This window comes from Daldinia vernicosa (genome assembly GCF_022497035.1).
Source record: "Daldinia vernicosa strain CBS 139.73 unplaced genomic scaffold F5Y00scaffold_62, whole genome shotgun sequence".
In the NCBI taxonomy this organism is placed as follows: domain Eukaryota; kingdom Fungi; phylum Ascomycota; class Sordariomycetes; order Xylariales; family Hypoxylaceae; genus Daldinia; species Daldinia vernicosa.
In genome coordinates this window covers 80,942-185,499 of record NW_025953978.1, presented here as the reverse complement: position 1 = coordinate 185,499, position 104,558 = coordinate 80,942, and the positions used below count along the sequence as shown (strand labels likewise).

General features: G+C 43.2%; 28 protein-coding genes across 28 annotated transcripts; 11 read left to right on the top strand and 17 right to left on the bottom strand.

The window, feature by feature from the left end:
* Positions 1 to 2,195: 2,195 nt before the first annotated feature.
* F5Y00DRAFT_255573 (glycoside hydrolase family 18 protein) lies at positions 2,196 to 3,200 on the top strand (the record flags this gene model as incomplete). The annotated part of the gene is made up of 1 exon (XM_048010302.1): positions 2,196 to 3,200. One exon carries the CDS (start codon positions 2,196 to 2,198, stop codon positions 3,198 to 3,200), a length of 1,005 nt encoding a protein of 334 aa, XP_047861036.1.
* An 87-nt stretch (positions 3,201 to 3,287) lies between these two features.
* Positions 3,288 to 7,213, bottom strand: F5Y00DRAFT_247358 (TPR-like protein). The gene is made up of 3 exons (XM_048009267.1): positions 6,565 to 7,213; positions 6,443 to 6,508; positions 3,288 to 6,393 (listed from the first exon to the last, which is right to left on the bottom strand). The coding sequence occupies exons 1-3, from the start codon at positions 6,824 to 6,826 to the stop codon at positions 3,359 to 3,361; spliced, it is 3,363 nt and encodes a 1,120-aa protein (XP_047861035.1). The 5' UTR covers positions 6,827 to 7,213; the 3' UTR covers positions 3,288 to 3,358.
* On the bottom strand, positions 7,007 to 7,832 carry F5Y00DRAFT_182801 (phospholipase). The gene is made up of 2 exons (XM_048005026.1): positions 7,478 to 7,832; positions 7,007 to 7,433 (listed from the first exon to the last, which is right to left on the bottom strand). The coding sequence occupies exons 1-2, from the start codon at positions 7,681 to 7,683 to the stop codon at positions 7,187 to 7,189; spliced, it is 453 nt and encodes a 150-aa protein (XP_047861034.1). The 5' UTR covers positions 7,684 to 7,832; the 3' UTR covers positions 7,007 to 7,186.
* Positions 7,833 to 8,635: 803 nt separating this feature from the next.
* Positions 8,636 to 11,111, top strand: F5Y00DRAFT_247352 (FAD binding domain-containing protein). The gene is made up of 2 exons (XM_048009266.1): positions 8,636 to 9,974; positions 10,110 to 11,111. Exons 1-2 carry the CDS (start codon positions 9,105 to 9,107, stop codon positions 10,950 to 10,952), a joined length of 1,713 nt encoding a protein of 570 aa, XP_047861033.1. The 5' UTR covers positions 8,636 to 9,104; the 3' UTR covers positions 10,953 to 11,111.
* A 102-nt stretch (positions 11,112 to 11,213) lies between these two features.
* F5Y00DRAFT_247348 (uncharacterized protein) lies at positions 11,214 to 13,109 on the bottom strand. The gene is made up of 4 exons (XM_048009265.1): positions 12,342 to 13,109; positions 12,200 to 12,252; positions 12,060 to 12,147; positions 11,214 to 11,999 (listed from the first exon to the last, which is right to left on the bottom strand). The coding sequence occupies exons 1-4, from the start codon at positions 12,728 to 12,730 to the stop codon at positions 11,399 to 11,401; spliced, it is 1,131 nt and encodes a 376-aa protein (XP_047861032.1). The 5' UTR covers positions 12,731 to 13,109; the 3' UTR covers positions 11,214 to 11,398.
* Positions 13,110 to 13,155: 46 nt separating this feature from the next.
* On the top strand, positions 13,156 to 15,246 carry F5Y00DRAFT_247346 (uncharacterized protein). The gene has a single exon (XM_048009264.1). It carries the CDS (start codon positions 13,494 to 13,496, stop codon positions 15,081 to 15,083), a length of 1,590 nt encoding a protein of 529 aa, XP_047861031.1. The 5' UTR covers positions 13,156 to 13,493; the 3' UTR covers positions 15,084 to 15,246.
* An 86-nt stretch (positions 15,247 to 15,332) lies between these two features.
* On the bottom strand, positions 15,333 to 17,475 carry F5Y00DRAFT_182723 (uncharacterized protein). Its single transcript, XM_048005024.1, has 2 exons — positions 16,763 to 17,475; positions 15,333 to 16,701 (listed from the first exon to the last, which is right to left on the bottom strand). The coding sequence occupies exons 1-2, from the start codon at positions 17,325 to 17,327 to the stop codon at positions 15,749 to 15,751; spliced, it is 1,518 nt and encodes a 505-aa protein (XP_047861030.1). The 5' UTR covers positions 17,328 to 17,475; the 3' UTR covers positions 15,333 to 15,748.
* Positions 17,476 to 20,319: 2,844 nt separating this feature from the next.
* Positions 20,320 to 22,414, bottom strand: F5Y00DRAFT_182696 (glycoside hydrolase family 7 protein). The gene is made up of 4 exons (XM_048005023.1): positions 21,453 to 22,414; positions 20,946 to 21,384; positions 20,762 to 20,877; positions 20,320 to 20,705 (listed from the first exon to the last, which is right to left on the bottom strand). The coding sequence occupies exons 1-4, from the start codon at positions 22,068 to 22,070 to the stop codon at positions 20,511 to 20,513; spliced, it is 1,368 nt and encodes a 455-aa protein (XP_047861029.1). The 5' UTR covers positions 22,071 to 22,414; the 3' UTR covers positions 20,320 to 20,510.
* Positions 22,415 to 24,667: 2,253 nt separating this feature from the next.
* On the top strand, positions 24,668 to 27,472 carry F5Y00DRAFT_247339 (P-loop containing nucleoside triphosphate hydrolase protein). Its single transcript, XM_048009263.1, has 4 exons — positions 24,668 to 25,107; positions 25,167 to 25,686; positions 25,744 to 25,932; positions 25,986 to 27,472. Exons 1-4 carry the CDS (start codon positions 25,054 to 25,056, stop codon positions 27,143 to 27,145), a joined length of 1,923 nt encoding a protein of 640 aa, XP_047861028.1. The 5' UTR covers positions 24,668 to 25,053; the 3' UTR covers positions 27,146 to 27,472.
* A 1,195-nt stretch (positions 27,473 to 28,667) lies between these two features.
* On the top strand, positions 28,668 to 30,767 carry F5Y00DRAFT_273365 (cytochrome P450; the record flags this gene model as incomplete). Its single annotated transcript, XM_048013166.1, has 7 exons — positions 28,668 to 28,727; positions 28,804 to 29,077; positions 29,264 to 29,550; positions 29,637 to 30,067; positions 30,134 to 30,248; positions 30,327 to 30,493; positions 30,599 to 30,767. 7 exons carry the CDS (start codon positions 28,668 to 28,670, stop codon positions 30,765 to 30,767), a joined length of 1,503 nt encoding a protein of 500 aa, XP_047861027.1.
* A 1,118-nt stretch (positions 30,768 to 31,885) lies between these two features.
* On the top strand, positions 31,886 to 33,065 carry F5Y00DRAFT_273363 (polysaccharide lyase family 20 protein). The gene is made up of 2 exons (XM_048013165.1): positions 31,886 to 32,334; positions 32,496 to 33,065. The coding sequence occupies exons 1-2, from the start codon at positions 31,944 to 31,946 to the stop codon at positions 32,921 to 32,923; spliced, it is 819 nt and encodes a 272-aa protein (XP_047861026.1). The 5' UTR covers positions 31,886 to 31,943; the 3' UTR covers positions 32,924 to 33,065.
* Positions 33,066 to 33,350: 285 nt separating this feature from the next.
* On the bottom strand, positions 33,351 to 34,505 carry F5Y00DRAFT_265948 (alcohol dehydrogenase; the record flags this gene model as incomplete). The annotated part of the gene is made up of 2 exons (XM_048011862.1): positions 33,351 to 34,351; positions 34,445 to 34,505. 2 exons carry the CDS (start codon positions 34,503 to 34,505, stop codon positions 33,351 to 33,353), a joined length of 1,062 nt encoding a protein of 353 aa, XP_047861025.1.
* Positions 34,506 to 36,783: 2,278 nt separating this feature from the next.
* On the bottom strand, positions 36,784 to 40,766 carry F5Y00DRAFT_255561 (putative ABC transporter; the record flags this gene model as incomplete). The annotated part of the gene is made up of 2 exons (XM_048010301.1): positions 36,784 to 39,782; positions 39,836 to 40,766. 2 exons carry the CDS (start codon positions 40,764 to 40,766, stop codon positions 36,784 to 36,786), a joined length of 3,930 nt encoding a protein of 1,309 aa, XP_047861024.1.
* Positions 40,767 to 41,826: 1,060 nt separating this feature from the next.
* On the top strand, positions 41,827 to 44,393 carry F5Y00DRAFT_182437 (MFS general substrate transporter). Its single transcript, XM_048005021.1, has 2 exons — positions 41,827 to 43,117; positions 43,187 to 44,393. Exons 1-2 carry the CDS (start codon positions 42,481 to 42,483, stop codon positions 44,101 to 44,103), a joined length of 1,554 nt encoding a protein of 517 aa, XP_047861023.1. The 5' UTR covers positions 41,827 to 42,480; the 3' UTR covers positions 44,104 to 44,393.
* An 863-nt stretch (positions 44,394 to 45,256) lies between these two features.
* F5Y00DRAFT_182524 (4-coumarate-CoA ligase) lies at positions 45,257 to 47,306 on the top strand. The gene is made up of 2 exons (XM_048005022.1): positions 45,257 to 45,813; positions 45,878 to 47,306. The coding sequence occupies exons 1-2, from the start codon at positions 45,417 to 45,419 to the stop codon at positions 47,206 to 47,208; spliced, it is 1,728 nt and encodes a 575-aa protein (XP_047861022.1). The 5' UTR covers positions 45,257 to 45,416; the 3' UTR covers positions 47,209 to 47,306.
* A 658-nt stretch (positions 47,307 to 47,964) lies between these two features.
* F5Y00DRAFT_182087 (glycoside hydrolase family 35 protein) lies at positions 47,965 to 51,576 on the top strand. Its single transcript, XM_048005019.1, has 5 exons — positions 47,965 to 48,928; positions 49,022 to 49,075; positions 49,187 to 49,246; positions 49,313 to 50,021; positions 50,073 to 51,576. The coding sequence occupies exons 1-5, from the start codon at positions 48,050 to 48,052 to the stop codon at positions 51,368 to 51,370; spliced, it is 3,000 nt and encodes a 999-aa protein (XP_047861021.1). The 5' UTR covers positions 47,965 to 48,049; the 3' UTR covers positions 51,371 to 51,576.
* Positions 51,577 to 51,932: 356 nt separating this feature from the next.
* F5Y00DRAFT_273359 (NAD(P)-binding protein) lies at positions 51,933 to 53,165 on the bottom strand (the record flags this gene model as incomplete). Its single annotated transcript, XM_048013164.1, has 3 exons — positions 52,739 to 53,165; positions 52,612 to 52,672; positions 51,933 to 52,436 (listed from the first exon to the last, which is right to left on the bottom strand). Exons 1-3 carry the CDS (start codon positions 53,032 to 53,034, stop codon positions 51,933 to 51,935), a joined length of 861 nt encoding a protein of 286 aa, XP_047861020.1. The 5' UTR covers positions 53,035 to 53,165.
* Positions 53,166 to 54,392: 1,227 nt separating this feature from the next.
* Positions 54,393 to 56,115, top strand: F5Y00DRAFT_247290 (Aldo/keto reductase). Its single transcript, XM_048009262.1, has 3 exons — positions 54,393 to 54,786; positions 54,880 to 55,184; positions 55,245 to 56,115. Exons 1-3 carry the CDS (start codon positions 54,642 to 54,644, stop codon positions 55,929 to 55,931), a joined length of 1,137 nt encoding a protein of 378 aa, XP_047861019.1. The 5' UTR covers positions 54,393 to 54,641; the 3' UTR covers positions 55,932 to 56,115.
* A 271-nt stretch (positions 56,116 to 56,386) lies between these two features.
* F5Y00DRAFT_265942 (uncharacterized protein) lies at positions 56,387 to 57,541 on the bottom strand (the record flags this gene model as incomplete). Its single annotated transcript, XM_048011861.1, has 2 exons — positions 56,387 to 56,800; positions 56,876 to 57,541. The coding sequence occupies 2 exons, from the start codon at positions 57,539 to 57,541 to the stop codon at positions 56,387 to 56,389; spliced, it is 1,080 nt and encodes a 359-aa protein (XP_047861018.1).
* Positions 57,542 to 59,779: 2,238 nt separating this feature from the next.
* Positions 59,780 to 62,084, top strand: F5Y00DRAFT_247289 (acyl-CoA N-acyltransferase). Its single transcript, XM_048009261.1, has 2 exons — positions 59,780 to 61,435; positions 61,507 to 62,084. Exons 1-2 carry the CDS (start codon positions 60,467 to 60,469, stop codon positions 61,867 to 61,869), a joined length of 1,332 nt encoding a protein of 443 aa, XP_047861017.1. The 5' UTR covers positions 59,780 to 60,466; the 3' UTR covers positions 61,870 to 62,084.
* F5Y00DRAFT_247286 (FAD/NAD(P)-binding domain-containing protein) lies at positions 62,072 to 64,560 on the bottom strand. The gene is made up of 4 exons (XM_048009260.1): positions 63,622 to 64,560; positions 63,164 to 63,505; positions 62,439 to 63,104; positions 62,072 to 62,358 (listed from the first exon to the last, which is right to left on the bottom strand). The coding sequence occupies exons 1-4, from the start codon at positions 63,959 to 63,961 to the stop codon at positions 62,318 to 62,320; spliced, it is 1,389 nt and encodes a 462-aa protein (XP_047861016.1). The 5' UTR covers positions 63,962 to 64,560; the 3' UTR covers positions 62,072 to 62,317.
* A 1,688-nt stretch (positions 64,561 to 66,248) lies between these two features.
* On the bottom strand, positions 66,249 to 66,848 carry F5Y00DRAFT_273358 (uncharacterized protein; the record flags this gene model as incomplete). Its single annotated transcript, XM_048013163.1, has 1 exon — positions 66,249 to 66,848. One exon carries the CDS (start codon positions 66,846 to 66,848, stop codon positions 66,249 to 66,251), a length of 600 nt encoding a protein of 199 aa, XP_047861015.1.
* A 142-nt stretch (positions 66,849 to 66,990) lies between these two features.
* F5Y00DRAFT_265938 (uncharacterized protein) lies at positions 66,991 to 67,884 on the bottom strand (the record flags this gene model as incomplete). The annotated part of the gene is made up of 1 exon (XM_048011860.1): positions 66,991 to 67,884. One exon carries the CDS (start codon positions 67,882 to 67,884, stop codon positions 66,991 to 66,993), a length of 894 nt encoding a protein of 297 aa, XP_047861014.1.
* A 1,342-nt stretch (positions 67,885 to 69,226) lies between these two features.
* Positions 69,227 to 70,186, bottom strand: F5Y00DRAFT_265937 (uncharacterized protein; the record flags this gene model as incomplete). Its single annotated transcript, XM_048011859.1, has 3 exons — positions 69,227 to 69,449; positions 69,589 to 69,886; positions 69,946 to 70,186. 3 exons carry the CDS (start codon positions 70,184 to 70,186, stop codon positions 69,227 to 69,229), a joined length of 762 nt encoding a protein of 253 aa, XP_047861013.1.
* Positions 70,187 to 70,607: 421 nt separating this feature from the next.
* On the bottom strand, positions 70,608 to 73,432 carry F5Y00DRAFT_247284 (uncharacterized protein). The gene is made up of 7 exons (XM_048009259.1): positions 73,355 to 73,432; positions 73,219 to 73,287; positions 72,267 to 73,157; positions 71,947 to 72,215; positions 71,743 to 71,899; positions 71,450 to 71,694; positions 70,608 to 71,399 (listed from the first exon to the last, which is right to left on the bottom strand). The coding sequence occupies exons 3-7, from the start codon at positions 72,993 to 72,995 to the stop codon at positions 70,949 to 70,951; spliced, it is 1,851 nt and encodes a 616-aa protein (XP_047861012.1). The 5' UTR covers positions 72,996 to 73,157; positions 73,219 to 73,287; positions 73,355 to 73,432; the 3' UTR covers positions 70,608 to 70,948.
* Positions 73,433 to 73,998: 566 nt separating this feature from the next.
* On the bottom strand, positions 73,999 to 75,848 carry F5Y00DRAFT_247281 (FAD binding domain-containing protein). Its single transcript, XM_048009258.1, has 3 exons — positions 75,686 to 75,848; positions 74,684 to 75,612; positions 73,999 to 74,616 (listed from the first exon to the last, which is right to left on the bottom strand). Exons 1-3 carry the CDS (start codon positions 75,821 to 75,823, stop codon positions 74,118 to 74,120), a joined length of 1,566 nt encoding a protein of 521 aa, XP_047861011.1. The 5' UTR covers positions 75,824 to 75,848; the 3' UTR covers positions 73,999 to 74,117.
* Positions 75,849 to 76,929: 1,081 nt separating this feature from the next.
* On the bottom strand, positions 76,930 to 78,612 carry F5Y00DRAFT_273357 (cytochrome P450; the record flags this gene model as incomplete). Its single annotated transcript, XM_048013162.1, has 3 exons — positions 76,930 to 77,070; positions 77,118 to 78,390; positions 78,437 to 78,612. The coding sequence occupies 3 exons, from the start codon at positions 78,610 to 78,612 to the stop codon at positions 76,930 to 76,932; spliced, it is 1,590 nt and encodes a 529-aa protein (XP_047861010.1).
* Positions 78,613 to 83,284: 4,672 nt separating this feature from the next.
* F5Y00DRAFT_182002 (DNA binding regulatory protein AmdX) lies at positions 83,285 to 87,960 on the bottom strand. Its single transcript, XM_048005018.1, has 3 exons — positions 87,568 to 87,960; positions 84,003 to 87,362; positions 83,285 to 83,946 (listed from the first exon to the last, which is right to left on the bottom strand). The coding sequence occupies exons 1-3, from the start codon at positions 87,626 to 87,628 to the stop codon at positions 83,861 to 83,863; spliced, it is 3,507 nt and encodes a 1,168-aa protein (XP_047861009.1). The 5' UTR covers positions 87,629 to 87,960; the 3' UTR covers positions 83,285 to 83,860.
* Positions 87,961 to 104,558: the final 16,598 nt, after the last annotated feature.

Genomic DNA, 104,558 nt, shown 5'->3' with positions numbered 1-104,558 from the left:
AATTATATATATTTTTAAATAAAATATTATATTTTATTATTATATTAATTATAAATTTAAATTAAATTTTATAAATAATAAAATTTTTATAAAAATTTTTTTAATAATTAATTTAATAATTTAAACGCATTTTAAATTATAATTATTATTATATAAAAATTATTATTTAATTAATTTTAACGTATTTTTTATTATATTTATATAATAATATATTAATTATTTTTTTAATATAAATAATTTAAAATAAAAATATTTAAATATTTAATTTAAATATATGTTTAATAATAATATTTTTTTATATTAAATTAATTTTTATTATATTTTTATAATATTAACGCGTAATTATTAACCGTTAATTTTATTATATAACGTTATAAAAATAATATTATATATATATATAACGCATTTAATATTAAATTTTTTATTATATTATATAATATTAAACATTAAATTTATTTTAATTTTTTTTAATTAATAAAACATTTTATTTTAATTAAATAATATATAATTTAAAATAAATAATAATATTTTATATTAACGTAAACTTTTAACTTATATAAGTTTTTAACCCGTGGTTTATATTACACTTTTTTTTTAACGTTTTATAATATAACACTTTATTAATTATTTAATCGAAACACATTTAAAATTAAAGGTCGATTTTTACTCGGCTTTCGGACGCTTTTTATACTTATCCGGACTTAAGTACCTGTTATAATATCTTCCTTTTGGCTTATACGATGTCTTAAAGTCCTTTTTAATAAAATGAAAAAGGAGATAAAGGTGGGGTATGTCAGCTTTTACTCTCCAGGGGTTCCTGATTCCATACCATATAGTCTTACGAGCTATGACATTGGAAGTTTGCATACCAATGATACCTTAGGTACGTAGTTAAGTATAGAAACGCCGAGGTTGGATATCCCGGAATTTGAGGACGTAGTCTTTTAATATGTCAGTGTCAGATGCGATCCTTAAGAGAACCTTCTCCCCCACGTGCCTTGCAGTACCTGCATTGAAACTGTACGTCAGCGAAGGGAGTCGATTTAAAGCCTTCCTGATTGGTGCTGAGATACCTATGAGTTAGAATAGCCGTCGGTATAGCTCGGACAATCATGCCTCTCTCTTATCACGCTACCGCGAGTTACCCAAAAAGGTAGCTCACTACATGATCAACGTAGATATAGCTATTTCTATACCCATTGCTACCCTAGTATTCCTGATAAAGCGGGTCAACTGTTTAACGTTGCAGGTCATTCGTCGTGAGCTTGATTTAACATTCTAATCTCCCCCTATTGCAAAAGCATTCATCTGCTGCTCGTTTGACTATTCCAACACCAACACCAAATATCTGTTGGCTTGAATTGTTTTGCTGTAACGTAGTGATGGAGATTATGAGACCCCGTTGTGTTACGTCCTCCTTGATCGGGCCAACTTGCCAAGACCGGGATCATCGGCCGATTGCACGACTCCACATCTCCGGACCCCTGAGGTCAGACGTAGGCGAGGCAAGGCTCCTTGCCCGTTATCACGCCGACTTCCTCTTTTTCACATGTGCACTATCCCTTACGCGGCCTTTTACTAAGTCCGGAAATAACTGCTGCTACTGCAACTTATACCTTGTCTGAAATTTTTGGTCATAGGCAAGCTTCATGTATCCCCTTATCCCATCATCGACGGAGAACTGCTACCTTATGTAGTTTTTTATAGTACGTGACATTTACCGAATCTCCCTTGGGATTATTTATTGACCAATTATCTGGTTTCTAAGTTTTGATTATAAGGACGGTATTCCCGAGCACTTTCCAAGAACGTTAATGAGCGACGGCGAGAGCAGCATGTTACCAGTAAACTGCAAGGGGATTTGGTCTACTGCCGTTCGAGGCTATAGGTATCGTGACTGTCTTTTCGTGTGATATATGTAACGTCTCCTGACATAGCGAGGAGGATGGCTTAATGTCAACCTACCAGCACAATGGAATATATATCTACTCCAGCCTCGAGAAGGCTTCAATATACCATGATCGAACCACCAAGTCTCTCCTTTATCCTTCATTCTAAACACTCCTTCGGAACATACTACCCACTACCTTAGACAGGTTATCCATTTCTTGTATATATACTTATTTTCTGTACATACCTTTTATCTTTGACTTACCAATATGCGTTCCGCCACTGTATATAACTGCCTTAGCCTTATGCTCGGCGCAGCAACGGCTCTTCCTCATGCTCTTCCTCATGCTCTCACATCCCGTCAGGCCTCAGGTTCCCAGAGTGTTGTCTACTGGGGCCAGAACGGCGGCGGTACGATCGAGAACAATGACCTCTCGACTTATTGTACCGCTGACTCTGGGATTGACATAATTGTTCTCGCTTTCTTGTACTCGTGGGGTAGCGGGAGCGACATCCCTTCTGGCACAGTCGGCCAGTCATGCTTCATTAGTAACACGGGTGAAGGGCAAAACTGCGATGACTTGTCCGCAGCCATCAAAACATGCCAAGGAGCCGGTATCAAGGTGATCCTATCATTAGGCGGTGCTACTGCTTCTTACTCTTTGTCTTCACAAGACGAGGCAGAGTCTATTGGGGATTACCTTTGGCAGGCTTACGGAAACCCCGGAAACTCAAGCGTACAACGGCCTTTTGGCGACGTTGTCATTGACGGTTTCGACTTTGACATAGAAGTCAACAGAGGAAGCGAATACTACCAATACATGATATCTCAACTCCGCTCAAACTTCGAGTCTGACTCCTCGCACACATACTACATCACCGGAGCACCTCAATGCCCCATCCCTGAGCCGAACATGGGCGTGATAATCGGCAACTCCACGTTCGACTATCTTTGGCCGCAGTTCTACAACAATAACAACTACACCTACCCGTGCGCTCTTCCCGTCAACGGCAACGCGCCGTTTAACTATGACCAATGGGTAGAGTGGACAGCCGACACCCCTTCGGCCGATGCCAAGATCTTCATCGGTGTCCCGGCCGCCCCGCTAGCTGCTAACGGCGCACCGACCGGGGAGACATACTACGCAACGCCTGAGCAGCTCGCAGACATCGTCAACGACTACAAGAGCGACGCCAGGTTTGGCGGTGTGATGATGTGGAGTGCTGGTTTCTCCGACTCCAATGTGAACAATGGCTGCACCTTCGCTCAGGAGGTTCACAGTATCTTGGAATCCGGCTCCCCTTGTTAGACTACCGAATTCTCATGAATATTTCGTTGTATATATTACTATTTATGATGGAGATTAGTACCGAGACCTCTGGTGTATGACAGAAGGCTTTATTCTATTGATGTATATTATTATTACGACCGAATATGAATCATACAAGCTATATGAATCAGGCTGTCCTAGCCAAATAGCGCTCGCATCTGCTCCCCTTCCCATTCGTCGTCCTCCAAACAGCCAAGGATATATTTTAAATCTTCCATGCTGTGTAGTGTGTCTTTATGGTTTGGCCCAAGTGTTTTTTCGCGCCCTTTTGCTGCCCGTTGATACATTTCCTTTGCTTGTACATCCTTGGCTTGATTCTCGAAGGCGTATCCTAGCTCACATATGGTCTGAAGAGTCCTTGCGTCCTCTAGACCAAATGCCTTTTCATATCCTTTTAATACCCGTCGATACATTTCCTCTGCCTGTAAATACCTCCCAGTTACGTTAAATACCTTCGCTAAATTGTATAGGGCTTCCAGAGTATCTCTGTCCTCTGGGCCATATAAGTTTTCCCATCCCTTCCTCGCTTGTTGATACATTTCTTCTGCTCGTTCATATTTTCCTTGGCCGTAGAACGCAATCCCTAACTCATTCAAAGTTTCGAAAGGAATCCTACATTCTGCGCCATATCTCTTCTGTCTCCCTTTTATCACATGTTGAAGAGTTTCTTCTGCTTCTGCATACTTTTCTTGCCTATTAAAAGTTTCTCCTAGGTCTTGTATGGCTAAAAGAGTACCTAGATGCTCCAAGCCGTGTATTTTTTGTCGTCCTTGTACTTCCCGTTGAAATATTTCTTGTGCTTCTGCATATTTCTTTTGATTGTACAAAGTGCGTCCGAGACTGCGCATGGTAATTAGAGTATAGCTATGCTCTGGGCCATATACCCTTTGCTCTTCTTTTAAGACCTTTTGAAAAGTCTCTTCCGCTTCTGTGTCCTTTGCTTGATCTTGAAAAATGCATCCCAATTCGTCCATCGCGGATAGAGTGTCGGGGTGCCCTTGGCCAAGTATCTTTCCCAGTCCTTCAGCTGCCTGCTGATACGCCTCCTCTGCCTCTTGATATCGATCGAGATCGTAATTAGTAGAGCCAATTGCACTCCATATCCTATACTTCATTGGAACTTCACGGTCTCCAAATTTCGTTATTATACTGTAATAAACTTGTAAGGCTTTCTCAGATTGATCCACTCTTTCGTAGAAATTGCCAATTATCAGCAATACGTAAACAGAGACGTTCCCGGCATTTCGTAAAATGAGACGGAATAGAAGTTCGAGAGGATCCGTTAAAGTCTTTGCTCGCTGAATATGGTATCGCAATCTTAGGAATAACTCGAGTTGCTTCGGAGCCGGCAGCACGCTGTTCTGGTTTAATATTTTCGTCATCATGGGAACTGTCTGACGAATATCATTTGTACCTGTATGTATGGCGAAGTCGGGCGTGGAGGTATGGTAATCGGATACGCTGCTGGTGGATTCATCAGTGTCATCATCCGTCATCATGCCAAGGAACAGCCTGTAGTAATCTGTTCGCCGGTCATTTTCACCAAAGCTCTGCTTTATGTTCTCAAGCTGTCGACGTAAGTGCAAGTTAACGTGCTCTAAGAACCTGTCTTCGGCTCCATTTTCGATCCAGGTTTTGAACTCTTCAGCCTCAACGCCAGAAGACCCATCTTCCACCAAATGTATCGCGAAGTATTCAACCCAAGATAAGCTTGCTTCCGATCTGAAATATTGGTCAAATTTGTTGACTACGTCAATAGAAAACTTTCTAGCTCTATTAATGTGGTAAATCAAGTTTTTGGACGAATACTCCAGAAATTGATGGACACCATAGAGCATCAACCATTCATCCTGATCCTGCAATGGGAAGCCGTATTTACCAATTTCCAGGTAGTCAATGCAGGTCGAGACGAACAAATAGTGCGATTCTTCTAGATCGACCCGTAGGTCGATGATTTTGTGATTACCATCGCATGACCATTCGCTCTCTGGTCTAGTTAAAAACTCTTTGGCAGATATATGAACTAGCGAAACGACTCCATCGGTTATTTGCATAAAACTTCCGCAGATACGCAGGACTTTTCCAGCTATGTCCTCTAGCATGCAATCCTCGAGTGAGCATTCGTGTGATGTCTTCAAATCGGACCTGGTTGCCAGTGCTTGAGCGTATCGTAGTTCCTCGATCTTCAACGGCCGACGGGCTGCTATAACGAATGCTAGAAGGCGTTGAGTAAATCTGAGGTCGACACCATCTAAATCCTCCACGAGTTGTGAAAGGAAGTGCCGGTAAGCCTTTTGAAGACCTTGTGGCATATTGTGCAATCTTTGAATGACTTCCGCTTTGGAGGAAGACTTACAAAGGTCGCGAACCATCAATTTCACCCAAAGGAACATGCCTTGGGAACCGTCGCGAAGAGTCTTGAATGCGAGGGCGCGAACTTGAGGGGATTGGAGGATAGTGGACCTATCTATCTCAGTATTAATGAATGCGTCAATGTCGGGCTCGATTAAGCTGGGAGTAATCTCGATTGCGTAATTCGTTTGGTTAATTGGCTGAAGGACGTGCGTTCTCCCCAAGAGGACAGCGCGCGCATTCTTGTTGGCAGTAAGAAGGTCAATGACCTGATTAAAGAGCTCTTCACCAGATTCCTTGCATTCGTCAACTCCGTCTATTACCCAGTATATGAGCCCTGATATAGATATTGTGATATCTTTAAAGGTAGTCCACAGCTCGGAGGTTAAGGGTTGGCCACGCGACATAAGGTCTCGCATAATATCGAAGCTCTCGTCCGAGATTGATTCCTGTAATACTTGCCACAACAATGATCGGGCTAGGTTATCCAAGGTTTGTCGACTAGTATCCGCGCCAGAGAAAGAGAAGAAGAATACTTTCTTTCCTTTATTTCTCAATGACTCCACAATCGAGGATGCCAGGACAGTTTTCCCACAGCCATGGGTGCCGTAGATGCAGAGTAGACGACGGTCTACGGCTGCTGGATACGTTGAGTTACTGCTCCATTCCGAGAATATAGAGTGCGACCATATCCATTCACATGTTCCAAGCAACTTTTCTCGAATCTGGTTGTTGTAAATTTCCCTCATATTCGACGGCTTGAGCCACATATCGCATCTGTACTTCAGATCTGACCTGTCTTTCCGGATCTTTTCTAACACTACGTAACATTTAGCACTGTTAAACCGGGGAACATAAGATTAACATACTGTCTATAGAATGAGTAGGTGTCGCTCCTATGGCAAGCATACGCGAGATGTCCGTTGCTGAGACATCTATGGAAGGTTAACTGGAGAACAAATACTTCACGTATAGTTTTCGATGTACGCACTTTGCTTCAATTTCAAATTTCGAACGCAGTCCCGTACCCGAAATCCCTGCGCTTGATGATCAAGATACCCATCTGTTGCCGCCTCTATAGCGCCTTGTTCCTGGTATTCCGTCAATTTGATATGCTGTAGTCCTTGGTCGACACTGAAGCGGAAGTACCGGTTGTTATCGAAGTGTTGACGCCACTTAGCTATGAATCTCTTTTCCGTATTATCGGTCTCCGTCGCAATTTCTACCAGCGTCTGGGAAAGGAACTTAAGCATCTTAAGCTTAATCGGTTTCTTCCCAGGATTCCCAGTCCCCACCGAAACGAAGCATTTGACAAGAGGCTTTAGATCTGCCGTGTCAGGACACCAGATGTTTGAGGCTTCCCCCTCCACCTCTTCTACTGGATTATTTGCCCCCAACGCGCCATCAGAGAACCTTCGTTGCCCGATATCAACGGGATCGAAGAAAGTCGTTGCGGCGGATGTGGCGAGTGCAGCTTCAGAAATAGTAGCAGGAATGTGAAGTTTATCAGGCAAATTGTAGCTTCTTAGACGAACAATTTCCTTGGTCTCATGCGCAATGGTGCAGACGAAACTAATATCATTAGAGCTTTCCTGAGCGTATTCGGGAGAGACTTACACTCTACATCTACGGTCGACTCCATCGTTGAAGAGATCCGTCTCTTTGGAACCATGCCTAATAATTGCCTCTTTTATTGCGCTCTCGAGTTTCGCAGACTTGAACCGTGACCTGCTTTTACCCGTCAAGCTAATCGGGAACCAGTTCCATTTCTTTTTGAAAATGGACCTCATAAGCTCGCTATACACCGAAATACATTCATCGACATCCATCTCGAGCCGACCGAGCATGATTGCGATAAGTCTGTCTCGTTAGTTGCGCCATCAGGAGAATAAGAGTACACTCACCCGCCTGTGCTCGTACCACCAATGAGATCGAACACATCGCATGGCTTCACGGGAGGGAGGTTTTCTAACCCGCGCTCGTGGTTTAATCGTGCCATGATACCCTTGAGGATATACAGAGACGACAGCCCTCGAACCCCGCCGCCATCTAGGGACAATAGGCAGAGCCCACTATCGTCAAGTGGATCTAGTTCTCCGACGCGCTGCATCCCCGCTGCTTACTCCATCGCTAATTTTGCATTCTAGATAAAGACTCATCTTCCAAGGGGAAGATATGAGAAGGGCATTGAAGAAGGAATTGGTCTTATTCACGTCAGGCTGAGGCCTTGAGGGAGCTGGGCGCAGTGTGCCAACTTAGCGCATGCGGCTGAGAGCGAGGTGTGCTGGCTTGATGCGAGTAGGAGATCAATAATTATTATTGGGTAAATGCATTCATAAACGAACCAATTGAGTAGGACCACATGCTAGGCAATATGCTTCAGCGTCAATTCACGGAGGGTTATTGTGTCAAGGTCTGCCCAATATAACCTTGGACGACGACGGCCAGTTTGGCTCTGTGTGTTGGGCCTTGGCTACCGACGCGGTGGTGATAGCATCGGCCGAGAAAGTTAAATTGACCGGATCTGTTGTTATTCGAATCGGACCCGGATCATTGGGTCTCAGTTCTTGTAATTGCGTACTACGGTAGATCATCTTGTGCTTCTAGACAGAGTAAATATACGAAGGTTGGGCCAAAAGTTGTTGAACAATTGATCTATTGATTGACTAATGATCTAAGAGATATTATTATTTTTTTTTACAAACACTCAAGATGAATCTGAATGTCTGAATGACACGTGACGATTAGTCACGTGCTGAGATGTACTAAGGTACATCTCACAAAAGTCTTGCACATCTGAGCTTGACAAAGCTACGTGCGAGTAAAAAGAGACTGCACGGTTTTATTTAAGTTATGGTGGCTAAAGTTGCTATAAATATAGCGGTAAGCTACCTGAATTCAGCGGATAGGCTACCTCTATCTGACCCTCAGCTTAGCATGTGGCTGATACAGTATTATTAAGTTAGAAGACGTACGAAAATCGATGCTATTAAGATTTGGACATGTGCAAGACTTTTGACCGCAGCCTTCGTATTTCCGTATATCACTCAACACGCAAAGTGGTTGAAGAAACAAATTGAATAAAATACAAAAAGGCAACTAATGCTCAGCATGCTCACGGAACTCATTACATAATGCGGATTTACTACCATCAGACGACTATAGCGTATGATTTGTACGTTGTAAAAAGAAATTGTACCACGGAAATGACAATAGTCATGCGATGGAATAAGAAATTCTAGTGAAGCCTCGGTAGCAGGTGGGAGGGGAACCACGCGACGGTACACGCGGCGGTAGGTACCGCAGCAGCAGCAGCAGGAGGACGAACCAACCCCGCTGTGCGATTTACGGCTTTAACTTGGTTAACAAGGTTTCATATTCCCTTATTCACGCTTACGCAAAGACCCAAGACGTAATTTACAAACGTTCTTTCTACTCAATTCACTTTGCCCAAAAAAAAAATGAATTCGTAATCATCTTGGTCCTTACTTATTTAAACATAAACCAAAAAGTAGAAACGCGATAGACGCAATGGCGAGCATAGATGACGCTGGCAAGCAGACAGCCCCGGTTATCATCGTGGGCGGCGGTTTAGCGGGGTTGGTAGCTGCTTTCGAGTTATCACAGCGCGGCGTGCGGACGTTAATTGTGGACCAAGAAGGGGAGCAGAACCTCGGTGGGCAGGCATTCTGGTCGCTGGGCGGAATCTTCTGCGTCGACTCGACGGAACAAAGACGGCTTGGCATTAAAGATAGCCGGAAGCTCGCCATGCGCGATTGGCTCGGATCAGCACGCTTCGATCGTCCTGATGATGAGGATATCTGGCCGCGCCGCTGGGCCGAGGCCTTTGTCGACTTCGCTACGGATGGGATGGAGAAGTATCTCAAGGACCGCGGTGCTGGGTTCCTCTCTATGGTGAGTTGGGCCGAGCGCGGCGACGGTACGGCAGATGGTCATGGAAACTCGGTCCCGCGGTTCCACATTACCTGGGGCGCCGGGCCCGAAGTTGTGCGCGTGTTTGCCGAGCCCGTCCAAGAGGCGGCGAAAAAAGGTATTGTGGAGTTTAAGTTTAGACATAGGGTAGATGAATTACTTGTCGATGAAAACGGGAGAGCATCCGGAGTCCGAGGACGTATTCTTGAGCAAGACCCGTCGCCTCGAGGAGTCAAGACGTCGAGGGAAGAAGTAGGTGACTTTGAGCTCCATGGCGCGGCGGTAATTGTTTCCTCTGGAGGCATCGGAGGCAACGTGGAAGCGGTAAAGAAAGCATGGCCCGTAGATCGTCTTGGGCCAAAGGTACCGCAGAATTTCGTCATTGGCGTTCCCGCGCACGTTGATGGCCGGATGGTGGGAATTGCGGAGTCGGCTGGCGCCAACTTCATCAATCGCGACAGGATGTGGGTAAGTAATATGCAATTCATTTTCCCCCTTTATCGTTATTAAGAAGTGGCGAAACCCTCATTAATCTGATTGGATCTGTCACTTCACACTCGGGACTCCTGGGTTTATATGATATGCACTAACTGATTAATACAGCATTACACTGAGGGCCTACAGAACTGGAATCCAATCTGGCCAGATCACGGAATCCGTGTCCTGCCGGCACCATCGTCACTCTGGCTAGATGCAACCGGGAAAAGGCTTCCGCCATTCCTATACCCCGGATGTGACACATTAGCAACACTCAAGTACATATGCAGTACGGGCTACGACTACACTTGGTTTATTCTCGACCAATCCATCATCGCCCGCGAATTTGCATTATCAGGCTCAGAACAGAACCCCGACCTGACAGAGAAGAGCATCTGGCAACTCCTCAAAAACCGGGTCTTTAGCTCTAAGGGCACGGTGCCCGTCCAGAACTTCCAAAAGTTCGGGAAGGACTTCGTCGTGCGCGACAACCTCGAGGACCTAGTCGCTGGCATGAATGAGATTGCTAAATCCGTCGGCGGGCCAATACTCGACCCTAAGGCTATCCGGGAAGTCGTCGAGACGCGCGACGACCAGTTCGTCAACAGCTACTGCAAGGATGCGCAGGCGATGGCCATCCGCAACGGCCGCAACTACTGGCCTGATACCCGCCGCGTAGCGGCACCCCACCAGATCCTAGATCCGAAGCACGGCCCGCTGATCGCCGTCCACATGAACCTCCTAACGCGCAAGACGCTTGGCGGACTCGAGACGAATTTAGAAAGCAATGTTATGAAGGCAAACGGCGAGAAGTTCCCTGGTCTCTACGCAGCGGGCGAGGCGGCCGGGTTCGGCGGCGGCGGAGTTCACGGGTACAACTCGCTCGAGGGCACGTTCCTCGGCGGGTGTATTTTCTCGGGCAGGGCAGCGGGGAGGGCGATTTCCGATGAGATTCTTGGGCCTGCTTGAGAGTAGGTAGTAGTCCCGGGTTTGAAGTGTAAATTGCGATGTATACTATTTTAGGTACGGAGTGCCAGTGATGTAACATGGGATGGTTGTTCTTACGGGCGAATAAATTAAATAAAAAATTATATAATTAAAATCGGGCCTTGCGAGCAGTAGTAGGGGAATTTAAGCGTTGATAATGAGTCGTTATGGCCAATAGACTTGAGTATATCTTGATATGAAGAAGTGGTATCTACAAGTAATGCACGGATAGGGGGCCGGATATTGAGGTAAGTTTAAATATATAGGTCCTGACATATCTAAAAGGAAAGATATAGGATAAAGATAAATCCACAGAATAAGCAATTGATAGATACAGGTACTGGCTTTTCAATTTCCCCTAATTTCCTTTTTTTCCCTTTACCAACGGAAAGGCCGGAAGTATATCCTCCACCAGTCGAATACCTAGTCTAATAGCCCCTCTTCTTGCTCACCCGATTCATAAACTCCTTGCCCTCGCTCAAGTTGCGAAGATTAATATCCAGGATATCCAGCAGACGGCGGTTGTAGCTCGTCGAGTTGCCGCTGACGTGGGGCGTGATAATCACGTTCTTCGCGTCCCAGAGCGGGTGGCCCTTGGGCAAGGGCTCCGGGTCCGTGACGTCGAGGGCGGCGCCGCGGATCCATTCTTCGTTGAGCGCGGTGACCAGGTCGTCCGTGTTGACGACGGGGCCGCGGCCGATGTTGCTGACGAAAGTGCGCTTCTTCCGGAGGAGCTTGAGCTGCGGCGCTGCGATGAGCCCCTGCGTCTGCGGGGTTAGGGGCACGGCTAGCACGAGGAGGTCCAGGTCCGCGGAGAGGAACGCGTTGATTTCTTCGGTTTGAGTCCCCGAGAACCATTTTGATGGGAGAGAACCGTCTGGGTCGCCGAGGCCGGGGACGATGTACGAGTGGTCGCGACGGGACTCGGGCGTAGGCCTGGGTCTGTTTGTGTACGCGTATACTTCCATGCCGATAGCTTTGGCTATCCGTGCTACTTGTCGTCCGATACTTCCGTATCCCAATATACCGCTACGAAGCACTGTCAGTAATCGATATTTGAAAATCGGTTCTTAGAATAACAAGACTTACACTCGTTGGTTGACAGCATCTTGGGTGTCCGAGTCATCGTAACTGTGCTCCCACCTGTGCTCCTTCTGATGCTCGAGGAAACGTGGGACTACGAGTGGCAGAGTTAGTATTTTTAGTATAATCACGTTCGGAATACTCACTATTATGCTGGAAAGCGAGGTATGTGCTTATGACCCATTCTGCGATTTGCGGTCTAGTATTATGGGCGATTCGAGGTCAGTTTTAACAGAATCGGACATAAGGTATTTAACATCATATATAACGCCGACGAACAAGACTTACGGATGAACGCCATTCGCCGTGCAAAAAGCAACATCGGTGTCGGTGAAAAGAGGATTATTTAATATATAATTTGCCCCGGCGCTCTGAAGCTGCACCAGCTGTAGCCTAGGCGCCTGTTCTCTAGTAGGAAACCGAGGGCCAATGAGAAGGATCGTGACTGTTTTCCAATCCTCGGGCGTAATATTGGGCGGCAGGTCGGGCCTGCTCCATGTATCCCAACGGATATGGAATACCTTGAGGCCCGGATAGGTCTTGCGCAAGCCATCGACGTATCCCGCAGGAGGGTCCCAAGGCACGATTAGCAGGATCTTGTGTCCCGCTAGACCTCTATTCGTAGACATCTCAGCCACGGGGGTGCCTGAGGGGTTTTCAATCAGGACGTTTCTCATGATTGGAGCGGTCTTAATGAACTTAGTCTAAGTAATGTGTTTTGTTTGTATGTTAGTGTTAGGTACGTTATGGTGTTTAAGCCGTTTGAGCGTTGAAATTGTGATATCGTGTCAACGCAATTCCCCCGCCTTAAACGCTGCCGACTTTGGTCGGATCGATGGCGCAATCGGAACGTACGAAAAGAGTAATTGAAAGCACAAACCTCCTTTCCGGCTAATGTTGGATCAATTGAGTATGATAGTCGATTACATAAATTATTAGAAATGTTGACTTTACTCATACTATCGCTGGGGTTGGATGATTAAGACGGGTTAAAGGTGCTTGGCTTTTACAAGACTCACATTACTTAAGCGTATCTATCTTATAGTTACATAGTCCTAAACTAACTTCCTGTAAATAAAACAATTCTTCCATATTCTTTATCTTAAGAAGTTCATGGATAGAAGATAACTAACCTAGTAGATAAAGCTATGCCTTAACGGACATAAACGCAAATATATAGATATTCCCCGTATAATGGGACGTTACATCAAACACCTGTTTTGATGCCTGAATTCGCCTAACGCCCCAATTGCGGCGCAGCAGCTTAACATGAATTCCTGCACAATAAGGCTACGGCGAGATTCGCTCTCGACACCCCTCGCCTTGAGGGGTCTCAAACCGAGAGCTCCGGCAATAATAAACTGGCTTATTTATATTATAATTTATATATAATTACTATATTATAGCAATCATCCCTGCGCGAGGTGCTATTATTCAATTATGCCTCTCGTGGATTTCCCCCCGGAGATTCTCCACCAGGTCATACGGGAGTCGATGCCCGAGGGGTTTGAGAAGCTTATGTTGACCTGTCGCTACGTTTACGAATGCGGCAGGTCTTTAATCGATACTCACGCTTCTTATATTCGAGAAAATCGCTATCTCAATTTCGAGGGCATTTTGGACTATGTGCCTATCGTCACTTGGATTTACAGCGTCGCGAACGACCCGGTTGTGGCAAGATATGTCTGGCATGTCGATTTTTGCCAGCGGCGGAGGGGGCCGGACGTGGTCTACCCGCGCAAACGTCTTACCGGCAACGCGCTGGCGATGAAGCGCTTGAGGGCGTTTATCACGGAATCGCCGTATTTGCGCCGTGCCGGAGTAGACGTGGAGGAATGGGCAAGAGTTATCCTTTCTCGAGTTGAGGTTCTCGATATCGAAGGTCGCGATAAATATTTGGTATTTATGGGCACGTTTGTACTCACGCTTTTCCCTAACCTCAAATCCTTGATGTTATCCCCGCCGTTAAGTTACCGACACGCTATGGAATCGCCGGCTACGTCCCCCTGGAATCACGAGTACTATTCGCAGGCGCGCAGCGTGATGGAGACGATCAGTCGGAGGATTGAAGAGAACCCCGAGGGGACGTCCCTAGGACAGTTGACCCGCGTGTGGATTCGGGACCTCGAAAACAACGACGAGAAGATGGACCTACGCGCCTTATTGTCCTTTTTTACTACGCCAGATCCTAAATTATTATCCCTCACTAACTGTGAGGATTATGGCGGTGGGCCGCTCACGTTAGGATATCACCGTCGCTCTCTAGATATGAGTTTGGGCCTGCGCAAACTTGTATTAGAGCACACTTATGTGGATAGCGACGGTATATCTCTCCTACTATCCCGCACGCCCTGTCTGGAATCGTTCAGGTTTAGCTACGTGTCTAAGAATAACAGCAGACCTTCGCTGGATCGCTGGGATGCAGCCGCCTTTATCGCCGCCATTGGGAAGAATGTAGGCCACCACTTGGAAGAGCTTATCGTAACCCTGGAGTACCTCGATGGCCATGTAGTCAATGGAGTGACCTCTATGAAAGAGTTCACAAATCTCAAAAGGCTTGACCTTGATGTCCGGGTGTTCCACACCCCCGCGTTCGAGACTGAGGAGAGAGGGGGGCTAATCCGCGAGGATATCTTGGGAAAAATCCCGCCCGAGGCATTCGAAGCTATTCCATGCTTGGTTAGGATCTTACCACCTTCTTTAGAGGAAGTGAATCTATTTGCAGACAACGATAAGTATAGATTCAATCCCGAGATCGTGAAGAGATTATTGGTTGACTTCGCAGTTGACCGGTGGAATTTTCTCCCCAACTTGGAAATATTCGGATTATGGTGTAAGTTCTCAGGCCTAAATAGGGCAGACAAAGTCGACCTATGGCATTACGCAAGATCTAAGCGCGTCACTTGCAATTTCAATTTCAATGATGATCCAGCTTGGAAATCCTTTCTCGCAAGTCGTTGTACTACTCATCATTATCTGTCGCCGTCACCTTATCCGACAATCAACGTTCTTGAAAATCTAACGGACTGATCTTGAATTGATGTGAGTTGGACACCCGAGAAGTCTCATTTTCACGAACTGTGTAAATATTAATTCTCTAATTTTTAAAACTTATTATACTTATATTGCATATAACTTTAGCTTAGAATTTCATACCAAATATTAAACCACTTACCAATTATAGGTTCCCTAGGCAGTAAGCCTATTAAGCCTCGCCTATCCTAGGTAATCACTAATATAAGGTACATAGTATACCACCTAGAATCTAAACCACTTGATGGAATATGAACACCGACTAATTCGGCAACATTTACTAACTGACCCGAGCATTAAAATTCACCGATGAAATAATTATTACGATTACTTGAATTGACGTACATTTCGAGAATTATCTTTCATTATATTGATTACCATGCTGCCTTTTGCGGCACCATGTTGGGTATGTCTAACTGCCGTCTAGACTGCGGCTCTTAAACTCCATGCCAATGCCATGCGCTGTGGGCTGTGGGTGGCAGAATTCCACCTTTCTATCTATCCTCGTCCAATGCAAAAAAAAGCTCTGACAATCCGTTGAAGCATCGCTGATGGGGTATAATATTTTTTTTGCAAGACAAATGAAACCCACACTACTTTTTCCGCAACTTATTCAACAACGAACATCGTCTAAACATGCCATGCCGGCGGTCGGACGGATCCTAACGTGCGGCCTCATCGGCTCCCGCACTTGACGGTGCTCGCTCCTCGTATGCCGGGCTCTGGGCCCTGCTCCCAATCTCCTGACTCTGTCGACTTAGTGTCAAATCTTCGACGCTCTCGATGCTCTCATAAGGTATGTCGCATGAGTAGGAAGGGGGCGAAGGCGGGACATCTTGGTAGATTGGAGGTGCCTCGTTGTCCCAGCTAACGCCTAACCCTGCCCTCTCAGTTATCACGACACCGAAGTGCATGCGTAATATGCGTGCCACTCCAGTAGGCGTGATATGTTTAGGATGAGCAGTGGATGCATATTCTTGGACAACAACCATCTCTACAACCAATTGGTGTGTAATTTGGGTACCATCTTCGCTCTTCATGTCACACACAGTCTTCGTACTAGGTGCAATCTGGTACTGGACTTCCATCTCGATGCTCCCAGATGGAGAGTAGTCCGACTTCCAGCCGCTATGCATGTCCGCATGAGCTATTATCCGTGAATCGCTGCGCTTCGAGCCCTTCTTCGTTGGCAAGCCGGTTTCTGGATCCTTTGGCGCGTGCTTCTCACATGCTGGCGCCACGGTCTCCATATTCTCTTCTAGCTTCCACGAAAGCCGCTTTAGCTTCCAATACTCCACAGTCTTGACATCGGGGTTATGCTTGACGATACCGTCAAGGCGCAGGGTGAATGTGTTAGTGCTAATGGGATGTACAATTTGCGTGAAGTGCACGCTAGCTGCGATGTTGGTTGGGGGGAATATGCGAATGCTGTGGTGGGGCAGTTCCGGCACTTGGAGTGATCGCTTTACGTCGATATTCTTCGTGAGCTTGACAGTAGGCCCAGTTCGGGGAATAGCCTCGGCGAAGAAGTCGTACCGAATGGCGACAACCGCATTGTCCGTTGTCGCAGGTAGATGCCCATCAAGGAGAACAGAGAAAGGAAACTCGTGAACACCTGCATATCGTGTAAGTCATGTATTAAAAAAGGTGTCCGGAAAAGGTAAGGATGGACTTACGCTTAGAAAGAGTCGTTGGCTCGCTCAAGAATGTCCAAGACTTGAGCTCTGTCGTTTGATTCGAGCATTGCTGGCAGTGCCCTGTAAACGGCCTTTTCTGTATGACATGGATGTTTAACCTGGCACTGAAATTTTCAACTTCAAACCCATCCTCCTTGACGTCGAGTAATAATTGGCCGGAAATCAAGGCGCCTGTGCTGTTCTCCGGCTCGCCGTGCATGACGACCGGTGGCGACTCAATCTTCCAGTCTAACGATGCATTGGGATTTTGCGGTGGCTCCTTTAAAGACTTAGATCCACCAAGATGCAAGCTCGGAAAACTTAGGCGATGGTGGCTATGAGAGTCCTTATGTTTTTCCTTTGGAGGTTCGGCCATCTTCACGGGTGGTGCGGCGGAAATCAGGGATTGAGTGTGATCGGCGGCACTTTCGAGCACCGAAGTTACGGTGGGCCGTTCTCTGGAGGCTGATCGAGAGTTGGGATTACTCCTCCGTTGTACCGACGCCTTAATATTGTGAATGCTGTCGTTAGAAGACCTAAAAAAGTCTACAACTCGATGTGGCATTTTGACGAATGGCTTTAGGTCACTTAGACCTGTGGATCCTCTTACGTCGTGTGACTTCCTTGCGTCTTAACAGGTAGAGAAGGAAGTAGGTGCGATTGCGATTCGCTTGCCGCTCGATGCCGATGCCGATGGATCTAGGTAAAACCTGAACCTGGACCTGAACTAATGCATCCGGGTGGCGGTCACCTCTTTGTTGCGCTGAGTCGATGCTATGAAACCCGGGGAATAATGCCTAATTTCAGAGCAATGGCGAAATATAACCAAACTTTCAAATAGGTAGAGACAATCAGCTATCAATGCGAAAGGATCGTATATGCGGATTCGTAAAAACGAATAACTTTGTCGACTTTCGATCGTTTTTTTGCTGTTCTTTATCCCGATTTCTGGTACCGGCGCTTTGTGTCCCTTTTGGGAATATTCACGATTCGTTGTGGCTTTTGATTGGCCGTGATGATGTCCGTAAGTGCACGCCACGAAAGAGTCTCGATGGAACGGTGACGAGGTAAGAAGCTGAAGAATGGCTAATGATAGATAAGCCTTAGACCTCGATAGGTTCTTCTTTTATACGTGTTTCTAAAAAGATAAAACCCGTTGTGAATTTGCGCAGCGTTGCTAGGTATGAGGTAGTTGGGTGGATCGTGCAAGTGCCAAGTGGTGTAAGTGGTGTAGGGCTGATGAGCGATGATATTAAAGCGTAGTTAGTCGAGTCTTGGTGCACTTCGCTTCGTCACGCTTACGTCTTCTTTTGAGGTTATATTTCAATACTAACAATAAAGTTTCCATCATGGTGTAATATGGCGGGTAGCCAAGATGTTATGTAGCTGGCGCAATTAAAGGCTTGCCTCACATCATGCTTTCGACCAGAGCTTTCCATCAAGTAATTATGTGTCATGGATTGAGACGGATTGGGCTCGGCCCCTTGTAGTTACAGCGCAAACTCTACAAGTTACAGGCGGGCAAGGCCCTTAAGCTCCCCCACTAGGTCGCAGCGGTCACAGGGGTCCTCAGCACGTATTCAAGCGCCTGTAACTGATTTGTTGCTCCTTGTCTGGCGCCTCTTCCTCGGTCGTATCCTTAGGTAAGTTTTTTTGGTGCACGTTTGACTACATAAGGTACAAACGACTTTAGCGGCGCTGAATTTACGTAAGCGGAGAGTTGAAAACTTAGCCAGATTCAAGGGGGATCCTGAATATTAAATTTTCATACCTCTTTTTAGGAGCATCATTAGTATTTACCTAAGGTATCTATTTTGTGGGTAAGGGGCCGAAGAAGACGCGTTCTATTTTTCCCCATGGTGAAAAGTCTTATAAGATTTCTTGTAAACGGGCATACTGCACACCGAACACACCTAACTTCCACAACGGAAACGCCGCAAAATGCCCCGCAATCAGCCCTGCGTACATTACGGGGTCGGAACAGATACACTAGACATACAGAAACCGTATAAGGTTAGCTGTGGAAGACGGAGCAGCTGATGCAATATCTACCATGTAAACAGCAAAAATACCCTGTAACACAACGAGCTGTGTTAATTAGAAAGCTTTACCGGCAAAGCTTTCCAATTAAATACATTACAAACCAAGGTCAATGGCTTAGGTACCTAAACGTCGGGTAAACTTCAGCTAATAAGGTAAATGCAAAGTTGTAAGGTTTCATTAGTATGGGAATTTAATCCCTTCACAGACCAAATTAACTTAGGAAAGTAAGCTTTCCAATTAGGCACCAAATACATAATGCTATTTCAACTACTGACAATGACGCCTTCATTAGACGTTGTGATACAATGGAGACAACCACACCGCCGAATTAACTCATGACCTCGCCTGGCTAATTCGGGAAATAGACAAAGGTACCATGATCTGGTAAGAAATTTTATAGACTCCACTTGATCGAAGCCATCGTGAAGGACGGAGAACATACGATGGTTGCTGGAACCACTAAAGAGCCATAGGAGAGCCACGACCAGATGGCTGGTGGGCCGTGTTACTCGATCGTTACCCTATGAGATCCACAACGGTGCATCCATTTACCGAATCGGGGGCCGGCGGAAGTGGGCGAAGGACCTGGAAGAGGTCCGAACTAAAAGTTCTAGAATAGAACAAGGAAAATGCCAAATGGAAAACAACGGCAAAGGAGATCAAACTTTTTGAAATCTGAATATTCCCCTGACTATCCAATTTTGGAATAGACTTGTGGAACTCTATAGAATACATAATACATAGCTGCTATGCCGCAATTCAGCCATTTCAGATTTCGAAAACTGATCTCATCTCGGAGATCCATGGCCGTCACATGAATTGTACTTTTGTACTTCGGTATATTGTGACCTAGGTTCCATAGCAGCTTAGATACGTGTAGCCAACCGTGGGTAACCAACTGGAGCCGCTCGTTTCCTGGTGACAGGAAAATTATTTTTTCCCATACAATTAGTACGTACCTCTTATGTAATTAATCCGGCGGGGCTCGCCGATGGAATGGACTCAACTTAAATCTTCTGAAAGCCCCACCTGGTCACAACTCCTGAAATATTTTCACCTCAGTTTTCTCTTAGCCGTCTCAGCTCTCCACCTTTATCCACACTCGTGAACTAGATTTTCTGTCTATGTGGATATTCTAATCCACCTTTTTTTGTGAGCCGCAACTTGCCGTCGATCCATCGGTGGAAAAAAGATTTTTCCCTAGACAAAGGCAAACAGGGACTGCAATTTTTTGTTCGTGACACCTCATATCGGCTATTCGATCCTCGATCTATTCGGCATAGTTGCTATGGAGACCTCGCTTGTCATAGGCTCACGATTCTTGAAGTATCGTCAACATCAATTCTAGATCGTCGATTCTACAAGACGGGAAGGTGATAATAAGTATGACACATCTCATTTGTGGACCTAACTGTGTCTTGTTACCAACAAGTGATCAATAACCAACTAGTATAAGATGCCTTAGGTACGTTACATCCTACGTCGAAGTTCTTACAAGTGGTATAAGACATAGTGTGTATTCGAAGTGCAAATTACTTTTGGTGAGAACGTCGATGGAAATCTTCACTTAAATACTTATACTTCTATCTCTTAAATATCTCGTATATACAAACTAATGGTCGTAAGAATTATAACAGTGAACTGAACGGATCCTTCACGTCTAGACCACGATCGCCCTTGCGGGGAGCGGGGAACGCGCGCCAACTTAAAGGTTGTAAGTCGATCCGATGGGTCCGAACTTGAAGTTACTGTAAGTGACCTTGGCGTTCTTGAATTTTTCACGGACTTGTTCGGGCTTGCTGCCGTTGACGTCGCATTCGCCGCGGGCAACACCCGGCTCGGACGCGGAGCGATCAAGGGGATATTTTTCACCATCAAGCCAAAGCATGTTGGCGTAAGCCTATCGATATGTCAGGTTACATTATCCGCCAAGGGCGGGTGATATGTTTCACTTACATCATCCCAAACGGATAAGACTAAGACCATAGGCTTGCCGGTGGCCTGACCCATCGTTTTCAAACCGCCCATCTCCTGGAACTGCTTGTTGTCCTTGAAGATATCCTTAGCAGCATCTATTTGCAGAATTAAGCATTAGCGGTAGGTATTAGTATTAATGTGGATATTTAAGCAAAAAACGTACCACAGAAGCCAGCATCGATCGTGCTGCCACCAGAAATGTACTTGGACTTGGGTACCTCAAACTTCTTGCCGTTCTGGATGAAATACTGAGAGAGGCTTGTAAGAGACGTGCCGGAGCCGTGAAATTGGGTCACGACGGTGAACTTCTTGCTAGTATCGATTGTCTTTCCCTTGCCGTAGAAGTCGGTGTTTCCGTGACGGAACGGGTTCAAGTCACAGCCATCTGGATCACAGCTACCTGAGTAGCGATCCTCGGAATACGTACCGCCGCAGTCCTTCGTATTGCAGACGAAGTATCCGTCTTTCTTGCATGGATGAGGGGTCAATGCGAAGGACATGCTGTTAGCTTCCCATAAGTCCATTTCAGCACAGCAGGCTCCCGAGTTACCGATACCAGAAGACTTGTCCGTCTTTGACGGTTCCCAGCCCTCAACATTGGCCTAAAAGAAGAAGGGTAAAGTTAGTTGACGTCCTATTCAGATATTGGGACTGCTTGAGCCTGGCCTACCTTGCCACCAACCCACTTCAGATCTCGAGCACACTGCGAGTCGCAGTATCCCGTACCGTATTTGGCACCGGCCTTGTTGGAGGGATAGCGTGTCTTTCCACCATCTTCGTCCATGGACACGAAGTATACGGCACCGTTCAGACCACAGCCCAGGTCAGCGTTCTCGACATCGAAGGCGATTTCGTTGCCATTGGCTGTGAACATCTGGTACTTATCGGCGCCGTTCATAAGATAAAGACGGGACCCTATATTGACACCATACTGGTGTTCATTTCGGAACTTCATGGTAACGGCGTTGCCGGAAGTGGTCACACCATATGTACCGGAGTAATCGGCACCCTCAATGGCACAGTTTTTCGTACAGGTGTCGGCATCCGGGCATGCAGTCTGGTTCCACTCATTGCCGTCGTAGCAGTTCTGGTAACCATCCACCACGTGAGTCCATCGCCAGTTGGAGTCAATGACGAGCTCGCCGTTGACGTTGGAGCATTTACCGGGTCCAGTACAGCGCTGCCAGGTGATCTTGGGATGCGTCTCGGCGTCCTGCTTGCCGATTTGCTGGGCATTACCTAGGGCCAGCAGAGTCGCCAAAGCGGCGGTGGTAGCTTTATTATACATCCTGAGAGAAAGAACCTAACAAGTGGTAGGTACTATGCTGAGATGGTGTGAAGAGCGAGAAGTCTGGAGTTAGTAGCTTGCCTGAACTTCAAACTCCAAAACATGACATGATCAAGCCGCCCTTTTATTTCAATCGTGAACACAACTCCGCTTGGACAGGAATGTCATTTACGGAGGCGAATACAGAACCAGATCATGGGCCATATCGTACAAGAGAGGAAAGACGGTCCTCTGTCGTTCCATAGCCCAGAGTCTTGGGTGAAGATAGCAAATCATATTCACGATCCGGTTAAATGAGGAAATGATTTGTGGTTCCCGTAGACAGGGGTTTTACACTACTTGCGCGCGGCTCACTGCTTGGTCACGGACTGAAATCATTTGAAGCTGGAAGTGACTTAGCAGGAATCCACATCTTCCAAGTAGGTAGTATGCAGTTATCCTCCGGCTTGGACGGGCCGGATGCACGAGAATTACACTATCAAAGCCAATGTCAAGTAATCAAACGGAGGGAATAGCCATACCATTCTCGGCAGCTCTAAAATGAGGGTCTCTAGAAACATTTAGCTGTACGGGCTTGAAAGTTGCCATAGCGCCTTTCAACGTCTGGCCATCTACTTGAATAATTCGAAAGCGGCTACAGGGACATCGCAGATTAATATATTTCTCGGTTTATTAGATTCCCTCGCCTCTTAGTTCATTAAAATTGATTGGAAATTAGGCCAGAATAAAGTCACGTTCTGAACTCTCACCGTTGACTTATACGATGGATGAACGGTCATCGTGAGATACGCAGTAACTAACCGATCCCTACTAGAATCGGCGAAGATCAGCGTACCCGGCAACCTGGGTCTCACAATCGTTTGTTGCTGAGATGGATGTAGATTGAGAACCAAGTGACACATAACAGGACAAGCCTCAACGCGGGATGTAGATCGGGTGTCGTTTCCGGTCACATATTCATTAACCTTATCTCTCTAAAGCTAGTCCCCAAATTTCCCCACCTATGTATCATTCCCCAAAAGCTCATCTCTTGAGAAAATTCCCCGCTTCGTGTGTTCTGATTCTGCTTAGTTACCCCAATTCCCCAGAAGCCTCTTGACCCCTTGAAGACTAGCTTCTAAACTGCCGGACCCTTCATCTCCGTGATGGGATACCTGACCAAGTTAATGGCGTCTACATAGGACAAGACATAAATAACGTCGAGGTCTAGGCGCCAAATCGGCCACTGCCCAGATTGAGTGGATACGGCGTCATAATAGGAGATATTACCTAGGCAGAGTCTAGGCCAAGGTGGCCCCGTCGAAGCTAACAGGATAGGATAGGATACTACCTCTCTCATGATATAGGGAGTTCCTCATTGGTGACTGATACTTCTCCTCGCATCACATACGCGCAAACGGAAGACGGTCCCGGCGCTTACCTAGGTATCACCGCCGGTACCAGAAATCTATCTAGTCCTGCAAGCCCAAGAATTATATTATAGTCTGGCGGTTCTCGTATGTATGAAAAGCCACCAGTCAGTGTTCAAGAACCTCCATGTGGTCTTAAATTCAAATTCTAGGCTAGAGACGGCTTGGTCCTAATTTATGAGGTCGTAGCCGAACGGTAATATTCTAACCCGACACACTACCTCGCTACACTGCGTGAGAATTCCGTGTGTCTTATTGAAGTCATTTGCTCTAAACGATATATTAACAAAGTTGGTCATGTGAAAGTATCTTCGGCTCCCGCCGCCGTAGCAATATAATAAGAAGCATTTTATGTTGTATACTCGGTCTCGCCAACATGCGCTTAGAAGAGCTCGAGCATGAGACCCTCGTTTAAAGGGTGGCCAGTCTGGGGAATACCAGGTACTCACCGAAGTTGAATCTCAGCTCGAGTGTATCTACCTACTTAAGTATATAATAGCTGGGGATCATCGCCAATGACTAAGCGAAATGCATTCTCTTCTTATTTTCCTTCCAGCATGGTTCCAAATGTATAAATCTCTGATGCCGTCTCTTTAGAGTGATCTTGTACATATGGTCGAGGCGCTTGTATCATATAGGTAATCTGCACGTGGTTACCGAAAGGGTCATCTAATCTAGGCGGGGCACGTGTTCGACAGGCATATTCAATTTACCATTAGAAGTGTCTAGGCCCCCAGTTTGTTTCTCTTATGTAATGGTTTAGCCGCATATCTATATATATCAGCGCACCTATGCTATGAGTATTTTCCTGTCCATTTTAATTAAATCATACATTATACCTATAAGAAATCACTTTTCATATAATATTTAGGCTCATCGTATTTTTAGGATAATGAATTTAAGAACTTGCGATTTTCGTTGTGGGGCGGCCGTATTTTACAATGGAACCAAACAGCATGGAAACAACTTCGTTGTGCTGCGAGGAACTCTAAACTAACTACAGAAGCCTGTGGCTATACGTACTAGACATATTCTTTATTCTCATCTAGAATCCTGACGGTCAGTTTTTTCCCCATTTATAGCGCGATCCAGAGTTTGCGGATCATAAAACTTGGGGGAATGTCTAAGTCATAACTAAGTCATTTTAAAAGAGTTAAAGGTGATTGGCTATACGAAGTATAGCAGCCCCGTTCTACATACGGATCCGTACAATCAGCCTTACTGGGCTGTTATCGATAAACTGCTGGAAATCTTAGCGGCGCGGGGAGGAGCGGGGAGCTTTCGGAAACGTGGTAGGTTCGTGTGGCTTGGCTGCGCCTGCCCGAGCTCGCCCGAGTTACTCATTGACCGACTGACTTTTATGACTCGATCTCGACGAAACTTAAAAGAGGTAGTTTAATTACCTAGGTACCTACCTTAAACCTAATTCTTTTTAAGTTTTCGCCTTACTTAATCTTTCACTCATATTTCTTTCGCCCATATTTATTACTGATATAATATAGCGAACCTGACCTACATTAATTCAAATACTCTCTCATTTACCTATCAATAGTCATTTGAATATACTAGCGAATATGACGAGCAAAGGCGCGAAACAGCTGCCGCATGAACGGCGAAAAGGAGAAGCGGTACGTCAAAAGCTTGTATAGGTGTTCTTGATATAATTGACTAACTTACCTGTTATAAGGCCCTAAGCGAGTTTGCCGAATTCGTTGAAAAGCAACAAGCGTTGCGATACCCGAGTGCCAAAGCCACCGACCGCGTTGAGCACCACGAAGAGCTCGACATTCTCGACTCATTAAATTTAGGCGATTCCGAACCTCATGTACCACTGCGCCATCTCTTACTCGCCCCTTCCGACGATGCAGCAGCCCAACAAAAACTTTCCGAGTACATCGACGAACGACTTTTAGAGGGCCACGGAGAGGCGGTTTTCGACTTAGGATTCGAGAATAACGGTGAATCGATGCGCCTCACCGGCGATGAGTGGAACATCGCATTGGATCGTTTAAAAGAAACCGCCAAGAAGGCACACGCCGACTGTGACATATTACTCACTAAGAATGTTGGGGGCGACGTCGAAGCTGAGTCAACGATTGCAGGGAACCAGAGTAAAGACAAAGACTGTACCGGCAAAATCCTAATACGGAAGACCCCTATCACAACTGAGCAGGTCATTGAAACAAGAATAGCAGTTGTTGGTAATGGTGAGTTAGGTCTGTGTGTAGAATGATATAAACATCTGTGCTGACACTTATATACAGTTGATGCTGGGAAAAGCTCCATGCTTGGGGTCTTAGTCAAGGGAGACCTTGACGATGGGCGAGGGAAGGCTCGCGTCAATCTCTTCCGCCACAAGCATGAGATCGAGACGGGTCGCACCAGTTCCGTCGGGATGGAAATAATGGGTTTCGACACCATGGGGAATGTTGTCACATCAGACACCCCGGGGAGTAAGTTATTCAAAATCCTAACCGTCATTTTCTTGCCGCTTACTGTGATATAGGGAAACTGTCGTGGGAAGAAATTGGCAAACGCAGCGCTAAAGTGATCACCTTCACTGACTTAGCCGGCCACGAACGCTATCTACGAACTACAGTCTTTGGCCTATTATCTAGCAGCCCTAATTATTGTTTACTAATGGTTGCCGCCAATAATGGGCTAATTGGAATGAGTAAAGAACATCTTGGTATCGCTTTGGCCCTAAATGTCCCAATCATGGTGGTGGTTACCAAAATTGACATTTGCCCTCCAAATATTCTGGAACAAACCATCCAGCAGATTACCAAAATCCTAAAATCTCCAGCGGCACGAAAAATGCCTATATTTATTAACAATCGCGAAGAGTGTATCAACACCGCTACTCAGTTTGTGAGCCAACGAATATGTCCTATATTCCAGGTCTCCAACGTTACCGGCGAGAATCTTAACCTCGTTCGCACATTCTTGAATATCCTCCCACATCATGGACGTTATGATTCGGACGCTCCTTTTGAATTCCATGTCAATGACACCTTTTCTGTCCCTTTCGTTGGTACGGTAGTTAGCGGTATCGTCAAGTCAGGGGTAGTACATGCTGGCGATAGCGTTTTAATCGGACCGGACTCGCTGGGTCAGTTTACTCAAACTAGCATTCGGTCCATCGAGCGAAAAAGAATCAGTGTACCTGCAGCATCTGCAGGCCAATCCGCTAGTTTTGCCTTGAAGAAAATACGGCGTAAAGATGTGAGGAAAGGAATGGTAGTCTTACCAAGAATCGAGGGGCAACCGGCTCCTAAAGTCTACCGTGAGTTTGTCGCCGAGGTCTTGATTCTCTCGCACGCGACCACTATCAAGACCAAATATCAGGCAATGCTTCATGTCGGGCCAGTCTCCCAGACATGCGCAATAATCGATGTAGACCGCCCCTTCATACGAACCGGTGACCGGGCGACTGTAGCCTTCCGATTTGTTCAGCGGCCAGAATACTTGGCCCCAGGCGACAGACTTCTGTTTCGTGAAGGACGAACTAAGGGCCTGGGCATTGTCAAATCGGTTGGGTATGATCCAAAGAAACCCCTGATGGCTGATCAGTCGGATGGCGGTGCCGCACAAGAGCCTGATGAGAACCACGGCTCTGCTGGAAGAGGTATCCCGTCCTCTACAAGTGTGAGGGTTGGCGCCTAGAACCATGAGACCTGTTGAGTCTCGCTGTGGAATTATGCGCAGCCTTGGGTCGCATTATGGCGTAAGGGTTGGGATTATTACCCGGGATACTTTCGGGCTGAAGATAATTATGTCTCATCCCGTTATCATTTCGAATCATTCTACATCATGTTTCAAGAAAGAATGCATCATAGGTGCTAGCGGAGCTGGGCGTTTCGTTATCGGGGGGTTCGGGGCGGTGTAATACATCATCCTACATACCCTCAGGCATTTGTTTCATTATACTTAATTTAGTCCTCGTATGGAATATATCCGATCGTTTGCATAGGGATCTACTACCCTTCTGTACTCTTTGAGTCTTTTCTCCGGTACCGCTTGAGAACATAAGCTAAACTGTGTATGTCGCCTTATTGATAATGGACCACAAGTATCCTAAGGGTTTTGAGTATCTATTAACTCTTGAATTAAAGCTTCTATGTTGCAATGTATAGATCTTAGTTGCCATTTATTTATACCTGGCTTTATCGGTGGGGTCTCAAGTTAAGATGTTAGGACTTGCAAATAATCCCTGCTAACTGCTAACTGGGTGGATTGTAATAGGCTTTGAACTACAAAACATGGACCTTATTAGGATATAAGACTCTACATAGATAATTAATAATTAACAATACATCACTTTAGATAAGAAATATAAATTTGGCTCGGAGAGTTTTTATATATATACGGCTGAACGATGGTCCGGTACTGCTACGTTATGGATTTCATGGAGAGACTTTCGGCTTTTTCTAAGCGAGCAAAACTTCGGGTTTCTGGAAGAGCCCGTCGAGTCCGTCAACTTGATGACGCCGTGCCTCCCGCGCATTCGGAAGGACTGCCGTCTTCGACGCTTTACCCCATTGGGGAGAAGACGTTGCGATCGATAATCGACGCGACGAATCATATTGCGTACATGATGCGGCAAAGTAGTAATTATTTTCGACCAATGGCTATGGGTCTGTTCTAGATTTACAACCTTGTCTTGGACTGCCGACGCGCACCTTGTGCACCGGGACTGTGCGTGCCGGGATTTTTTGTGTGGGGGAACTTATACAAAACAACATAAATCCCCTAACCGTAGTGCCAGCGGGTGATCTACTACAAGGATTGTGATGTGGTCTAACCTCTATTATACGTAGATCAGTTCGGAAACTCTGCTCAGCTATTGGCTGGGGAATTCTTCATCTAGTTCGTAATTATCAAATCGTAAGGTATGCGTAAAATATTACGGGACGGGACGGTACGGGGCCGTCGGAGAATAGCCAAGCGGCATATTGTATGCTGTGAATAGGTCAAGGCGTAAGTTAATGCCTTTCGGGGTTATCGATGATGCCGTATTGTATTGCACTGCTATCGAATATTCTTTCGTGATGACTTGCCGGGATGGGGGGCCCAAATTTCCTGTATATAAATCAGAGTATTTCCTATGACTGGTGGCATGAAGAAGTCTGCTTAAGAGAAGTCAAAGAAGTGACTGGACTAGAAGCTCCAGCAATCAAAGTTCACCATGGCGCCTGTTTTCGAGTTAGGCGATCCCGTTAATCTTCCTTTGATAGGAGCAGCATGTGTAAGTCACAGATCGTCCAGCTATTAATCGAAGGCCAAAGAGTTACTAGTCTGCCTAATACTTACACTATAACTAGTTAACTCTCTACGTCGTAGGGACTATATTCTATAGACTCTTCTTGGATCCTCTACGCTCGATCCCCGGGCCGTTGCTCTGGCGCCTCACTAATCTGCCGCGCGTTTATCACACATTAAAAGGCGATATACACGTTAAAGTTGGAGAGTTGCACAAGCAATATGGACCGGTCCTCCGACTTACACCTTACGAAGTCGTATTCTGCGACCCCCAAGCGTGGAAAGATATATATGGTCACCGCGTTGGCAATGTCCCAGAGATTCCTAAATGGGATGGTAAGCCACCTCTAGACCCGTGCTCCCATCTTGTAACTCTCGAGCGGGTCTTTCCAACTTACCTGGTATTCTACGGATACTAAACGAGACGCTACGGTCTTATTCTTTCTCACTACTGCCCTATTTGAAACATATTCTGAAAGAGGATTCTTCTGAAATGTATGGATGCTAACTCGAAGTTTATAGAATTTTATATGCCAAATACCGATCTCCCTCGCAGCGTAATCACTGCCCCACGTAAAGACCATGCAATCCTTCGCCGTCAACTTTCACACGGGTTTTCCGATAAGTCGATGCGAGAGCAAGAATCCTTGATCAAGGTATATGTGGAACTATTGATACAACGGCTACACGAGAACGCCCAGAACGGCGCGGCTAGCCTCAATATGCGGGACTGGTACAACTGGACAACGTTCGACGTCATCGGCGACCTGGGTTTCGGAAGGTCATTCGGCTGCTTAGAGGGCTCAGGTGTACGTGATATTACTAAATACTGTTTCTTTGACTCCATTTAACTGCTTGTAATGAGCTTATGGAGGAAATCGCTAACTCATAACAGTACCACCCTTGGGTGAAACTCATTACGGAGACTTTCAGGGAATCATCAGTATTCCAGAGCTTAGGGCATTTGGGCTTACGGTGGGTAGTCAAGTATATTTACCGATCTGGGATAATGGATAAGAACAAGGAGAACCTCAACCTCGTCTCGGAAACACTACATGAGAGAATTAAGCTTGGTAAAGAGAGACCTGACTTGATCGATGGATTGGTCAAGAAGAAGGACGAATTAGGCCTGGACTTCGAATCTCTCGTTAGTAACGCCAATCTACTGATCATCGCGGGCTCGGAAACTACAGCTACCCTTTTGACCGGAGCTACCTATCTCTTGACTACGAACCCGGATAAGCTCGCGAAGGTCTCTGAAGAGGTCCGTTCTACTTTTAAGAACGACCAGGAAATTACTCTTACATCCGTCAGTCGACTACCTTAGTAAGTACCATTCCACATATCCGTCCATAAACCGCACCACCATTCACTAACGAAAATCCTACCTAGCATGCTTGCATGCCTCAACGAGTCTTTGAGGCAGTATCCTCCGGTTACTAGCGACATACCGAGAGTTCTACCTAAAGGAGGCGCTACAATCTCAGGAACATCTTTACCCGAAGGCGTGAGTGATTTACCTATCTACTACCCCCTCCTCGCGTATAGATATAACAATGCTTACTCCATTCATACCTAACAACAGACCGTCGTCTCTGTGTTCCAATGGGCTGTCAACTACAACCCGCAGTTTTGGAAGAATCCTCTCAAATTCGCCCCCGAGAGGTGGCTGGACGATCCGGAATACAAGGACGACCAGCAAGACGCCATGCAGCCGTTTAGCACCGGGCCGCGAAACTGTATCGGTAGAAAGTAAGTACCGGCCAGATTCCACTTGGATTCTTGTTCTCCTAGCATCAAGGCTTGGTACCTAGTGGAAGATATGAATTGCTAATACGTGGTGCTACCTACCTATAGTCTTGCCTACGCCGAGATGCGTCTTATCCTGGCCAAGATTCTTTACAACTTCGACATGTCGATCGATGACAGCAGCCGAAACTGGGCATTAAACCAGAGATCGTTTAGCGTGTGGGAAAAGCCGCCATTGTACATCCACTTGACGCCTGTTGCCGTGAAATCTGGGTAAACAGATTATAACTCGACACTACGGATAAATTAGGCACCTAGGGAGACTAGGTTGTGGGAGTTTAGGTGGACATGACGAAGATTTGGGGCTCTCTAGCTAATTAGTAGTTGGAAAAGTACCTAGGATCGGATGGCTAAATTGCACACTTCAATATTGGGATATTGGGTGCTCTGATAGAGTATCAAGTATCGTTGCCGGCACGAGCTAGTTCTCGTGCTTCTGTATATTTATTTTGTTAGGAGGGTTAGATGGATTAGGTGCATATAATAAACTTAGGAATTCCACTAAATAACTTGGACCTGAATGTTCTATAATACAACGTACCTTAGGTATTTATAAGATGATGAGAGTTGGGCACATGGGTTTTGAATGATATACTCCCTCCGACGAACGCCGTTGTTTCTGGGTTTGTTCGATTTGTAAAATGATATAGCCTATTGAATTCTCACCGGGACTAGATCTTAACTATTGCTGACGTGCTTCTCACGTATGATAGGTACTTTTTTGTAAGTGAGCAGTGCATATAAGATCTTCATTCGCTATCATCGTATAACGTGACTAATCACAATATCAATCTTGTAACTAGCAAGTAAGACACGCCGGCTTTTTGGATACATACCTAATTTTAAACTACGATAGCCCTGCATGCTTCTATAGCCTGGCATTCAGCTCCGTGATAGCTTTATATTCTACTAGCGAAATTTGATCAAAGCAGGGAACTTCATAGTGTTCCGTAGAGCAATAAACGAAGCTACTTGTCATGGCACTGTAAGCTTAGTCATAGTTTTGAATAGAAGAGCTGTCTAGTTTCGGAAATAAGACCCCTAATAAGCGGTTGACAGTTTATCTGAGGACCATTGTCACCTTCGAACTAAGTTCCCCCCTGGCTAATATTTAAGAGGCGAACGACGGTATTAGATCAAGTAAGCAGTTCCCCTGACGTCAACTAGTGAATTACCGGTTTCGAGGATCGCTTAAAATCTGGTTGGCTAGCTCGTACATATGCTGAAGTGGGCATGTATGTAAGCTTAGCACACCGAGCTCACATCCCCCTAGGTAGATTGTACCAGGTATATAAGATATCAAGAAACCATGCCCGTAGAGTGAAAACCGCGGAGGTCCAGAACCTCAATCTTCTAGTGGTAATAAATCCTTTCACTTTCCTTCCTAACCAAGATGGTTCACATTAACCCACTGAATGTGCTCTTCGCCCTCGGCTTAGCAGCCGTCCAAGCTACGCAGTTCTGGCACAACACCGGAACGAAGGCCGGATGGGATACCTTTACGCACGAACACAAAGGCACCGTCGATGAAGTGACGGACCAGGTCTACAAGGGCTCTACGGCTCTTAGGATGACCCAGATCCATGATGCGGGCTACAATGGCCGGTATCACTCTGAAGCTGTCAAGTATAATGTCTACCGCAAAGGAGATACTGGGTTCTACGGATTTGCCTTCCGTCTCCAGGACGGCTGGCAGTTCAACCCGGCCCAGGGTTACAATATCGCTCAATTTATCGCCGATTTCTCGGATCTCAAATGTGGCGAGGACTACATGCCTAGTACTAGTATGTGTTACTCTTAACCTCTCATTCTTTGGAGTAACCGTCTGGGAAGTTGGAACTTTCTGATTTAGATCATTTGAAAACTCTATTATTAAGACTCTATAACTAATCACTCTGCACTTTCTTTTCGCAAATAAAATTGCTAATAGCCGCCATTATTCCAGTGGTCTGGATCGACGGCGACCAGCTAAGCACCAGGGTCAAATACGGCAACGTATGCCCGACTAACCAGCAAAAGATCCAGGAATTCAAAAAACTTGCCACGGTAACCGCCGGGGCATGGCACCGCGTCGAGATCCAAGCTAGCTGGCAGAGCGACAGCACCGGGTTCTTCAAGCTGTGGTACGACGGCGAGAAAGTGGTCGAAGCCTACGACCTCGCGACAACCGTAGGCGACGGACGATACTTCCAGTTCCGAGTCGGGCTGTACGCCAATGCTTGGCACGACCACGGCTACGAGGGGACGCAGGGGACTAGGCAGGTCTGGTACGACCAGATTGCTGCGGGCTCTGCGTTTAAGGACGCGGACCCGAGTGGTTGGGTTGCGAGCGCTAGCGGCATGCGGTTTCAGCCATCGTTTGAAGATCTGTAGACTTAGACGGGCGGGTGTGTAGTATGCACGACGAAAATAGGTACCTATGTTGTGTTACCTAGGGGATGAACATATTTAGAGTAATGTACTGTGTAACCCCTGATTTTGGATACGAGTCTGGTTTACATCTTCTATTGAGGATATTTAGGTATATGAACGTTGATTATATGAAGCTTTACTAGAATTACATGCACTAATAACAGTCCTTAGTATGCGTGAAAGATGGCAGGAGTAAGCATCAATACTGTCGCCGCACTAAAATATGTTGTGAAGATATATCAAATTTCAATTGGTAGGTGCTTTGGCACACTCATTCATCTCATCTAGCCGTATCGTGTCATCCAACCCGCCTGTATGAACTTTATTTATATACAATAGAAGACAAAACAAGTATTATCGTACCCCCTTTAAACTCCATTTATCCCGTCTATTTGCTTGTGTCGACGACGTACCGACCGGCGATCTTGCCAGCCTTCAGTAAGTCGAATACCTCCTGCAGCTGGCTGAGACCGACTACCTTGTAAGGCGAGGAAACGAGTCCTCTCCTGAAGAAGTCGATGGCTTCGGAAGTGTCTTGTCGGTTACCGACGTAGCTGCCCTTGATGGTGATCATGCGGACCACGGTGTCGAACACTGGTGCCTTTAAGAATGCACCTGCGGGCATACCGACGGCAACGATGGATCCGCGGCTACGTACGTATTCGCTTGCTTGCTGGAAGGGTCCTTCGCTGACAGCGAGGAGCAGGACAGCATGAGGGCCGAAGCCGTCTGGTGTTGCTGCCTTGACGTCTTGGACTACGTTCTTGCTCTTGGTGAAGTCGATGTAGTCTGTAGCACCGAGACCCTTGCAGAGCTTGCCTTTCTCTTCACCGCCGTCAATGGCGATTGTGTGCAAGCCCATTGCCTTAGCGTACTGGATAGCTAAGCTGCCAAGCCCACCTCCAGCACCGACAATAGCGACTTGCTGGCCGGGTCTTGCGCCGGACTCCTTCAGTGCCTTGTACACTGTTAGACCAGCGCATAGGATGGGCGCGACTCCTTCAAGGCTGACATCCTTGGGGATCCTGGCGACGTGGATTGCCTTGCCGATGGCGTATTGTTGGAAGCTACCATCTACTGTGTAGCCTGATAATAAGGCGTTGGGGCAAAGTGATTCGTCGGACTGTTGGCAGAACGAGCAGGTTAGGCATGATCCGTTCAGCCATTTGATACCGGCGTGGTCTCCAATCTCGATGTCCTTGACAAGCTCGCCACGTGCGACAACAACACCTGCGCCTTCGTGTCCACCGATGAAGGGCATCTTGGTGGGAAGTGGCCAATCGCCATTTAAGGCGTGCAGGTCTGTGTGGCAGACACCAGAGTACTTGATGTTGATGAGTACCTCATCAGGTCCTGGCTTAGGAACTGGAACCTTCTTATATTGGACGGCTATTTCGATGTTAGTGACTCGACTAAATAGGCCCATCTATAAATAGTAAATAGAGAGGTGTTGGGTAGTAGTAGTAGTATAGGGTTACTTACGTCCGCCGCTCTTTTCGACGACCTGCGCCCATTGCTCGCTCGGAATTTCAAAGGAACTCATGTTTCTTCTTAGAGGAATTGTCAATATAGGTGATCGAGGTCGAGATAAGATGAGTGTTGGTCTAGGTTTCGGAAATCTGCTTAACTTATAACTAAGTTGTCTGATGATGGTGAAGTTGAGAATGTCGGAGGCGATAATCATGATGTATAAATAACATCCCCTTCTTTCTTGTTACACTCAATGACCCGTTGAAAAGACCCGCTGGGAGTAACCTTGATTAAGTCGCATTGGCCAATAGCCAATAGAGCTAGCACCCGCCCAGAAGCGTCTCGTTGACATCTCCTTTCGGTGGCATGCTCAACGTCACCTTACCCCTCTCACCACTCTCACCACTCACCACTGCGAAATAACAACGGGGCTCCCAGGGCTCCGTACTAGTAATTTCCTAGTAATGTTCACAGGAGTATCCATGTTGCCGGACGATCTAGAGTCTGAGCTAGACCGTAGCTAACTGTATGTAAGAAAGGAGTAGCCTGGGCAAAAGACTTGGTTGGTACGGCTGGTACGGCACAAAGGGACGATCGCCGCAGAAGACCAGTTTAGAGATGATAGAATGTCAGGCGGTTCTTTAGCTTATGTGCAGACTGTGGTACCGGGCGGAGCAGACGCACCAGACCGCACCACTAAACGCGCGAGAGACTGTTGAGGTTCTTGGTAGCGCTGCAGACGCTGCAGATAGGAGAATAGCGTCGAGCCTTCGGCCGCGCGGAACTCCGCCAGCCCCCCAGGCCCCCCGTGTCTCCCTTCCGTTCGAACTTGGAGTGCATACTTTGATGCTACTTAGCGTCTTAACTTGCAGGCTGTAAACGCGGGGAAGTTGGGGAAAACGCCGCGTGGACAATCCTTTATTCCCATTCTCATTGGATTATTTCCTTTCTTTGCTTGGGGGAATGCAGATCTCACGTAGTTCATTCAATTGAGGCAGCGTTTCTCAGCGTTTCTCACTTACACTAGTTGAAGGAGCCTCTGCAGAGTTGAGGCAGATTCTAAGCTCTAGACTCGGTGTAATTTTTCTTGGGTGATCATATGATTTTGTCCAAATGGGGTGACGGAATTGACAAGGATTTCTTTAGTGTACAGTAGTACTTACAGTAGTACAGTAGCACAGTAGCAAAGTGGTACTGTAGTGACAGCATTGTGCTGTCATTGTCAGCCCACATCCTTTTATGCGGGGACGGATTGGACGGATTCTCCCTCCTATTTTCAATTCCGATAACTCTGAGCTCACCTCTTGGTATCCGGTGGAATGGAAGTGGAAGCTGCATCATGTGGCATTGTCCCTTCTTGCAGCTGAGGTCATCCTACATAGTTGGGTCTAGCATCAAGATCGGACTATTCTTATACGACGAGTACTGCGGTACTTGATGATAATTAGGTAAGAACATTTACCTACGCAATGTTCAAGGTAATTATGTACAGATGCACTTATACATATGCATGCTTACCTTTATATTTAATATTAAAGGTTAAAATACTGCGACAAAACATACATTTGACTAGACGAGTAAATACTAATACTTGATCGGTGTTGGAATAGTATTACGTATGACAAAACACCACATCTTTAGCACACACACTTGTAACTTACCATCTTAATCATTAATAGTAGCATTCGTGATGGCCTTATTTCGTGTACTTGTGTTTCCTTTCCTTTCCTTTCCTTTACCCTCCCTTGTCATCCGACAATCGGAGACTTGACATAGGGTTGAATTGGTTAAGCGATAATGTTCGTACGACGACACCGTAAAATATCCAAGGCGGTATGTACTTAGTGAAGTAGTAAATATCCACCATTTAGCGAAATGATGCCTGATCTCGTGTAAGTCGGCTGTTTCGATGAAACATTTTCAAGTTTCATGTCCTGATGTCGTACAGCTCTATTGTTAGCCTCGCTCTATATATATCTCATCTCGTTCCATGTCTCATCTCGTTCCATATCTCATCTCGTTCCGCAGTACTGGTAAGCTCCGAGATGCGAGTTGTATTCCGAGTGTATTCCGAGATCTCCGAGATCTCCGTCCTCCGATACCCACATTTTTAATCTTCATCCTCGTGATTGTGGTTACACTTCCATCTCATAAAATCTCACATGAGTCTTTACAAAAACAACAAACTGGTTATTAAAAAGTATATACAAATTCTATCCTATAATTACTCGAAACTCTATAACATATTTCGTATTATATCATATAATATACGTCTTATTATGCGCTCATGTCCGGCGGTGTATCGTATCATCTAAATATAGATCCCGAGATGAGATGACCCTCATCTCTCCTCATCCATCCAATGTCTGATGTAGGACATTTACGCGATAGCTCTCGCTACGAGTCAACAGTTCTTCGTGCGTACCCTTTTCGACACATTGCCCGTCTTCGATCATGAAGATTACGTCTGCGCGTCGGATAGTATGCAATCGATGTGCGATAGCCACCACCGTTATACCCCGCGTCGCCTTCTCTAATCCGTCCTGAAGTAGCCTTTCTGACTCTGCATCCAAAGCACTAGTTGATTCATCTAAGAGCAGTAGTCGCGGTTTGCGCACCAATGCTCTCGCGATGGAAAGACGCTGCTTCTGACCACCTGAAAGTTGACCTCCACTGGGTCCGCATTGTGTGTTGTAACCATCTGGTAGAGCTACGATAGTATCGTGAATATTCGCCAACTTGCATGCTTCTTCAATGTCCGCATCTGATGGTTCTTCGTCTGGACGAGCCCCGAGGGCGACGTTAAACCGAATGCTACCGTCAAATAAGATGCTATCCTGTGGCACCAGACCGATGTCATCTCGAAAGATGGGTTCTTTTCTACCCGAGATATCTACGCCGTCGACTTCAATTGCGCCTGATTCCGCGCTATACATGCGCTCTAGTAACGATATGACCGTCGATTTTCCGGCACCGCTAGGACCAACAAGAGCGCAGAATTGACCTGGGCGAATGTCGATATTCAGACCTTTCAAGACTTGTCGGTTTGGTCGCGCGGGGTATGAGAATTTCACCTCCTTGAAGCTTACCGCAAGGCCCTGAGCATTTGATGTTGATGCTCTCTTCGACTCGACAGCGGCCTCTGGATCACGACGATTTACCCCCTTTGCTAACATGGTTTTGGATGAGCTTAAGTCGATGAGGTCGAAAATCCGACCCACTGCCCTTCCCGCTCTCGTTATTTCAGGTGCCAGGGTAAAGAGTTGACCCCAAAGCTGAGCACTTACTAGAAGCGCCATCAGCACGATGAAGAATTCGACCTGCGTATAATGGCTTTCGATGATCTGTTTCGCCCCCCACCAATAGATGAACGCATATATGAGGTTTGACATGCTGAATGCAATCGCGAGGAATAGGTTGGCCCATAGGCTGGAGCGTGTCATCTCATTACGCGGCGCGGAGAGAGAGCGACGGTATGTCCCGAGTACCTCTTGCTCGAGCGATAGTGCTGCAACAGTCTTGATCGAGTTCACAGCCTCGACAGTGATGCTCACCGATTTAGCAAATGCTTTTTCGTGGCGTTCTGCGAAACGAGTGAGGATGCGCATTTGCATTATTCCTGAGCCAAGCATAAGCGGTACTGTCGCCAGGCAGACGATTGCTATTTTCCAGGCGATAATGAGTGTCATTATGACCGCGGCGATGAAGTTAACGCAGATAGAGAAGATAGTTCCTACTATGGAGCCTGTTAACCCTTCTACGGCAGCTGAATCGCTCGTGATATACGATAGCAACATCGACGGAGTGCGACCCTCAGATTGGTGCCACTGCAGGTCTTGTTCGAATAGCGAGCGGAAAGAGAGTACCCTGATTGTATAGAGCATCTTTTGCGCGATCCAGCCAAATGCCGACCAACTCACTCCATTGGCGAAAAACTCGATAATGGCAAGTACGAAGAACATAAGGCCAAAAAAGCTACCGGCTGCTCGAATAGCATCCTCAGAGTTGCAAGGGCTTAAAGCACCGATCGTATTACCGAAGATCAACGCCGATCCGGAATATGTTCCGCCAACAACGATAGCTGCGAAGAGGGCAACAAATACCCAGAGCAGGTGAGGCCGAGTTACGGTTGCTAGACTCTTAATTGTGGCCCATGTCGGCCTCGACTGATCGGATATCTTCGCCTCCTTCTCTACCTCTATTTCAGTTCCAGGGGCGGCAGCTTCGCCGTCCTTTTCATCCTTCATACTGAGGGACCGAGATACTTCCTCCATATCTGTATCTGAACGGGCCAGTTCCTTCGAAGTGCTTCCCTTTGCAGTGCTCACGCTTGAAGTCTCCGATCCCATATTCTGCAACCGAACAAGGGCTGCATAATCGCCGTTTCTGGCAATAAGGTCAACGTGACTACCTTGCTCTATGACTTTACCATTGCGCATTACGACGATATTGTCAGCATTTTTGACAGTCGCTAGACGATGCGCAATTGATATCACTGTTCTGCCCGTAGAAACCTTGTCGATAGCGCTTTGTATACGCCGTTCGCTAGCCGAATCGAGAGATGAAGTCGCCTCGTCCAGAACTAAAATCTTGGGGTCTTTGACCAGAGCTCTTGCTAGCGCTACGCGCTGTTTTTGTCCACCACTTAGCAGGTCGCCGTTAGGGCCAACGATCGTACCGAATCCATATTCTAAGTTCTCGAGGAAGGCGTCAGCATCAGCAAGATTCGCTGCTCTCTGGACCATTTTCACAATTTCGACGGTTAGATCGCCATACGACTCTGCAGCAGTAACCATATCCTGTCCGCCTCGCACCGCCTCTGCTATTTGGGACAGCTGGGTACTAAGCAGGATAGGTTGCAGGGGTCCATGCTCCGGGCGAGGAGAGTTCACTAATCCGAGGGCTATGTTCTCCAATACAGATCGATCCAAAAGCAAGGGGTCCTGTTGAACAAGTCCAATAAAGCTTCGTAGTTGGCGCACGTTAACGTCACGGATATCTCGGCCATCCACATACACGGTACCTTGGTCGGGATCGTATAATCGAGTCAGCAAACCGGCAATTGTGGATTTTCCACTACCAGATAAACCAACGATTGCGGTCTGTTGGCCTGCCGGGAAGTGAAGCGTCACACCCTGAATTACGGGAACGTCGGGACGAGACGGGTAAGTGAAGTCAACATTTTCGAGTGTAACGTCACCCGAGAATGACTCGAATTCGTCTCCCTGCGAGGGAAGCGTCCCGTCGATTTTAGAATGGCGATCGATATCCTTCTCGAGCTTTTCTAATGCAGCCGTGGCAGATCCGAAAATCTGTAGGTATGGCGATATCTGACTAATCACGAGGGAGGCTAGAAAATGGGCGTCAGAAGATAATTATAATGGCTTCGTACAGGGAACTTACCGTCAACTAGAAGGAATATGATAGTGTATGTTGTACCAACAGTTACTCCCTCCTCACGACCAGCAACAACATCAGCTATGGTTTTACTGCCCTGCCAGTATGCCAGTCCGCTCGCCGAAAAAGCTATGAAATATAGCAACCCAGACTGCACAGCTGTCGCAATAGCTTTCTTGACGCCATTCTTTTTTGCCGCGAGGAGCTCATCGGCGAATTTTTCTTCGAGGCGGTTATTAGCTCTGAACGCGTGTACGACCATGACGTTTGACAAGCTCTCTAGGGCAATGGATGATGCGGATGCAACATGTTGTGATGCTCGACCCGAGAATTTACCAATAAAGTGACCGCCGACGAGGGACATCAGCATGAATGCAGGAACCAATGACACTAGAATGCCGGCTAGTTTAGCGTTCTTGATAAAGGCCACGACATAGGAGGTAATGAACATTGCGAGTGAGCCCATGTATACGCCGACCTTTTCGGATGTACCACTTTTGATGACGCTGATGTCGGCGCTCAAACGCGAGGAGACCTCTCCGGCTGGTAATTTATCGAAAAATGATACTTCTTGACGTAGCAAGGAGCGGAAGTAACGCTCTCGTAACCGGTGAGCAAGCCGATCGCCAAACAGGTTCCAGCATACGGAGAATATGTAAACAAGTGCAAGCTGCGCCAAGGCACAAGCCATAACTAGCAATACCTTTTGATTCACATCGGATTGGTAGTCCTCTGGAGAGGTTGCTTGTTCACCAGCACATGTTGCCGAGTTAAGGTCGTCTAATAGCTGACCAAAGAGGATACCGAGAAGCGGAAACGGTATTCCAGCCGCGATTGAAGCAATGGTACCGATTACCAGCAACGAAATGTCAGTTTTACTCGGTTCGGCGTAGGTCAGGAGTCGGAAGTATCGAAATAGACCTCGTGATCCCTTCATAGTCGATTAGATTATTAAACGCAGTGAGAGGAGTAAGTCGGCAAACTTACATTTGACACCATTGACGCTACCCTACGGAAAACGGTGCCCTTTGCGCTTCCGCTGGCGTTCGAATCATCGTTCTGAGGCACGTCACCCATTGTGACGAAATCCCTTTTTACTTAGACGCCTGTGATGTTTATTGCCTGAATCACAAAACCTCGAACATATTCAACATGTCAAGAAATTTTTCCCATTTCCCCCCAAGCGAACAGACCCCATGGATCCATCTTTTTTTTATTCCTCGCCGGCATCCGGAAGCACGATGCGCCGTAGTAAATTCCAATACAACCTCATCCATGGCGATACGGGGCTAGATGGAGCCAAGTAAACGGACTCCATAAGACCAATCTTGATGGGATGCCTTCTCATTTCGGCGACTCTGCAACGGTATATAGTTTTTATGATGTAACACTAACTCCAATGTACAGAAGATACAAATACAAAGCTATACCTCGAACTATTCTTTCGACTCGAGCTATACTTCGAAAGAAAGGTTGGGATTCCCTTGCCTCCGAGGACGGGGTCTAAGAGGGATGGGGGGCCATGATTCGCGGCGACTAAACCTCGAGTGGTAGGACAATGCTGTTTCGGGGTCTTGGCATGCAGCATCTGATAAGATCATTCTGAGCCAAGCCAAGATTAGTGGTGGATCACGCTTTGTTTTAATTTATTAATGAGTTATCTGATGGCGCTAGAGGGTAGGCAGGCCCACAGGGACAACACATCATTATTCGGGCAGTTGGGGCAGTTGGGGGGTGGCCTACGGAGGTAGGAAGCTGCTTTGGGATGTTTTTTAGGTGGGTGGCAATTATCACTCACACTTATTCTAACTCACGGTAGCGGGTAGGCAAGCAGGCAAGTAGGCAGGTAACCTACCTAGGCACCCAGCAGCATGTCGCGGAACTATACTGGGATTAGAGTTTAACCCAACCCAATGCTCGGATCGCCTTGTACGACCAGACGACTTGTACGACTTGATGTACGACTTGAATCAATCAGCTGGAGTCACTGAAGGATTATTTTGTATCACCTCAAGTTTTTCAACTTGTTTATTAATTTCCAACATTGTACGCGCAAGACTTCAAGCCCCCGTGGCTAAGCCACTCTGAGTCAAAGTTGCGCGAATATATCCCCTAGAAACCCCCCACGTCTTTGCCCTGTCTTGGGAGAGCTGAGAGGTTTCATCAGCTGACAGGGTGGCCTGATGACCTAACATCCACTACCCAGAATCCTGGATGAACACATTGTAACGGTAGAAAATAACGTGCACTGCCAATTATTATTTTTTAAACTTTACTTTTTCATCCTGGAGTCGATATATATGTCAAGACTCCATCGACGTCTTCCTCCGTCAACTAACATGGAAGAAGACACGATAACGAGTAGCCAGGCACCACTGCTAGGTCAGGGGTCGGGTAGCGACGACAGTGGTATTACCCGAAGAGATTCGTATGGATCTACTACATCCAGCAAAGATGATGTGATAGTCAACATCGACCCAACGGGTGATGGAGCAAGTATCGATATCCAGGATGGCGTCAAGCAGGCCGATGCCATCAATCAAGTTTGGTCAAGAGCTGTGCTCATTCTGGCATATTTCTTGTGAGTCGTGATCGTGACATCAATAATTGTTACCTACGCATTCAACGATCGATATCGCGGTTTTTAGCTGATGGTTTATCGTATCCCTAGCATTTTCCTTTGCTCGTTTGCGAATACTCTTCAATACCAAGTTATGTCGAATTTGCAGCCCTATGTCGTCAGCGAATTCAGTGCGCATTCTTTAATACCCACCATTGGAATAATAGCGTCCATCATGAGCGGCATTTTAAAACTGCCCATAGCCAAGCTGATCGACTCCTGGGGCCGTCCGCAGGGTCTCGCGTGCGTAATCGCGCTTGCGACCTTGGGACTTATTCTCATGGCCGCGAGCCAGAATGTCCGGACATACGCAGCAGCCGAGGTAATCTACCAAGTCGGTATCAGCGGTTTTACCTATGTCCTCGACATCATCATTGCCGATACTTCATCGCTTAAGGACCGAACGCTTGCGTTTGCATTCAACTCTTCACCTACATTGATCACCACATTTCTCGGTCCGGTGGTAGCCAACGCGTTCCTCAAAGGCAGCGGTTGGAGATGGGCATTTGGCCTTTCTGCGGTGTTGTTTGTTGTGCTTTCTTTGCCGGTTCTGTCCATTTTGATCATCAATGCGCGAAAGGCGAGAAAGCTAGGTCTACTTTCGGAGCGCACTAGGAGTGGCCCGTGGACTATATCGAAATTACGCCAAGGACTGATTGATATTGATGGTATGTCGACTTACATAGCGATATCCATACCTAATCTGCATAATCTGGAATCTATCTAACATCTAGTAGCTTTAGGAATGTTCCTTGCCGCCGCCGGCTTAACTCTAATATTAGTTCCATTTTCGCTACACGGTTCTGCGGTAAACAACGCGGTCGCCATTACGCCTATATTCGGAGTCCTGTTTCTTGTCGCGTTTGCTGCTCACGAGCGTAAAACGAAACGGCCGTTTGTACGATTCTCGCTCCTATTCTCCCGTAACGTGGCGGGGGCTTTCCTATTATCCGTCGTAATATTTATTGCTTATTTCGCATGGGACGGCTATTATACATCGTATTTACAGGTTGTGCATAACTTAACCCTCGAACACGCCGGATACATAGGCCATATTTACGGCCTTGGTTCGTGCATTTGGGCCGTGGTCGTGGGGTATTTAATCCGGCGGACAGACAGATTCAAGTGGCTAGCTTTAGCTGCTTTACCGGTGCATCTTTTAGGCGGCGCATTAATGATTATCTTCCGCCAGCCCGACACGAATATCGCATGGGTCATTATGTGTCAAATTCTTATCACGATCGGAGGTAGTACGCTGGTTATGTGCGAACAGATAGCAGTGATGGGCATCGCAGACCACTCAGACCTAGCCTCTATCATGGCTATCCTGGGTCTTGCGTACTACACGGGCTCAGCAATAGGGAGCTCGCTCAGCGGTGCCATCTGGAACACGACACTCCCAACGGAGCTTGCTAGGCTCTTACCCGAGGTCCCTCCTGACGAACTAGCGCTAATCGGGTCTGATCTAAGGAGACAACTAAGCTACCCTATGGGCAGCGCGATGCGAAGCGCTATTATTACTGCATACGGAATAGCCCAGTCCCGGATGTGTATCACGGGGACCCTCATATCGCTTTTTGAAATCCTCGCGGTGGGGATCTGGCAAGATGTTAGGGTAAGCCAGTCCAAGCAGGTTAAGGGGACTGTACTTTGATGATAGTACATATGTACGGGCTATATATGATACCCAAATACACTAGAGTTCATCTTGGTGGTTGGTGCATTAGAACTTGGCATATCTGGCAATTTAGCGTATTACAATTACAGGCGTTGGAGCGAGTTTGCATAGGCATGATCTCTATGATAGGATACGGAATTTAGACCGACATCAAGAATATAGACGAGTTCGTTTTCCTGCATACTATGTATGTAGAATACCTGACTAGCCCCCCAATGAAACAATTCAGGATAACATTATGACGCGTAACAAATTAGTAGGCCGAATGGATACTTACATGCAAAGAAGTACCTTTGAGAATACCTACATTATACATCAGCCAATTAACGTTGAAGTACATCAAAGTACTAGACATGTATACAATTAATTGTACAAGTGTATAATATTCCTTGCAAGGCGGGCATTCGACGAGTTAGCGTTTCACTACTTTAAACGGTTAAGGTAGTTTTGTGTAGTCCGATCTCGCACGACATGCACGATGGAACGTGTGTAACCACGTACGAGACAGGTACAGCTTCGATAAAAAAATTTGATCTTATCAGATCCGATGATTAGATGTCTAGTCCCCCGTCCGACCCACCCGTGGAAGCCGGACCCAACAATAACCAAATTGCATACGCGCATGGTACAGGGATAAGGGTGTTTTTCTTCTTTTTGGTTTTTTTTCTTGGTTCTTCACGTATTCCAGGGAATTGGGATCTATGTATGTGCATATGGATTCCCCTATGTAGGTTCCATCGGCCGACTCGCCGCTGTTTTATTAATAACTTGCGCTTTTTATTCAGCGTTCTTACGTACAAGTACTACCATGGAGCCCGGTGCGTTAGATGTGGACTGGTAGAATTTCGTGAGAAGGTAGGTAGCTTTGGGGAGCATATACCAGAACGGGAGAGATACCCGGGCTCTGAGCTATAACTACACCTAGCTACCTAGCTATTTAGGACAAGTGCTATTTGCGAGTTACCAGGGACAATTCGTTTATTTCGATGTTCGTTAGGTATGTTTTATATTCTCACTGTCAAGCAACTCATCTAACTTGCTTCCACCCTAGTATATTATGTACTAAATACGGTATTTTAGAGACATTCAAGGCGAAGTTGCAGTTAGACAGAGTTGCGTATATACAGAGATCAATCATTCCGTGTCTAGTCAAAAGCCTTTTTCATCATAGATAATATCTTGCGTCAATACGCAGAATCTGCACAAGATAGTATTTAAATCATACTGGGAGAGAGGGTTATCGAGCAGGATTATTCAATAATCTTTCGTTCGGGGACAGTCTTCTCATCATGGCTACACAATCGAATACTTCACCAACACCGAATCCTCAGTTTCAGAGGCAACCACTGTCTTATTTGGAGGGTCCGGTAGATCCCCCGTTAGTAGATCTAACTCTCGGCGAACTTTTAGATCTTCAGTGCCAGCATCATGGCACGCGGGAATGCATCGTCACGCCTTGGACGGGGGCTCGGTGGACGTACAATGAGCTCAACCAGCAAAGCTCTCAGTTGGCGAGGACGCTGCTTTCCCTTGGTATTAGCGTCGGAGATCGTGTTGGTATTATGGCCGGCAATTGCGAGCAATACGCCGCTGTCTTCTTCGCCGTCGCACGAATCGGGGCTATACTGGTGATATTGAACAACACGTACACACCAACAGAAGCGCTACACGCACTGAAGTTCACGGGTAAGCCGTAAACGTACCTACCTATCTGTACCAAAGACGTTGCTGCTTTCTAAACTTTGCTTAGACTCGAAAATATTCTTCACCACCAAGAAAATTGGGAGGCTGCAGAACACCAAACTGTTAGCCGAATTAGCCAAGGAGAAGGAGGGCCCCAACGTCGTAATCCTGAGAGGAGAGTCGGGGTCGTATCCAACATACGCGGACCTAATTAAGCAAGGGAGATCAGTCAGCGACAGCGATCTTCACCGTCTCGGGAAGAAGGTTCTCGCGCATAACGTGTGCAATCTGCAATTCACAAGCGGCACCACGGGCCTTCCCAAGGCGGCTATGTTAACGCACCATAACATCGTCAACAACGCTCGCTTCATCGGCGACCGCATGCGGCTTACCCCGGACGACGTCCTCTGCTGCCCACCACCGCTGTTCCACTGCTTCGGTCTCGTGCTCGGTATGATGGCCGTCATCACCCACGGCGCCAAGATCGTATACCCGGAGGAGACCTTCGACGCGGCCGCCGTCCTCCGCGCCATCTCCGACGAGCGGTGCACCGCGGTCCACGGCGTCCCCGCCATGTTCGACACCCTATTCAGCCTCCCCTCCCCCCCTAACTTCGACTGCACCAACCTGCGCACGGGAATCATCGCCGGCGCCCCCGTGCCCCGCTACCTCATGGAGCTGCTGGTCGAGCGCTTCGGCATGACCGAGTTCACCAGCAGCTACGGCCTGACGGAGGCCAGCCCGACCTGCTTCAACGCCTTCACCGACGACGCCATCGAAAAGCGGCTGACCACCGTGGGCACGCTGATGCCGCACGCGCGCGCCAAGATCGTCGACCACGACGGCCAGATCCTGCCGCTGGGCGCGCGCGGCGAGCTGTGCATCGCGGGCTACCAGCTGCAAGCCGGGTACTGGAACAACTCGGAGAAGACAGCCGAGGTGATGCAGCGCGACGCCGAGGGCGTCCTCTGGCTGCGGACGGGCGACGAGGCCGTGTTCGACGAGCAAGGGTACTGCTCCATCACCGGGCGGTTCAAGGACATCATCATCCGCGGCGGCGAGAACATCTACCCCCTCGAGATCGAAGAGCGGCTGCTAGCGCACCCGGCGGTCGCGCGGGCGATAGTGACGGGGCTCAAGGACGCGCACTACGGAGAGGTGGTGGGCGCGTTCTTGCAGCTGGCGGAGGGAGGGGGAGGAAGGCTGGGCGATGGCGAAGTTCGCGATTGGGTGCAGCAGAAGCTGGGGCGGCATAAGGCGCCGACGCACGTGTTCTGGCTGGGCGAGGACGGGGTGCCGGCTGACGTGCCGCTGACGGGGAGCGGCAAAGTGAAGAAGTTTGAGATGGCGCGGTTTGGGGAGGAGATATTGAGGAAGAGGCGTTTGGAGAAGTTGTAAATACCAAGTATAGAAGTAAGTAGATTTGGTATAATATAAATGAATAGGTATCTAGGTATTGGTTATAATACCTTTGGTGTAGCCTGAGACTTCACTAGTATACCTTAGTAGGTGCCCCCTATTAAGGTTGGTACTTACGCTGATCTTTTTGCTTTATCAAAGTTTCGTACTCACAAGGCGTCAACTCTACTTAAATTAAATTAACCAATTACGGTTTATAAAACTGTGAGTCCGTTGGTAACACGAACTAACTATACAAACTCCATCTAAGCGCTTTTGCTTGTCCTCCATATCGTCGGTCCTCGATGTGCCGAACCGTCGGGTCGCCTAAACATACATATTGCGCAATGGGAGATCCTTGTATAATACCTGATGGAATAATAATGGCCGTACTCGCGGACCTGTTGGATTTATTCCGTTTGCCATTACGACGTTGGGGTTACTCTCTCGTAGTGGAGATATTATTACCTTTACACCGTACGAGCGTACGAGCATCCTCACCGGTGGCTCTCTTTCTTATGTGCTGCGCCGCTCACCTCTTTAGCCCGTGAGCAAAACTTAATTGTTTTTTCTCGCTCGTCCACCGGAAATGGAAGCTTGCGATCCCCCATCTTTGGCAACGTGCGCTGATCTTATTACCCCACAATACCCCAACATGGCCTACATCATAAGGTCAAGGGGTTTCTTTGTCTAAATACCTTATATATGTCTATGTATAACAGGTGAGGTCAGCCTAGGCGCATCGTCCGCAATGTAACTTAAACAAACTGCATAAATAGAAATCCTCCATGCTCTACTCCCACTTGCCAAATTTCCTTTGGGACTACGCGAGGTACTGGCAATGAGGTCGTCACTGTTTCTGGTCGCGACGCAAGCCCTACTGAGCTATGCTCTCAGCAGCGCCGGACCCCCTGATACGCTATTAATACGTGATTTTACCGAGAAACGACAAGCCGCGCAAGATATCGTCACTTGGGATGAGCACTCGCTCTTTGTCCACGGCGAAAGAGTCTTGATCTTTAGCGGGGAGTTCCATCCATTCAGACTCCCAGTGCCATCTTTGTGGATCGACGTCTTGCAGAAAGTAAAAGCGCTCGGCTTCAACTGCATCTCCTTCTACATCGACTGGGCTCTCTTGGAGGGGAAGCCTGGGGATTTCTCTGCGGAGGGTGTCTTTGACCTGAAGCCGTTCTTTGATGCAGCCCAAAAGGTCGGGGTTTATCTCATTGCTAGGCCTGGCCCTTACATCAACGCCGAGGTCAGCGGCGGTGGGTTCCCGGGATGGATACAACGGGTTCGCGGTCTTCTGAGGAGTGCTGCGCCAGACTTCCTTAATGCGACGGATAACTACATGTCGAATGTCGGCAAGCTAATTGCGGATGCTCAAATTACTAATGGTGGTCCGGTGATTCTACTCCAGCCAGAGAACGAGTATTCGGGAGCTGGCGACTATACCCCTTTCCCGGACGGGTCATACATGGAATACGTTCTTCAACAGGCGCGAGATGCTGGGATAGTTATTCCTTTTATCAACAACGACGCGAGCCCCCTCGGTCATAACGCTCCAGGAACCGGCGAGGGTGAAGTTGACATCTATGGACACGATGGTTACCCCTTAGGATTTGACTGCGCGCATCCCACGGTTTGGCCCGAAGGAAATTTACCCACAAATTATCGAAGCGACCATCTCGAGCAGAGTCCAACGACACCTTACTCCATAGTATGTATAAGAAATACCTTGTTGCTATCCTAGACACTCTTTCTTAAGCCGTCATCGGTGTTCTTTGGTTCCAATTTGCTAACGTTAGCGTAGCTTGAATTTCAAGCCGGCTCATTTGATCCCTGGGGAGGTTGGGGTTTCGAGCAGGTATGTCCTCAATCGTTGCCAGCCAGCCAACGAACTTAGCTCCTTACCTCTTTAGGAGTATAATGATTCATTAAAGCCCCATTTTCAAACAGGCAGCTTACGGTTATACAGTGCAGTGCGCTCGTAAATCACGAGTTCCAGCGGGTCTTCTACAAGAATAACTATGCGGCGGTAAGCATCGAGAACCTCGACATATGGCCATGCCAAGCGTATACCTGACGGTGCTAACATATACAGGGTGTGACGATATATAATCTCTATATGATCTTTGGCGGCACTAATTGGGGTAACCTCGGACACCCTGGCGGATACACTTCATACGACTATGGAAGTGTCATCAAGGAGGACCGAACCGTTACGCGAGAAAAGTACTCGGAACTGAAGTTACAGGCGACGTTCCTACAGTCTAGCCCCGGTTATCTTACGGCGACCCCGGGTGCCAGTTCGAACAACGTCTATAGTGATAACCCTGATATCACTGTCACGCCGATACTAGCAAACAGCACAGATGATGCTTCGTTCTTCGTAGTCAGACATACCAACTACTCGAGTTTTGGATCGACACAATACAAGGTCAAACTACCAACATCTCAAGGGACCCTTACGATTCCTCGAACAAGCCAGTCGCTCAGTCTCAATGGTCGAGACTCGAAAATAATCGTGACCGACTACGATGTTCAAGGCACTCGACTACTTTACTCCACTGCCGACGTTTTTACGCACCTGAAGCAAGGAAACCAGACGGTTCTTATCCTTTATGCTGGAGCCGACGAGCGCAATGAATTCACAATTGAAGCGCCATTGAGCAGCCAAGTTAACAAGATCGAAGGCGACCAATCATACAGCGTAACGAGTGGCAACTCTAGCTTTTTGACTGTGAATTGGGCGACTCCTAAGGAGCGATCTGTCCTTCATATCGGCGACAGCCTCTTGGTTTATCTACTCAGTTAGTTTACCCCGTCGGAATCATTTTCCATTACTAACTCACTATCTTCAGATCGCAACGCGGCATACAATTACTGGCTCACTGATATCGAGGACACAAACGACAAGGTACTCATCAATGGACCCTACCTCGTACGTTCTGCTTCCCTGAAGGACAATGAGCTACACATCAAAGCCGACTTCAACACGTCCACCACGGTCGAAATCGTAGGAACCTCGGGGGTAAAACTTTTCGTCAACGACGTAGAAACTTCGACCGAGTCGTCAGACTTCTCGGTGACTGCTAACGTTTCCGTAAATAGCCCTTCATTTACCGTCCCAAACCTGGAAGATCTCGAATGGAAGTACATCGACTCGCTCCCTGAGATCCAGGAGGGATACGACGATTCGCTATGGACGAAGGCGGACCATAAGTTTACCGATAACACTTACCAACCCCTCGTCGCGCCCGTTTCAACCTACTCTTCCGATTATGGCTTCCATACCGGAGTACTTCTGTACCGGGGTCATTTCAACGCCACGGGTAATGAAGGGAACTTCTCCCTGTGGACCCAGGGAGGAAGCGGTTTCGCCGTATCAGTATGGCTCGACGACCACCTCCTCTCATCCTTTGGCGGAAACCCAGCAAACGCAAGCTATCAAGGCAAATACGACGTCACCGGGGCAGGCCTTGAAGCCGGGACGGAACACGTTCTCACTGTCGTCATAGAGAATATGGGCCTAAGCGAGAACTGGGTCATCGCCGATGAAATGAAGCAGCCTCGTGGAATTCTAGGGTGGAGACTGGAGACGTCCAAGGCGACCAATACCCCTATTAGCTGGAAGCTAACGGGAAACCTTGGTGGTGAAGATTACCTAGACCGCGTGCGTGGCCCACTGAATGAAGGCGGGTTGTTCGTCGAGCGCCAAGGATACCACCTCCCAGGAGCACCGACAGAATCATGGGTATCCCACTCCCCATTAGAAGGTATCGACTCGCCGGGCATTGCCTTCTACACGACCTCTTTTGACCTTAACTTGCCATCCGATGAATGGGACATCCCGCTGGCGTTCTCGTTTTCCAACGACACTTCCGCATCCGGCATCTATCGGGCTCAACTGTATGTAAACGGCTGGCAATACGGCAAGCTAAGTAGCAATGTCGGTCCTCAGACGGTATTCCCCGTGCCGGAGGGAATCCTGAATTATAACGGCACGAACTATATCGGTATTTCACTATGGGCTCTCGAACAAGGTGGTGCGAGGATCCCTGGGCTCGAGCTTGTGGCTGAGACGCCAGTGTGGACAGGAAGGGAGAAGGTCGAGCTCGTGGATAGCCCGGGCTGGGCTAAAAGAGAACATGCATACTAATTGGGAAAACCGGCAGAAAGGGGTTGCCAATGTATGTACAGGGGATAACTAATAACTATGTGAATAACCATGAAGCTTCCATCGATTAGATCGGGCCATATTGAACCTCCGGGGTACTAGGTATTAGTAATTTGAGCCGAGCTTTTGGCGCAAGTCTTCTCGGTACAGACTCGTTTTCTTTGTCTTTGCTCTTCTTCGAAAGAGTCTGAATCTCGGCGGGCTCTTTTGGTAGAGACCACGCTGACGCGCTAGTCGTCTGTAGAAGAGAGATAACAACCAGAGTCTAAAAAGATATGGTATTGCCTACTTGCTCCAGCTTTAACTGTTAGCAGAAAGAAATACCTACGCAGATAGAGTTTGGAACCAACTTATAGATATGGCAAGATCTAAGGGGAATGTGGTCAATAGGTGTCTATAAAGTTAGGAACTCCCTGGGATATTTACCTACTATAGCAAGCGCTGCTGATAGATTTAAAAATGAAACGGGAAAGAAACAACGTTGGGATAGGTTCCAAGGTAGCTTCGATGACTGACTACCTATCTTAGGTAGGTACATCTGACCTTATAAATCTGTAGTCTCAGCTATTGCCCGAGATGCATCCACATCGCTCTTTAACTTTGCAATCTTCGCGTCCAATCGTGTCAAACAGTCCTTCCCTAACGGCAACCTTAAGATCTTTCCCTTCAGCGCACCTGCTTCTCCTTCGCCCGTTACTACCTCAAAGACGCGGTCGGCTAGCTTATCTGGATCTCCCCTTTGGGTACCTGCGACCTCATGGAAACGCTGCATGGCCTTTCCAACAGGCGTGTCTTTTTCATGCTCGGGAAGGCCCTTTTCGTTCGCGACTAAGGCTTTCAGGAAGTTCGTCCGGAATGCGCCAGGCTCTACTATTAGCACGTCGATGCCCCACTCCGCAACCTCGCGCGCTAGAGATTCGCTGAGCCCTTCGAGAGCGAACTTGCTACCGGCATATAGCGAACACGTTGGAAGGGCATCTTGACCGGCTATGCTACTGATATTGACGATGGTCCCGGATTTACGGCTTCTCATTCCGGGAAGAACGGCCTTTACACGGAGTTAGTGATTATTTTCCTGTGCTTACCCCCCCTTTTGCAGCAATGTGGGTCAAAGGCTTGGAACGACTGGAACGTCATCGGTACAAGACTAAGCTGACTGTAGAATGGTATCGTTGTAGGAACTCTGGGGAAGAAAAAAGAGAAATCTGGTAATAGGTACTGACCTGGATAGCATAGATTGGACCGAAGAAGTTCGTCTGTATCTGGGTATTGACTTCTCTCTCGCTATGAATTACTAGTAAGCACGATGCGTAGCATACCTCAAATAAGTAATAATGGCAGAAGACGTACGTAAATTCCGAAAGCGGTCCAAGGAGCGAGTAACCGGCGTTATTTACTAGAATATCGATTTTACCATAAATCTTCTCGGCTGCCTTCACTTTCTCGTGGATGCTAGCTTGAGACTCCGTCATGTCTATTTGCACCACTTTACCTCCTCTGCTCTCAATGGCCTTGACGGCTTCAGCAGCCCGTGTTGGGTTGCGCATGGCACCGATGACCTTGTGGCCAGCCTTCAGGGCACGAAGGCTGAACGAGAGGCCTAGGCCATTCGAGGCGCCTGTGATAAGCCAAACTGGGGAAGACATTTTGAAAAAGAGAGGTATACGAATAAATTTTCAAGGTTAAATTAGAAGCACGTCTTAGTTCGACTTGGATGTCGTTTTATATATACGTTCTCCTGTAATACGGATATACATGATGCCAATCACCTAAGTCCGATACATAGTGCCAATGACTCAAGGAGATGCATGCTGTGTAGCAAGAGGGGATTTTCGTATATATCCTTAGTATTGCCATAGCATATGAGGCAGATGTAACGACATATGGCTGATCACTCTGAGTAATGGAACCGTGTTAGGTACAACCCAAGACCTCGTAGCGCGAACTAATTACTTGCCTACCTATATGATATTAACTTCTAAAGGGTAAACAGGATTCTTGGTGATTAAATTATGGTGGTTTTCACTGAGATCTTCTTTCTTTCGACAAGAGCATCGAGGATGTGGTTATACTCATAACCCAAGCGAGATGTAAGCCGTAAAGACTATTACAAGAATAACCACGAGTCTATCGACCTATCTCAGACTACATTATTATTATATTTATCCCCCAACCCCTTTATTCTAGTTGTCGCAATGATCCTAAGGCAAAACTTCTGGTAGGTATCTAGATTTATAAGGCAAGATGTGAAAGAGGGCTTAGTTATCTACTAATAATTAATAATACTACAAGCTTAAAGGGCCCTTGGTCTGGTAATAAATTGCTACTAGGTAATAGTTAACTATTTTATTTCCTTCGTTTCTCGTGTTGATCTATCACCGATGTTCTTATCGGTGTTAAAAGGAAGACATTCGAGGCCAATCAACGACCTCTGGCTTACTCCATTTAGTATGTGGGTACCTAGGTACCTCCGTGCATCAGTAGAATGTTCAAGGAAGCAAGGTATACATGCATCTATTAATACCGAAGCTTTGGATACCCTCGTGGCGACTAGCAGCAATGTACGTACCAAAATTCGGATATGCACCCTGCAGTTAGATCTTGCTTATAGCTATTTAAATATCACTCCACTCCGGGGACTAGCATAAATCCGAACCCAGTACACCATAAATTCGGAGGGAATACTGCCCGGCGGACATTTGTGGTTCAGCTACTTCGGGAGTATGAAGAGTGTACATTAAATCCGTGGTTTTAATGATTGCCGGTCTGCGACTCATATGGGAGGGGCACGGTGTACCCTTAGAAGAATAGAAAAAACATTAGTATTGGTCATGGTCTTGTGGTTTTTGACCGGATTTAACACTAGACTTATGGGTCTGGAATGTTACTATACTAAGCACAATTCGAGGTCAGCGAATAGAATTCCTATCAAATAGTCATTACAGAAATATCATACGTCGATCAAATCGTAAGGTGAACCGTAGGTAAGCAAAGTATCCTTGCGCCTAGACCTAGACGTTGCATGTCCTACCCCGACCCCTCGATTTACGTTTCATTGACGTACACCATCAAAGACAATATCGGCTTTAGGATTAATAAGCTTCGTTTCGATTCTCCTTATAAGACAGCAACCCCTCTTAGCTGTTCCTACGTCGGTGGTTAGCAGCTACGTCCATAATCGAATCACCCAGAGCCAATACTTCCCCCTATCAATACCCGTACAACCATCACTCGCTGTTATAAATTATAGAAAATGTCTCGAAACGTAGCGTTACCACCGGCGCCAGAACCCCAATCCCCTCTAGCTCGCTACCGCATACTCTCCCCTACGGCGTCGATCCGTGTCAGCCCCCTATGTCTGGGTGCTATGAACTTCGGGGATGCTTGGAAAGACTTTAGTAAGTGACGACGCTCGTCCTATTGTAAAAGATTAAGACTCGTCTACTCATATGTTTCACGGGAGTGATATTTATTAACGCCACAATTCTTAGTGGGCGAGTGTGACGAGAAAACCACTGAAGACATCCTCGATTATTACTATAGCCAGGGGGGTAACTTCATCGATACGGCAAATAACTACCAGTTCGAGGAGTCGGAGAAGCGCATTGGGGCATGGATGAAGAAACGTGGTAACCGAGACCAGATGGTCATCGCGACCAAATTTTCGATCAACTTCCACGCCGGACCGCGTGGTAAGGGGGAGATTATGATCAATTTCACTGGCAATGGGTCTAAGAGTCTCCACACTTCGGTGCATGCCAGCTTGGAAAAACTACAGACCAGCTACATTGATTTGGTAAGTCCGTCGCTACTCACTTTAATTCCCTGATTTGTATAATTAATACGGCGTTCTTAGCTTTACGTACATTGGTGGGACTTTTCTACCAGTATCCCCGAGGTGATGCAATCGCTCAACCATCTCGTCGCAGCCGGCAAAGTGCTTCACCTAGGCGTAAGCGACACGCCCGCTTGGGTTGTCAGCAAAGCCAACGAGTACGCCCGCCAAAACGGCCTCCGGCAGTTTAGCGTGTACCAGGGCAGATGGAGTGCGGCTCAGCGAGACTTCGAGCGCGAGATCATCCCCATGTGCCGTTCCGAAGGTATGGGCATTGCTCCCTGGGGAGCTCTAGGGGGCGGGAAGTTCAAGACCGAGGAGCAGCGCAACAGTGCTGCCGGCCGAAAGGTCCAAGCCACCGAGGAAGAAATCAAAGTCAGCAAGGTGCTCGAAGCAGTTGCCAAGCGAAAGAACACTCAAATCACGAGTATTGCTCTGGCCTATGTTTCCAGCAAGGTACCCTACGTGTTTCCCATCGTCGGGGGCCGCACTATCGACCACCTCAAGGGAAACATCGAGGCCCTAAATATCAAACTATCTGCGGAGGATATCAAGGAAATCGAGTCTGCGATTCCTTTTGATGTGGGATTCCCTAACAATTTCCTGTACGGAGGCGAAATCCCTGAAAATCCCGGCCAATTGTGGATCTTGAATACAGGTGGTACTATGGATTACGTGCCGGAGCCGAAGCCCATTGGCAGGGAGTAAACTCTCGCTGCTCTTCAACTAGATCTATGGTTAGGATATGTACTTGGTAATATGGAAACTAAGGAGTCATCAATACCGGCCGGTCGTTATACAAATTTGGTCTTTATCGAAGTAGCTAGCGAAAAGGGGCAGGGGTTAGTCAAAAGTAGCATTGATACACAATATTGAATGTATAAGTTAAGGTGTTGTATCATTACTTATAATACTAATTTGATTGCTATTTTTCTAAAGAGATATCCGATCCATGTCTGGTGACCCTTGTAGATTGTTGCTATCTGCGAAGGAGAATCGATATTCATATTATCTGTAAGGCATATACAACTTGTAGGTATCACCATCGATCCTCGTCGCGAATCTTTATTTATTTATTCTTTATTATTTCGTTACTGGCTTTCTACGACTAATGTTCTTTCCCAACCATCGTTCCCGAGTAATGTGCTTAGGCTGTGCGTGTACTAGCTTCCTGAACCTTCTTCACCACCTTCCTCTACCCATTTCTTGTAACCATCCATAGCAATCTGACAGTCCATGAGCTCGTCGACTTCTTCCAGAGACATCAACGTACGTTTCTCCTCGTCGGGGTCTGGCAGGTTTAAGCGTTCGTTGAGCAACCTAAAAACGACTTCGCAGTTTCTGTCTCGGACACTGATCCAATTCGCGAGTCTATACGTGAGCCGAGGGAGGCGGTTATACCAGAGGATCTGCTCTACCAAGCGGTACACCAGGTCTCGTTGGTCTTCCTTCTCCGGAGTAATGTAGCTGCACAGCAATTCCTGCTCCTCGTCGTTGAGATAGTTCACGCCGTTGTCCAGATACAAGTCGAATAATCGACGGATGGGGTCGGTGCCGTCCTCGCAGGCTTCCTGCTGCTGTTCAAGTTAATACCACGATTCAGTTAGAAATTTGACTTATTGAAAAGGGGTGAGTACCTCGTTATATAATACCTGTGCAACATTTGCGGCTTCAATGTATTCTGCATTTGGAAGGGATATTTTATCTGAATGACCTTGTAAATATGTTGACGGCATGGTTTCATCGTGCGATGTATTATGCTTGGTCATATTTTCCAGGGGCGTACGAGATTGCTCTGGGGTTTGGAACGGATTCGGACTCACGTAAGCCTTGCGCCGATTAATTCTCCAGGGAGGAGTCTTCCCCGTGAGACGTGGACGTGGCCAACGATAAGAAGGCGAGCGTGCAGAAGGAAGCATCCTTGGGTCGCGCTTTCTCTGACGTCCTCGCTGGGCAATAACGTCATTTGCAGGCGATTGAAGTTGAGGCGATGGGGTCGTGTTATGCAAGGCAGTCACTCCGCCTAACGGAAGTATCGATGGCGAAGGGATACCTTGAAGTGGCGTGAAGCTAAAAGGTGTCTGGTTCCAAGTGCTCGGGGTTGGAGACAGCTGATAAGTTGCAGGAGTAGGAGACGGCACAAAGGCCGGGTATCGAATAGGATTCTGAGAGTAAAGACTTGCTACTGATCTTGAAGGCGTTACCCGCCAAGGTGCGGAAGTTGTTGAAGATCTCTGAGGAATATTTGAACTAATCGGCGAGCTGAAGTTAGCCACTGGCGGCGGTTTGGGCGGGAGGGACAAGTCTGGTTCAGGCATCCTGAAACGTATGAAGCTATGATAATGATAATAAATCAAAAGAAGGTATAATTTCTGAAGTCGAAGAGTCAGGGTTTTATAAATGGGTTGTTGCGTAGGCTTTGAATAAGATATGGAATGAATTAGGATACCGCTATCACCAAGGTTATTGTCGCAGGCCACCAGTCAAATTTGAGTTGGCAGGCAGCCGTATACCGCACACAACTCGGTGTCACGATAAGGGCATCAGTAATGATATGATCTGAAATGATTTGGTAGCAACAGGTAGCTCTGCAGTATCAATTATTCTAAATTACCCCGGTACTCAAGCCCATATCTTAGAAGTTTTAATCATTACCTTACTGCTCGAAGCCTTCCCTTCCATTTGGCTACACGAATGATTTTTTATTTTCCTCGAAACTCGAGATAACTTACTCTCTTAGGTATCCATCGATTTTGGCAGGTACAACTAACACGAGGCGGGTCTAAAAGACGTGGAAACTTGAAACAACTTTGTCGTGATGTTAGGAATCCCGAACTTGGGCTATGGAAGCTAGTAGTTACCTAGGTAGATACCTATGCATGCTGAAAGTATCCTTATTCTAGGTATTTTGTCTAGGTAAAATATTAATAACAGAGCTGTAGTTTTAGGAGTAAACGGCACAGGGAGAGTATTGAAGCTGTAAGGAAGGTGAAATGTGTATAGTATAAAGGGATGCATTTTTATGATAATAAATATCACCATTGGCATTAAACAATGTAACCTCCAGAATACAGCTTTTGCAAAGGACTCCTTTAACATTGCTAGTTATTTTCGTCTAGCGTCAGTTACAATCGTATGAACGCCTATAGCATCTTGTATGGTAATTAAACAGTTCCTCACGAACCGTGACTTTCAATATCGAGACGACGTTCTTGAACCCCTCGGTATGTTCCATGTACTCTTGGCTTGGTACATATATTGACAGTATACCTACCGACTATACGGGAGGCCATCATTTTAATGTCACGAAGAAAGCTCCTAACGGATGATGATGATGATAACGTTTACGTCTGTTGGTCTGCTATATGCTACCTACGTAGATACAGCGGCGCATATTTGGCGCTTTAGACGTCTAGAGTACTCCCCAAGGGGGAACAGAGCTAGAGTACCGCCTGACATAAGGAAAAATAAGAACATAGAAGAAAGCTCCTAACGGAAATATGGTTACGTATGACTTATCGAACTACTTATTGACAATAGAAGTCCCATAAACCTTTGCCTGGTAGTATCCCTAACTTTGATTGTTGGACTTGGCTGAAGGTAGAATGGCGACTCTTCTATTTTGTTTCGAATTTACGTGGGCGTCTTGGTCATATACATGTATAGGTCCAGGTTTGAGATAGAGGGTTACACGTATGTCCTTTTCCGCCTCAATTATAATTAAGATAATTTGGATAGTTGCTATACACGTAAGAGAGGTACTACCAATTTTAAGGAATTAACAACATGTGTATTAGAACTATTTTTAATTCCTGTCGGCGGACAAGGTCTAACGTTAGAGTTTTCTATCGACAGATATGGGTGCGCTGTAGGCGCGAGGTAACAGTGAGAGAGATATATTCTATTGATAATGATAGAGTCTAAGTTCTAAGTGCGTTGTCTCTGAAAGAGACGACGCTTATATACGCCTATAGAGATTACGTAAGCTACCGTATAGCTAGCACGCAGCCAGCGCGCCATTGCACTTCCAACAATTCCAAAGCAATAAGTCATTAGCTATGTTAATATCATATGCGTATGCCAATTATCACGCCAACTTAAAAGGATTCATGATGACAATGGGGATCAACTACTATGAGGGTGACGTTAATTAGTTCCAAGTTATAGTGTTAAACGATATACAATCAATTGTAATTTATTAACTGTCGAATGCGAAAAAACAACGCCGTAATTGCTAACGAGCAATTACGCCTTATATATTGTGCAACGTTAACCTACTTCATTTGAAGGCTAGAACGACTTGTGAATTACGGATAGGTATACCCTTATCATTAAGACAAGAGCTAAACTATATAAAGGAAAGATACAGTAGATACTAATGACGGCACTAGATCATGTACCTTTAAAGATAATTTATGTACCTAGGTCTGGTACCTGTACCTTTCGAGGCCGGTATCGGTCCGAGAAATATTTATCAGATCCGTGTCCGCCCCACAGCATTTCTCGGACGCGCTATTAAATTCCCAGCTAAATTTTTTATCTGATCCGCCGTTAGCCGTGACACACCACTACCAAAGTTACCACGGTTTACGTCTTCCAATCCATCCGCTTAAAGTTATCTGATCCGCTTCTGCAGACTGCCAAGAGCCATGGTTTCGGTTTGCTGCCACCCTCCCCAGTACTCAACCTTCCCAATCTCCGCAGTCCCTGCTAGATCACCTCTCGGCTGGATGGCAGCACGTCAACATGGGCTGGCTAATAGTTGAGACACGTTGACGTTGACCGCGCGATCTCTTGCATTAGCGTGTAAAAAAAAAAAAAAAAAGTTTGAGCATGGTAATAATGCTCTACTTAGCTATACACTTACACGGAGATGGAAAGTGGGAATCAAGGATACCTACCTTTTGAGAACCATTGAACAAGGTATTGTACTTCAGGGTACTTGGCAGACGATAATGATTCACTCACAAAAAGAGCAATACACTGGTTGACTAGGATTCTGGCGGAATAACTCGGTAGACTAGTCAATTTACTCCATTTGCTTTGCCAGTACGCCTGCTTGTCCAGGAAGGGGAACGATCATAGATTCTCATTGCGAATAAGAAATTTCCTTTCCAGTACTTTTTTTTTTCGAGTAATCAAGTACTCTTCCTAAGAAACATCGAAAAACGCCTCCAATTGATGCCCATTAGATACTTAATTCGTACTTGTAGATTACGTTACACCCCATTCCTACCTTAGCAATGGCGACACCCTCTACGAACGAGCCGGTGCTCAAGCTCCCACATCCGTACCTTACGTCCTACACACTCGTTAAGACGTCGCGCCCCTCAGACTCTACTACTCCTTGGCTCCAAGTGAAACCCCAAGAAGACGCTGCTGGCGAGACAAAAGCAAAAACGAAACCGTTACCAGAACGTCTCGACAACGACACGCTCTTCTTCACCGAGCCCGCGGACCTTAAGTCGAGCGAGCGGCCGGCCGAATCCAATAACACACCATGGGGCCGCGCCCGCCGCTCTCCGAGCTCAACAATTGCGTGGGACGTCGCGACACCACCCACATTAGCTCAGGCCTGGCTCGTAATTTACGTACTATTCACGGTACGGCCATCGACAGAAGGGCTCCGGCTCACGCTCGAGGGACCCGGCCGTGAAGCGCTCGTGGCACAACTCAAAGCCGTTCTACTGGCAATCGACCACCCCACAGCAGCTGGGTTGAGCGACGAGCTGCTCGTCTTGCGCAGCACCTTCTGGCAGGGCGCCGGCTCGCCGTTCGGACCGCGCAGCGTCTGGGTTCCCGACTCCAGCAATGATCCTCAAGATAACGGCAATTCGTTGCCAAAACCACTCTCCGCCTATCCCCTAACGCCACTCCAACACGCCATGACATCCGAAGCAAGCGGAACACCCGCGTGGCACCCGCGACGACCCGCAAAGCCACGCCCGGGCTCCGTGGTGTACAGCCGATGGATCCCTCACCTGCGCGAGAACTTCAGCATGGTCGCGCTCGACTGGGAGAACCCGGAGCACCTAGAGCTATTCCATAACTGGCAAAACGACCCGCGCGTCTCGCAGGGATGGAATGAGACAGGTTCCCTTGAGCAGCATCGCGAGTACCTACGTCGCGCCCACGTCGATCCCCACCAGATCACGTTGCTAGCTGCCTTCAACGACACATTTTTTGCTTACTTTGAAGTGTACTGGGCTAAGGTACGTAAGACAAAGCTTAGCGCGACTCGGTCATCATCATACCCAAACGCTAACTATTTTTCTACCTACAGGAAGACCGACTTGGCGCGTACTACAGCGCGGGAGATTTCGATCGAGGACGACACTCGCTGGTGGGGGATATACGATTCCGTGGTCCGCACCGCGTGACGGCTTGGTGGTCTAGCTTGATGCATTATTTATTCTTGGACGACCCGCGCACGATGTACGTTGTTGGCGAACCGAAATACACCAACAGCTCGGTCCTGGCGTACGATTTTATGCACGGCTTCGGACTCGACAAGTTCGTCGACCTACCGCATAAGCGTTCGGCGTTCGTGCGGTGCTCTCGCGAGCGCTTCTTCCAACTCGCTCCGCTTGGAGAGAGTGAGAAAGCTGTTGGTGGCACTTTGGTCGGATTGCTCCCTAAGTTGTAAATTGTAACTTGTAAGATTTATGTTGTGGTAGAGATCTTGTCACGTGGTATGGCGTCGTGGAAGGAGGAAGAGGGGGGAGGAGAAGAAAAGCCTCGAGCTGATTAGGTAGGTACGCTTATCGTTTTTAGGGGGCGTCTATACCTTATATGGATTTATCTTATGTACCCTCTTTCTATTCCTTCCTATTTATTTTGAAGATTCATTCAGATTATCATAAATGCATCAGATATACCAAATACATATCTATTATATATACATTTTAACGGATTGAGAAAGTTTACTCATATTAACAACGTATTAATAAGAGCTATCTAATTTTCGTGATGCGGTCGTAAGATACCCGCGAAAATCGTCCCGAAAATCGTCAAATCATTTTGTCCCAGAACCCCAATACCTAACGCCAGTACACCCCAGTCAAAGCAAAGCACAGAAAAGGCTTTTAGTCCATTCACGCCTTAATACCACCTAGACGAAGATGATCCCAGACGACTAAACAAGGAAAATGTTAGTTATCGGCTAATAAGCACTAGGGTTTGAATGTGAGATATGCCTGTGGTGGGTTGACTTACTTCGGAAACCTAGGTCCTCCTCGAAGAACCATTCCATCACCTGTTTTCCGTGCTTCATGCCATCTCCGCCGTACGAAAGGGCGTTCTTGCCGACAGCGAGGCCGATCATGGGCGGAACCTCACCTAACTCATTGAACACGGGCTCCTTGCCTTGTATGTCTTGCAGCATGAGCTGGTGGATGTTTAACCCCGCGTAGCGGCCCTGGTGCATGGCTGAACCGCAGCGCTTAATACCCGACCAGTTTATCAGATCACCGACAGCAAAGTGAGACTCGGCATTGGGGACCTTGTCCGAAGAGAGCTGCAGAGTTGGCTTGATGTTGACGTAACGGTCCTCGCTGAGTGAATCCTCGGGGAGATAAGTGGTCGACGGTACGCTGCGGGAGATGGCCATGACAACTTGGCTCGCAATCATCTTGTGGCCGTTTTCGAACTCGACCTCGAACACTTCGGTCCCGTTCTCATCCTTCACCGGAGTCTTACTCTTCAATCGGTGGTTTAGGAGCACATCGACGCCGGCTTGCTCTGTCAGATCTAGCGCGCAGTCCTTGACGTTATCAGGGAGCGGCTCAGCTGACAGTAGCTTGGCCCGAGAGTGCGCCAGCGAAACCTTGACGTTAGGTTGAACCTCTTTTAATTCAGCCGCCATCTCAATACCCACAGCGCCTATCCACACGTTAGAAAGGGGTTTTAAAAATCGACGTGATAGGAATAGGTGAACTAACCTCCGCCAACAATGAGTACCGGCGCGGTGCTGTTGGTTACGGCATCGATGTGCCGACGGGCCTCTTCAAGATAGTCCTCTCTCCTCGCCGATTGCGGTACTACAGGCCAGACACGTCGAAGTCCAGTGGAGGCAACAAAGAAATCGTACACTTCATCCCGCGATACTTGATCTGGCTGCTCAACAATAGTTGCTGTCTTGTTCTCGCAATCGACCTTGCTGACAGTACCGTGGACGAACCGTACGTCCGGTCTCTGCAGCACGGGGATATCCTTGAAGTTTACCCAGGCCTTCTCCGCGTAACTATTCGACGCCAAAGCAAGAGGTGAACCAATTACATGGTCTGCGAAACCACAAGTCAGTTGGAAATCCAGAGTCTAACCACAATCGAAGAAGGGGACCGAGTTGGAGTATTTAATGCATGCATGAGAGGCAGGGAGACGAAAGGGTTCTACGTACAGAAACCATCGCGCTCATCAACAATGGTGATCTCGACCGGGATGGGAGACTCGATAGTGTCGCACTTTTCGAGTAAATTAACGGCCACAGCCAGGCCGCCGTAACAGCCACCAGCAATCAAAACCCTATAGGGGTTAGCATTAGAGCGAGCGCCGCTGATGCTGGCAAAATGGGAGGCCATTGCGAATCTTGGTGGCGGAGAATTAATTCCGGTGGGGTGTAGCTTTGGAGTCGCTGCGGTTGCGGCGAAAGAAAGAATACAAGAGTATTTTAAAGGCCGAGTTGAGAATCTAGTATTCAGGTATTGAAAGCAATTGACAATAGTTGAACGCCACAACATCAAAAGTTTTGATTCTCCTTTCTACCTCACACGCGGACGGCTAGCTGCGTTTATAAATTGAGCGAGGGAGTGTGAAAAGGAGAGCAAAGTCAGGGGTCAGTCAGTGCCAATATCAGCTTGTCGGTACACGGAATAGGGTCTGGAAGAATAGAGAATAGGCTGATAGGTGAGACAGAGATTTAAAAGAAAAAACAAAACAAAATATCGACGAGGTAAAGAAATTAAAGATCGAAAATGATAACAAGCTAGACCCTAGTCATATGTATATACCAAGACAGCCCGAATAAATTTAGTAAACTTGGGGACTTGGAACGATAATCACGATTGGATCCATTCTATTCCGTACCAAAATGCCAAGGAGGACAGATGCTCCCCTTGTATCTAAAAAGTTGCACTTTATATACTCAGTACCTACCTAGGAGGTAGTTAATTAACTTTTTAATTCCCATTTCAAAGCTTACCAAGTCAATGATATGCAACCCAAGTATTCTCTGACAAAACGCGTGATTACCAGCTTCGGCTAGTAGGGCCTAAATTGCCTATGTACCTTACCTACCTAATGGATGTCGTGTCCGGTCGGTTTCGATGTTTCATTTCCACTAGTTACATAGCTAGTTCGATCTGATAAGAAGCGAAAAAAGGCGAAAAAGCGGTGATCACGTCAACGCGCCCCCCGCCAAAGAACCGATACGTATCGAACCGGTGGGGCGGGAGGGGGCGGACAAAGTTATCAGATCCGCAGTTTGCAGGGGTGGAGGGTCGAGCTAGCTGCGAAACCGGCATCGAACTCGGCCAATATGATCCGAGGATCGAGCCCACGTACGTACCTCGGCGTACCTCTACTCGTACTCGCGTGTACATTTTCGGTGCGGTGCATTGAATTCCTTCAAATCCACTTATCTTTTCTGCCGGATAAGCTCTATCCGGATGGGCTTATATAGGTATTCCTGTTTGAATTAGTTGGGTGACTATAGTAAGACGGTAAGAGATTAACTATGATATTATTAGTGTTTTGTTTTGAATAACCATTAACTAGTTATTGTGGTTAACATAATGTCGCGCGCCGGCATCTCTCCGTAGGTACTCCTTTGGAGGTTCACCGAAGGTGCCGAAAGCCTAGCCGCATTCAGCTAACATTTGATGAGCACTTACGGCGGACTAAAATAATGATATGTCATATCTACGCGGCATTTAGGAGGCTCGCACGGAGTACCTACATAACGACTGAAGTGGCAGAGCGGTGAAATGACAAGGTGAAAACTGCGAGGATTTCTACTCCGGTGAGAATCCCATCGCACAAAATGTATGTATTCCTAACGCCACTGACACATTGAGCTGGGAGCCTCATGTTGCCCTTTCCAGCAGTGGGCTACATCCGGTTAGCCGTTAATTATTTAGTATACCTACCGCATCCAGTAGAACTGCAGGAACGAAACGCCACTCGACTTGTAAGTTGTGTCACGGCCTAAGATTCAGCCGCCTTAAAAGCCATTGCTCGCGATATGTGTAACCATCCGTATACGTAGCACGTCAAGATCTATGTATTACCTAATAACTAGTGAAAACAATGATCAGCCCGAGAGGGCGAGAGTTATCGATGCTATTCTTTGCTTCATTTATACTCTGAAAGATGTAAAGGACGTACATAAAGTCATGACGTATGTAATTTTTATATTTATAGGGACTTTGATCTTGCTTCTTGCTCTACCTTATGACATGTCAGGGTACAAGTGGGTCAGGGGTAGTTATAGGGGTATATCTACTATATAGGGGACGCGCAGCGCCCTCGTAAGAGGGTACACTATAAACGCAGGCGTTACTAGTTCAATACTATACATCCCAACATTCGCTCTATGTATGACATCCATCAAGGGTATAAGCCATGACATGACAATAGGTTAAGATGTTTGAGGAAAAGGATGGAAACCTAACATAACAATTGGACGATGGACGCCAGAATGTAGGATAGGGGATAGCGACGAAGAGTTTTCATTGTGCTTTATTCTTATCCCCCTTGACAGCGTGGGTTTAAATTTAAGAGGTGACTAACACTTTCGAGAGGGTTGATCCAGGGTCTATGTGAATCAGGATTTACTAACGACATCGACGCTCGCATTATCACCATCGTTCAATATAGCGCTATGAATTGGGAATATTGGATACGGCAATAGGGGAAGCGAAGTACAAATCACGTTATAAGTCATCACGATATAATCAGTCTTCTTACTGTGGTGGTGTCCATCATTCTTATTTCGCTCTCCATTGTCAGGATTAATGCCCGTTGAGGTTAGTTATACACAAAGTCAGTGTCGAGGGTAGGTAGACCAAGTAATAGATTTATTGAACTAGTAACGTCTGGCCTTCTATCCTCTGACGAGGGCGCTTCGCGCCTCTTATATAGTCGTAGACAGACCCCTGTAGCCACCCGACCCACTATACCCTGACATCCATCCAGATACAACGCTATGATAGCCTCCTCCAGTGGTCCAGCGAAAGGATTGCAAGTCGGTGCTTGCCTCATCCTTCTCAGATATGATCGTAACTGGTCTGCCTCCTTACATCTAGCATTTTTCAAGAAGGCATCGATGTCGTCCGTAAATTCTTCTAGGCGCTCCATGACATCCTCAAAGTTGTCGCTATAGTCGTCTCTGGAATAATCGATGTGATCCAGGTGGAGATGATAGCAGAACTCTGCGAAATCGCGCAGTCCCTCGAAGCCAAGATACTCTATTTGTAACCCGTCAGGGTTTAAATTATGATTTTGAGGATTTATGGGGCGGGGAAGCGTGTGGTTTTGAAAAGAAGTTCGTTGACGGCCAGGTGGCAATTGATGGGTCTCCAATGTGACTTCGCCCGGATGGGGTAGTTGTCTTCCGAATACGTCCATTGATGGTGCTGGTTCGAGGTGGTCAACAGATATGACATCGTGGATCTTGAAATGATTGGGGAATTCAAGACGGTATGCCAGATCAAATTTAATGTCCACGCCGCTGCTCCCACCATATGACAGTAGGGGAAGCATTAAACACTCATAAAAGAAAGGATAAAGCTCTCATGGCCTGGCTCGACTTTTGGATGACCCCGCGCTTCCGTCTATCCTGGCGCATCATCCAATTCGGGAGATTGATTTGTGGCCGCATCTCCCAGAAGGCCCTACGAACCAATTTAGGGCGAACCGGATCTCTCCCACCGCAAAATTGTATAGTCGTCAAAGTGGGAATTGTGAAGGGTAGATCGCGGCCCATAGTCTTGAGAATTCGGCATATGTCAAACATTTTTGTCCGTAGGATTATTAAGGCAAGTAGGAAATATCCTTTATAAGCTGCCTGAAATGTGACAGAAATGGCCTTGGGGTGATATAGGTATATGTACCGCGCCATTGGCGACGATAGGTCTTCCAGCTCCCATACCATGGCGCAAAGCTGACCGAAGAGATCAAATTTCAGGAAGGCTGCGGGGTAATACTTTATAATATTTGCCATCTGATCCTGAAAGTTGCTCAAGAGTAGATCGCGCACTGTTTGCCTAGCGGTTTTCGTACCGCTATATGGCACTGCCAAATTAGAACCATCGCGGATAGTCCAGTATGAAGTCCTCCAGCGTATAGAGTCTTCATTCTTCGGTTTCCAGGTGACTCCGACTTTTAGTGCTGATCCAGAAGAGTACCACGGTTCGGCGATAAGATCGAGTTTCTTGACTTCGATAGATTTTTCAACTTGGCGTCTGAGTTCTGAGTGATCATGAGCTCTTCCAAAGTCGATAAAGCGACCTCCTGGCATGCGAGACAAGACTTCACTACGTATCTGCTGGCAAGTCTGTGCCAGGGGCGCGATATCTTCGTCCTCAAGGTTGTCGTAGATAAGACCTCTTAGTTCTCTTAGGATAGTTGTCAAGCCAGATGGGGAAGTGAATTTCGATGCCATCTTGATGCCGGTAGGTAGTAGATTAATGGTAGTAGCTGACGTGTTGCTGGTGCTGGTGAATTATTGATGGTGAATAATTTGTAACTATCACAGATGTAGCTTTATAGGTTTAACTCACTGTGTTGCAGATGTATTAGCTCAGTGTCTATACAAGACGATATTTCAACTACGTAAGGTTACGCATTTAAATCTTCGGTACTTACATATGACTTGTCGTAGTTTATACGTAGAACTTGGTAGCGAATATTCGATGGTAAATGATTCGCTGGGATAACTCGTAGCCAACAGCCAGTGGTGGATAATTGAAGGTAAGTTATTCTTGGTAATTAGATAGACGCGGATAGCTGGTGATGGATAATTAAAGGTATGTAAGTTGTTCGTAGTAAGTAACGTAAAGTGAGTGCCTGATAATGGCGAATAATTGTAGGTGAATTTATTCTTAGCGAATAACTCGAAGTAACTACCACCTAGGAGGTAGTTAGTAGTGTGGAAAGCAGTTGCCTTAGCAATGCTTGCATGTATGTTGAGGAAGTTACGGTAGTTGGTACGTATTCTGCCGTAGTAGTAGGGTAACCGTATAGACATAGAAGTCTCCACAACCCTAGATACACACACAATAATACACACAAGCATCAACGCGTACTCGTATTCTTTCAAGTAGCAAATAATTCGTGGTGGATAGTTGATGGTGAATAATCCGTAATGAATAGTAACGGTAGTTAATATTGAATAGTTAACTGATGGTGAATTGTCTCTAGGCAGTTATGTGTAGTGGATTGTTTAAAGTGAATTATTCGTGGTGGTTGTGTTGTAGTGAATTAGTTGTAGTAGATGATTCTGCTGGTTTCAAATTCCTAGTACAGAAAGAAGGAAATAGGAGGAGAATTCAGGGTGGGAGTTGTACGCTGTATATATACCCTCTTATTTAGAGTTGTGCTATTGCCGATTACCTTGCTAGCCCTTCCATACAGATTACCCCACAGAACAGGTGTAAGTAGCCGGCAACCAAAATTAATAGTAAAAGGTGCATATACTTGTTCTGTGGGGTAATCTGTATGGAAGGACTGTCAAGGTAATCTGCAAATAGCACAACTCATAACCCGCATTGACATCGGCCGTGCGTATTACGTGTCTAAAATCAAAGGTTTAAAGCAGTTTATGAGGAGCTGACGAGTAAACTTAAAGTTGAGCTACGAAGAAGATTTTCTTGTCATATGAGTTATCTTTATTATGTTTGTGAGCATGTTTATGTTTGTGAGCATGGTTGATAGCTAAATCTTCCAGTCTATGATTTTAGTGCGTATCATGAAGGAGTATCATAATTGCCTAAGCTTTTAGATACTCATCGCCCCCCCTTTAAGAACCGAGATTCGTTGGTATCAACAGTCTTCAGGTAGTCCTTTTCTCCAAAGTCCTTATATCCACTCTCTGTGGTGTATGTATACAGCCAGGGAAGTTGCTCTGGCGCTTCAGCAATTTTGAGATATTCTTTCCCAGCTACGAGTCCATCAATCTCTCGCATTACAGGAAGCCCTTCCTCGGAGCGTTCATCAGCATAGTAGAACCTATAAAGTTTCGTTAGTTAACACAGATCAAACTTAGAAAGATCAAATTTTCATATGTATGGTCCAAAGCTAAACTCGTCACGTCCCATAAGGTTTGCAATAACGATAGGTTAACTATATAAAAGTTAAGAATACTCACTTGAAACCTTCCTTCGCATAAGCCACTGACGCGTATCTAACTCCGTAGGCGGCTACGGTCTTTCCAACTCCAAAGCACAGACGATTCTTAAATTGACTGTGGTTGAGCACATTCCCAGTGAAAATAAAGGACTTCCCGAGTGTGCCAGGGGGGAGAGCTCTGAAGGCCTGAACGGCATGCTCAATTGCAATAAGTGGAGTAGTGCCGTTTACAGCGACGGCGGAATGAAACCGCGAGACATTCTCTGGCGCAAGGGACGCAAAAGGGTCCTCTGGGTCATCGAGAGTATATTGTACAGCTAGGTACAACGATGCGATTATTAGACAGTATTCCTGAGGTAGTAAGGAATCGACATACCATTATACACGACAACTGTCGGGATCCCGACATTCTCCCGGACCTTGGCGAAGACTTCCGGGATACTCTCGGGGTTATTGAAGTCAGCTTGGACTTGGTAATATCCGCGCTTCTCGAACTCCTCCTTTGGCGTCCGCGCAACGACGGCAATCTTGTATCCTGCTTCGGCGAATATAGCAGGAACTAGGGTGCCGAGTTTCTTTCCGGCGCCTAGGAAAAGGAGGACTGGTGGTGCAGACATGATTGCAATTGCGCTTATTATGTATGATTAAGAGTCTCTAATCTGATAGGTTAGATGAGGGATGTAGGTGGCTATTTATCTGAATAACTGGCATGTATCATAGATCAGTATCATCCTGTCTTAAGATACACGAACTTGTCGTCTAATATACTCATCAGAAACCCATTCATGACTTGCGATACTCGCTTTGAATCCCGAGACTCGCGACTTAGCATTTGAAGTTAGATCCATGGTTGTCAGCACTACTAAAGACTTCAGGGTGCTTGTATAAGGGGTATACAAACTATTCAAAGGGACTTATCAAAATTCGAAGATATACCCCTATTTAATTGGTTATGGTACACGACGAGGTAGGTATTCATGATTAATACGTTATTGAGGCACATCAGAAGCTTGGCCCAGTGAAGTAAGTAAGAAAAAAGTCGGGGTTAATACATCGCCACAACTAGTCCAGCGCGGCAAGATATGTTTAATATTTTATCATTCTTGAGTATTTACATGCATGTTACGTTATTTACTGCATGAGCCTTACCAACCCCCCGGATATTTAAATTCATGAAAAGGATTTGTTTGAACTTGGAAGGCCTACGGCGGATTGACCAAAACTCCGTATCCTGGCGACTACCCAAGCTTCAGCCAATACTACTTGGCACCAGTTCTAGTCCTAGAATTGCCCAAAGACTCGGCGTGACTTTTCAGATTATCGTTTCCATCTTTCATTTAAGCTTCAAAAAGCTTACATCACTCTACAAAGCGCTTGGGTCACCAACCCGTATCTGCGATGTAGGGCTCCATAATGTTTGTCAAGGCTCTAGAGTCGTAGCCTCCTAATTCTGACTCAAACCCGGTCATAACACTATCCCAGTCTTGTCGCGCCATCGGAAACAAGTAATCAAAGTTATTTGGAAGTGTACGACTATGTGTATCAGATTCATCGGTTGGGTCATTGAAAGGCAAACCGACATTAGGGGTTTGTTCTTGGTACTCTTTGGGATTTAATGGGGTCTCGTTTGAACTTGATACCAGGGCACTAGCGATACGATGTAATCTCTCGCAAGCATTATAAACCTTTCGAGCAGTCGGAGAATCCGCCGCTGGTGGTTCTAAAACAGATAGGACTGAAGAGAGTAGAGCTAGGTCGGTACTAGAGGACGTAGATATGGCATTTCCGGCCAGTACGATGAAAGGTACAAATGGTACAAGGGATAGAATGCTATACTACAGTGTTAAACACAAAACAATGATATCTGGGGGTTAACTTACACATTTAAAAACATGTACCATCCAAAAGGGTCTTTTTGTAGCACACGCTCACCCGCTTCCACGACCTTGGATAGTGCCGTACGTGCAGCCTCTACACACTCATCTGAGCATTGCAGTGGATGCGATTGTACAGAACTAGGCGGAAGTATTCTATACACGATAGTAAGGAGGCAGTACATCTTAATATCGAGCAAGACTGCGGCAGCGAAGAACACCTTGTCCCAAATTGGATCATCCTCAGGTATCTAGTGACGTTAGTAATGTACCACAAGTAAGCTACGTGGGATTCGTACGGCTGCAACGGATTTTTGGATTTTCAGAAGCTTGCTAGCAAATTCTCTAGCATACTGGACACGCTTCTGCTGCGGAGCACGCAGTGCTGATGCAGAAAATAACTTTCTCTGGATTTCCCCCGCAACGACGGCATAGTCAAGTAGACCGGCGTATACCCTACCAGAGTTAGCACCACTATTATATTAAGCATTGGAGCAACTTACCTGCCCGGCATCATACGCAGATAGTCTGAGTTGACCGGATAACAATTTGTCACGTCATAATGATGGATAACGGGTGTCCTCCCACAAGTCAGAGCCAACCCTTTGTCCCATAAATAGGTATGCCAAAATATTCTACTTTGTCGAAGCACCTCCTCGTTGTCTGGGCAATTAGGCAAACGATGAAATCCCAAGTCTAAACATGCCCTTGCAGCAGCACTTACTAGTCTCCATGCAATCGCGCTATGGCCTTCCTTGACGTAGAAGACCCCCTGACTAGGTAGTCAGAATCATCTTCACACTTGAGCCACTAGAACACTTACAAGAAGAACCAAAGCGCGACATGATTCCATCGACGGCTCTGAGCACAGACGAAGACTCTGCATCGCTGTTTCGGCATTTGCCTTCATTGTCCGGGTGTGGAAACGCAACACCTCCACGGTTGTGCCTATGTATTCACAATCGGCTTCTTTAGCACCTAGAAAGAGGTAGTAAAGACCGACGTTAACACAGATCCATTTCCAAATTGAGACCGGCTCAGTTGCGAAGTAAACGCCGCGGCATAGATCAATGAATTCACCCTCTTCGAATGTGGGAATGTCGACGAAGAACCGCTGTTTGAGGACTTTGCTCATACGCAGAAGCTTAAGAACAAGGTCTATTGGTGGAAGTGGAATATCTCTGGGAGGCGGATCATGCGGCTGAGGAAGAAATTCAGGGGTTGTGTGATCCGAAGCAACACCTTTACCCGTATCTGCACCGTGAAGTAACTCAGCAATCCTCTGCGGGGTGAGTAATGGGGAGAGTATTGAAGGAGTATCTAGAGCTCCTTCGTTTGCGAAATCGGAGGCTGCAAAGGTCGCCCCTAACGCATTTTCGACTAGATGAGCGTGCGACAAGAACGAAGGATCGCCATTATAGCCTTCGTTGACACCAGATAGAGTAGGTACCTGTTCATCAATCATTGGTGGTGCGGTATGATGTGTACTCTCTGATGAAGTCGAGGTTGAATTGGGACCAGGGCTTCTGCTCAACAGGAGCGTCTGAAGCATTTCTTTGACATCGCCAAGCTGACGACTGACATCTTGTACAGCCTCGTCATATTTTGATGATATGAGAACGCGTTGCCGTTTCTCAGCAGCCCGACGAGTTATACGACAAATTACGTTGAGGGTTATACAGCTCGCACATGGTGACTTTCTATCGCATTTCGTCTACTAAAAGAGTGAGTATTATGTTATAGTTATATCTTAGATAGGCACCGAGTGTAGGCACCTAGTATAAGTTAGGTAAAGGGGGGAAATTGATGTTGGGCATTACCTTTCGGGCTTTGCAGTTATCGCACTGAATATTACGTAATATTAGTATCAATTATCAACTACCTATGAGAAAAGAAAAAAGCGATCCTTACCGCAGGCCTCCGCTCTAAGGGAACACTATTTTCTGTTTCGTCCATTTTCTTAAAAGCTGCATCGTCAAAACGAAAAGGGATGTTGGATTAACTCTCCAAAACCCCGGCTCCATGTGGTACTTTAGACTTTGCCGGATTCCGAGGCCCCCGACCACTTACATCAATCTTGCTTAGTAAAGCAGGTTGCCTCCAAGATAACGTGAGGCTGAGCAAAGCGGTGACGATCTAAGCCACGCAAGTACGAAGGTCCGGGCCAAAAGACTTGCACATCTGGTCTTGGCAAATCACGTGTGAGTTAAAGAAGGAGCGCACGGTATTATTTAAGCTGTAGTGGTTGATACCGCTATAAATATAGTGGTAAGGTACTTAAACTTAGCGTACGAGCCACTATCTAAATTTTAGCTTAGCAGGTAGCTGATACAGTATCAATAGAAAAGGATGACGTTCGAATACGGTGCTAGGGACCTTCAAATGTATAAGACTTTTGGCCCGGACCTTTATACACTAGCCACAAATTTTATAAAATCCGGAGTAAAAGAAAAAAAGGGGGGTTGACACATGCAATATTGTAAAGAAGATAATGCAACATTAGTGTACATAGAAGTCAAATATAATTTATAATTATATTAATTATAACTAAATAACTAAATCGAAAAAGGCTCTAGAGAATTCAATATATCCGCCCTTATCACCGTTCTGATGCACACCTTATAGGGGTTCCCAAAAGGGTTCACCGATAATCCATCACATTTCCAAGAATGTATCACGCCGCCCTCGAAATCTTGAAACCACCCGGGATGCGCTTCTGGAATACTTCAGTGGGGTCGTATTTCGCAGCCACATCCCGCATATGCTGGATATTCTTGGCGCCATAACTTCCAAGAGGGTCCTGGTTCGATTCCGCATAGTTCAAGTAGATGAAGTCTACATCTCCATTCACCGACTTGGAAAATTCTTTGACCTGGGCTGTTACCACGGCTAGCTCTGCCCTGGCTATCGCGAAGTCCCTGTCGTCAGAGGTAACGGCGACGCCGGCGTTGAATATGACAGAGTTGCCCTCGATATTTTCTAGCCCAAGCATGTTGCCGCCTTTCTGCTCGGCGATGGTCGCCATATAAGAAGGAATGGGCTGCAAGACTAATAATGACGTGAACTTGGGGCCGATTAGACTGTTGAGCCTCTTAATTAAATCCTCGTGGAGTTCAACACAGCGACGGAGTATCTGGGGGTCATTGCGAAAAGTCAACGTTGTTCCGTAATTCCTGGATTCGATTAGTCAATTAGTTAACTCATAACCTGCCCCAAACGAGCTTAAAGTGGTTAACTTACTTAGTATTACCAGGAAACTGGGAGCCATCAGCAGCCGCCGCCATATTTTGGAGGGACGTAGACTTGAATAAGGTCGGAAGACGTCTAACATTGTCAAATGCCGATGTAGCGTTGCTGTTCCCTTGGGTATTGACATAAATTGCGTTGATAATCGTCTCGGGACTGCTTGACGCGTTGTGAATCCAAAGAGGTACAAGGGCGTTATCAGCAAAGGACTGGTCTTGGTTGGCATATCCAACTACCGCATCAATCATAGATTCCGAATAGTTTAAGCTTAGGACCCGCGTCTCATAATATAAGTCTCGCGTCGGGAGTGCTTCCATGTCAAATCGCGTGACGATGCCGTAGTTGCTACCGCCTCCCTTGAGGGCTCGCCATAGATCCGAATTTGCTGTGCTGTTGGCGTTGATGATAGTGCCGTTAGCCAGTACAACCTCGTAGTTCTTGACAGAATCACAGCCGAATCCCATTCGTCCTGAAAAGAAGGAGTTGCCGCCTCCTAGGAGGAAACCGCCCACACCAACATCGCCGTCCCGGCCCCCTGTTACAACTACCCCAGCTTTCTGCAAGTCTGCGTATGTATTTCGCCATCGGCCTCCTGGTTGTATCTTGGCGAGATTCGTCTCCGGATCATAGCTCGACGAGTTCATCATTGTCAAGTCGATAGTCACGCCGTTGGCAATGTTGTTGCTTCCGGGGAAACTGTGCCCACCGCTGCGCACGGCGATGTGCCAATCACCTCCGCCGTTGTTGACATTAACCAGTGCTTTTAATGCTGTTGCTACCTCCTCGGTGTTATGGGGAAGAACAAGGCAGTCGGGTCTGAAACGGGCGTTCTCCGCATACCAGGACTGTATCTGAGGTTCGTAACCTGCGTCCGTCGCGAGAAGTAGTCGATCCCCAAGACCGGCTTCTTTCAAAGCATCGCACTAGATAGTAGGGAGTGTAAGCAAGCGACAACTGTACCGTTATCCCTCGGGCCCTGCAGGTGTCACTACTTACATATGCAATTCCACTACTATTCGATGCTACTTCGAAGCCAGCAGCCTTAGGAACAAGCGAAGAAGGAGTCCAGGATAATTCAGATGCGGCTGCTAGCCTGGCAGCCAAGGCCGCGGCGCCAATACAAGTTTTCAACATGATGAGTAATTTAGACAGCGAAACCGTTTCTTGCGTGAAATTAGAATATCAAGAACCTGTGCGATTCCAGGAGACGAAATCTGAAGCGATTCCCATTTATATATGAGTTTACTACCCCCCTATTGCTAGGTGCTCATTAAGTTGTTTACCAGCAACACCACTATAGATCTTACAGTCGATCCCATCCATCGACGTCGGCGATTCCGCGTCAGCAGCCAATCGCCATGCTTCCCGGGTGCGGAAGCTCCCACAGTGGATACCTGTCGGAGGCCTAGGGGCCCGAAGCCCAGGCAAATAAGCCGCCGCATTTTGAGGTGAAAAATACTATATACCTACGGTACCATGGGACTCGGTGTATAGGAAATAATAAAAGGGTCGCTTGTATGAGGATATCCGCGTACCGCCTAATTAGCGTAGGCGGCAGTATAATATCCCCCTTAAAGGGGTTTATCCCCGTGTTAGCGTATATACCGTTTTCGATGGCGGATTGGCTTCACCGTCTCGGGTCAGTTGATCGACAGTTACGATATATACAAAAATAAAACAACAATACAGCACATACGACCATAGAATCAGGAAAACTCGGGATCCCGTCCGCTCTCCCCTAGATAAACCTGATATCGCCGGATTAGTAGTTGGGTCGGTGACGACCAGCGAATCCCCGGTGTTGTATGTATTCCTTCTTTTTTGCCTTTCTTTTTTCTGCTTTCGTCCTCTCTACCCCTTTTCTTGGATGTCAGATATTCGAGAAGCCATTCATTTTATTACTCTCTCCTATTATTAGGTTGCATCAGTGTGCGGTACTGTGACATCTCCGGCCTACATACAAATCCACAAATCCATATAAACCAATGTCCAAGGAAACGCGGATAATAGATGATGAAGATACAACAGAGTCCGTATATTAGATATCTACCGCTACTACTGAAATACATGGGGCTATAAATTGCTACTATTGATGCAAATGACCCATCAAGACCTTACGTAGTTCTACATCAGTGTTACCCCTATTGAACTCGTAGCCTGTAAATATTATACCTCCAACCAGTGTTTTCGACTGGATATGATCTATATCATCTTTCATCTCCACATGACTGACTGGGGGACTACCCTGTAACTTCCCCTGCAGAGCCATTGACGTTAACTGGAAATGCTTTTCCAAACTGGTCCTTAATCGCACATGCTTTAGCACTAGATCGTGGCGTAATATCACACGTGAATTGCTTCGGCGCAAGCTCGATACCCGGCTAGACGATCGTCAGCATGTGTTATGAAATCGGAAAGAATGGCTCACCCTAGAATAGGAATCAATATCCATGCCCCCTGTTCCGGAACCGTCTTTTTTAAAGTCGAATGACCAAAGGAAGTTCATCACATTCTGTGCGATCAATCGACGAGCCAGTTCCTCTCCGGCGCAAATCCGCCGTCCAGCTCCAAACGCAAGATTATTCCTATATGCCCCTGTCTCTGCCCCCTTTTTCGTCCCAAAAGGGGATTTCAGGAATCGCTCGGGATCAAATGTCTCTGGGTCATCGTATAAATCCGGATCATGAAATAGCCCATATACGTTCATGAAGATGACTGAGTTCTCCGGAATACGGTATTCCTTATAGTAAGTCTCCTTCGCGCTTCTATGCGGAATACCTACGGGGAAAACTGGTCTAAATCGGAATATTTCTTCAACAATTGCGCGAATATACGGACACTTGTCGTAGTCGTCCAAAGTCGGCCATCGATCACCTCCAACGACGCTGTCAATCTCTTTTTGACCTTTTTCTTGAACGTGGGGGTAGTTGATTAGAACTAATATGATGCTTTGAAGAAACGAAGCGGTAGCCTCGGCGCCGGCATCCATCAGGCCCTCGGCTAACCCAGTAATCTCTCGGTGTGGCATACCTAGCTGTTGCTGATTCAGAATTAAATACTCGATAAAGCATCCAGTTTTCTTATTTAGCTCTATCGCGCGTTCACATTGCTTATAAAGCGGATCAAAGACTTGGGCGCAGGTCTCCCGCGTCATGTCGGCGAGTCGCTTCCAGTACGCCCAACGTTTCGGGACATATTTCAGCGGCCATAGGATTTCAACTGGCGGGTGAGCCCCGGGGTCAGTAACTTTGTTCATCAATTTGACTCCGCGGAAATATGTTTCTGCTTCTGAACCCCGGTATTTCGGAACCCTGGATCCGTAAAGAGTTGTGATTAGCACACCTACAGCCATTCGACTGATGTGCTGAAAAGTGTTCTTCGGATCTTCAAGAATGTCGTTCATAAGCTGAGAGTACTCGGCGTCTTGAATCTCGACGTGTGACCCTAGAATATACTCTGTGATAAAAGTGTGCATAGCCTTTCGACTACGCCTCCAAGCGGGCCTATCCATATCCTCTAGTGCTTGGACATCGCCATTAGTGACCCGCCGTATTATAGTAGACTCGGGCCGATTGCCTGTATTCAGTCCACTGATATCGAGAACACTTTTAATAGCCGGCGCAGAAGAAAGAACGATTATCGTCCCGTTCAAAACTTTAAGCGAGTAAATTTCTCCGTACTCACGAGCCCATTCCGAAAATCTGAAAATTTAAGCATGAGAAAGATGTAGTTATTGGAGCAGCTTACTTGATATGAGGAAAGTAAGTAGGGAAATCCAGTGCGTTTCCTAGAATAGGGGCTGTCTTAGGGCCAGGTGGGAGCTCTTTACCCCGACTACCGATCGTATATATTTTAAGGAAAAGGAGAGTAGTAAAGACGACAAATACGACCGCTATCTGGATATTGACTGAAACGGGCTCCATTATCTCATCCTGTACGCTGTTATGCGTTGGTACATGAGCTGCCAGTATAATATTACGCCCCTAATATATCAATTAAGAATTTTCATGTCGTGGTTTTCAACGTACAGGGCTAGGGAAGTCTTATGTGATCTCATATAGTTATAAAAGCTCGACAAGGTCCATTGGATATTGAAAAAGCACTCGTTTTATTGTACCACTTATCATAAAAATTGGCATTAATACTTACTATCTCATTCGACAGATGGGAGTAATCTGGAAATAAGCCTCCCCCGTCTGTATGTAATGCTGACAGCAGACAAACTTATTTATATTGTAGACTGGAGGAATATTGATTGGGTGAAAGTGTCGAGGTAAACCCTCATCACATTCCGCTTTTGTCCTTGATTGCCGACATATGGCATCTGTTTCCTACGCGGCATATCACGGATTGTTTTTGGTATGATACTAGGCTACTTGTTATTCCCATATACGATGTCACCAATCATTGCTTGTATAATATAGTTTCTTTATTAGCCATTCGTAATTCACTTATTCTTCTGGATATTAAATGTTTAGATTTGATAAGGGTACTCCTACCAGTCCATTAATCCCTGCCCCTATTTTGACATGGCCGATATTTACCTGCGAATCCAAACGAGTACCAAAATGATAGACTATGGTATGGAACAAAACGGCAGAAAAGGGAATCTAATCTGGAGGTTTAAATCATTTATTTCCAGTTACGATAAAGGGGCGAAAATGCAGTTGGTTGCCATTGACATAGGAGGTAAGATGACAAAGACGTTATAAACGCTTTGCGATATTCAACACCACATCAAGTGGATTTTCAATAAACTTTGCAATGTACTTGAATTAGGTAGTTGCAGATAATTGTAGATATACCCAAGTACCGAAGGCACTGACGGCAGTTGTAGGGTACCTTGGTACAGTGTATCTGATGTATCCTTGTTGCACACTCAAGGAAAGATTCTTCCTAAGGTTTTACCACTTGTATCAGGCATCTACGTACGTGTACCTAAGGTATCTAAGCGACAGAAATTACACCGTACCTTAGGAAGTACCTAAGGTCATAGCGTTGGACGCACCTTCTTGCCTTAAGTCATTTCCCCCCTTTTTTTGTGTGCACTTCACCGCCCGGAATATTTATTGCCTTCTGTTGGCAGGTGGTCCACGTTGTGATCGTGAGTCACGGTTGAAAGCATCAAGGGAAGGAACGAGGCCCTCAGGGCCTTTAGGCCGATTATATAAACAGACGAGGTCCCGTAGTCCTTTTAGATTCAACAACGCTTCCGCAATACAAGACCAGTTCCACACCTTCGTTATTTCCAACAAGCTGCAGAATCATCCTGAACATAACTTAACACACATAAAATAATTGTGCCCTAACTACCTCCTAAAAAAATCAATCCTCAACACAAAAATTTTACAATACTATCAAACCATAAAAATTCTATGCAATAGCAACCGAAGCGCTGCTTGCATCTCTGGTATGTAATCATCTTTACTTCTCTAAGCATTCATCTAATTTGGAGTAACTAACAAGCTTTTTATAGCCAACTAAAGAGTAATAAACAATACTTACATATATGGCCCCAGAGTTTAATAAGGGACGACAAAGATGACCAAAGTCCACTGGACAATATGGCGTTATTGCAGCTATCCCCCTTGAGCGAGCATCGAACCGTCGCGGTACAATCAACGCACAAGGTGAGCTTCTAGTCACGTAAATGCTTGTACGCCTAAAACTGTTCCTGTGTTTTGACAAATTGGCAGCTTAGGGACCTAACCTCTAATCATCCTACATACGACATAACATATTATCACACCTGCTACTCATCAAGATGTCTCCGTCAAGATGTCTTAATTAATATGTCATCGCACGAAGGACTAAGCCAATCTCTAAGAGCTACATGATCTCTGCATGGACAAACGTGAAATCAATAACGCCTTTGTTAACTGGCCTCCAAGTCACAACTTACGTAGTAGATAAGCTGCGACAGTGCCAGCATAATGACGCGCGCTCCCTCATCGAAGGGAACAAGGTTAGTTCGAGCCAGATCAAGTTTATTCAAGTCCAGGCTGATGTTAGTAGGACCTAGTTCGCCTAATCGCGTTGAAGGAAATCCGCGAGAAAGGTTCCGTTGCCATGGACCTAGATAGGCAAGAGAAGTGCTCAGCACTTGCTGCCTATTTAACCGTCCCTCAAACTGGGATCCCAGACAGCTACCTATGGTGCGGGTGGCATTACAAAGGCTAAAATAAAGAGAAATATCGATTCAAGCAACTGAGTAATTCTAAACAACACCCAATTTTTCAATCGAGTATTAGGAACAGACCAAATACGAGACGGCTAAGCTCAACAGTCTTGAAATAAATCCAGAGCAAAGAGTCCCATATACAACGCCTTGTGAGAGACATGAGCATTCGCGATGCGCCGGATAAAGACAACCAGCATAATCAGATTAGAGACGTAATTCAGACTCTCGACAATACCAAACGCAAGAGAGCTTCGATTGTCCATTCCACCAACCCATCACGAAACTCTGCGAAGCACACTAGCACCGATGAAGAGAGCTGTCGACGCCACGTGCTCCTAAACCACAACTCCCAAGTAGTATCTAAAGTAAGTTATAACTGTCGACGCCACGCGAGCAATCATCGGGCCAATGAAGGTCATATATGAAGAACGAAGAAAAAGAAGGATTGGAGGAATGCTCTCCCGAATCAGCGAACTGATCGAAAACCCAAGACAAGACCGGCTATTCACGTCTGGGAACGCCCCCATTAACTTCCCCAACAATATTGAATATATACCTTACAAAGCCCTGGCGCAAGCCCAATCATCACTGAAGAAAACAAGGCAGCAGAACGCACAGAAAGCTAGAGAAGCTAAGGCTAAGACGACAGTGACAACACAAAAGACACCGGTGGCAGATATCTCTTCATCCGAGTCAGACTCAAACGACGATCCTATCATGCAGAACCCTCTACCTAAACCTTCACGACCTACTCAAGCTTCAGGATCTGCACAACCTTCGGGACATACCCCAGGACGATCAACTTGTAGAAACCAGAAAGAAAATGGTTCCAGCAGAAAGCTGGACCCTTCACTGTCCTAAAGAAAATTGGCGACCTGGCATACGAGCTAAATTTCCCAAGACACTGAAAAATACACAGGTAATTAAAAACACCCCTTCTAAGGATAAACAGCCAATCATCAAGCTACTTGCAACAAGAACAAAGAGAAAGCTCGAGTCTGCAGACGTACCAGCAACTCCTCGATAAATAAACAGAGAAATGGATAGACGATACTGAAGATGTCCGAAAGACTTTTTGAAATTGGGACAGATTGTGGAACACGAGGACAAGTGGGTTCGAATCCCACTGTGGTCAAACCAAACTGGTCCGACTCAGGTTTTTTCCTTGGGCACTGCTGGGCGCTGAGGGTGATTTTATCTCTGTTATAAGAAGGCGTATTTGACGGGGTTTCCCCAACCAGGTAGAGTAATGCTGTAGGCAGGTAGGGGCTGGGGATAGGAAGCGGAGGATCTCTTATGTTAGTCAAAACTCTAGCTCTGTCTCCCTTTGAAGAGGTACTCTAGACGTCTAAAGCGCCATAAACTTCGCCTGACACTGGAAGAATGGGAGGAAACGAGAAACGGATATGCCGATGAAGAAATCCAGATAGCCGTCGCAGAAGCCCGATGGAAGGGCAAAGTGAAAGACCCTAAATCACGAAGAAGAGTATACGGAGAAGATCGTTTCGGACTTGTATAAAGCGCCATAGATGCGCTTGCTGTAGCTACCTAGCTTATAGCAACCAATAGACGTTAACATTCTCATCATCGTCATGTGGAACACGAGGACATCCAAAAAGAATTCGGGGAAAGGGGGTATTAGGCCAATGTTATTAACAATCGAGAATATTATTGGCTTACCAACAAAAGAAGGGGGTATAAGGTCGTGATGCACTGGTGTAGTAATAGTCTAGGTAATTATAAATATGTTGGTATATGTATAATACACCTTTATATCTGCAACTTCACATGGAGATTGTATAACTAAGTGTGAAAGAATAGGACGGTAGGTTGGATGATAGTTAAGAATACTATGTTGCATACCTAACCCATTTTACTTCATCTATATACGTTTTCGACAGCCGAAGGATCGTAATGTGCGGCATGTAGGTAATGATGGCCCTTCACTCTCAGAATTGTAACTCGATGGAGAGATTGATAAATGCCACATCGCATATTATAACGCAAGCGATATAACCCAGAATGTATGCAAATTTTAGCATGATACCTAATATACCTAGGTAATTTACTACTCCTACAACGCCGCTATTCCTCAACACCGCCGCTAACAATCCATCAATAGTTTTTAAGCTGCACCGATTGGCGGAGCCCACACAATCCATATACACATGCCTGTTTCATGAACATCCCACCCGCTTGAGAATTCACAGCCAGCATAGCCTGGCGAGTAATTGTACTCTGAATCTCTTCTATGTTTGGAATGGATTCGAGTAGAATCTGTAAGCTTTGCGTAAGCTTTTAACGCTTTTGACGACCGACCAAGCGTGGCCCAACTACAAACGCCCTCAGGGGCTACGGTCTAAAGTGATCCATCTATATTTGCTTTTTCTGTCCGTACCTCATTAAGCGCGTCTTCTTCGGTGACCTGTCCCTAACGTAGCCCTGAACCAGCGGTGGGGTATCAAATCATCACAAGCGTATTGGTCGTGCCTCATACCATAATACCCTGATTCCTCCGAATCTATTAATACTTTGAAGGCCGGAGTGTTGCTTCCCTAACAGATTTTCAAACCTAAATCAGGCTTTTCAGAAAAGCAACCATACGCCCCATTGCTGTTTCCATCATTGGATTCTTTTTGTTGTCATGTATTTTAGTTTCACATGTATCGTATCAACCTCTCAGCACAGGTATCGTTAGGCAAACCAGATGCGCGAGAGATCCTCATAGGGCTTCTTCGTTGCTTGTCTCAGCCGTGAAAAATGCCAACAGGATAATCTGAACCCCTGGAGGCTATAGTAATTCGCAATAAAAGCCACCTATTACGAGCTTGGATCGTCCACTCGCCTTCACCACACGATGGTGAGACTTATACAGGGATATAATTCGGATCGATTGTTTTCGGGGATAGACGTTCTTGGATAATCGAGAACCGAAATATCCGATTTGGAGGGATGACGCCGGTGGCCTATATCAAATCCAGGATTGGTTCTTACTCACTGGCAATAACTGATTTGTCAGCACGCGACGCCATGAAGTTGGCATGACTTTCGAGACAATTCGCCATCAGATGAAGTACTGAAAATGAGTTAGCAAATCAAACCTTCAAGTCAATCCACTATGTAGTTGCTTACCAGGCCATATAGCGGACTTGTCAAGCATATATGCCGTGACTCTGAGAATCTTTGCCGCGTACCCGCCATAGTTGTTCATCTGGAGATGAGAATCAATGTTACGGTTGACAGTACCGCTCACAATATCCATATTCATCCTCATTTCAGCACTGGAGAGAAGCTCCTGGATTTTGTGGATAAGCTTGACGTCTTCATCCTCGAGAAGCATGATGGCTGGAACACCTCCCATGTCGACCTCATCCTTCCCAAGTACACCGAGATATCGCCCGACACGATCCTGGAGGGTAGCAACCCACTCAGCAAGAACCTGTGCACAGTCGAAGGAGCACATTGCCGATTGTACTGGAAGTTCGCGGCTAGTAAAGTCGGCATAATTGACTCCTAGCTTGTCGGACATGGATAGAGAGTCTGCTGCATAGAAAGCTGCCTTGCGAAGATGCTTTTCTCGGCGAGTTATTACCCGGCTGCTAGATCCATGACCTTGGGGCAGTTGCGGTGTTAGGGGCGAGGGAAACTTCATAGCAGAAAATTCGGGAGACGATGATTGTGTTAGGGGTGAATCAATGAAAATGGAATTCGCGGCGGAAGCGTCAGATGGGTCCGTCCCAGATTCTGCATTTAATGATGGAGAATGTTCTGCATGTTGGATAACTTCGGTACTGCGAGACAGCTCATCTGCCAGACCGTCCCAGTCTCTTTGCCAAAACTTCTCTTTCGTTCGAGACATATTTACGAATAATCGTATATAAGCCAGATCAAGTAGGGGAATGGAATCGGCGGAAAGAGGTCCCATCCCAAAGGGATTCGGGCGTTCAAGGCTGTGGTGTGGGTTACTTGCCCAGGCCGACTGCCATGCCTTCAGCGCTGGTTCAATGTGACGATGCATTTTCTCAGTCTCTTCATTGGTCCACATCTTGTTGTGGTGACGCTGGCGGGTTTCCCAAATGTAGTTGTGGAGCGCATTAATCAACACCAAGCAGCCAAGAGTACTGGGTTTAAGCTCACTCGGCGGGATATCGTTGACCTGAACTGCCGAACCTAGGTGTTGCCCGTTACCGAATGCTAGCTTTTGCTGCTTTTCGTTAGTACGAAGCAACTCACTCAAAGCTTCGTGGAAAGTGGTTCTATTGTGCCCGGCAACTCGCACACCACCCTTCAACTGGAAAGCGGCGGCGCTCTCGGCTGCGAAGAACTCTTCATCACAAGGAAGGTCCAGTGTTATTTCCGAGTTTGTCAGCGCCGGGGTATGGTTATAGGCAGTCACCAGGAGACTAGAAAGGATGAAAATGACATAGAGCGTGCGCTTCCGCTCCTCCATAGTTTTCCACCTCAACCATTCGGCCTGTTCTTCGGTCTCGGCTTTGATACCCCCATTCCAGTTACCCTCGGCATCGTTCATTTGAATTTCTTGCATTTCTATCGAATCCAGCTTCAGTGGTCGAAGCAAACCGGCGGCTTGCGCAAGGCTCACTAAAGCCGTAGAATGGGTTGAGGCGATGTCATTTGCCGTCTTGTCGCCGCAATTGTGTCCGTACACAACGTTGAGAAGCATCGCTTGCACTAGCCATAGCGGCGTATAATTAGATGACTCCGGTCCTTGGGATCCCTGGTCAGACGATGGGGTTCGCCGGAAATCAGCCTTCCGCATATCAGCCTTCCTTCGCTCTTCTAGGTATAATTGGATCATCTTCTTTGCCATCTCAAACAGCTCCTTCGACTGGGAACGCTCCATTTCATATAGAGCACCAATAGCAGCCATCGATAGAACGAGGCACCCACTGCCGCCGACGATATTCGATCTTCCATTGCCCGAGCTAGGAGTATCAAACGAAAGTGTGGGGATGTGTAGGAATGGGAGGTGAGGATGGAAATAACGGAAATAACTGGCAACGTATCGTTGTAAATCTTGGGTACTTGGTAAAGCTTTCACATTTTCAGCTGCGTTGTCTAGAGTATTAGGGAACTGTGGGGACATCGGTGAGTTAGGGGACGTGAAGGAATATTTACGGCCATTAAACGGACCGCACAGAGACAGTGCGCTGACGATCGCACTCCGCGTGGTATCTGTGATGGTTGAGACAGGGGAATGCGACTGGTGTGTACCGCTGATCGAGGTGGGCGTCTCTGGACCGGTACTAAAGTTGATGGATTGGTTCATGTTATGTGTCGTTAAGCCCGGCATTACGGAAGGACTAAGAGAACTCATAGATGGGGGCGGAGTTGAGAAGTAGATATCATTCATGCTTTTTTGAGATGATGGCTGGGGAGAGACAGGCGCTCCATTCAGTAGATCCGGGAACACCGTACCGTTCATTTCCATCGAGAATGGTGTCGTAACCTGGGGAGGTCCCATAAGAGCTGGTTGCCACATAGAGTTGGATGCCGATGTCACATTCGTCGGGTTAGAGCCATCGAGCATCACGTCGCTAATACCACTCTGACTAGTGGTACTCATTGCGGAGGGAGATGAACCGTCAACAGCATTCTCAGCCGGGTTATTGAACGACATCTGATTCTCAAACCCTGTCAACCAGTCAAAACTATCGTCAATGTGCTGGCTGGGAGTAGACATGTCCATTGCATTACCGAAAGGGGACGTATCTATGGACATGGAGTGAGGAGATTCGTTGTAGTGAAGAGCGTTCGGATTAATAGTCGAGCCGGGCTGCCCGAATAGCAAGCCGTCAAAATCGTATTCCGGTTGAAACGAAAAGGGAGGCGCAGTACGCAGACCAGCGTTAAAGTTTATGTTGATGCCGTGCGTTTCTATCTTTGGGAGTCCATGATTCATGCCTCTATGGCCCATAACTGAGGACATGCCAGCAAAACCATGCTCCACGTTGTGCAGCGGCAATCCCACGAGGCTCTGGTGGCGGCTATGGGTTTGGGGCATATGATGTTGCTGGGTCCTCGCAACCTGGGCATTCGCGGCCGCGATCATATGCATATGGTTCCCATCCACATGGCTGATGGTATTCGCGCGGGGTCTCATAGAGGCATTATTGGCAGCAGCGGAGGCATTTGCACTAGCGACGCTGTTTTTTCGAGCTCGGCTCTGAGCGGTAGCAGTGCTGCTTGTACTTTCGCGGCGGTTTCTTGGTCGCGACGATGGCGTGGTAGTCTGGTGAAGCTTCTGCTGGTGTCGCAGAAGCAGATCTCGCCGAGCAAAACATCGTGTACATTCCGGGCATTCGAACGGTTTCTCCTTCGTGTGGGAACGTTCATGACGTTTCAGATGTTCCAATCGGGCAAATGAGCGTTGACAAGTAGCACAGACATGAGGCCGAGGTTTGTCGGTTTTAGGTGGGGGAAATGGCGCGGGAGCACTAGTGGTGGTGGTATTCACCGTAATCGATGAAGCTTTACATAAAGTCAAAGTCAGTCAAATAGATCAGTTTAGTCACGTCGGTGGCTTCGAGATTCAGAACATAAGTGTGGTTTAGTATAACAAGTCTATAGAGGCGTTGCTGGTGGCCGCCGAAGCTAGATAAGAAGATGGGGATTGGGGGGGGATGGAGGGGCAATTGGAAGCTCCTTTTTGGGGGGGTGAGAAAGAGGGCCATACCGGAGTCATCGTTGCCAGCATTGTTCCCTGAGACTGCAGCGGGCGGCGACGGGTTGGACATGACTATTCGAATAGAAAGCGGAAGAGGTGGAAGAGAATTCCACCCGTCGACTACCGTGAACTCTTGGAGGATCTGTGGAATTGAAAGCAAGCAGATATGTTCCTTAGGTAGAACCGACGGCGGGCGGGAATTGAGGGTTGGGTGTAAGTGGGAGGAAACTCGAGCGAGCGATTGAGCGTTGATTGAGTGTGGTTGTGTGGCGGGGAGGTTTTTGGAGCGGGAAAGAGGCGCCTAGGAAGGAATTAGACCGGTGGATTGGCTAATACTAGGGAGGTTAGGCGTACAGTAGTGGGTAGGCAAGCAGGTTAGTCGGGTACCTCAGGTATTACGGGAAGGTATGGAGGGGCAGAGATCCCAGAAAATCCTAGACAGTCAGAGCTTCGAGGAAGCTACCTAAAGAGCTTGGGCCTTCCTATCGATTGTCGCATAATACCTCGTAATCTATTCCGTAGGTACCTAGGCATCTGGTATCTTTACAATCCCACAGCCGTATTGTGCAAGTTAACTCTTGGATTTTTCCATATGTGGTACGTATGTAAGGTAGGTAGGTACCATAGCGGGAAAATACGGTTACAAATAACCATTAGATTTTTTTAAACCATTATTTTCACTTAACAAAAACCGTTTACTATTAACCTTTATAATAAATATTATTATATATATATATAATTATTTATTTATTAACTATTATAAAAATCCAATTATTACCTTATTTTATTAAATCTTATTTACCATTATTTAAATAAATAATATTATATTATAAATAATGTTATATTAATAAAATTTATTAAAAAAATTTAACCGTTATTTTACTTTTTATAATCCGTTTATCGTTACGTTTTTATTTACCGTTACACATTTATTTACCGTTATATATATAATAACCTTTAATAAAATATAACCATTAATTTACTTATTTAAACACGTTTATTATTTTTCTTTTAATTTAAATAATATTTTTATATATTATTATTTTTATAATAATTATTATTTTTATTATAATTATTATTAATATAATAATTATTATTTTTTTTATAAAAAAACGGTTTATTATTATTTATATAAAAACTATTATTTTATATAATAATTATTATATTATATAATAATTATTATATTGTATAATAATTATTAATGTTAAAATTTATGTTAAATAATTTACGTTTTTAATGTTTTATTTAAATTATTTTATTAAATCATTTATATATAACGTAATTAAATATATTTAATATTTTATTTATTAAATTTATAATTACGAGATTATTTTAAGATTATTTATCGATTAAATGTATAATATTATTAATAAAAGTTTAAAGTAAAATAACCTTGTTTTTACCCGGTTAAAAAACTTAAAAATTTTGTCTTTTATTAATAAAAGAATATTAAAATATAAGTAAATATTAAATTAATAATTTTAAATATATTATTTAATATAAAAATAAGCTATTATAATAGTTATATAATTAAATATTATAAATAAAAACATTTTATTTAACTTATATATTAATAATAATTATATTTTTATTTATATTATAAAAAAATTCTTAAAATGTTTTATTTAATTAATTATTTTTTATTTATTTAAAATATGTAATATATATTAATTCTTATGATCTTTTTTTTATATAATACCTTATTTTAAATATAATACTTTTAATATTTATCTTTTTTACTTATTTTTTACTTATTTATATTACCTTTTTTATTCTTTATTAAACCTTTTATTTAAATATTACTTTTACTTTATATCATATAATATTAAATTTTTAAAGTATTTAATTTTAATGGTGTGTTTTTATTATTAATATAATATATAATTTACGTTTATAAATATTTTTATTAAAAACATTATTAAAAGGCGGTTATAAATTATTATTATAATATAAAAATAACGTTAAATTTAAAAAAATAAAAAGGTTTAAAAGGTTAAAAAAAAGAAATGTTTAAAGGTTATAATAAAAAAGAAAATAATATATAACTTAATCTTTATATATTTTATTAAATATTTAAGGTATTTAAGTATATATTATTATTATAATAAATAAGGTAAAATTATACGTTATTTTAAATATTATAATATATATAATTGTATAAATTAAAATTTAATAAAATAATAATATTAATTATGTTTTTTATAAAATATATAAATATTTAAATATTTATATCTTATTTAAAAATAAGAATAATTAACGTAATAATCTTTAAAATCATTAACTTTTTTATAATTTTATATTAAATATTATTTATAAAAATGGCGGGTATAATTAATTGTTAATGTTTTTAATGGTGTTTATTATAATATTTAATTACAATAAAACTTAATATAATTAATAAGCTTAAGTTATTATTTAAGGTAAAATTATTGTTTTTTTTAAATATAAAAATATTTTTATCACTTTTTTTACTTAATAAATATAAAAGGCGATTAATTTATTTTTTACCGGCGCGAGTGAAATATTTATTTTAATTATTAATAATACTTGGTTTAATTTAATTAAAGATGATAAAAACCTTTTTAATCTTAATAAAATAATAGATTTTTATTTAAACGGTTATATTAAAAACATTATTAAATAAAATTAATATACTTAAATTTAAATAATTTTTAAAAATGTAATTATTTTAAGTTAATATTATTAAACTATTAACACTTTTAAATTTTTATAAAAATATTATAAAAATTATTACTATATTTATTTAACCATTTACTTAATAATTTTTTAAAAATCATACGTTATTATTAACATTTTACAATTTAATACTTTTATCATTATTTAATTTAAATTTCTTCGTTGGTTTAAATAAGTTAAAAGGTAAAACATTATTAAAGATTATTTCGATTATAAGTTGTTTTTATAATTATATTATTAATTTCCAATCTCTTTTTATAAGGTTTACCCATTTAAATTTAAAAAATTTAATATATAAAAATAATATTATTTTAATAAATTTATTAAATAATTTACCGATATCTTTTTATAAGTTCTTTTTTAAGGTAATTTTCGTATAAACATCATTTTCATTTATATTTTTCTTACCTTTATAATATTAAAATATATTTACACTTAAATTAAATTTAACCTTTTTAATAATAACCTTAATTATATAAACTAAAATATTTAAAAAGATTTATTTTAAATATTAAAACGTTATAAATGTTTTATATTTAAAAATATATTTTATATTTAAAACTTTAATAACATTACCTTAAAACAATTTAATTAAAGTTTAATCGAATTTAAGCTTAAGGAAATTAATTAAAACTAGCCCTTTTATCGTTATTTCTTTAAAGAACTTTAATATAAATCTTATAATATAAAATTAAATTACCTTAATATTAATATATTTATTAATTATAAATAATATAAGATTATTTTATTAATAATTTTTTATATAAAAAATTATATTTTATATTTTAAATTATATTTAAATTATATTTACGTAATTTATTAAAAACAATAATAAAATAATTTATATTAAAATAACATTTTTAAATAATAAACTTAATAAATTTATTAATGTTAAAAATAATAAAATATTTATATAACTTTAATATAACTCTTTTATTTAACGCATTATATTCTTTGTCATTTATTTAATAATATTTATATTAATAATAAAAATAGTTAAATTAATATTTAAAATTAATCATAAACTTTTTAAAATTTTTTTAAATTAATTTACGAAACATATTTAAGTATAATTCTTTAATAAAATTTAAAACTTTTATTACTAACTTAAACCTTTTACTTAATATTAAAAATTTACCTTATATTAAAATTATACAATTTTCGATATAACTTAAATCAATTTTAATAAAATTATAAGGTAAATTTTTATTAAATTTTAAATTTAAACTTAAATTACGATTAAATTTACGTATAAATTTAATAAATTAAAAAGGTATAATATTAAAAACCATTTTTATAAAAATTTATAATTATATAAAATACTTAAAAATATCTTAAAAAATAAATATAATTTAAGAATTTTTATATTAAATAAGTAATTAAATATTTATAATATTTTCTCGAATTAAACCACTTTTTTTTTAAGAAATATTAAAGTTAAATTAATTATTAAATTAATTGTTATTATTATAATTTTAATTATAAATTAATATAATATTTTATAGATAAAAGATATTTTTTTAAATATTTCTTAATTAATAAGTAATAATTAAAATTAATTATGATATATATAAATTTAAATAAATTTATAAATTAAAAATAAAATGAGGAATAATATTAAAATAAAATGTAAAAAATATTTAAATATTTTGTAATATTTATATTAAAATATTAAAAATATGTTTTAATTTTTATGGTAATAATAACTTCTTTTTAATTTTAAATAATATACCTTATATACCTTTTTTTAATAATTACTTAAATAACAACTTTAAACATACGTTTATCTTTATTTAATTTATACTTAATATATTTTATTTATATTAAACAATTAATTTTTAAAATAAACATAATATAAGTAATTATTTAAAACGTTTATTTTTTTCTTTAATAATTATTATATTAATAAAAACAATATTTATTTTTTTTTCCATTATTTTAATTTATTTATTTATATTTTTAACTTTAATAATTATATATACTTTATTTTTAATATCTTTATAAATTTATAAAATAAATAATTTATTATTAACATTTTTTAAAATGTTTAATTAATTATAAAGTTTCACGTAACGTTTTAATCGGTTTAAAATAACGCGTTATATTATTTTACACTTTAATAATAATATTATTAAAAATAATAATAATAATATAAATTTAATTACATAATTTAATATTAAAAATATATAAATAAAATATATAATAAAATATTATTAAACATTAATTAATATTAAAAATAATAACGATAATTCTTTTATATTTATTAATAATATTAATATTATTATTCTTTTAATAAATATAAAAACGGATAAAGTTTTTAATAATGATAATACGTGTTATAATAACGGTTATTATCGAGAATAAAGTGTTAATTTATTAATTAAAGAATTTAATAATAAATCTTAACCCTTTTTTTTTCCTTTTCCTTTTTTTTCTTTTTTTACAATATTTTATTAAATTTTCTTAAAGTTTTATATATTTTAATATTAAGTAACAACTTTTATTAATTTAAATAATATTCGTAATAATAATATAATAAAATTACGAGATTATATTATACGGATTAACCTATTAAACGTAATTAACATTGTTAATTATAATAAGATATTTAATTTTAATATTAAAAAGCTTAAACTAATTTTATTTAAAAAGATTAATAAAAAAAATAAAAGAACGCTTAAAATAATTAATAAAATAATATAAAGAAATAATTTAATTAATAATGATTTTAAAATATTTAATATATCGAAATTAATCTCGTATAAATAAAATAAATTTATTAAAATATTAATATTTAAAAAAGCTTTAATGGTATATGTAAATTTATATAATATTAATTAAGATAAATGGGTATTATTTTACAAGATATTATTTTTATTATAAAATAATAAAAGTAAAGTATATAAAAAAATTAATTAATTATTTAAATAATTTTTTACATTTATTTACCAGTTTTATAATAAATTACTTTTTATATATATATATAAGATTATAATTCCCTTTAAAATAAAAAAAATATTAATAAAATTATAAGTTTATTATTTAAGGTTTATTTAAAAGTTAAAATAATAAATATAAGAATTAAAAAATAAAAGAAATAAACGAAAAAGAAAAAAACGAAAAAAAATCGATAAAAGAAAAAATAAAAAACGAGGTAAAAATTTAAGAATTAATCGATAAAAATCTTATATTAAATTTAATTTAAAAAAAATTACCTTAAATAAAAAAAATATACCATTTATTTTAATAAAATTAAACTTCTTTAATTTATTAATTATATTTAAAAACTTTATATTATTTAATATATATTTTAAAAATATATATAAAAACCTTAAAATTTTCGTGGATTATCCATTTAAATTTTATTACTTTTAAACATAAATAAATTTAATTTAAACATTTAATAAATATTATCCTTATCTTTTAAACATAAATAATAAAGAAACGGTTATATTTTTAAACGATTTTATATATTATTACTATTATAATAAAATATATTATTATTATATAATTAATAATAATAGTAAAAATATTATAAAATTTTATATTAAATAAATGGTTAAATATAATTATAATTAACAGTTAAAATCTTATATTAAATAAAATATTAAATAGTTATATTTTTAAATTTAACCCGTAATTTTTAAGTTTATCCTTTATTAATTTCAAGTTTTAAATAAATTTAATCTTTTTTTTATAAAAAATAAATTAATTATTAACATTAATTATATTTTTATCTTAAAAAATAACGTTTTTACTACTTTAAAAATATTTAAAAATTATAAGTTTAAAAAATATTTTAATAATTTAATTTCCTTAAAATAAAAGTTTTATAAAAGAAATGGCATAATAATATATTATAATAAAATAAAATATATAAAATATAAAACTTTTAATTTTCTATTAAAATTAAAATTTTAATATTATTATATTTATTATGTTATTAAATATTCCTTTATACGTAATAATAATAATAATTTTATTATTATTAATAAAGTAATATTATTTTATTATATTTATAAGATTTAAAAAGAGATTAAAATTTACCATTATAACCATAAATTTTTTAAGGATAAATAAGATTAATAAAATAATAAAATAATTTTAATAATATTAATACTTGTAATAATATTTATTAATAAATTTAACATATTTTAAAATTTATATCGGTTATTATTAAATTATTATATTATTTTATATAAGTTAAATATAAAAGATTACTTTTATTTTAAAAATATTATTTTATTAATATTTGGTTTTTACGGCTTTAATTTTAATAATATTATTAAAGGTTTTATAATTTTACGTAATTTAAATAAAAAAATATACGTAAAAATCAATAAAAAAAAAACCTTGGTATATAATTAAACAATAGTTATAATTAAGGATATATTATAATAAATAAAAAATTATAATATTAAAATCTTTTAAAGTAAGAAATTTTACCAATTATATTATATTTTTATTAAATAAAAATCTTTTATAAATTTAACATTAAATAAATTATTCGATTATATTAAATATAACCGCTTTTATTATTAAATTAAATAAATGTAATAAATTATAATAAAGTATTAAAACATTAAAAAAATAACATATAACATTTAATAAAATATATTAAATTTAACTTTAACTTTTAAAATTATTTCTTTTACTTTTAATATTATTTTTTTATAATTATTTAACCTATGTTATTTTAAATTTAATAACTTATTTAACCTAGTATATTTTTTATTTAAAGATTTAATTTTTATTTTTAAAATAATAAATAAATATGCGTTAAAACTTAAAGTCTTTTAATTCCCACTTAAAATGCGTTAACTTTAATTGTTAAAATATTATTTATAAAATTATAAGATAATAATACATATTACGTAAGGTATAAATATTCTTATATTCCTTAAATAATGGTTACGGAAAAATCATATAAAATTAAATTTTATTGTAATAATAATAAAATTTAATAAAAACCTTATTATATTTATAATATAAGTTTATATACATATAATTAAAAACGTAACTATTTTAATAAATTATTTTACTTTTAAAATAAAATATAATAATCTTTAATTAATTATTATAAAAAGTTATAAAGCTTTTAATAAATTATGTTATTATATATTTAAAACAACCATTTTTCGAGCCGGATTTTAAGTTAAATTTTAAACCGGTAATGTTATACTTTAAAGTATGTTTTTTAATAAAACTTTAATAATTAATAATAACAATAATAAAAATATTAATAAATTTAAATTTAAGAAAGTTTTTAAACTTTTAAATATAAATAATATATAATAACTTAATATGTATATTATTACGTATTTTCTCGAATTTATTATTAAATATTTTATGATAATTAATTATAATATAATAATTAAAGAAAATTTATATTAATAAAGAAATATATTTTAATATATTATTATAAAGTTAAATAATTATTTTTATTATTATTAAAATTATAATTAATTAAATATTTATATTAAATGGTTTAAAATTTATATATATAAAATAAATTATTTTAATATAAAAAAAACGCTTTTAATAAAATTTAATAATAAGTTTATAATTTAATTATTCCTTTAAAATTCATTTATATATATTAATTTTAAATTAATAAAAAATATTTAACAATTATATAAAACTTATTTTAATTTATTTTATTATGTATTAATTTAAATAAATAAAATTAAATTAAACGCATTATAAAATTAAAGTAAATATATTTAAAACGTTATATTATTTATTAATATATTTTATAGAAATCTTTGTATAATTAATGTAATTTAACTTAAATATATTATAAAGTTATTATATATTTTATAAAATGATATATTATTATTTATTAAAAATTGTTATATTTTAACTTCTTTTTTTCGTTTTTTATAATAAGTTTACATAAAAGATTATAATTATAATAGTTTATATTTTTAAAGGTATATTAATAAAATAATAATTAAATAATTATAAAAATTGGTATTTAATATTTATTAATACGTTATTTTTTAATATTTTATTTTATTTTATAAGCTTTTTTAAAAAAATATTAACTTATAAATAATATTATTATTAATTATTTTATATCGGGTTTTATTTTATAAAGATAATAATCATTATTACGTTTTTAATTAAAGAGATTTTATTTAATTTCATAAAAATAAATACGGTCGTATTAATTATATTTTTTTTTTCGATATTTATAACAATTTATATATATTTGTTATTATAACCTTATTAAATAATATTAACTTTAAAAATAATATCTTTAAATTATCTTTTTTTATTAAAAATAAAAATCAGTTTATTATTATTAATATCATTATAATTAAATTAATTAAATTATATATTATTCCTTTAAATTAAAATTATATATTAATTAATTAAAAGGTTAAATTTATTTAATAATAAGTATTTTTTATGTTTAAGTATTTTATTAAAAAATAAAAAGTATTTAAAGTTAATGTTTTATATAAGTTTTTTATTAAAATATAATATATGAATTATTAATAAAACCTTTTTAAATTTAAATAAATTTATTAAATATATGTTAAAAAAATCTTATGTTTAATTAACATTTAATATTAATAAAAAGTTTAAATAAAGTATATTATTTTTTACATTAATAAAATAATGTTATATGTTAACGAAGTTAAATAATGATATAATATATTATATAACTTTAATATGGATTAAATAACTTATATTTTTAAGTAAAGTTACTTTATATAATTTTAAAAAAAGTTATTTTTACATTATAAATAATTAATATAAATATAACGGTTATATTATGTATAATTATAATATTATAATTAATCCACATTTTATAATTAATAATGGTATATAATATAATGGTTATATATGGTTTATTAATAGTATATAGCTTATTAATAATATATAACGCATTAATTATATACGGTTTATTAATAATATATAACATAATTATTATATACGGTTTATTAATAATATAAGGTATAATAGTAATATATAATATAATAATTTTATATAAATTAATAATAATGTATAATATAATAAATTAATATAATTAAATAATTTTATATAATTAAAATATAATATATAATTTAATAATAATATTTAATTTAATGGTAATATTTAATTTAATGGTAATGTTTAATTTAATAATAATATTTAATTTAATAGTAATATTTAATTTAATAATAAGATAAAAACGTAATAATAAATAAAAATAAAATAGTAAATAAAAGTATAATAATAAACGAAAACGTAACGGTAAATAAATGTGTAACGGTAATTAAAAACGTAACGTTAAATGGAAATATAATGTTAAATAAAAACGTAACGGTAATTAAAAGCGTAACGTTAAATACATAAAATTATAGAAGTTATATATATTAACTATTATTTAAATAAATAATGGTTTTTAATAAAGAATTATTACTTAATATATAATAGTAAAAGTATGAAATTACGAATATTATATAAATTAATTATATTTAATTAAATAATAATTATTTAATTAAAAATTATTATTTAATATAAAGCGGTAAGTACGTGAAATTATAAAAGTTATAAAGATTTAGCATTGGAAATATATTAATCGTTTTCCGTAATCGCCTAACCCCGTTACGGTAGTTATGGTATGATAATATATGACACTTAAGTATGTAAATATGTATGTATGTATGATGATGTCTGCTATGTTTAAGGAATCAAAGAAATATATTTCCAATTGGACAATGTCAAGGTCAGCAGGTAATAAGGTCAATAAAGAACGGAAAACATAAATGGAAGTAGTTCTAACGAATTGAAGTTGCAAGATGGAAACAAAAAGGCAGATTAGTGTAGTCCGTATAACGTATAAACGTGGACCTTAAACAACCCTGAACCGGGTGTTGCGGTCGGTTCAGTTTACGGATTACGGATTACTGAAGGCAAAACACCGGACTGTTATTGCCACAGTGTGATTTCATCGCTCATCGTATCCGAGATTCAAGGCAGGTAAGGTTCAACGTTGGTGGTGGATAATGGATACATACATAGTGGATAGTGGATTTTAGGTTAGGTAGTGGGCAATGCCGCAATGCAATGGACAGCAGGTTGTGAAATCAACTTAACAGGTCACTTGATATGTACGGATAAAATTGCAGGCAGTACCGCTAGGCTGAGTACCTCTATACTTCGTTTAGTCGATTCTCCGTGGGCTGATCTTACGCAAGGGCAGGTCCTTAGTTTCAGGGCATCTTACCAACTGACAAGGGGTATTCTAACAGGGATTCGCCAGTGTATATCAGATTTAATTGGTCCGTGCTAGTAGAACCGCCGGAGCCAAGCCTACAATGGGGAGTGGGTTCTGGTCACAAGATGCAAATCTAAATGATGTATACTATACATAGATTTGATGTATCCTTAAAGCCGACAAAAAACCCAGACAATTGATTTTGCTTGCTTCCATTCAATTTGCTTCGCAGAAGTCGGGTCGCATTCAAAGCCTGTTCCATTTTACCAACGTTCGGCTCTGGCTTTTGCACCACTAGGTTGTTTGCTCGTCTGCATAACTATCGAACATCTTTAAATCGCCGTCGTTTCGGATTATTACATGACTTGCTCTTCTCTTCGCCTTATTGTAGCCCTTTAAATCTGTTATCGCAATACTAAGCAGGCTACGGATATTCAATTGTTCGTCTTTGTTTCTTGTTGCTGCCAGCCTTTTTTTTTGGTCAGCCAGTGGGCTGATCTTCAGAGGGCTACCTACCTCTTATCCCACAAGCTGGCCACGGAGCGAACTCGGCGAAATGGAGCCCGGTAGGACTGGTAGCCCGTCTGAATCTTTCTCTTGTTTGAAGTCAAGCCTCCTTAGGGCTCCAGCAAGCCTTTTACGTGTAGGACCCTGGAGGGGCTGGAAAGGGACCGAGGGGCAAGTATGTACATAGATGTTTATGATGGGTCTTCGTGGCTTCGACAACCCTAAATCAGGCAGATCTGGTGTCTGATGGTTCTCTTCGGTTTGTTAGCGGCCTGCAGGCACATCATCGTCTCTTACCTCCCAACCAGTCCGGTTCTATCTATATCTGCACCATGCTCGTCTATCCACTGGTGCTTATGCATTCTAGAATGCATACTGTACGTACATGTATGTATGTATGTACGTATGTACGCTATCACCAGCGACAACTGCGGATGAGTCGATCGAACTTTTGCGATCCCGGCGGTCTTACATGAAGCATGGGAATGCTACCTGCTCTCGCGGATGAGGTTTGATTGGCTTATAAAGCTCATTTTTCGGTATGACTATGCTTGTATGTACCCAGCCAAGCGCTATTCACGCAGACGTCCCATCATTAATGCTGCATACACTAGAAGCTTCACACCATGAGAACCCATATAAATATCACATTACGTAGTACACGTCGTTATTGTATCTAATCCGTTCGCCGCAGGGGTTCTGCACAGGCCAATGGCGCTCTCCGGATATATAAAACGTCGTGTTAGCAACGGCAATCCAGTACCTACCTATCTACACACGCCGTAGTCAGACGAGAAAGCAGTCTTGTCTCGGATTTTAAGAACTAGTAAATTATTTTTGTATGAACGTTGAGCTTCCTTACTAAATATATGCTTCGTTTAACAGGTTTTATCAATATAACTGTACATAAATTAAGCAGCTTTCATACGTAACTTACTATGTAGGTACCTATTCATACACTACACCCCCTGAAATAATGTTAGTTTTTCGGACGTGCACGATACAAAGCAGGGCTTCGGATTCTGAATAGAACAACGCCCTTTAAAGCATCTCAACTATTATACCAGGGTTTTATAGCATAAAATACTCCGAAACAACGTTTTTAGAAGACTATAACGACCTCCCAGGGTGGCAATAGATATACGCTTCAGGATCTCAGCGAAGTAGCTCTAGGGGTCCGCTGAATAACATTATTTCAGGGGGCGTACTGTACTCTTACCATCTTCCCAATGGCGAGGTTTGCTTCTCGAACTAGGGGTCCCCTTTTATGCGATGGACTAAAAATGGCAGGCCGAGCTAAGAGATGCAGGCTACTGCAAATCTGTGCCTATCTGGGTTAATTTGCATGTAAGCTGTAAGTTAGGTACTCGAGTACACAGTCTATATCCGGTCCCACTTAATATTCGGGTCGTAACAGCGCGCTGTAGCCGCCGAAGATCGCAGCTTGCAGCCACCACCAGAGCAGAAACATTTACTACAGTACATCTGTGAGGTACATATCTGATAAGTACGTACCTACGCCTACTCAAAATCATGCATTTGCAATATCGTCCCTGAATATCGAACGTATGATGAGTATTACGTGCAGACATCTCGAATATCACCATGATATATTGCACATATCACTGATAAGTAACGGGTTTATCCCTGAGATAGAGTTTCTTCTTTAAAACTTGACCGTAACTGGAATGTGTCGACAGAGACCGAATATCAGTTAGCATCTTGATAACAATCTGGACAGCCAGTTTCAACTACACCGCAAAGATCTACCACGAACCTATGAGCTTCACGGATAGTTACTCTTTGTGCAACTCAGCTAACCTGTCAGCGAGTACCTAAGCCTAGAACAAATCTAGACCTTTAGGCTTTCTTCCAGTAGTCGAGAAAACGTGGCATGACAAAACGGAGATACTATCGAAAACCTATTTAGTCGAGTATCTTAATTACTATGTAATCCTTTTAGAGGTCCGTTGATGGGAACCTTCCTTGGTGGTCCAAGCCAATGATCAAGGTTACCTTCCATCTAGGTAGGTTAGTCTAACTTCGGGATGCACAAGGACGGATTTGCCATCTGTGACGATAGTCAGTATGTAACTGAAGTAAATGAAGAGCGTGGGATTGGCTAACTTAGTATGCCAAGAAATCGATGGCCGCCTAATATAGGTAGATACGATACCTACCCAGGTGCCTACATACATTGCATATGAATATCCCTTTTTCGATAGTATTGTCTCGTGCCTTTCTTTAATGCTGATCTGAAAACATGATAGCGTCATATTATTCTCCTTGCGCTTATTGTATGGAACTTGAATGTTTCTAGGTATTCTTACGCAAGCCGCCATGTGCACGGTAAGAGAGTATCCAGAGTAATGGATGTATTTTATTCTCGGGCTGTTCGGGCTCGGCTAGCCGAGCCACCTAAGGGCAGCGGCAGATCCTTAAAGGAAAAAAAAAAAAACGTTTGGGGTATTCACGGCTTAAAAACAATCCTGCATACTACGCTCGTTGTCTTGGTGTAATGTTCGCCCGTTGGTTACATACGACTCCCTGGCCTAGATCCGGACAAAGCAGGGGTGGAACAAGTTACATTGATAGTACGAACGCGCCTATGGCAGCTCTATGCGCCGAAGCGTCAGCTTGAAGATGTTGAAAGGCAGAAATACATATAGTACGTTTTCATATGTTTTCTCGATCTATGAAACTGAAAGGTTAAGACTTAAACCTTCAATATTCCCCTTCAATATTCCTCCGTATCAATTCTTCAATCTAGCATAAAACACTACCTATCCATCATCTTCACGAGCGTCGCACCCCTGTCCACCTACCTTTACATAGTAGGTACCTATCAACCTAGTATTCAGCTTAAGCCAGGAAGCAAGCCGACATAATAGAATTGGGTCCCCGACTGCGGTCGTATTCAACGTTAAACGATATCATACTATGTATGCTTGAGTCGCTAAAGTCCAAATTATTATTATTCAGTATCGCTTATTCAAATCCTCGTCGAGCAATTTGAATAAAAACTACTCTAACCTTTAGTGGTACCCTCTTGTCCGAACTCGAGACTCCTAGTCCTCATAAGGATCGCAACCGCGTCATGCCGTGTACAACAGGGGGCCAATTCTTCTAGTAATCTGGCGAATCAAACTTTAGAATTGACATTCACCTTACCTACCCTTCACCTTAACGTCATCTCACACCGCAAGAACTTAATATTAATCAAGGACACCTGGGATTGGTTATTCGCTGTACCCGTAACTCTTGTACTTGTAGACAAGGCACTCACTTATCTAGGTAGTATCTCTAACCTTAGGTGTATGTACATACATAAATGATGCTTTCACGAACTCCGTCAGGCGACGCGTTTATGCATCTGACAAGCCTTAATGACGACTCGGCCGCGCCAGTTGTGCTGCTGTCACTCTAATCTTATTGGGCGACAACGCGCAAACAGCCAGTGTTTCTATATTGGCAATTTCGAGTGCAGCCGAGGAGATAGGATGGTCCTAAGACCATGGTCGTAACCGTTTCGGAGCCAGTATATTGTTGATATTAGGTACTCTCCACGGATCCGTATTGCCGTAGCAGGGCTTCCAATCGGCACGCGTCCATCTTGCGCATACCCGGAGAGGTCGTCTCCCGGTGCTTCGGCATCTGGGGAAAGATGCAAAGGCTCTCTCCCCATAACCCCAAATTTTCTCCAAAAACCCACATTGGGGTCAGATCAGCGTCTTGGACGAGACCCTTCAACGCGATGGAGCATTCTGGCCCACCAAGGCACTAATAAAGGCTGTTCTACCGTATAGCACCTTGCTTTAGGTTTTTCTGCTGCCGTTTTGAGTGAGTTCCGGTGGCCAATCTGCTACCGCTCTACTAGTTTCGGCACTATCGAAACCGCTTTATATCCGGAATACCTACATATCAAAGATGAAGAGTGTGGGAAGTCAAGCGGACGGAATTCTGGGGTTAAGTAGACGGTAAACGATATATAGACGATAGACGATACGAAAGTTACCATTTGTGGACCATTTCGATATTTTAAGTTGTAACTATATCAATTTAAAGTCTTACGACTCTGTTTATATACCTGTACTCGACATTGAAGATAAAGATAGTGACACTCACCTGTCAGTACCCCAAAACCCACAATTGAAGTCCGCTATTGAAGTCCGCTATCATACTACTATGTAAAAAGGTTGACACCGGTGTCCTAAGGTCGATTTAAAGCTTGGCCATTGTCCCGACCTGTAACCTCACGCACCTCGTTAGTAGTTACGCAAGATTCACGTATGTAACATCAAAATTATCTTCTTGAGTTATGACACAAGCTTCTACATATAAACCACAGTCCATTCTATAGCTCGAACAGTATCCACCATATTGATGAAACCAGCACATAATAGCTACCTCGTATATACCTAGGTCCGCATTCCATCTATCCGTAAGCAGGGAGCTTCTTAATGGGATACTAGGAATCATTCCATCGGACATATCGTAATGAATATTACCTCCCTCACACCTGCCAACCCCAACCCCAATGCTTAGCTACGTACGGTCAACCATCCTGGGTTGTCAGTGACTGAATAAATCCTCCGCAACGACGAGCCTACCCTTGTCTTCCCCAGACTTTTCCACAAGCAACATAGCGCACCGTGCTTATATGTTGCAGGGACCTACCCAGCCTGTTCAGAGAGCAAGGGTGGGTGGGATGCCTTTCTGAGATATGCCGATCATTTTCAAGGGCTGAGTACCAAGTACTGGTCTGCTGCCATCCCGCTTATATAGATTACCTCGGAGATGGCTAGAAAAGGAAAAGGTCGGTCCCCTGCAATTCCTTCGACAAATGAAGCCCATCTAATCGTTCAATAGGTGACTAATAAATGGATAGAGTACCAAATTGACACATCCCGACCTACCTACCGTAGATATCAAGCTAGGATTTCGCTCGTTTTATCCTCAACAGGGTCTGCCAAGCCCATGACGTCGCGCCGCGAGTTGTGCCTGAGAGTCCTGAGACAGTAGACAGTATCAAGCGGCGTGGGCTATTCATTAGTCACTGATTATTAAATGCGCTATCTCTAGCTCAGTTCCTGGCAGTCAGGGCAGCTGGACAGTTGGAAGAGATAATACAACGTGCCCCCATCCGTAGCCCCATAGATATAAGCCACTGGTCCTAAGTTATCGGGCTATCGGGATAGAGCAGAAGCGTACATAGTACTACCGCAAAGACTTGCTGATATCTTGTAGTTATCAGGTTTTGGTTCTTGTCAGACCACATGGAACCATCGGCCTACCAGTTATCAGCCCTCGAGTGTTTTATCGGGCACAGACGAGTGTATGTATACGATGAGTTCAATTCGACTAGACAAACGACTGTACGTAGGTTCTTGCCACAATATATCAAACCTATGTTCGAAGAAGACTCTAGATGACCAAGCCCTGGAACTGGAGAGCCGCCTGTGTGGGATACTCTGTCATCCTGCAGTTTACTGTCACACCCAATGGGTCCCATAACAAGCCGTTGGCTTGCCGTGTCCAGAACCGATAGTCAACTGTTCCGCGGGCTGGATCTTATGCAACCAAC

What these genes read in the sequence shown, in the direction of transcription:
- F5Y00DRAFT_247286 (XM_048009260.1), bottom strand. Translation starts at nt 63,961, where the DNA reads ATGTTGTGGCGTTCAACTATTGTCAATTGCTTTCAATACCTGAATACT. An exon ending in TGATGAGCGCGATGGTTTCT is followed by an intron (nt 63,506 to 63,621) that starts GTACGTAGAACC and finishes GTGGTTTCGCAG; the next exon opens with ACCATGTAATTGGTTCACCT. An exon ending in GGTACTCATTGTTGGCGGAG is followed by an intron (nt 63,105 to 63,163) that starts GTTAGTTCACCT and finishes ACGTGTGGATAG; the next exon opens with GCGCTGTGGGTATTGAGATG.
- F5Y00DRAFT_182524 (XM_048005022.1), top strand. Translation starts at nt 45,417, where the DNA reads ATGGCTACACAATCGAATACTTCACCAACACCGAATCCTCAGTTTCAG. An exon ending in ACACGCACTGAAGTTCACGG is followed by an intron (nt 45,814 to 45,877) that starts GTAAGCCGTAAA and finishes AACTTTGCTTAG; the next exon opens with ACTCGAAAATATTCTTCACC.
- F5Y00DRAFT_182723 (XM_048005024.1), bottom strand. Translation starts at nt 17,327, where the DNA reads ATGCCACATCGAGTTGTAGACTTTTTTAGGTCTTCTAACGACAGCATT. An exon ending in GCCAACGACTCTTTCTAAGC is followed by an intron (nt 16,702 to 16,762) that starts GTAAGTCCATCC and finishes CACGATATGCAG; the next exon opens with GTGTTCACGAGTTTCCTTTC.
- F5Y00DRAFT_182437 (XM_048005021.1), top strand. Translation starts at nt 42,481, where the DNA reads ATGGTTTATCGTATCCCTAGCATTTTCCTTTGCTCGTTTGCGAATACT. An exon ending in AGGACTGATTGATATTGATG is followed by an intron (nt 43,118 to 43,186) that starts GTATGTCGACTT and finishes AACATCTAGTAG; the next exon opens with CTTTAGGAATGTTCCTTGCC.
- F5Y00DRAFT_273363 (XM_048013165.1), top strand. Translation starts at nt 31,944, where the DNA reads ATGGTTCACATTAACCCACTGAATGTGCTCTTCGCCCTCGGCTTAGCA. An exon ending in GGACTACATGCCTAGTACTA is followed by an intron (nt 32,335 to 32,495) that starts GTATGTGTTACT and finishes CCATTATTCCAG; the next exon opens with TGGTCTGGATCGACGGCGAC.
- F5Y00DRAFT_247352 (XM_048009266.1), top strand. Translation starts at nt 9,105, where the DNA reads ATGGCGAGCATAGATGACGCTGGCAAGCAGACAGCCCCGGTTATCATC. An exon ending in TCAATCGCGACAGGATGTGG is followed by an intron (nt 9,975 to 10,109) that starts GTAAGTAATATG and finishes TGATTAATACAG; the next exon opens with CATTACACTGAGGGCCTACA.
- F5Y00DRAFT_182801 (XM_048005026.1), bottom strand. Translation starts at nt 7,683, where the DNA reads ATGCAGCGCGTCGGAGAACTAGATCCACTTGACGATAGTGGGCTCTGC. An exon ending in GGTGGTACGAGCACAGGCGG is followed by an intron (nt 7,434 to 7,477) that starts GTGAGTGTACTC and finishes CTAACGAGACAG; the next exon opens with ACTTATCGCAATCATGCTCG.
- F5Y00DRAFT_247289 (XM_048009261.1), top strand. Translation starts at nt 60,467, where the DNA reads ATGGCGACACCCTCTACGAACGAGCCGGTGCTCAAGCTCCCACATCCG. An exon ending in TTGAAGTGTACTGGGCTAAG is followed by an intron (nt 61,436 to 61,506) that starts GTACGTAAGACA and finishes TTCTACCTACAG; the next exon opens with GAAGACCGACTTGGCGCGTA.
- F5Y00DRAFT_247290 (XM_048009262.1), top strand. Translation starts at nt 54,642, where the DNA reads ATGTCTCGAAACGTAGCGTTACCACCGGCGCCAGAACCCCAATCCCCT. An exon ending in GGATGCTTGGAAAGACTTTA is followed by an intron (nt 54,787 to 54,879) that starts GTAAGTGACGAC and finishes CACAATTCTTAG; the next exon opens with TGGGCGAGTGTGACGAGAAA. An exon ending in AGACCAGCTACATTGATTTG is followed by an intron (nt 55,185 to 55,244) that starts GTAAGTCCGTCG and finishes CGGCGTTCTTAG; the next exon opens with CTTTACGTACATTGGTGGGA.
- F5Y00DRAFT_247339 (XM_048009263.1), top strand. Translation starts at nt 25,054, where the DNA reads ATGACGAGCAAAGGCGCGAAACAGCTGCCGCATGAACGGCGAAAAGGA. An exon ending in AACGGCGAAAAGGAGAAGCG is followed by an intron (nt 25,108 to 25,166) that starts GTACGTCAAAAG and finishes ACCTGTTATAAG; the next exon opens with GCCCTAAGCGAGTTTGCCGA. An exon ending in CACATCAGACACCCCGGGGA is followed by an intron (nt 25,933 to 25,985) that starts GTAAGTTATTCA and finishes ACTGTGATATAG; the next exon opens with GGAAACTGTCGTGGGAAGAA.
- F5Y00DRAFT_182002 (XM_048005018.1), bottom strand. Translation starts at nt 87,628, where the DNA reads ATGTCCAACCCGTCGCCGCCCGCTGCAGTCTCAGGGAACAATGCTGGC. An exon ending in TGCTGGCAACGATGACTCCG is followed by an intron (nt 87,363 to 87,567) that starts GTATGGCCCTCT and finishes CTTTATGTAAAG; the next exon opens with CTTCATCGATTACGGTGAAT. An exon ending in CAAGTCCGCTATATGGCCTG is followed by an intron (nt 83,947 to 84,002) that starts GTAAGCAACTAC and finishes ACTCATTTTCAG; the next exon opens with TACTTCATCTGATGGCGAAT.
- F5Y00DRAFT_247346 (XM_048009264.1), top strand. Translation starts at nt 13,494, where the DNA reads ATGCCTCTCGTGGATTTCCCCCCGGAGATTCTCCACCAGGTCATACGG.
- F5Y00DRAFT_182696 (XM_048005023.1), bottom strand. Translation starts at nt 22,070, where the DNA reads ATGTATAATAAAGCTACCACCGCCGCTTTGGCGACTCTGCTGGCCCTA. An exon ending in TGAAGTGGGTTGGTGGCAAG is followed by an intron (nt 21,385 to 21,452) that starts GTAGGCCAGGCT and finishes TTCTTCTTTTAG; the next exon opens with GCCAATGTTGAGGGCTGGGA. An exon ending in TCTTATCCGTTTGGGATGAT is followed by an intron (nt 20,706 to 20,761) that starts GTAAGTGAAACA and finishes ACATATCGATAG; the next exon opens with GCTTACGCCAACATGCTTTG.
- F5Y00DRAFT_247348 (XM_048009265.1), bottom strand. Translation starts at nt 12,730, where the DNA reads ATGAGAAACGTCCTGATTGAAAACCCCTCAGGCACCCCCGTGGCTGAG. An exon ending in CCTCGCTTTCCAGCATAATA is followed by an intron (nt 12,148 to 12,199) that starts GTGAGTATTCCG and finishes TGCCACTCGTAG; the next exon opens with TCCCACGTTTCCTCGAGCAT. An exon ending in GATGCTGTCAACCAACGAGT is followed by an intron (nt 12,000 to 12,059) that starts GTAAGTCTTGTT and finishes AGTGCTTCGTAG; the next exon opens with CGGTATATTGGGATACGGAA.
- F5Y00DRAFT_247358 (XM_048009267.1), bottom strand. Translation starts at nt 6,826, where the DNA reads ATGCTTAAGTTCCTTTCCCAGACGCTGGTAGAAATTGCGACGGAGACC. An exon ending in AAATTTGAAATTGAAGCAAA is followed by an intron (nt 6,509 to 6,564) that starts GTGCGTACATCG and finishes AACCTTCCATAG; the next exon opens with ATGTCTCAGCAACGGACATC. An exon ending in ACCTACTCATTCTATAGACA is followed by an intron (nt 6,394 to 6,442) that starts GTATGTTAATCT and finishes AATGTTACGTAG; the next exon opens with TGTTAGAAAAGATCCGGAAA.
- F5Y00DRAFT_247281 (XM_048009258.1), bottom strand. Translation starts at nt 75,823, where the DNA reads ATGTTGAAAACTTGTATTGGCGCCGCGGCCTTGGCTGCCAGGCTAGCA. An exon ending in ATAGTAGTGGAATTGCATAT is followed by an intron (nt 75,613 to 75,685) that starts GTAAGTAGTGAC and finishes CCTACTATCTAG; the next exon opens with TGCGATGCTTTGAAAGAAGC. An exon ending in CAGTTTCCTGGTAATACTAA is followed by an intron (nt 74,617 to 74,683) that starts GTAAGTTAACCA and finishes AATCGAATCCAG; the next exon opens with GAATTACGGAACAACGTTGA.
- F5Y00DRAFT_182087 (XM_048005019.1), top strand. Translation starts at nt 48,050, where the DNA reads ATGAGGTCGTCACTGTTTCTGGTCGCGACGCAAGCCCTACTGAGCTAT. An exon ending in GAGGTTGGGGTTTCGAGCAG is followed by an intron (nt 49,076 to 49,186) that starts GTATGTCCTCAA and finishes ACGGTTATACAG; the next exon opens with TGCAGTGCGCTCGTAAATCA. An exon ending in CCTCTTGGTTTATCTACTCA is followed by an intron (nt 50,022 to 50,072) that starts GTTAGTTTACCC and finishes CACTATCTTCAG; the next exon opens with ATCGCAACGCGGCATACAAT.
- F5Y00DRAFT_247284 (XM_048009259.1), bottom strand. Translation starts at nt 72,995, where the DNA reads ATGCTTCAGACGCTCCTGTTGAGCAGAAGCCCTGGTCCCAATTCAACC. An exon ending in CTGCGTATGATGCCGGGCAG is followed by an intron (nt 71,900 to 71,946) that starts GTAAGTTGCTCC and finishes TAACTCTGGTAG; the next exon opens with GGTATACGCCGGTCTACTTG. An exon ending in TCCAAAAATCCGTTGCAGCC is followed by an intron (nt 71,695 to 71,742) that starts GTACGAATCCCA and finishes TAACGTCACTAG; the next exon opens with ATACCTGAGGATGATCCAAT.